The sequence below is a fragment of the Amphiura filiformis genome, chromosome 11 (genome assembly GCF_039555335.1).
Source record: "Amphiura filiformis chromosome 11, Afil_fr2py, whole genome shotgun sequence".
Lineage (NCBI taxonomy): Eukaryota > Metazoa > Echinodermata > Ophiuroidea > Amphilepidida > Amphiuridae > Amphiura > Amphiura filiformis.
The window spans coordinates 57,480,809-57,602,756 of record NC_092638.1 but is presented as its reverse complement, the minus strand read 5'-3'; the positions used below and the strand labels follow the sequence as shown (position 1 = coordinate 57,602,756).

The 121,948-nt window shown below is 37.6% G+C and overlaps 3 protein-coding genes across 3 annotated transcripts in view; 1 reads left to right on the top strand and 2 right to left on the bottom strand.

The window, feature by feature from the left end:
- Window positions 1-9,251: 9,251 nt before the first annotated feature.
- LOC140163805 (uncharacterized) lies at window positions 9,252-55,675 on the bottom strand. The gene is given in 8 exon segments (XM_072187121.1): window positions 9,252-12,373; window positions 15,995-16,044; window positions 24,901-24,994; window positions 25,967-26,370; window positions 26,372-27,067; window positions 27,108-27,675; window positions 27,911-29,293; window positions 55,461-55,675. Coding segments are annotated over 7 exon segments (3,150 nt in total). The 5' UTR covers window positions 29,216-29,293; window positions 55,461-55,675; the 3' UTR covers window positions 9,252-12,340.
- A 21,822-nt stretch (window positions 55,676-77,497) lies between these two features.
- Window positions 77,498-92,958, top strand: LOC140165062 (uncharacterized). The gene is given in 10 exon segments (XM_072188481.1): window positions 77,498-77,669; window positions 82,850-82,947; window positions 83,281-83,379; window positions 84,879-84,949; window positions 84,951-84,987; window positions 88,444-88,587; window positions 89,473-89,649; window positions 90,707-90,849; window positions 91,467-91,571; window positions 92,325-92,958. Coding segments are annotated over 10 exon segments (1,476 nt in total). The 5' UTR covers window positions 77,498-77,608; the 3' UTR covers window positions 92,866-92,958.
- Window positions 92,959-110,282: 17,324 nt separating this feature from the next.
- Window positions 110,283-121,948, bottom strand: part of LOC140164063 (neuroglobin-like) — an 18,302-nt gene continuing 6,636 nt past the window's right edge. The window contains exons 2-4 of the mRNA XM_072187324.1: window positions 115,831-115,954; window positions 113,923-114,148; window positions 110,283-111,287 (exon numbers count right to left, since the gene is read on the bottom strand). Of these exons, the coding sequence (XP_072043425.1) occupies window positions 111,108-111,287; window positions 113,923-114,148; window positions 115,831-115,954 (530 nt within the window). The 3' untranslated portion in view covers window positions 110,283-111,107. The remainder of the gene's footprint in view (window positions 111,288-113,922; window positions 114,149-115,830; window positions 115,955-121,948) is intronic.

Here is a 121,948-nt window from a genome sequence, read left to right as displayed (position 1 = left end):
CACCGAAATTTGTGAACTAAGAACCGATTTGGGGGCAAATAGGGGCTTGATGAACTGAAATTTCAACATTTTTGTGGAGGTCTGAACTAAAATTGGGCTAAATTATAGATTTTGAGCTAACAAATTCAAAATGAGTATCCAAATTTGATCTAAAGAGCTAGCTATTTACAATTTTCAGAGTGTTAGGCTCAATGAACTGGAGCATGATGCAAAAGCGGCCGGGTCTTAAGGAACTGCCGGAGAGCCTGAAAAAGGGACCCTTGACCGCACTACATACCCGTACCACCTTTACATGTGAGTGACCCCACCCCCCGAATAATACTGCATAGGCCTACAGCCAGATCCAACACCTCTTCGTTTGGCACCTGAGGTTTGGTAGTGACGTCATATTTTGAATGCCGGGGGGGAAGGTAAAATTGAGGGTAAGAATATTTTTTGGCCGATCGATAGGGAGGGTGGAAGCAATTTTTGGCAAACCGAGAGGGGAACAAGCAATTTTTGGCACATATAGGGCACCTTTCAAGTAAAACGCTCTAAAAGGGTTTAGAAAACAGTACGGAAATGCTTACATATGCAATTTTCCCTGCTCGCTACGCTAACAACATATATATCTAAACCATTTAACATGCATTTAACAGGCAATCCGAATTAAAAACCTGAAAAGTTTGAAAAAGCCTGAAAAAGTGCAAGAAATGAGGCTAAAAAGGCCAAAAACGGACTGAAATTAAAAGAAAGTACGGAAATTTGGACCACAAAAAAAACAGGAAAATGATCATGCCTGATTTAAGGTTTGTAAATTGGGATCCCCAAAAAATGGCATGTGCAAAGGGGGGTGCAAAGATTTTTGGCAAGCCGGGAGTGGGGGGCAAGAGATTTTTGGCAGGACGAGAGGGGATAAGCATTTTTTGCAATTTCACCCCTCCCCGGGCTCCGCATAATTATTGCACAGCTCCAAAACAATATCTGGCATGCTAAGTATGACTAGCAAATTATATATTTACAAGAATATAATATAGAACTAAAATTCTGGTTAAGTATAGGCCTACGTTGAAAAAGTATTGGTGAAAACCCCGGGGCTTGAATTTGATACATAAGGATTCGGACTCGGACTCGAACATTGAGGACTCGGACTCGGACATCAGAAATTGGCAGGGACTCGGACTCAGACTTGGACTCGGACACCAAGGACTCGGACTCGCGTATGATGAGGACTCGACTACAACACTGTCTATTTGCTTTTCTGGCAAAGTGTTTGAAAACGTTTTTGTGTTTGCTGGGTATACTAAGTGTACTTGGTGATCACTTTTAAAGATGTATGAACAAAATGGACACTAAAATAAAAAGAAGCAAAGATAGATGTTGCATGCATTATTTTGTCTGAGTAGCTCTTGAGCAGACCTGGGTGAAGATTTTGAACACATCAGTGAAGTATCATCTTTCAAGAAGTTAACACAAAAGCCCATCAATTTGAATTACATGTTTTGTTTTCGACTTCAAAACCCCCTTATCAAAAGTTTATCCAGATGTGAAACTGACCTTAGACTAAAAAAAAGCTGAAAATGCTAGAAAAAATAACAACTGAAAACAGTGTGAAATGTAAATTAGCTCGAAAAAGAAAACTTATAAATTTGAGCAACTAAAAATGCATAAATCGGCTGAAACGCTGCTAAGTTTCAAGTTTGTTATTATAGACATTTCTTTTAGAAATATAAGAGAGAGCTATTAAGTTGTGAATGACTTGTAATATTGATGAAATTCACCCCTGGTTGGCATAGCAGTGAGTGTACATTCACATCATTATGAATTCGGCAGTAAATTCATGTTATGCACACATTATTTTAGAATTATTCGAGAACAAGAGATCAATGCTTTACATCATAGAGGGCAGCATATCAATTTTTAAGGGAGATCAGATGATAACAGCATAAGTAATCAGAAGAGGGCAGCATACAGGGTTAGCTATAAATGGAGCATCCCAGTACGGTCTACGACGATAACCATTAAAAATTGATATGCTGGCCTCTGTAGGTGAAGCATTGATCCCTTGATTGAAAAATAATGCATGCGTAACATGAATTTACCAAAAGGCGAATCGGGATTCGGCCGTCTGATGAATTCATAACGACATGATATGAGAACACTTGGTTTTTGGTTCCCAGCCCCCTCTCAACACAAATGGTTATTCCCTGGTAACCAATGTGTGTTTTTTCATATTTCAAAGACCACCTTCACAATTAGTTTTTCATTAAATTTAACCCTTCTTGGGCAAAATTGATGATAAAACTGGGGGAAAATTACCCTTTTGTGGTTTTTAATGACTGGAATTTCACACCCCTTTTCAATGACACCTAATACAGACATACAGTGCATAAATCGACAAATTAATGTGAATGTGGGTTGCAGTGGACGGAATGTACTCGCTGCATCGCATAAAATGGGCTGTCATTGGACTCCTATCAATCATTTTCAAATTTTGAAAATACTAGTACATATTTATTCAAATTTCACAGACACTGATGCATTCAATAACCCCCATTTTCATGATTTTGCAGTCTGCAATGAAAAGACATGTATACCCTTTTCCAAACTTCTTAAATATTACCCATTTTGTGTTGGGGGATGCAGCGGACGGAATGTACTTGCTGCATCGCATAAAATGGGCCGTCATTGGGCCCCTGTCAATCATTTTCAAATTTTGAAAATATTAGTACATATTTATTCAAATTTCACAGACACTGATGCATTCAATAACCCCCATTTTCATGATTTTGCAGTCTGCAATGACTCTAAAAATTGGTTACCCATTGAGTGGGGTGGGTTTGGTTTGACATCGTCCTGGTTTTACTTGTTTTCACCTGTCACAAAAAAATCTTCTCTTATTTTTTCCAACAAAATATTCACAATCAAGAAATATGACAAAAACCACACACTGAATTCTTTCCAAATAACATCAGTTTAATGCTCATCTGTTTTTTTCTTAGAGAAAGGCAAAATAAGCCAACACAAATCACAAATTACAAAAGAAAAAGACTGCTTCTTGTTATCCTCATAAAGATCAAATATTACATGTATCATACAAAATTATCACAATACATAAGGGATGGCTTCAAAACCCCAACCGTCCATTGACTAAAGGCGCCCTCGCAGAACGACGGTTGGACCTGGTTTCTATTCTCAGAACAATAGAATATAGTTCAATCGGCCGGTTCTGCGAGGACGCTGGTGATCGATCGGCAGTCGGGTTTGAAGCTATCCCTAACCCACTATATATTACACAACATACGAGGTAACTAAATCAAGTCAAGGTCCTAAAAAAATGCCACAGTTTGAGAATTTTTCAACCATTCTTTGAGTTCACAAATATAATTACGCAAATACTTTAAAAGGATAACAAGAAGAATCTACAATCATACCCATCAATACAAAACTGCACAACACACATTTTGTTGTTTTTACCCAGGAATCCTTTACTGGGTTGGAAAAAAATCCATCATTAATCAAAACGAAACACAAAAAAGCCAAAAATTGATCTCGTTTTGAACAAATTCTTGTATGTACATTTTCTCTTCACTTACAAAATGTTTAATACATATATTATACAAACAGAAACTACTGGTCTAATAAGTTTCAAATTCATAATTTTCAACAAATATTTATTTTACTGTTATTTTTCTTTTCTCTCTAAAAGCTACTGAATCTAATAGAGGTTAGCTGTTTCTTTTTTCCCCTCTCATAAAAAAGGCTAAATTCTGTATTTTTAATAAAAACACAAAAGTTCTATAACTTTCGGTCAGGAATGGAAAGAGTTGGACGAAATGAACAAAACACATTTTTTTCCAAGCAGTATTAAACAGTCACTAAATATGCTTGTCAGTAACATGACTATTATCATATCAATACTTGGCAACAGTTGAAATACAACAATTAATAACAATATTTTGATTTTCAATGCAAAACTAACAAAATACAAGCTATGAAGTCTACCGACACAACGAGATGAAACACTTGGGCTCTTTAAAAACTTTAGTCCATCCTCGCTTAATACCACTTCCTGTTCAGGTGGAAAATTAAAGAAAGCTGATCCTGGCTGTGATGGTAATTCTACATGTTGGCTGATTAAGGTTCTGTACTGTGATTACAGCTACATTCTCTCAGTGTTCACTGATTCATGACAAGTGGGCTGGGCATAAACCACTGGTACATCTTTACATGTACTAATTCTACATGTATATTGCTTGTCAGAAAGAACAAGTAAAATAAGAAAATAATACTTTGTGCAAATACTTACAAGAAAGATTTTGAAGCACTTAGCACTGCATAGCCAACTTTAAAATTCGTAGCTTTCTATCACCCTTTTTGGGAAACTGAACAGAATTGTCTAAATAACAGGAGTCTTGTGTAAGCGAGGTTGGACTGTGTAATACCAAATTGCTTGATATCATCTCTGTAAATCATTTTGATTTTAGAAACCATTTTATGTTTGAACACTTTAAAAGACATTTGATTTCAGAAATCATTGAATGATTCTAAAGTTTAGGCAATGGGAGTAACCTGCACAGGAAAGTATTTCTTCCACCTGCATTGTCTGAACGGGTATACCAACAATGCTGCACTGAATGGGGAATGTGTGGAAGCAATGGTTCTCCCATCGTGACTCATCCACTATATGTGCTGCATGATGAATACTTTCTTTCTAGAAAAGCAACATTGCTATCCCAAATCTGTCAAACTTGCAACATAGGTATTCCCTGCAAAGAGACTATATCCAAAGAGTATCAACTCAAACTTGACCTGTGTGTACCTTTTGGTTGTCACTCATAGAGGGCAGTGTACCTCTGGCATCTTTCAGCAAGAACCCAAAATCAAACAATATTGGCAAGTTTGCGCACTCTGTGCTTAGCGCACATATTTGGCACAATCGGTTACACATTACACACAAACAACACATTTTGAATATTAAGTGTACCGGGCGCATACATTATCCGGCACATTGTTTGCCCTTCCATGGTGGAGTCGGTACTCTTTGTTTCTACCTCATTGAATCCCTGTAATTACATGTACAGCATAAAAACAGACAAGAATGATACCATATGCAACATGTTCAAAATTATTTGCTTAATGCTACCACTGATTTTTGAAAAAGGGACATAAGAATCAATTTCTTTAGGGATGAAATCAAAACTCGGCCGGCGGTTGACCACCGGTTCCGCCCGGTTCCTATTGTTTAGAACAAAAGCAACCAGGCGGAACAGGCGGTCAACCGGCCTTCGAGTTTTGATTTCATCCCTTAGAATTCTTCTGCTTTCCATGCATCAGCACTCACAATAAAATCATACACTTATCTTAGAAATCAGAACTCTCAATTTCGGTGGAATGAATATCAAATGGGGGAAATATTATCAAAAGTAGTATTTTTGGATACTGTAAATGATCCATTGATTGTATCATCACATGACTTGCTCATTAGCCAATGGGATGCTCAGGATTCAAATTCAAATCAGGGTTAATTATGGCACTTATACACACACTTGTAGGCCATCCAAATACATTATATGGGGACTGCGATATCCCACACAGAACTATCTATACTCTGACCAGCTTGACGTATGAAGAAGTAACTTAATGTTGATGCAACAATGGAGAGTATATACTTAATAGTGCATGATTTTGAGCGGTTCATATAATTTTTGGTTAATTGTGCAGTTCTTAACAGTTTTCCAGTTACTTTTATTCATGGTTAAAGACTCAACTTAACTGCGAAAATAAAAACCTTGCTAAAATTTCTCGCTATGTAAAGTTTGTTTGGCTTATTGCACACATTATGCAACATGCAACTAGCACAAGTGCTGCGGCTGTTCCCAACTGCATGCACGCCATTCTAAAGTCTCGTTTTTTTCACCAATTATACACCGAACAAACTTTAGCAACATCGCATGGTTACTTCATACCTCAAGCTGTATGCCCTTCAACTAATATGAACTAAAAATCCATACTTCACCTAAAATAAACACTTATCAATATACCTTACAAATAAACATCCATTTTACACACTGTACAATCTTTCCAAGGCCTCCATATACATAAGATTCTGTACATCCGGCTATTCCAGTTGAAATCCATACACCCCCTATGGAAGACACAGGTTTAATATCCCACACAGGGAGTGTGAATTTCAAATGGGGCTACCTGAATAAGTGACTCCATTTGAAATCAACACCCCCTGTGTGGGAGATTAAGTCATGTCTTCCATAGGGGTGTATGAATATTAAATGGAATGGCACATCGTCAACAGCAGCGGCACAAATATGTCGCTTCACACCCATCAGAGCATCTTTTTCTTTTTTTTATTTCACTTCAATCCTCCGATCAGATTTTAAAACTGAATGTACACTCAATATCTTTGTGACTGTGACATTTTACAATAAAGCTTTCCCTGGCATGGACTCTATCGGATTCCTCACTTTCATGTGAAGAGCTTGTTTCCAAACCATGTTAAGTCCACAACCACATGTTACTCTCATTTACTTGTGTGATACAATCACAATTACTTTGACAAGTTTGACATTAACAACAATGAGTTGTGCCATCAACAAGTCATTACCACAACAATGCTGTTTAACAACATGCAGACTATTGTTCTCATTTGGGAACCAAAGGCCTTACACAGTATTTTTACGGTGCATCCATCCACTGTTTGCTTTGTGCATCCAACTGGAATTACTATCCCTATAGCATCACAACCCATTGCAATATTGCACAGGTCAATGAGAAACATGTGTTTGTGGACTTAACATGGTTTGGAAACAAGCTCTTCATGTGTAGGGTACAAAAAAGCAGACAAAAAAGTGATTTCGCAAAAAGTGATGATAACAATCGACTTCAGAGAATGAGAGGAAGTCTAGAACACAATCAATATATAGCTGACATTCACAAAAGGCATCTAAATTAAACCAGAACTAAACTTGGTCTTCTTAACCCCTGGACACTACTGGTCATCTAACTAGGCTTTAAACTATTTATGGCCAAACTTGCATTTGCTGATGATCTTATTAATATCCTCCTTGATTGGTTCAAAATTGGACACAATATTCATTTTGGCCAATCGGCAGGTAGTTCTCATGGGGTTAACAGACTGGGACCATTTCCCATTACAATAATATCCAAAGAGCTTAAACAACAAGTAGTCCTAACTCTGACATGTCTCACTCATGGAGAGGAACATAATGTACCTCCGCATGATTTTGCCAGCTTGCTAGCTTGCATGCAATACGACTGTAATGTGTTGTACACAGATCACTGCGATAAATGAATAGTGAATGTTCTTGTTCATCCAGTTGTTAAAATCACAGGCAACTGACCGGCTGGGCTAGACATAATGTGACACTTGAAAGCCAGAATCAATCAACATAGGCGACGAAAGGCTGTGTATCTCCACCTTAAAAACACAGGTAATAATACTGACACCAAGGATGCAGCTATTAAATGAGGAACAGTGGCACAGGAGAGGCATCAAGGACGCCATCTGAGAGAGAGTAGAGCAGCCGTCACTAAACGAGAAAGGGTGACTGAGACACAACTTATCTCACACATGGGACTGGGCCATCAAGAAGATCACTAGTTGTCATATGACCAGCCCATCGGGTCAGTTGCCTGATGATGAAGTCCGATGGTATCAGATGCAACATAGCAAGTTGTAAAAGTAACTTCCAGTAAAAGATTCAATTCAAAAATTTGTAATGCTATAGATGCTTATTATAGCTTTCTAGCCTTTGCCGACATATTCCAGAAGTACATTTTGCTGTGTGTGTGACAATCCAACAGATTTCCCATAGCATTACACACATGGCTATAAAGAGCCTGGACTCTCCAAGTCTATAAAACTCTTTGATGATATCTAACATAGTGAAACAGTTTGTCATAGTGAGTATTAGCTATGTATGAGATGCACATACAGGTCTTCACTTTTGTATAATGTACACCGTTAACGTTGTGCTAATTGCATTAACCCCATGAGAACTACCTGCCGATTGGCCAAAAAGAAGTTTTCATTATCAATTGGCCCAATCAGCAACATTGTTAGAATAATTTCACCACACAAAAAATTGGGTGAATTATTTGCAAAGCTCATTCTGATCGGTGATTAAAGTGAAAATATCATGTAATTGACCAATCAGAGGCAACGTTAGATTGGCAGGTAGTGCTCAGGGGGTTAAGCTACCTGCTGTAACTTCTGTAAGCAGTTTTACCATAAAAAAAATGCACTACTAATTATTTCAATCAGGCAAATTTTGGAAGCACCTGAATGTACTAACAATATCAAACAATATTTATTAACACAATACTGTTGTGTGTGGATATCCTGATATTTAAATCAACATTTTACATGTATCGTGTACATTCTTCAGAATAAAAATAAACGGCAGTGCCAGTTTTCAATAAAAGGACGAAAGTAAATCGACAACACTGTGTGGACAATGTCACACTTTGCACATTCAATTTTAAGTTGTTATAAAAGTGCAAGAAAGTTGTAACAGTGTACAATGTCGATGGGGGATCAGACCCTTTTTCAGGATATTCTTGTATCCAATGTAGACTTACAGTCAGTCTACTCTGAAGTACAAAGTACCGACACGGACGCAAACATTGTGCCGACTTTGAAGGCACAAATACCTGCAACAGAGACGCAGCACTACGCACTGTTAACGCGCTGTATACGCACGCGTTGTCACTTTGTACTTCAGAGTGGACAAACTGTACAGACTGCTTGCTAACCCTGCCAATGCTTGGTCCCATCTTGTCCTGATATAAGAAGTTTGACCGTACGTAATTCATATCAAGATTATAAATATCGGAACTTGGTCAGCTAAATAAGCGATCAAAATTAAAGTGTACAACTTCGTCACACCTCCATAAACTTTAACAACTATCACAAAACAAAATGAAGAATTTGTCACTGTATGAAACTGACTTTTGGCTCTTTTTTTTTGCTGTATAAATGGTTGCTCCATGCAGAGACACACTTGGATGCCAATAGGACAAAGTTTTTTTATATGGCCATACTCTTCTTGTTAGCTTCACTATTTTTAGTAATGTGAAAAGAATCATCTCAGTAAACAAAAGTCACATTTTTCATGGAAATAGTATTACCAACTGATTGTCACTTACACATGTACAGCATGACCAATAATTTGAGCGGAAAAAAAAATGGAAATGACTTGCTTTTTGCCCCACAAATAAATTCACTTTGTTAAAAATCACATGACATACATTTATGGTGACCAAATTCTCCCACAATTTTGTGGTCAAATAGAACATCTTAGTGTGTAACACTAGGATCCACAACATGCTCATCTATCAGGGCACAGTTCTTTAACCCCAATACATTTGTACATTCATTGAATGACCTTAGAAAATTTGGGTACAAAAACTCATTCTCTCCACACAAAAAATTGAGGTCAAATTTTGCACTACCAGTGTTTAATTGAGGTTATCGAACTATGCCATTGGGATGAGGCCATTGTGGTCCATAGTGTAACATACTTGTACACTACTCAAATAAATATAAATAATGATTTGACTTGTGTATTAGCATTTCTCAAAAACAGCATTCACATTGCAAATGAGATGAGTATCACTTCATTCAGTAACTGAACACTTGCGCTACCCAGTACTTAAGACCTATGACACAGATAAATACTTAGGTCCGCCCCATGAGAACAAAAAAGAAAGGACACAAATCAGGATTTTCCGTTTCTGATCCAACAATTTTTTTGAGTAGTGGACAATTGTTGTATGGTTATAATAGCTTCATGCCTTGCCTATTCACTGTGGCAGTTATGAATAATCAGATTAATTACCATAGCAATAGATGAATACACATTTTGAATAGATCGCCCTGCACTACAAGTAGGTTGCACTCATCACCTGTGTATGTCTGCAATCATAGATTGAATGGAATAGCCAATACCGCTTTTTTCAAAGATACTAATCTTACAGGTGCGAGTGATCAGCATTTCTTTGACATCTATGGCTCAATGCACAGGTACCGTGTGAAAGTTGTAGTGCAGGGCGATCAAGTCAAAAATTGTATTCATCTATTGCTATGGTAGCCTTAAATCACTTTTACAGCAAATACATGCCTTTCAATCCAATCAGGGTGGTCATGTTTTCAAAAGCAATGGGCAATTCCAGTTTACATCCATACACCCCCTACGAAAGACATGTCCTTAATCTTCCACACAGGAAGTGTGAATTTCAAAATGTGGGAGATTATTATGTCTTCCATATAGGGGGTGTATGGGTTTCAACTGGAATAGCATATGTTGTAGCCCTCTAAGGTGGGCTGTAACTAGGACAGACTTTGGTCCAATGATCAGGAAAATAAAATGCCTTGGAGAGCAACTCACTTTAAAGTTATGATTGGATTTAAAGAACAGTTGCAACAAAATATATCTCTTAAATTGGCAGAAAAGGCAAGACATGATATATCGTATTCATTCCAATAACCGCCCATGCCCCTATAAGCGCCCACCCAGCGACTTTGCTACAAACACAATATGAACTTATTAACCGCCCATCCAATGTTGTCAAAATACTTCCAGTAAGCTTACCTGTCGAGTGACTTTACATGCATGCAGTTGGGAAATTGAGCATCAAAAGTATCCACAATGTGCACCAAAATTAAATTATGACGCTATTTCATAGTGGGCAGATGTATAGATATTAAAAATACTTCACAATAACCACCTGCAAATGCCTTTAAAAGGCCAAGTTTGAGGTAATTCTGTCTCAAATTCGTATTTTTTGCCGGCGGTCGCCATCTTTACTCACAGTTAGTGCGCCCTAAAAAAAATGGTGTCAATATAATATATAGACACATTTTGTGAGGGCGCACTAACTGTGAGTAACTAAATACTTTCAGACGTTGATTGATGACTAAAACAATGTAAAAAATAAGCGCCCACCCAAAATGACTTTGTTAAGCGCCCTGGGCGCTTATTGGAATGAATATGGTACTTGATAAAGAATGATCTTGAATTCTTGATACATTAATTAAGAGATTCTTAGTGTATTCTTGTTATAATTAAGGGCAAGACAAAATTAAGAAAATCAAACACATACCATCTCCTGTGGTTTTTGAGATACACCTAGACTGTGCAAACTTCATTTGGGGACTTTCCATGAGTTATTAAACTCAAGAACTGCAAGACCTTCTGAAACTGCTAGTACATTGTATATTTGAATTCCTCAACAAAGATTACAAGATACACACATGGCTGTTACATTTGTTATCCCTTTTTCTAAGAGTTTATCAGAAGCTATCGTAACGTAGCAGACCTACAATCCACCAAATGTAACTTCATGTTTGCCAGCACCATCAATTGATGTTGAAAACAATCTGCATTCTGATCTGGTAGTTTGTTGCTCTGGGTTTCAAGTTTTCGACAGCATACATATTTTAAATTCTGGGAAATGTGTCATCTCCAAGTTGTGCACATTATTATGGTACTCATTAACAGAAACTGATCTGCACATTTATATGCGATGTGATCAAGCAAAATCAGTCTGAAGTTGAAAATATTGATTTTATGATATAGTCAAAAGGCTTATTGTTTTGGAAACTCTTAACTGCTCATAATTCCCAACGGTTTACAATCAGTTGCCACATAATTGTCTTAGGTGCTTCCACATGTGGTCAGTCGGCAAGAGCCCTCTCACATGGCTACCATTAATAGAGCCATTAGGCAAAACTATAAAGTAAACTTTTCAAAGCCTCAGAGAAATTGGCTAATTATTTTTTTCCCTTAAATTAAGTTTGTTTGCAAAATTTGCTTGCAAAAAATAGCTTAAAATATGTTTTAAAAGAATTTGTTGGTAGAATGGTGTTATTAACACTTTAAATTAAGAAAAATGTTTCATTAAGTATATTAGAAGTTTTGAAAGTTCTGACTATCTCAAGCACATTTTGACTGAGTTTGAGTGGGGGGGCACATTACACATTGGATTTGAACTCTTTGCAAGCTGAGACATGCTATGTTTTTCGCCTTAATTATCCTTTACCTATTTCTGCGAATATTTTGAACTTTCCTTTTACTTGTTTCTTCACAGCTTGTACAGGTTCCTCTCACATTCGCATGGCATACTACCATCAAATGGGATATAGTCGAGGTTGGTTGGTCGCTAAGAAGAATACTAAACACAAAACACTGCTGCAACGGTTCTTGGCTGAATGTCTGGCAGCTGAATTCTCTCTCTCTCACTCTCTCGTTTACTTGCTGGCTTGTTTGAACTGGTGCTGAGCACAATACATCTTATATAAACTATGTACACTGTCCAGGTCCTATGTTACATCTCGCATTTTAACCATCTTGTCCTGTGGTAACAAAGAAAACAAAATTACAATGGTTAGAACAGACGATGGTGACCGACATCCACTTAATGTGGCAACAGTAAATAGCGTAAACAAAACAGACAATATGACGGCAACACTGCCTGGACGTTGCCCCGAGCCAAGGTGCGTTTTTAGCTCTATTGGCCATGTTACAGAAAAAAAATGCACAAAATATTTCCCAGTGTAATGTATACATTTTCACATGAAAATAAATAATTTTGCATTCAAAATGAATGTAAGGAAAAAAAATCATTTTTGTGTTTACGTGTTAAACCAATGACGACGTCAAAATTCAGTCAATCTTGGCCCCCCCAGGGTTAGAATAGCCATAAACCACTTCTCAATCACACATAGCACACATTCCACAGGTGTGCATATAGAGCCGGGCATGATTAAGAGTTACAATGCACTGTTTCAGTTGAAATTCATACACCCCTATGGAAGACATAACCTTGATCTTCTACACAGGGAGTGTGAATTTCAAATGGGACTACCTGAATGGGTGATTCCATTTGAAATCTACACCCCTGCGTGTGCAATTGCTTTCAATCGAGGACACACACTTCACATTCCAACCATGGACCACTCGGCAATGGAGGACCGTCCTCGGTTTCTGGAGGTGACGTCTGCAAACGACCGCAAATGCTTGAATTTGCGAAATACATCCTCTATAGTTATGAGATATAACGTCTGCAGTTGCTAGGTTAAACTCCATAACCACAAAAATACACAAGCAAAATGGAAGAAAACATGTTCGGTATGTCGATTAAGTACGGATTGGGAAGTCCACGTTTGCATAGTCCTAAACAGCATCCACGTAGAGGTGTATGTATGGGGGTATATGGAGTGCAAGGGTGTATGGATTGTAACTGGTATAGCCCAATATTGTTACCCATTTGAAGTCCCAAATCCGTCACATCTCTTCTACCATGCTACAGGATTGTCCATAGGTGTTAGATCTATGACAGGTTTGAACTTACATTAATGAGTCAAAGGACTTTAAAGCCATAATGTGTGATTTGCTTCACAGCGACACCCTCAATTTTACTCAGATTTCTACTTTTTGCATAATTATACTAAAATACCACGTAAAAGACTAAGCCTGAAGTGCTTTAATAACAGTAAAATTTAACTTTTTGTATTAAAACCGGGTCGACCGGGTTTTATTCAGAGTTCAACGATCGAGTATTTGCTTGTATGTACATACGTCGAGCGCGATGCTCCATGCAGTTACATATAATACAATCGGCGAGCGTAGTACACGCATTGTAGGCGTTGGAATGAATCGCAATTTTCTTCGTTATACCTCATTTGTTTGGCCCGAAATTAAAAGGGGATAATGTGATCAGTGAAAACATTTAAATAAGAATCTATTCTTTATGCAACTCACACATTATTGCTTTTTAAATAAAATACACTTTAGTACCAGCACACTTCAGTACCAGCACATTTCAACAATTATTCCACTGCCATTAAGATATGTCAGAATCATTTCTGCTTCACCAAATCCACAACTGATGTACAGCTTCTCTCAGCCGACTTAGACTGTGATTACCCCCTAACAGCTCCCCATTTTACACATGGGTGAAGTGAAGCAATTGAGAATTAAGCCATTTTGCCCAAGGATGTAACACACTGGTTGTGGCGGTGCTTGAACCTACAACCTTTCAATCATGAAGTTCCTGCCCCAACCATGAGGCCACTGTGCTTCACTAGACTTACAATTAATTATATATGTTACTTAAATCCATTACATGTATATTGCAGTGTATGTTGGTAAACTGAAATTTATTTTCCCCAATAATTTCATGAAGGGAAGGACCAATAGACCCATCTGACCATTATGCAACCAGCTGTGCACCCATTCTGAATGAACATTCAAATAGACATTACTTGCAAGCATCCATATATGTGATGTGATCAAGCAAAATCAGTCACCGTTGGAAATATTGATGCCCAGATAAAGGCAAACAAAGGAAAAACTTTCTGTTGTTGTCTATTGTTTTGGAAACACTTCAACTGGTAGTATCTTTGGAACTAAATGTTCGATTTCAATGGGGTTTTCTGCAAAATGTATCTTTGCAAATCCTTTATACAATCATGTTGAAAACTTGAAATTGAATATGCCCAACTTCAGACTGATTTTGCTTGATCCCATCACATATGTATGCATGGTTAACCATATCATGCATGACCAAGCACACCTGCATCCTGCAGCAAATGGTAGGAGTGTACTTTGCAACTAAATATTATGATTCACAGATTGAGGTTCAGAATGAGAGTGGTATAACAACAAAAATTGTTTACAAAAATCACATCACAGGTTCATTTCAAGGACAATTTTGTTCCAAAACACCCCTAATTTGGACAATCGCAAACAATTTTGTCCTCGAAAATTCCGCGCATATTTCTTGGAAAGTACCCCTAATTGGAACCATCATGTGTACACATTGTCAGTGAAGACTGAACCTACCGGGCCATCTATATCAAATTCAACCAACCATCACTCAATCATGACAGGGCCTAATCATCAAAGGTTACTATATAACTCATACAAAGTTTCTTGGCATTTGATTGGCCTACTATTGATTATTTCTGCTATTTTTAGCGGCAAGCTGCAAAGGATTATTGCACTCGGCGTCCGTGCAATAGTCATTTTTCCATTGCACGGACGCGGAGCTACCATAGCAACGCTGACAGACGCAGCCTGAGCGTATTAAACTTATGCAGTTCGCCATTATGCACTATAAAGGGAGAGCCTCGAACTGGCAGCATACATGAATGGGAATTGAACTAGTCATAACGCTTCTGTGTAAGGTTACATAATTCTTCCTTTCATGTATGCTGCCAGTTCGAGGCTCTCCCACATAGTGCATAATGGCGAACTGCAGTAAGTAGCTTAATAGCTAGAGGTTTCCACCTCGACTACCAATTATAGGTGCGGGTGTTGCTTCTAAAATAAATATACATTTAGATATCTTTTAATTTATTTTGTTTTCCTGGTGATTTATAAAATTAAGTGAAAGCAAGGGAACTTATTTATGAGTTATATAAAACAAATATTGAATTTTTTTATTCGTTCAACGGAAAGAACATTTCCATTCTGTGAAATATGAACTACTATTCCATTCAACGAGGCTTTGCCAAATCATATTTCACCTCATGAAAATATTCTTACCATTGAACTCATAAACATTCAATATTTGTATACTAATCCCTTACCAGTCTCCTAATGAAGGTCAAAGTTGTGACTGAAATTTTGAAGCTATCAATTGTATTGATCAAAGGTTTAAAAGATATTCGTCGGCAGAGTGCAACACTATCGTAAGTGCAGTAGAATACAATAGCTGTCTTTTGTAAGACACCTATTGTTTGCAACACAATTCCCTCATCATACTCACATAAAGTGTTCAAGTTCTGTATATGTTTCTGATGGCCACTAAGCTAACCCAAGATATCGCCTTTACATGTAGTTGGGTGTTTTTTCTAGTGTTATTGGTTAAAAGTTAGTACATTTATTGAAATGTTGCAAATGGCAGCTATTGCATTCTACTGCACTTACGATGGTGTTGCATTCTGCCGAGGATATATTATATACTGTACCTTGTGTTCAGGACATATCATTGAGTAGTTCTCATCTTGTAATTGGCAACCTAAGAAAACAAAAATAGGAAGAAAATAATATTAATGGATACAATTGCTATTTTCATACAAGAACGTACATACAATATTTGAGTATTCCAGCAGCTTTCCCCTGCATTGCTTTGTGCAGTGTGTGTGTGCGTTATAACTGCATTCAAACATACCAGCTATGAAGTCGTGAGTATCGAGTCTACAATTGAGGGTATGTGTATGTTACAGGTAGTTCTGTGTTTAGTCCCCTAAATCAAGGAATCTTGAAAATCACAAGTATGCTGAGAGTGGGATGTTTATAAAAAGATATTATATAATTCATATTTGTGATAATTTTATCTGGATCTCATCAAATGTTGATATATTCACTTCATGCAAACATCATAAAGCCAAATTTGTCTGTTTGCCAAATTAGGATGGATTTGACAAGCTAAAGGAAATCATCAGGATTAGGAATAAGACTTGGATTGATTGCCTGGGGAATTGAATCTAACATATGGGCTGTCCAATATAATGATATAGATGGCACATCTGCAATTACAAGCAAAAAAATATGAACTTGCAATTCACAAGATTTTATCCTTGAATTGACACATACGAAGAAGTCAAAGAGTCAACACTATGAGAAAATCCGATCAAACAGCATATAGCTCCAATTAAAGCTAACCTCAGGTTGTGGAAGTATGATTTTGTGTTATCAGGTCATTCCTGGTAGGCAATAAGGTCTGTATGCAAGTGGGGTGCAGGGTGCACCCCCCAAAAAAAAATTGCAAAAGTATACAAAAATCCAAAATACCACAGGTTTTTTAACGTTTTTTTTTTTTCAAAAAGGTCCAAATTTTGGGAAGTCCACTTTTCACAAAATGAACCCCCTGAAAAATGTCCACTTTTTTCAAAATCAGCACCACCCCAAAAAATCTTGCGTACAGGTCTGCAGGCAATAGTGTAGCGTAAGTTATCCTATGGGGGGGGGGGTAATGGCCATGAATAGGAAAGGCAGGCCCCTCCCCATGCCCCTATGATGCTATGCCACTGCTGGCATCCAATTTGATGCAATTATATCCATCTACTAATGCTAGACTATTAGGCAAAAAAAAAATATTGTTGTGTTGCCCTCAAGTGAGAAAATGGGAAAGTTGGGGCGGACGGTCGGATTTCTTTTTTTTTTTCAAACCTTCAGTTCTTAAAAATCTCCTCAAATATTAAATAATGCTTCTTCAACTTGGGGATATTTGTCAATTCTGACTTCTGGATACCTGTTAGACATCAATTAATGACTAGTCTTTCAATAAAATATTAATTTTAAGTGAAAAACATAGATTTTTTGAACAAATCTGTAAAAATCATCATTCAAAAAAAAAAAAAAAAAAAAATGCCGACCCTGATTTTTCAGGATTTAGGGTCGGGCGGTTGAGGGCAACACAACAATTTTTTTTTTTTTTTTAGGCCTTATGCAAAATTCTAGATCATCTCTGTCTAAAATTTGTCTGACAGTAAATTAGACCTGGTTTCAGGTCTACGGGAAGCAGCCATTGAGCCACACAGCAGAGCCAATGCTGAGCTAAATCAAACACACATTGTGTTTACCATGATTTCAACCAGGAAGAGCCAAGTTGACTAGATCAAAAGACAAGGATTTCAGAGTGATGGCTAGCGTTGTGTGATCCTGGCTTGACCTGGTTCTTTTTATGAGATAAACAGGGCAGTTGCATCCCCATACTTTCCTGGTTGCAAGTGTGAAGTGGAGGCCGGATGAGTTCCTAACCAAATAAATGCAACAAGCCTGTGTCTGCCCAGACCGACTGGTTAAACAAATTATGACACAAACTGCAAACCTTTTAATATAACCTCCTCGTGAACTTGTGAACACTAATATCAATTTCAGAATATCCCTACATGCATGGGATGACACAACCCATACTTTCCTAATCTGCTGTCAAAATATATCTTGGTATATTTCACACATTTCAGTGTGTTTTATAGTCTATGACATACAAATGTTATTCAAATCCAAAATCGTGTAGCAAATTTATCAAATTGAGTAACATTTTACTACACCAAGCCACTAATTCCAACGCTGTTCCTAACTCAACATAATGAACTACAGGGTGTCCAAAAATGATGATTACATCAGACAGTTTTTGGTTTCAAGTTTAAATTCACCATCAACATGATCTTTTCCTAAACTTTTTAAAACTAAGCAAGCTCTTCCTTTGCTGCAAACTTAATTAAGATTGCAAAATGTAGACACTGAAAATATAGAACTTTGTACTATGCACATTCCACGTTTGGGGATCTTCAAACATAGATTTTCAAGAAAAAAAGGGTTATTTTCAAGCTAGTTGAACAGAAAGTGTAAACCTGTTTTAGGGTCATATTTGGGTCAAACATGTTTAGAGCGTCCTGCAAAATCCTTGTTTAGGGGTCATTTTTGGCCAAAAGACCACAAAACTTGCTTAGGGGGTATTTTGAAAACAGTTGGTTACACTTGTATAGGCCTACACAATTATTTTTGCATTTCCCTCTCCCATGACAACGTATTTCATCCCCCTCCCATTATAACATATTTTACCCCCTCCCCCCATTACATTGCTAGAATTTTGTTACACTAGATTTTGTTGTTGGATGCACGGTATGTTTAGACGCATCCACCACCAAGCCATGCATGATTCTGAGCCGATCCCTGGTGATTCTCCACTTGAGATGACCCAGGAGTTTGACCTTGACAAAAGGGAAAAGCCCCCATGTTGATCCTCACAGAATTGTCTGACATCTTTCATCAGGGTTGCCAATGCTGCACCTTAGTAGCCCAATTAGGTGACAAAACTGAATTTTAGGCACAGACTAGAAGAACCCTCTTGTAAAATGATAATCCCACCAGCAAATAAGGGCATGGACCCTAGTTCTTTTGGGATTTTCAGGAGGGAGCTTTCTATTTGTATCTGAAATTTACCCTCATATTAAAAAGGAGCATATGTGCACCATTTAGGCAAATCTATAGAGGCTGGCAGCATTTTTCAAACCTGACTTATGATGACAATAGTGTTTGAATACATGATTCGTACCCACAAGCTCCTTAGTTGGGTTATCTGAGGTTTTTTGGGTCGAGGAATTCATATCTGATGTCTATTTTATGATATTACCAACTTTTGACCTTCAAATCTAAGATGGCCGCCGATTTTCAGCTCAGAAAGGTCAAATTTTCACATTTGTCGAGAGCGCTCATAATAGGCTCTAATTAAAGTTCTCCTCATGCCGAGTTGAGTGATTGACTCTAAAAACTACCAGTAATAATGATTTGACCTATTTTTGACCTTCAAATCCAAGATGGCCGCCGATTTTCAGCTCAGAAAGGTCAAATTTTCACATTTGTCATAGAGCCTTCATAATAGGCTCTAATTGAAGCTCTCAACATGCCGAGTTGGGTGATGGACACTAAAAACTACAAGTAATAATGATTTGACCTATTTTGACCTTCAAATCCAAGATGGCCGCCGATTTTCAGCTGAGAAAGGTAAAAACTTTATATTCGTCGTTTAGCCTTCATAATATACTCTAATTAGAGCTCTGAGTAGTAGAGTCTTCATAATAGCCTCTAATGAATACCGTACCCCAAACAAAAAACTGGTCAGGACTTGACAAATATGGTGACTTTTACAACACCTCCTCATAGAAATATTGGTCTAGAATTCATTACATGCATCACATGTTACATTATATCTCAATCTCATCTTCAGACAGGATTGAAAAGGCTCACTATTCAAGTAAACCACCAAGTTCTGAAAGTGATGATGAGACAGAGGGACCATTGGCACCCAAGCACCCGCGTTGATCTGTGCGTGGACCTCTTCACGAAAACTAAATGTATATGGGTGCATGTGGGGTGTGGATCTGAAGCACCCAAATAGACCACAGGGTTAGCGGTCCATAATCAACACACACTCAGCATGACGCTCCTTTAAGCGCCACACAGTCCTTGTAAAACATGGGGAGCTGAGGGATCGTCTCACACAGATTGTTGAGTCCACGTCAGCACTGTCGGATCCTTTCGCAAATTGATATTGAGTGTATCACCATGCCTGTTGGTTGAACCATGTCAACCACACACAAATCGATGTGTTTTCAGAACGTGTGTCTCGCAGAGGTAAAGAATTTGGTCTTTCGACACATGGATTCGATCATCTTCACTAAGCACAAGATCCGTTTAAGGACCTGTTCAATTCGCATTAATGAGTATCAAGAGACAATTGGCTTCAAAGAGCGAAATGAGAAGATAACAAGGGTGATGGGTCTATGATATTGGGGAAGAGGTGATGACACTGAGGCTGCCATTTCATCACTTGGTATCAGTAATGAACAGATCCTCCAGAAGAATCTGGCACAGTGGCTGTCTAAGAAGATCAAAGACACATCTACTGCCGCCTGCCCACCTCATATCGATCATCTTGAAGAACACAAAGAGTTCTGTGAGTTGATTAGTTAACAGTCAAAGCTGCCGACTTGGCTAAAACAGCCTCAGAGAAAACTGCCAATCTCAACCATTCCATACTCAGTCTGGCATCCATGATCACACCACTGGACAGATCACCACCACTGTTATCAACCTGGGCATCAATGTTCCTTGTATAACGAGGAGTCAAGATCTGGTGGAACTCTACACAAGAGTCATGTCTGCATCAGCTATGCTGATTTTAAGATCACTGGACTCTAATGGTCATTGAAGCATAGGCAACCTGCCAGCAGGAGATTGCAGACAGCAAGCCAGCCATTGTTATCGTTAACACTGACGACTTCAAGATCGATACTATAACAGGCAATGCAACAGGAGTAACAGAGGGAATAAGAGGGTCTCGTGAACGGATTTCGTGCTCGGTGAAGGATCGAACCCATCCATTTGTCTAAAGAGCAAATGTTTTGGCTCTGCGAGACACACATTCTGATGATGCATTACATCATCTAACTTTAATTGTGTGTGATTGACGTGCTGCAACCAACAGGCTTGTTGGTACATGATATCATTTGCGAAAGAACCTGACAGTGCTGACGTGGACTCAACAAGCTGTGTGAGACGATCCCTCAGCTCCCCATGTTTTACAAGGACTGTGTGGCGCTTAAAGGAGCATCATGCTCAAAAATAGGAAATCATTATTAATTGTAGTTTTTAGTGTCCATCACCGAACTCGGCATGTTGAGAGCTTGAATTAGAGCCTATTATGAAGGCTCTACGACAAATGTGAACATTTTACCTTTCTGAGCTGAAAATGGGCGGCCATCTTGGATTTGAAGGTCAAAAATAGGTCAAATCATTATTACTGGTAGTTTTTAGAGTCAATCACTCAACTCGGCATGAGGAGAACTTTAATTAGAGCCTATTATGAACGCTCTACGACAAATGTGAAAATTTGACCTTTCTGAGCTGAAAATCGGCGACCATCTTGGATTTGAAGGTCAAAAATTGGTAATATCATAAAATAGATATCAGATATGAATTCCTCGACCCAATAAACCTCAGAAAACATATACTGAACAGCATTGTAGGCCAGACCATTGAAAAAATAATTTTTAAAATGGCCGATGGCGGCCATTTTGGATTTTGGGCTCCCACAGATTCCGCCCACACTTTCGTGAGGGGCACCCCCGCTAAATTTTTTAATTAACCTTCATAGAAGACAAATCCACTGCAAAACGAACCTTCGCAATCCACGGTCACGGAATTGCTCTAGATCACCCAACTACCTCATTCATTTGCTTGATATGATTGACCTCTATAGATAGACTGACTGCTAGTATTGCTCTATACCAAATTCACCTGTTGTTCATGCCCTAAAACTTTGAACAGAGTTTTACTAGTACCCATAAGAAGATGGCCCCCAAATGTGGCCCTTTTTTGAGATACAGCACGGAAGAATAATTCCATGCGTAAGGTAACCAATAGCAGTCCTAACAATGTAGGACCCTGCATGTGGGGCCTACTTGCTTCAGGAATCTTGCAGTGTATAAATTATACATTTTCAAGATGTTGAGGAAAATCAAACCAAATGTTGCATACCAAAAAAGTAGTAATTTTCATGTGATTCACACTAAAACAATTTATAACATTTTCTTACTTTTACATTTTCTTTTCAGTTTTCTACACAGACGTGAATGCTAATTATACATTTTCCTGTGTTTTTAATTTTGCACTGCCTTTAAAGTTAAGAGCACTCAAATTAAAAGTGAAAAATTTTAGCACAAAAAGTTCCACTTTTAGAGCATGCCATGCATATGGAACTATTAAAGGAAATCAGTCAAGTGGCATGCTGGGTTGTACGAAGGTGAACTCACTATTACATACAGAGGAAATGCTAGACAAGTTCTGACATGGAACAAGTTGAGATTGCTTCAATAGCTGCTATGTGTATATTGTGAAGGGTGAGGACAGGGGAATAGTCAAAGCTCAATCGATAAGGCATTCAACTTTGGTGCGAGAGGTTTAGGGTACGAACCCTGGCGCACCCACCTAATTTTTGCAGAGCGGCGCCTGACTTTGTGTGGGTGCCAGTGCCCCCCCCCTATTGAAAATTCCTGGATCCGCCCCTGTATGTTAATTTGAAGAAACAATTTCAATCACAAAAGTGGGTCGATTATCCTGGACAATTTCAATTGAGCCAAGAGCCACTAACATATTAAGTAGGGTTTGTATGCTGAACAATACTGGTTTGGAACCATTCGCCCCCATACATGTAGCATGCTCTGCGTGCTAGTCATAGGTTTCAACATAAATAGTCCCAAGTTTAGGGATATTTTCTCAAAATATCAAGAGCTATCTTAAGAACCACTGAACCAATACTAGGCTTGTTTGTACTCATTGTAACACATTTTTCATGCTGATTCCAAATATGGCCAGGAAAACTTACAACTTTGAATTTTTTTAAAATATTTGAAACTTGTCGTCTGCAGCCGACACCGATGTGGAGAGTTAAGTCATGCTGCATGCAGAACTCAATTAACCTATAAAAGAAATCACTAGGATCCACAACATGCTCATCTATCAGGGCACAGTTACTTTTACCCCAATACATTTGTACATTCATTGAATGACCTTTGAAACTTTGGGTACAAAAACTCATACTCTGCAACTTGAGGTCAAATTTTGCACTATGATTTTTAGATTGAGGTTATTAAACTATGCCACTGGGATGAGGCTATTGTGGTTCATAGTGAATTGAATGCGCCGATTCCCTCTTGTTGGGAAAACAGTATTTTTGAAAACTAGGGGCCGGCCACTTTCAAACTGAAAAAGTATTTTCCTCTCAAATCAAATAACCATGAGCTGTTTTTGCTGGCAAGACTACAACCTTTGCATCTTGATATTTCCTAGACATATCCTATGTACTCAGTTATAGTAGCGTCTGATTTTTGACATGATTTGGCGCCAGGAATAATGAACTTCAAGCAAGCAAGACTCAACCTGCTTGAGAAACTGCACTTATATCATTGCTTGTACCTTTGTACACCTAGGCTCCAGGAATATAGCAGCTTTCAGTTGGTTAATATTGTACATGTCAACCAGCGCTAAGTGCCCATTGAGGCCAGCACATTGTGACTATAGCGCAGGTTGCACATGAAATATATAAAACAGAACAAACATGATGAAAGTCACCTCTATAACAAGTATTTTTTGCAATAAAATTTATTGTTTAGTAAACTGTTGCCTAAAATTACTTCTTTTTATTAACAACTAAGAAATCAGTGAAAATAATACAGCTGCAGACAGTGTTGTCTGGTCTGCTCACACTAGGATCCAAAACATTCTCATCTATTAGTGCACAGTTCTTTAATCCCAATATATTTACACATTCATTGAATGACCTTTGAAACTTTGGGAACAAAAACTCATACTCTGCAACTTGAGGTCAAATTTTGCACTATGATTGTTTAAGTGAGGTTATTGGACTATGCCATTGGGATGAGGCCATTAGGGTCCATTGTGTCATTCTCAGGTTTACGTCATCAGTCAATCTACATGAGATGAATGCAGTCTGTTTATAAAAGTAGACAAGATTTTGTCTTTGGGTGGGTACAAATGATGTAGGACACTTGATTCTAAACGTCATTTGGGCCTTGATAAATGTGAAAGGTTCACTTACTCACTCACTGAGAAAAAAATACTGTTAATGACAATTTACAGGCTGTATTAAAAACAATTTTTACCAGCCATTTTGGTGATTAGGGACAAGACTGGGTCATCAAAATGCAACAAAAGATGCACCTAATTTGTAATGCTAATGACGAGGTGACATCAATGTTTATCAACAATGGCAAGGGACTTGTCTATCGATATGCTTGAGCGAACTGCATATGACCACTACACTGTTCATGGCCTTATTGTGATGTGGCGAGAGTTTTAAAAACAAGGGTCCTGAACAAAACCCGGTGAGCATGCATTGTATACTGCCTGGCAATGACATCACATGTCAACTCACCTATAAAAGATCATTAAACAATAACTTCTGGTCAATTAATTTGATGAACAGGACCCAATGTGCGCTGGCTGCTCTGGGTTTACAAAGATTATTGGCAGATTTTGACAAAGTGAACCTATTTTTCAAAATTCAGACCTTTTTTGACCAAAAAGGCATAAAAAACCTCTGGCGAATAGCCACTGGGATAATGAGAAAAATATATGAGCTTTCTTCTGAAAACCAAAATCTAAATTTTGATGGGGGGATGAGGCTGTCGATCAGGTCACGGACCTTTAAGGATCTATATATTTTATACTCTCTGGTTTTAGATCTGTAATTAGTTAGGCATGTAAATCAATTTCATAACATGAACAAATGTCTGATAACTGGCTATTTACCAAATCAGACATTTGATATGATGAGTTAACATACCTGCTTGTTGAGCACACATGAAGTGATAGGTCTTCTTACAGCCTTTACTCAGACATCCCATTGAGGCACCTTTCTTGTTGCATTTCACACACTCCTGCAAGGGCAACAGTCAACAAAGTTGAACAACTATAACATCAACATCATCATTTGCATAATGCCAAATAACTGTTCCTATCTTGTAGCAACCAAGGCAAGAATGGCTATTCGCCAGTGAAGTGGTTATATAACTCCCTGGTAACTGGATCACACACCTTTTTGAATTCGAAGTACATGCCATAGGCTTTGTGCTGCGATCATTTCGATTGTGGTGCAGAACTTAAAAGCGTGATCTAGTTGACGTTTCATCGGATTACACGTAACACTTTGCTGGCAAATTGATAACGTTGACCTCTTTAGACAAAATAGAGAGTTTTTGATTTCCACAATGGATGATTCTGCGACGGTAAAACACCAAACGTTGTCGTCATCGTCTCAACGGTTGTCAGACCCTTGGACGACAACGCAAAAAGTCGACGACAACATTTGGTGTTTTACCGTCGCAAAACCATCCTTTGTGGAAATCAAAAACTCCCTATTTTATAAAGGGATGCGGAGGTGGACGGTTTACATTTGGGTGCTATTTGGCAATATGTGGATATTACAATGATATAATTATGTATGTAAACTATTGATATGACTTACTAAACCATTTCGCACTTTTTTCTTTAATTTTTTGTCTGGCTCTGCCCCCTGTCCCCCCACCACTGCTGGTTACGCTACTGCCCCTATATCTGGACTAACCCTGGAAACAATGCGATATATGAACAGTGGTGTAGATTTCTTTTTGACATGGGGGATGAGGGGAAAAATATAGTGAATGCAGCACCTTTTGGCAACAAAGTTTATGGTACAAATGTTTGTAAATTTCATGCGAAACCCGCAAACAATTGGCACTTTTTAGTCTAAAATTACCAAATAATGAGGTTAATTTAGTCCGAAACCCACATACAGGCATCCGATCTACGCCTACATGTATGGCTATGAAATTTAAAAAAAAGTGTTTCTGAAGTAAGACAAAATTACTTACCACCTTTTTGGCTGCCAAAACTGCCTCATACAGTCCATACAAAGTACTTCCCATGGAGTACACTCCTTGAGCCCAGATAGCACAATCTTCATGCACCCAGATCTCATTTGATCCGCCTCGTGGATCGCCCTTCAAACTCTTCCTCCGCTTCCTGCCAGACTCCGCCTGCTCAGGTGGCATGCTCTTGACGGAGCTGCGGGAAGACGAACCACCGGTAGCGGAGGATCTTCTTCTCCTCCTCTGTCCTCCTTTTGTGGCTCCCGGAGTCTCATATTCATAATCAAAGTCCTCCATTTTGGCAGCTTTTGGTGTTCTTTTTCCGGAGGCACCTTTGCTATATCTTGATGGTCTTTGAGTAGTCCCTGATTGTGGAGTCTGTTGTTTGGCACCTTTGCCCTTAGCACGACCTTTTGATGGCGGTGGTGCGGGACTCGGCGACTTTTAACCTCGCTCTACCTTTACCTTTTTTGGATGGTGGTGCCTCGACTTCTTCCACCTCTTCTTTGGTTTGCGCAGTACTGTCTGTTTTTGGTGGCTGTGGTGGTATCTGATAGCCGTGAGGATAATATGGTCCGTATAAATGTCCCAGAGTACCAACATTGGAAGTTTTCCCACATAACGCACAGACCCATTCACCGACGGGCCTAAACTCCGATGCATGCACTGTTGCCGGCCCATGTGGCACTGCCCTAGCAACGGTGCTGTACCTTTTGGCAACGCGACCAGTTTTCTTTTTCTGTTTCTTTCCCACTTCTTTCTGACTGCTTGCTTCATCTAATGGACAGTTCAATACTTTACTGGAAACCACATTATCAACTGTTCCTTGTATTCTCAGGACCGGTCCTTTTTGTAAACTCTGCTTGTTATCGGCAACTTTACCACCTTTCGCAACATGTTTAAACTTTCCTAACTCCTGCTGTAATTCAGGGTCAATATTTCGCCTCTTGTAAGGTCGTTTCTTTTTCGGCAGCAGTTTATCCCTTTCAATTTCTTCCTTAGTTCTGTTCTTGCTTCCAACTGGTCTACCCTTTTTTTTATAGAGAGATCGAGGCGTTGATGGACCGCTGCTTCCAGGACTACCTGGGCTGTTTCTCTTCAGCGCTAGGGGTAGTCATAGATTTTTGAAGGGCGGCGCTTTCACTTCTTGAAGTAGATGGCACATCCATCGGGGAGGTATGTAATGATTCGGATTTCACATCCATTTGTTGCTCATCCGAGTATGGAATATCTTGTGGTGGTTCTTGTTTCACAGATCCAGAGGGTTGATCCTCAATGTTCTGTTCTATAGTTCTATTCTTATCGCATTCACCTGTTTCAGACTTAGCACCATTTGAAGGGTTGTTCTCACCACAATTTTCAGTTCTTGGATTCGGTAATAAACCCTCTTTATTATCAACAGCCATTACATTATTAGTTGGACTTGGACCATTATTTGGTGTTTCTGTAGTTGGATCAGGCTTTTCTAATGAATGTCGCCTGGGTGACCTTGGAAGCCTCTTAGGGCTAGCTTCATTTGAGATCATCTCATCGTCACTTTTTCTTAAAGAGTTCCTTCGTTTCGGTGATCTCTGATTAACATTATTCCCACCGGACCCTTGTCGCCTCCTTTCGCCACGTTCTCCAGATGAGCTCCGCCTTCTCTTTGTGGGCAAATCACCCTCAGAATCAGTCGATTGTGTGTGCTGTCTTGACTGCCACCTGGTCTTGGACTGTTACCGACATGATTTTCCTCACAGAAGGTGAATCTGACCGCGGAATTTCTGCGCTTTTGGACTTTTCGAGTTGTTTCTTCTTCTCGGTGACTTAGGACCATTTGGAGTATTATTCACCACATTAGCGGATGAATCGCTGCTGTTGTTTTGCATTGTGTTGTTTTCTTCTAAAATAGATGTAAGCGGGCTTTCTGTTGGACCATTACTTGTTGCTGGGACTTCCACGTTATGCGGGTGATACACTTTTTGAGTCGTTGTTATCACTGAACCTATTAGAATCTGTTTCTACAGAATAGTTCATTTTGTCTTCAACACTATTTCTTCCATTAACATCAGGCTCTCTAGGCTGATTATCTTTGTCATATAAGATCCCTTTTGCCGTGGGTTCACCCAAAAATTTCACCATCTCCTCAAGCTGAGGAAGATGTCCACGGTTAGCTGACTGTTCTTTAGGTGGATACGGTGCCCTGCCGCTCCCACCGCTGTCCTGACTATTATTACTAGCCGTTGAACCATGCGGTGAATCACGTGTACTGACCAATTCAACATACGGAGTGTTACCACTCACAGTGCTGGCTTGCTCCACAGCGCGTACTTTCGGTGAGGGAATCGGATACGGCTGCAGACCTGGGTTCTGCTGGAACGGACCACTTGCCCCCGGTGACCTGGTTTGTCTGTGTTGAGTTTGCCCCGCCATCATCCCAACCGGTGATGGAGACGGGGAGGCAAAGGTGCTGGGAGATGTTGCTGGCAGACTTTTGGGACTGTGCACCGAGGCAGGAGATCGTAAATTGCTTGGCGATGGCAGAGGCGAGTTATGACTTAAGTGTCCTGAGTTACCACCTGTATGAGAGCTATACATACTATTACTACCTTGCATACCCAAAACAGGTGAAGGTGCCGACACAGGATGATTGGTAGTAGTTGGTCTTGAATAAGGAGGAACGCCTGGCGAGGATTGCCCATTCGGACTTGCCATGTTCATCAGCGGACTCTGACGCTGATATTGTCCAAGAGGACCATTTGGTCCAAAATGTGAGCTTTGCACGGGAGGCGACGTGTAACCGTCACTCTGGCCGTGCATGGGGAAAAACTGTGAGCTACGAGGGCTGTGCCCAGGACTGAATGGATATTGCCCGCCTGTTGAATGAGCACCATAGCCGCCCTCTTGTGACGGATAATTTATATTTTGTCCATAACCACTCATACCGCCAGCGGGCATTTGTCTGTACGGAGCCTGTTGTGGTTGTTGCTGATTATACAAATCGTCCTCGGTTAACGCACGCATCATGGGACCGTATGCCCCACTGGCAAAACCTGACGGATCGGCAGCCATTTTGGATTGTTCCATTCCCATAGAAGGGTAGTTCTGACCGCTCATAGGATACCCCATGGAGCTCTGCTGTCTGGTATCATTGTAGTACTGATCCTGCATTTTGTGCTGCAAGTTGTAATCTGTGTTGGGTCCGTACATGGTAGGCGGGCACCCCGGTGGCGACCCATACGGTGAGGTAAGATGGTTGCTTGGTGGTTCCATGGTTAATGGAACGTTGCGCCTCCGTAGATGGCACACACACAGTGTGGGAGCTACTCAGCCACGGTGAAAATCATCAACCTGCAATGGATGAAAAAAAAAAACAGATTTGATTATAGTCACTGTAAAAAGGTTGGCTTATTGTACTGCACAGCAAGGGGAAGCATTTAGGCAGAGTCCAAGGGGGGGGGGAGAAGACCCAACTACTGTAAAACAAGTTAATTTCATGAGGTATTTAATTTCGCGAATTTCATGAGGTCTACAAATTCGCGAAATTAAATACTCGCGAAATTGATCCTTGAAAACACACACAGAAAGCTTAAAACAAGCTTTATGTATTTTAAGCTTATTCTGTCTACACAAACCATCATATTTATATCCATTTACATCGCTCAGAATACAGCATGAAATTAATTTTTCATGATGCATGGAGGTAAAGTAATATTTTAATTTTATTAGTGCACATCCATTTTGTTAATTTTTCAGTCCTTCTGGACTTATTTTGATGTTCTTTTTTGAAATATTTTCTGGTATTTCTCTCATCAAATCGGCCATCTTTTACCCCCTGAGCACTACCTGCCAATCTAACATTGCCTCTGATTGGTCAATTACGTGATAGCTTCATTTTAATCACCAATCAGAATGGAGCTTTTTTTGCATGGTGAAATTATTCTAACAATGTTGCTGATTGGTCCAATCGATAATGAAAGCTTCTTTTGGCCAATCGGCAGGTAGTTCTCATGGGGTTAATTTGTTTATTTCTGAACTCCAGTAATGCACCAATATCCTGAAATAATAGGTTAAATCCATGTGTCTGTTAAAAGCTATACATGGTCTTCAATCTTTAGGAAGAGGAGAGGAACTTAGGCTAATTAATTACAGCATTGTGGGTAATAGGCAAGGGGCATTGGGAATAAGGTAATCAAAATCAAATATGGCCGATGGTCCAACTCGGAAGTGGTAAAATATCGCAAAACTATCATCAAAATAGACAGTCAAAATGACAAAATATATAAAAAATCAAGGTTTAATCTGAGTTACTAGATATTCATTGTACATTATAGGCCAAGAAAAGGGAAATTTATCCAGTGTTTAGAGCGATGTAAACGGATAGAAATATGAAAGTTAGTGCAGAATTCTGTGGAGTTCAAAATTTGGCATACTTTGTAGGTGTAAGCTTATATCGAAATTGTAAATTCGCGAAATTAAATACTCGCGAAAATGTCGATCATCGCCAATTCGCGAAATAAAGTACCCGCGAAATTAAAGTGTTTTACAGTATTTTTAAATTAGGTCAAAATAAAAATAGTTTGCTTGTCCTCCACAACTTTTTCAGAATTGGGTCGGTTGGTCTGGATCTTTTTTTAATTTTTCTTAAAGGTTATAGCTAAAACACGAATGTATGCCTGTAATTAGCTTAATAAATAGCCCAAATAGTTGTCATTCATGTTTTTAAAACAGTTTAGAAGTGTGTAGAAACTGTAAAAAAAAAACTTTTCAGGATGTCAAAAATGTTGAAAAAAACCCCTTTTTCTGGAATTCCCAAAATTAGGGTCGGTATTCATTTGTACAAGAAAACAAAATAAAACTTTTTCCCAGATTTCCCAGATTAGGGTCGGTCAGTGGAGGACAAGCAAACAATCTTCTTTTTTTTTTTTTGGCCATACCATATTGGGACCATATTATTTTACCCCCATTTGTTTCTATTTTCACACTTGAGAATCTGTGCTATTTTAATATCAATTTTTTTGATGAAAAAAAAATCTGCATCATTCGTCAAAATTGCAAACTGGCATCTCTTACAAATACAATGCTGAGGCTTATGGATCAACGTCTAGGCATAAATCACTGCGCTTTCTTTTTTTTACAATGCCAATGTACTTAAACACTGCATGCAGAGAGACTTTTCCTGTTTCCAAATCAATAAGTATACAGGGTTCTTTTATTTATGCAAATAGTGATCAATTAAAGTTGTTAACCAACCAATCCATCAATATGTCAACAAATCAGTCCATCCATAGACAAAATGTTCAATTTATCCAGGTATAAATTGAAAACTCTTAAAAGTGGAAATCTTCTCGAAACATTAATTTTTAATGTAACTTCAGTACCAGTAAAATAATCATGATTCATGGGTTTGCCCTGAAGATAAATTACTCTCAACCACACCACATAGTTCAATAACTTCCAATTAACCATCATAGATCAAAAATTCAACCAACATTGTTAGGGTATGAGTTTTTGGACCCATTTCAGTCATTTCTTTGACTGTACTTGTAAGAGAAGCACTGTGCCTTGATACTTTGTACGATTTGAGATACTACTGGAATATAATATTGCATCTTCCCACTCAATCCACTCAAACCACCCAAAGAAGATATCTTACGCTTCCCACAATGCATTTCAATTTTCTGTACTGATTTGCTATTCAGTGCAACGTGTCGATAGTGACAAAAAGTACAAATGTACCTCAACAAACAGCGCATATCCAGATTTTGCAAAAATATGTTTATTTCTTGACTATCCTCAACACAGGGGTGTGAGAGGCCACAGACCAAAAACGAGGAAAATCACTAAAAACAGCGTAAAATCAGGGTAAAAACACCAAATATGGGCTGAAAATAAAAGAAAAACACGTAAATTTTGACAACAAAAAAAGAGGAAATCAGCTGAAAAGAGGAACTCTCACATCCCTGTCAACATGAAAACAAAGGGAACCTGTAAAAGGTAATCAGAGTGTCATTTGATGTAGCTGAGGCGATGCATCAAGTTTGCAAAGGATTCTGGGAAGGGTAAGATTTCTTCTCTCCTAACCACCTGTGACAGATGATGCGACTGTTCATAATTGATTTTTACCTTGTGAAAATAAAACAATTTCTTTTCATATACACAATTTGCTTGTGGGGCAAAAAGTTAATTTCCAAACGAGATTTTTTTATACAAATGTACCATACAAATTCCAATCAAATCTTCAATCATCCATCATGCGCAAATTCATGAAAAATTCCATTATGATACATGCATATGAAATTGGGGGCTTACAATAAAGGTATGTTCCACTGATAAGATCTGTGTTTAGACCACGCAGTTGACGCAGTTCTAAAACAACCCAGAATTTTACCAGATTTGGATAATCTCAGCTTTAAAAGACCCCAAGTATGCTCATTCCAAGGTGATTTTCAACCAGAAAGCCAAACCACAAAAGACCAAGTCATTTTGACACGTTTCCAGCTCTGAAAGACCCTTCACCAATATGCCATCAGCACCAAAGACCCACCATTTCCAATTCCGCTGAGAACATACCGAAACGGACCAACCTGGGTAATCAAACAAACAAACAAACAAACCACTCAGCAGCAGATAGCCTTAACTATAATTAGCTGCTGTATGTATGGATCACTGTATGCAGGATGCTCAGGTCTTTTCGTGGCACCATACACACAAACATGCTATATATTGGATGGCTCAGCGGCAAACAGACGAAACTCCATTGTTGATGAAAAAGACAATGGTTGAACACAGCCTGATTAGGGAGGACATTGATCCTCCCATTTTTATTTTTTACTTCGCCATCAGCTTGTTAGCTAGAATTGAGTCAAAGGCTGCAAGCAGCAATTTAAATCTCCATCATGCATCTCCTCCAACTGGTTCTCATCTCAACAAAATATAACAACTTCTCAAAATGGTGTTCTGTGCAGCTGAGCTCTGCTAGAAACATTCATGGCAGCTATAATTGGACATTCATCTTCATGCATGACAGAGCCCTAATCTAGATGCAATTATTCATGTGGCAGCTACTGGATATACATCTTCCTCCTACTCAACCATGGATGTGAAGAAACTTAACAATGGTAAATTGAACTGGCTGACAAATGACTTCATGGCATCACATCAAGCTTGCCTGTCAAGCTGCTACACATGTGTGCAATATGGCTAGTATACTTTTCAATCAATTATGAAACACAATTTTGAATAATTTAGAAAATGTACATTTGACTGAATCCATTATAATTAATCAGGGCATTTATAATTTAGTGTCCAAATTTTTCATAGCAAAATTGCAACAAAGTTTTCATTTGTATAGCAATATGTATTGCGATATAGCATACTTCTCTGCAGTTGCATAGCAATTTGGCTACATTTTGTAGTAAAATGCGATGCGATACCAGCTATATGCCCTGTAATTAGGCTACTATTAAATTGAAAGAACATGTACAAATTCAAGGGGCTGCAATAACTGAGCGCAACAACGATAACCCATTAATGATAAATATATTAATATGTGAATGCCCATCCTTAATCATCCCAGGCCAATATGGTATATTTATTATAACTACATGTTGAACTTATCCATGATCTCAATTCCAACATCAGCTCAATAACCCCCCCCCCCCACTATAAAACAAGCAAAGCTGAGTTTGACCTCAAATTGTGAAACGGCAGTTTTTTTGTACACATGATATCCGAAGGTCATTCTTTGATTGCAGCAGCATCTGATTATAAATAAACTGTGCCCTGACAGATGAGCATGTTCGAGAACTTTGTGATAATCATTGCATGGTACGACATAAAGACAGACAGCCTGTGAACTACACATTATCTACATCACACATTGCCCATGCCTATTTACACATACTGTAAAGCATGAAATATTTGTGTGCATGAAAATTTCGCTAATTTCAAGCAGGGATGTGAGAGTTGTGCAGTTGATTTGCAAAATTTTAATCCACACTTATTTTTTTCGAAGGTGTATAACCTCTAAAGCAACGTACAAATTTGCACAAATTTCATGACGCAGAAACAATGGTTCTCTTGAAATCACAAAATTTTAATACAGCGAAAATATGATCCTATACAATATATGACATTTGCTTTGCTTTTCCCTATTCACCCAGCTCAACAGTACAGCTGCATACACTATGCCAGTGTGGAAATGCATGGGTGCCAGCCATCAAAATCAAATACAATCATTTCACATCGCAAACATTTTTCAATTATTCTTGCCGGATGCTCGCAACAAAACAAAACCTCACGCAACAATGAAAATTAATTTACACAGATTTAGTGGATGTAAAAATGAATTGGGCAATATCATCCACCGGTATAATTGAAAAGCAATGTTAATGTGTTTTTGTGAAAATTATGATAAATATATTTTATTTTTTGGTGAGTAGTGTTGTGCAGTGTTGCTTGAAGGCTGACAAGAGTGAAGTCCATGCAGGGATCATCTTGAAATGTTGCACAAATCATTGGAAATACCAATCATCAATTATGCATTTGGAAAGATTTTAAACAAGAGAGAAAATTTATTCCTGTCTGATAATATACCTACATAGGTGTATTTTCAAGGTGTATATTTTCAAGATGGACAAGATCTTAAGCTGGATTCGTAATGAAATAAATTCAGATTTTTCATTTAAATATGTCGATCGCCTGATATGTATTGATCTATTTCTGACATTCATATGATAGTGATGCCAAACATCTTCAGACATTGTGAATATCCCAGAATTTCCTGTTTATAAAATCAGCACATGTGTGATCTCATTAATAGACAAGCATTTGGAGGAATTTTAAAGAAATTTCCATACCCTATCCAATATTCTTATAATTTCCTTTTTTTTCTTTAAATTTTTCATTTTTTTAAATCTTTCATTTGGTATTGATAATGCCTGAAAAAATGGCACTTGAAAATATCAAGCAAAATTTTGCAATATTGTTTGTTGAAGAAAATTGCTTTCAAGAAAAGCAAAATCTAAGTCACTAATTTTGTTTCAGCCTCCCGTAAATCAATGTACAAGATTTTGACCATATTAATTATTATTTGCATGGTTTGGACGAAAATTTTGGGGATGGGTGATTCCGAGATTATACTCGAAATCTTGTGACATTTCTAGATTTTTTTTTTTTTTAAACAAGAATATAACCATGCACTAAACTATAGCTGCTGTGCATGTTTACTTTACGGTGCACATTTGTCTTTAACACCACCCCAACAAAAATATTGGTATAATGTTTTCAAATCATTTGTTGCAAGATAGGTTATTAAAAATACTTTAAATTAGTGAAAATATTATTTTCATTATGAGCATACGAGTGCAAGTTGGAAAGTGTCAAGCATTTCTAGCTTTTATAGTTTGACTGAGTTTGTGTTGGTGGGAGAAGAGGGGGAAAACACCATTACGCATTGGATTTCTAAAATTTTCACATCTTTTTTGTCCAATTTACCACTTTCATAGACGTACACTAAATGTTCCCACCATGTGCGGTGATATATTACCCCCAGATTTCCCTTGAAATAATGACTTGATAAAATATTCATCAGCCACTCCAGCAGTCATAAATGATAAATTAATCTAATATTAAAATGTGAAGAGCTACATTTATCACACCTGGTGGCATGAGGACAACAAACGTTTGTTGAATCTCATTTTATTTCAGCCAATTTTAACTTCATATCATTACATTTTTTTAATAATATTCTTACTTTTTAGCCGCTGTCGTGTATCTATCGTCTCATATACCACGGGCGACATTATAAAAGTATAAAAGCCGAGTTGTTTTACGCCAAACCTAATGCTGTCGCCTGTGTTATATGAGATACAAGTAAGTCAGCGGCTAAAACAATACCTTTATTCTCATTCTTAAACACTTCAATTCAAATAAAAATATTAATCATAAGTACATGTATACCAAATTTAAATCAAATGAAATCATACATTTTACAATGAATTACCTACAGCTTAGAATCAATCAGTCCCGTTGTTGCTACATGTACAATGTACCTCTCAATTGGTTCAAATAGCGAGTACGAGTATGCGAGTGAAATGAAATCCTACCCCTGAATGGATGTCAGGACTAAATTGGATAACTATTAGTTACTATGGATAGAATTTGACATCAAACTTAAAAGTGTTACGATATATGTGTAATCTGCTAATCACTATGTCAACTGAAGAAATTCATTGCTTGAGTTCTGAACCACAATCAAAATGATCGCCACAAAAGCATGTTCCATCAATCTAAAAGGTGTGTGATCCAGTTACCAAGGAGACAAATCCTATGGACGGATGGCAAAGAAGCAGATGATGAGACAGACCAACGACCATACACAGAGATGCCACTTAGTAAGCCCTACCTGAGGCTGAAACTGGGGAAAAAGTCTAAAAAATAGCGCTTAAATTTGGGTTGAAAATAAATTATGCAAGTGTTGAAATTCAGAATATGAAAAATGCTGAATTCAGACAAAAACTTGGGAAGGCACCTCTGTCCTCTGTATAAAGTCAATATACCTGTATGTAGTCCGACATTTTTCAGTATATTTGTTTCTGTTTCATTTGTTAGAGGCTTTGTAAGACGCTGTACATTCTCACCATAATATGCTTTTTCACAAATGAAAAAGATGATCACTCTCGATGATAGCTGCTACTGCTGCTACCTTTAGAATATATCAACATTTAAAAGCAAACCTGCATACCCAGCAGTCACCCTCTGGCTACAACCTCTCCAAAACGTGTACTTTAATCAGCAGCAAGCATCTCGCACTCTTGAATAAATTACAAAATAATCTTATACCTCGTCCAAGCATCTTCAATTCTCTTGAATAAATCACAAAATAAGTCTGCACCGAGTTCAAAAGTAGAGGCCTATTATAAGAAATGTATGCGGAATCTAATACCTTTACAAGAATTGCTTGTTCAGGGTAGCGCTGCTGAACGAGAGAGCATTTCTTACAAAAAGAGGAATTACCATCAACCCTGCTCAGTGCCTTTGGCCAATCCAATGCAGTTCAACTCACAGAGGATATATCTTACACGTCCCATAATGCATTTCTTCCATTTCAATTTCTGTACTGATTTACATATTTATTTGCTGACTATCAACCCATGTTTAGACAGTCTATTCTCAAAATGAAAATAAAGGGAATCTATCCTACTCTCACATCCCTGTGAGTGTCATTTGATATAATGAGCAGGCCTGGAAAAATAAGCAATTTGGCAATCTCCTTGCTGGGAAATTTGGTCATTTGGAGGGAAATTTATCTCGCTTTCCGGGAAATAAACATATTTTCCAGGCCTGGTAATGAGGATCAATGCATCATGTTGTAAAGGATTCTGGGAAGGGTAAGATCTTCTCTGAGTTCAACTCCTGAGGTTCAACTCATCACAGCATGCAGAATATCCCTTCCCATCATGCATCATTACAATGCTTCTATAAAACGGCGCATATAACATTAAAATGAGACCTGTTGTTCCCACAAAATGAGACAAAAGTTGCACATTTTTATTTTTAAGTTTTGGCTAGATTCATAGTCTCTGGATCATAAGCTTTAAAATAATATAACTTGTAAAATATCAGGATCACTCTCTCACTTGATGTCTGAAAGTCAAAATTTCAAAGAAGAATTCTTTTGTTTTTCGTTGTTTTCAGGCATGTTCAATGAGCCATGTCTCCATTTCTACCCTGGCAACTTTCCGCTCATTTTGTGAGAACAGCTGTTTCAAATGCTGAAAAATTATAAAACACTTGCTTTGACTAGCTTTTGAGATTAAGAGGTTACAATCATACAATGCATAACAGACTTCGTTGATTATCAATGAGCAAATACCATCCCATAAATTAAGCTAAGTACAGTAAATGTCCCAGTGTGTTTGAGAGCAATTTCACTAATGCATCATGGGATAGCATAATTTTCTGTGAAGGTACCCCAACAAAAATGGCCTAACTGGATGAACAATACTGGGCATAAATTTACGAATTGCAATTTTCACACATGATAAATTTCACTACTAGTTTAATCCAAAAGCAAATGCGTAAATTTACAATCTACAGTAATTTGAGGGGAGGGATTACATTCACCAAGGTGGAAACAGCTAACTGTACGCATTGATCTCGATGGGAAACAAACAATTGCGCAAAAATAGCAAAAAATGGAAAATTCTGGCCAGTAATATGCATCATTCATCATCTCCATTCGCCATCACACAGATCTCTCTCCTCCGTCTCCACGGTAATTGCTTGATTTCTCCCACCATCCTCTCTGCATCACACAGATGCCTAGCTCCCATACTGACCTCATTCTTGTCAATTCAAAGCTTTTTTTGTTGCTTTTTTTTATTAATTTCTCCTCATACAACAGGCAGTTTATTCATTGCAGCGTCTACACATCAAATTCTCATCCAATAATTATAATGAGTACATATGGGAGCATGACTGAAGGGTGCCAGTGAAAATATGTCTGGCAATTTCCCACAAATTGTCAAACCATTCTTAATCTACAAATACAGGCTGCGAGTGAATTTGCTTGTATTTTGATTGCAAAAACTTGACAAAATATTAGGCTACTGACAATTTTCTGAAATATTGTTTTTTGGGGGGACATAAAATGCACACATTTTTTGTACGTACAAAATATATTTGTGTCAGCAACATGGCATTCACTACCTCACAACACAATTTCCAAACATTTTTTTTTAAATTAGTGCTGACATAAATGATTCACAACAAATTCCTAAAATAACAAGCAACCGGTACCTTTTTCTTCGACTAGAAATACATTCATTTACATTTTTTTGTAGACTTCCAATATACCTTTCTCCGGTTAACTGTACAATTTTGTCTATGGAAGCTAAGAGCACTTTAGGGTACAGAGCTCGTTTTTATTTCCCCGGCGACTGTTAAATTGCTTGCTCATTGATTGTGTCGATGCTGCCGCATATATACATGTATACCGCATAATTCATTTTGCATTTCCAGATCTCGTTTTGATGCATAGGGCACTTACAAGACATACGGTGCACATTTTGACATTATTGCCGTCTCCCTCAAATGTGGACAGTCGCTACCAGCTAAATTGGTCTCATCCCCAAGGCCAAAGTTCATTACCCTTCACAGCTCAAAAGTTGACCTCAAGTTGTAGGGTATGAGTTTAGGTACCCGACACAATGAAAGGTCATTCAATGAGTGTACAAGTATATTATGGGTTAAGAACTGTGTACTGTTAGATGAGAATAGTTGAGAACCTGGTAACTGGTGGGTATTAAGAACTAATCAGATGGCATATTGCAACATGGTTGCTAGACGGCTATCGAATCAACTCAAAATAGGTCAACTTCCTATGTGGTATTGATCATCAAAAGTACAATTCAAAAGATATTGTTTTTCAACCACAGTGACCTGCTGGAGTGAAGTCTGCTATTTTCGCCAGCCCATTCAAAGCAAGTACCTTTTTCATGTTTGGTGTCAGTTTACTCTAGAGATTATATTTTAGTGGTATTGGAATGATTTTTTTTTTTTACTTTTTGTGGTTAAATTTTTTAAAAATATTTTAATTCGATTTGTTAGGAAAAGTAAGTATGTTTTGCCGTTTCAACGAATCAAAACGAGTGAGTATTACCAAAGTTATGTTTGAACTAATTAATTATGACTTTAAAAGTTTAAAGGCCTAAATGTAACAATAATAGTTAATATATATAGCATCATATGGTCAGCAGAAGAAAATCTGACATCACCTATGATGTCATATCAGTGTCCTTGACCGGGTCCTTACTCCTTGACCACTGAACAGCGTGATATCATGTTGATAACAGATCTATAGAATCAAAATCTTCATCATATCCTCGGATCATATCACAGATTCTCAACAATCTGTGATCATATGGACCATATTGATGTGAAAGTAGTTATCTATCATATCCTGTGTCGTTTTATGGATAAAAATGACTCAAAATGTTATTGATGAAATGGTTGCTATCATAAACATCAGTTTTGTCTTTTCAACGGGAAAAATCCGATGCAAAATAAAGTTTTTAGGGCCTAGCTATAATATGGGCATAATTTATGCATATAGTATTGAACAATGTACCCCATTTGACATGCACTTATAAATAAATTGTCTTACTTTATTAATTTAATAACTTCTTTATTATAAATAAAATGACACATAACTATTTGATTCATAAAATTACATTCAACAAAATGATTGAAGAGAAAACACACAAGGCACTAGGCAGACTGTTATAGAATGGAGTATGTAAGATGCCATGTCCATAGCTTCGCAGGAGTTTCCGACTAGCAACCAACATGATCAGCACATTCAGAAAAACACAGTTTAAGAGTGAAGATTGTAGTGAGTAACCAGTCCTTTATAAATGTGCTGGCCACTATCTATTATAATATAGTAGGCTTAAACTATACATTGCGAATTAATTAAGTTATTTTAAAATAAAATGTACATGTAAGTTAACTCAAACCGGCAGTGTATATATCGAAAGCAGTGAAATCGGACATTCCTAAGCGAAGATATTGAGTTCGTAAGTTCTGGTATTACAAAATTGGAAATTGAGATATCGTGGGTAAAAAGCTGAAAAGACAAAAAAACCAACGACAACAACAACAACAACAACAACAACAACAAAACAAACAGACCAGAACAATTTGGAGTACATGTAATGAATTAAAAGAGTTGACATGAGATTAGGAATTAATGTTTTCTGCTGTTTCAGTGTGCATGTTCTCATCGTTGATGGTTTGGTGGACTGTCATGTAGATGTAAGCGTGATCCTAAAAATGCCTTTCACATTGACCAAAACTAATTACAAGACCTCTTCTACATTGAGGCTGGCTTTCCTTTTAAAGGGAATTTTTATCAGCTCTGTATGCGAGCTCAAGTAGTTGTGAGAGACAAAAACAAGCTACATAATTAACTTCGGTCTTTGGAATTCTCCTCCCCCCCCCCCCCAATTTCATTTAATTCAAAAATTGTGCAGAAATTATAACATCAGTTTAATTTGTTCAATCATCCATAATTTGATATTTTTCAAAGATGGCATGCCTGACTGATTTCAGAAAATTATGCTTGAAACTCTCTTTTACAATATCAGGATTTTTATGAATTCATGAAGCTTTATCATCAATGACCATCAGGTTTTCCATCTCACTGGTCAATTCAGTTGCTCAGTTGTTCTTCTCAAACTGTTGAAATGAGTGAAATTCTACCATAATTAGGCAATAAACTGGGTGGACATTTGAGTCATAATTGTTCATGCAATTAAGCGATCATCACCGACATGACTGACACAAGTTTTTAAGCTTACTCAAACGAGACAACGGCATGGCAATTTTTACATTATTGGCCATTTTCACTGAAAAATTGGAGGGGGCATTTATTAGAGGGGCAGCGTTTAATACAAACAATACGGTAAAAGCTTATCGTGCTGCCTTTTAAAAAGTTGGAGCAATCTTTTGACATCTATTGGTCGGTCTCATCTAAAATCAAACTGCCCTGCCGTCATGCATCTTTGAGGCATATTTTGAATTGAGAAAAGCCCTGGCCCTACACTAGGATCCACAACATGCTCATCTATCAGGGCACAGTTCTTTAATCCCAATAAATTTGTACAATATTTAAATGACCTTTGAAAATTTGGGTACAAAAACTCATACTCTGCAACTTGGTCAAATATTGCACTATGATTGGACATTTTAAAATTGAGGTTATTGAACTATGCCATTGGGATGAGGCCATTGTGGTCAACCTAGCGTCCAAGATTGTTTCTGCTCACTCCTATCACATCCTCATCCGATCATAACAAAAACACAATTTGATTTACAGAAGATGGATGACTGGTGTAAATGAACAACATAAACAGGCTAGTCTCTTCCACAAGTTCACAACCTATGATATAGCATGAAAAGTGCAGTTTGATAGCTGTTGAAATGCCGTGCACTTATTGCGCTATATATAGTATCATCATTTACCATCAAATAGAGACAGGGTTTTGATGATGTGTGTAGGCTCTGTGCTGTCTGGCCTTTATTATAATATCTCTACATTGTATTGCTTACGATCATGAAGCAATATATTCCGCAAGACACAGCACCCTTTGCAAATACGTGGGCAGTTTCCTCAAAGCCTCATACATGTACTCAAAGAGTTTTCCCTCTATGGAAAAATCAGCTTTTATCTGAACACGAATGCCAGCCCATTAACAAGGGAATTTGAAGCATAACATTTTCTCTAACATATTTAAAACTACATCATGTCTACGGAGAATCAAGAACTACAGTTTGTCCACTCTGAAGTACAAAGTGAAAACGATCGCGTATACAGCATGTAAACAGTGCGCCTCCGCTGCAGGTATGTGTGCCTTCCAAGTCGGCACAATGTGTGCGTCCGCGTCAGTACTTTGTACTTCAGAGTAGACTGACTGTATGTACACATACTCATACAAACTGGATAACACCTCTAGATCAATATACATGTGTGTACATGATTAAAATATGTATATTTCCAACCACATTCCATCAATATTTACACCATGTACACCAGGATCTAGAAATAGTAGTATGCAACATCTACAATGTAGTCTACATTGCCAAAACCGGAGTAATATCAACACAACAGGGTAGCCATATTCCTACCTGACATTGTAATTCACCAGATTGTCCACTACATGTACATGCAATTGTATGCATGTTAGTCATATAGGGCTAAAAACCACACTCACTTGTCTGTCTGAAGCCACAGAGCTGGCTGGCTGTCACACATTGCCAATACAGTACCTGACCTGGCATATTTCTTTCCCTAAACAGCACCCGGAATTTATAATATCCCACTCAATGACCGAAGACAGGTTGTCATGTCACAACAATGGCTGGATGCAGCTGTACGTAGTGCCAGAGAGGCGACTACTATCCCCTGACTTGATCAATTATAAGAAGATGACCAGGATAGAGGCTCTGTATCATCCTATACAACAAGTTGACTATCTACTGCTTTACTTGCTATCTTTACACACAGTCAGTGTGCATGACTAGACCTTCCATGCTTACCTATCCAAGGTTTTAAAGTGAAAGGTCTTCCCAAGATGCAGCTCTTTTAAAGTACAGTGCAATCACAGCAACAGTACTGTAAAAGTTAACATTTTCATGCTATACTGTAAAACAAGTTAATTTCGCAAACAATTTAATTTCGCGAATTTTGCGAGCACCTCCAATTCGCGAAATTAAATTGCCGCAAAATTACATTTTGTGAAAATACACTTGTAACTGGTGCCGAATTTGGCAACCCTAACTTAACCAATTAAATCTGGAATATTACTATTTTTAACCATAATATCGTAATGTTATGGCATAAATTATTATTTGTTAGTCATAACTTCGTTTATCATGACAATCAAGGATCATATAGATTCCAAAAAATGTTTAATTTTCACGAAAATTTGCTGGATGATTGATTTGCTTGTGTTGATACATTCAGTGCTTTGAAAATAGTGACTCTGACGTTTTTGGCACACGTTTCCTTTCCCTCGCATCATTTGTGTCAAAATAAATTCTGAATGTTTTTAAATATTTTTATCACACCTTAGAAATTATAAAAATATTATTGTTTAGTGTTGTAGGATGAAAAAATAAAGTTTTAAAACAAAACTATGTACAAAGGCATGATGGGATATATCCAAAATGGCAGCCTCCATCGTAAAATGTGTTGGTCAAAGTTCGCAAATAAAAATAATTTTCTTCATAGTTTGCATTTAAGGTTTTCTTTATTCGCGAAATTAAATTGCTGCAAAAGTGTGGCTTATTGGCGATTCGCGAAATAAAGTTGCCGCGAAATTAAAGTGTTTTTTTTATTTACTTTCATGGTTTTCACGTTCCAAGCTGCTACTGCGAAAATAAAAACGTGCAAATATATTTTGTGTGTATAGTTCGATGTAAGGAATCTAAGATTCGCAAATTTAAAAACAAGGGAAACCGTTCAAAATTGGCAAAGCGCAAAACAATAAACAAACATGCGAAAATTTCCTCTTTTTCATGAACTTGGACAAAGTTCACATACTAGACAGGGACAGCAGGTGGTTTCAACGTGGAATCATGGAAGCAGTTCACATCAAAGCCAACCATTCAAAACATCTGTACAATGTATTGCAAGAATAGGGCTAAAATAACGGTCACAAAAATGTCTCTCTCACTCCAATTCGTGAAAATAACTGAACATGAAAATTACCATAAATACAATACTTAAAAATTCATCTAGGGAGCCATTATTGCACACTGCATTGTGGTATAGCCCTGTTACCTAGCACATACACACAATCACACTGGGATCACAGTTCTCAGTCAGCATGAGAATCCTATGCCTGCACCATTCACCTACATGTATTGCTCTTGTTCCCCATTGAACACTACTGACAGCACAGGTGACACAGCTTTGAGCTCAAGGACCTTCTGTCTTCCACCCTGCCAGGCAGTTGGGTAAATGATAATAGAGTATGGCATATGTTACAGCAATCAAATGTTTTGTGCTCATTCACATCACACCTGATATCATTATTGGGGTAAAGATTTGTTCCATTTGTGTAAAAATAAATGATAGCATTATATCTGTACCCAAATCACCATGTTTATAATGGACATTAAATTATTTCAGCCTGTATGTTCAAAGCTTTTCAACAAGATCCGCACACAGACTAGATCCTCACACTTCCGTTTCATATGTTGTAATGTTGGAAATGCCAGCGGTGCATAAATACAACAGGCTTGACCACTGATCAACTAAACAAATGTCTCTTTTGATTTCCAGTTTTTAATATTACTATTTGCCCCTCATTTTGCTTCCACATACCAGCCATGTACTCTGTGCTCAAACAACCACCATACTCCGAGAAATATATAGAAGGTCCTTACAAATAGCAGGATATTTAATTATTTAGTGGTCTCAGAAATGCACATTGGCTATTTGTCCGGGCTACTGTATTTGCATGATCTGCTGTACTGTAAACTTGTATTTTAATAACTCATGGTCAAACCCTGAATGCTTTTATCCTCTAATTGTCAAGTGATGGTACTATAATTTATACACAAATACCATGAATACTGTCTATGACCTCAACTCCTCTGCCAGAAACTATCCTTTTATCATGTTGATATTCCTAGTCTTTGTCATAGACATGTCGCATCAATCATTGGTTCTGAACACAGGGTTCCGTTTGTCCTATAGTCTTATGTTTACACGTAATATTCCAGGCCTCTTCCGTCCGTATTTTACTCAACTCTGCCCCTCATCCTCCCCCCCCCGCACATTCCATCAAATTTCCCTCTCGTCATGGACCTAAATCAGACCAGTCTTTAAGAGAGACTAGCTTTCGATCTCCCATGCCTGCCAGCCAGCCAGCCAACCTGCCTGGAAGTGTGTTCAAGTGTTGGCTCTAAGTAGTGCTGGGCAATATGCAATACATGTTTGACTTTACATTTGGCATAAATTTCGCAACAAATATTTTCACAAATTTCAATTGCTCTGACAAATTATAAATTCAGTCGAACCTTTTAAAACAAAATACAAGCATTTATACTTGAACAGTTCTTTATCTAAGGCCAAAAAAAATTGTTCTGTTGCCCTCGACCAACCGTTGAAAAATCATTCAGGGTCGCAATGTCACAATTTATTTTTTATTTTTTTGAATGATGATTTTTACAGATTTGTTCAAAAAATCAATGTTTTTCACTTAAAATTAATATTTTATTGAAAGAATACAGTCTTAAATTGAATATTAACAAGTGTCCAGAAGTCAAAATTAACAAATGTCCCCTAATTGAAGAACCATTGTTTAATATTTGAGGGGATTTTTTGAAACTGAGCTGAAAGTTTTTTTAAAAAATTATTTAAAAAAATCCGACCGACCGACCCAACTTTCTCATTTTTCTCACTTGAGGGCAACACAACAATTTTTTTTGCCTAATTATACATCAATTTTTACCAAAAGACAAAAATAAAATGGAAGTGATAAATATACTAGATTTACTAGCTTGCAGTGCATTGGAATGCCCATCACTACTGTACAGTCAATGCTGTGTTTTGTTTGCATAATACAATAAGGGATCTCTTGGAAATTCCCTGCACACCGACAAAAACAATCTGACTTTATAACTACCATATTATTACTGAATCACAATAAACCAAAATAGAAAATAATCTAGAAGTATGAAGCAAACCAACAATGAGTGCATAATACTGCACATTATAGTGCATCATTCCATTAGATTTGCATGTGTAATATTTTGTGTGACAGACTCAATGCTATAAATCATGATGATAGTGCAATTTGATGATGCTTAAAATGGAGGTGATTGGAGGTAGAATGTGGGGGACTACTATTTAAGAGGTTATTTTTGCACTGCGTTTATTTCCCCACTTTCTGTGTTCCAAGATGAGCTACAAAATTACAAAATTCAAGTATAATTCCTTTTTGAGTAGGATTTTGAAGCTTAGTTTTAAGTGCATCAGTTTAAAATTTGCAAAGTGCGAAAAATGCATTTAAATAATGCGCACAAATTTCGTCATTTTTACAATAAGTTAACAGACACATTATCTATGTAATGAGAAATTTAAATTTTAAAAAATGTCACATCATTGCAGTGGCTCTTGCTTTTTTATAGGGCATTTTGTTCCGATCCGATTGGTGCTTTTTCAAAAGTTGTAAATCAAAACGATCACGCAATTGGAATATTAATCACTAGGCTTGGCCAGGTCGAATACGTACACACCGTTTTGTTAGCAGGGAGAGAGAAACACAGATGACTGAATGTTATTAATTTCCCAGGAATGTAGACAAATTTCCCTCCCACATATCAGGATTTCCCACCATTTCTTATGTATTTCTTTATCCAAAGAAGCATAATTTCTGTCCAGATAAATACCAAATTTCCCAAGAATGAGATTCCTGAATTCCTAATTTTTCCGGGCCTGACAGGGCACTAAATCAGGATGAACAATGTACAACACCAATGTCATTCATAAATATTCGAAAGGTTTCCCAACAGCTGGGAGAGAACAAAATTTAATTTTCCAAACAAATTACATTGTATGGTTGTAAACCCAAATTAATGGACATAGCAAATATTATTATGCAACCAGAGGAATTTCTGGCAAGGGTTGAAATTCTCCAGATTCATTTTTGCAACATTTTGTTTTGATAAATTTACTCGTTTTGTTTTTCTTGCTCCCACAGGTCTAAAATGGAAGTATCAGTAGGATCCACAACATGCTCATCTATCACAGCACAGTTCATTAACCCCAATACATTTGTACATTCATTGGATGAACTTTGAAAATTTGGGTACAGAAACTCATTCTCTGCAACTAGAGGTCAAATTTTGCACTATATGATTGTTTTATTGAGGTTATTGAACTATGCCATTGGGATGATAAATTCTGATCCATAGTGTATATCTTGCAGCCTCTCCATCAAATTCTTGGCTATGATCATATTTTACAGTACCTATGCTTAGAGGAACAAATGAAAAGTGGGACTCTCAATGATTTAAATGTTGTCTTCTTAGTTCTTTATATTTCAGGAGGCTTTTCAAAACAAATGGTTCAGATTAAAAATAACAACTGCAGAAAATCATCTATGAGAAAATTGATTATAAAAAAAAAGCTTGCTCCAACTGTTTTGTTGCTCCTTCTCTATATAGTAATTTGCCTTCTGGCTGCCTAGCTACCGTATAGTGGGATACTTTCGCTGGGTTAATTTTTTGCCATTTTAAAAATTCTGGACATTTTAAGTGGACGTTTGATTAATTTTTCCAATTCACATTTAAAAATACTATGTGAAATGAATATTTGTCTGTGGTTAAAAATTTCACGGCTGCTTGTTCGACCGCAAAATGCGTGAAAATTAATCCCCCATGAAAATATCCCGCTATTACAGTACTGCTGAATCAAATACTAACATAGGGCAAAAAAAATTGTTGTGTTGCCCTCAGCGAACGACCCAAAATCCTGAAAAATCAGGGTTGCAATTTGTTTTAATGACGATTTTTACAGTTATGTTCCAAAAATCAATGTTTTTCACTTGAAATTAATATTTTATTGACTGACTAGTCTTAAATTGATTTGGCTATCTAACAAGTATCCAGTATGTGATCTCCCCCATTGAGGGCATCGGTAAAATTTCCACTTCGTGTCAGAGGGTGGAGGGTGCGAGATTGAAAAGCCGAATCCCGGCAAAAACAACCAATGGGATGAAGTGTTCTATCGCAAGCGACGTCATGCCGACCGAGAGAATATTTGGAGAAGGAACAATGCAATTTCTTGGACGTGCCTATTTAGCCATCTTCAAAAACCATGCAATTAAATCATAGATCTTCAAAAACCAGGCAATTACATAATTTATAGATCTTCAAAATGTTGACTTGTTGACAACAATTTACAGTATGACCCTAGGACTGACTGAACTGAAAGTAAGCTGTTGCCTGCATACATCATTGCCGTGCCATTATCATATCTTGCCTTTCCTACTTTATCACGCTCGTCTCACAGACAACATGAGCATGAACGTGCAAGCTTAGTACATTATCAAATCGATATCTCGACACGCCAGCCCAAGCCAGCGTCGGTCATCTTGGTTCCCAGATGGCTATTGCCTGGTCAACATGCAAATGTGACATGACCAATGAATGCCACTTGTGGAGTAAAACAAAATTGTTGAAAAAAATTACCCTGGCACAGGTAACCGAGGCAAAATGTGTGTCACTGAATCATAGATGAAAACCAAAAATGTGTTTACTTCTAAAATTGTTTACTTGTAAATATGTTTATTTTGGTTTTTGCAACAAAATCCTAGCATTTGTCAGATTAGTTTGATTTTAATATTCAAAATTATATCTTCAATGAATTATCCATAAATCCAATGTATTCTTTTTAAATTTATATTTTAAAGTATTGTGTTCACTAGGAATCTCAAGCCTTGAGCCTCACTTATGTAAATCTATTTCATAAATATTTGCCGAAATCCCTTAGATTTTGTTTGGGGAACAATTTTAAGTGTATTGATGTCCTATTTTTATGAAAGTACAATGTATGTGCATTAGGAAGCTGACCACCCCCTCCTCCCTGCCTGAAACATTAACTGTCCAATCCAAAAGGCCAACTTCGACCAATGTTTTGACAGTTTTTACAATGCAAATTCAAATTTGTTTACCCCCTCCCCCACCCTTAACAAAAGAACTTTCATTTATAGGACATCATTGAATTCTTGGTTTGTTCCCGTATCATTTTCTTTATTTTCCCCTTATTTCCTTTGAGCCATTCTCTCAACATTGCTGGGCATTTCGGGCCATACATGTGTATCCTTAGCTGGAGTGCCAAGAACCCTGATTGAAAGAGGCCTCATTGGTACGTACCTACATTGTAGCAATATTTTTGAAAAAATATTCACTACCCCTTTCAAATGCACTGCAACAATGTTTAAAAGCAAATTTGGACGAAATTGTGGTGGCATACATTCAATTATGAGATTTGGGCATCACTTGGCAATAGTACTGGTATCACTATCACTTAATGAAATGGTCCTACATTTCAAACTTTGATATTGATATAGAGAGTTATTCATTGCAACACCTGCTACCTTTAACTACACTTGAATATTTCATGGGTTGAACTACTTCTTGCTGATCATCACCTCTCTCTTCTTTACTCAGGGTCTTTACTACTGTAGATGAATCACTGAGAATATGAAATATTGGGCTATTCCAGTTGATATCTATATACCCCCTATGGAAGAAATGGCCTTAATCTCCCACACAGGGAGTGTGAAATGGCACCATTTGAAATCAACACCCCCTGTGTGGGATAATAAGGCAATGTCTTCTATAGGGTGGATGGATTTCAACTGGAACAGCCCAAACTACTTCTATATACTTAAATATCTATGGGAAGTGACAAAAATACACACAAATACTTCAGTTGACTATTTACACATGTATATGATCAAAATATTCAAAATTCTGACTTGCACACAAGTGTGATTTCAGATGTATGATTATGTTTATCGCTGCCAAGCTGGAGATTATGAAATGGTTCCTGATCAAGATTAAATTGATGCAATCTATCCCAGGCTTAAAGGAATGGATAGCAATGTTTGCACAGTATTTTTGTGGGACATGAGAGCACATCGGGTCTTTTGAGGTACAGTGTATGTTAATTCAATGCATTCAAATTTGAATTTATTTCTTTAAATGAATTTTTTGGTGATTTTCATTTCAATGCATTGGAATTGAATTGGTATATAAATGATTTGGACTGGAATTGAAATAACTGTGAGCAATCTAAGAATTGAATTGGTTTGGAATTGAAATCATATTTCGGAAGTGTAATATTATTAGAATACGGTAGTATTTAGTACAGTGCCCCCGTTAGGAAAATATTTTCAGATGTAACTGGGATGGGACCAAATTCTCATTGACCATGTTTTTTCCCCACACCTGGTTACATGTCCAATCTAGATGTTTTTTTGGGTTTTTTTCCTTTAAAAAGCCAGGACTGTACAAGAATTCTTGCAAAGATATAAAATAGATTTGCGTGAATCAAAGTTGATGCTCGTAATTTCAGAATTTAAATGGTACATACTTTGAAAATCAAATTCCCGCAAAATTAATGTGCAAAGCTAATCAAGATCAATTGGTTCTCGAATTGTGTGGCAAAATTACAGCTCTGCCCTCATTATTTTCAGAATCAAACTTGCTACAATTTATTACACTACCTGTACCAACACATAATTACATAAAACATATTTACTCGCTTCCAATTTCTTCTAATCAACAAACCATTGGAGACACGACGGAGGATTGCAATTTCCAGCACTGTAGGCATTTTACATTTTATTGCGTCGTGTAGGATAGTGGTATGATGATGGCGACGTATGGACAATTGGTTTGTTGGCCCAGCACACTTCTAAGGGCCTGAATGTCAATGTATTCATCAGTGTGCATCGGAGGCACGGACTAACACACAACTTGCATACAACGAGGAGCTTGCAACTTGTGCTATGCAGTATGTGACACTAGACACCACTCAACAAACACAAACAAGCCTTGAAATACAATTTCAATCCAAAAATAAAATGTGTGTCTCAAAATATAACCAAATTATCATCATTATACGACACTGAAAAATATGAAAATGTGGCGTAATAAGGGGCTATAGGCTACAGGTGGTACCTAGACAAACATTTTGGATCATTTCTTGTTGTTATCTGCAGGCATGCTTACATGTGGAAAAAAATTAAAATTTCAAGTTGGTAGGCCTATTCATCTAATTTATCAAATTGTGACAAAACCTTTATTTCAACAAAATGTTGCAAAAAATAAATTGTAAATCAGGATATTTGTCTCGCTCAAAAAACGAAACCACCTGTTCCGAATTTTGCAGACTTCCCTCAGGAAACAAAGGACAGACAAATAATTAGAAATTACAAAATGTATTTTTACATCAATAGGTGCATTACATATTTTAGTATAAAACATCCCAAATTTTAATTCAACCATATAATTTTGCAAATCGTTCACAAGCATTACATGTCAGGCTCATGTTGTCAGACATTTTGTTTGGCCTCACCGAGGACAACTGCATTTTATCAAGTGCTTTTATTTCTATTTCAACTCATCACAGCAAAGCAGGAAATAGTCACTATGTTTACATTGCATGATTACTTCGCTAGACCTGAAACATTCAATTTTTGCAGCTCTTTAATTTCACAAATTTAAACAATCCATTATTGTATGCCAAGAACTTAAAATTTAATAACTTAAAATTTAATCACTTCTCTACTTCTCTTAAATCTTGTGGTACCGGGGTAATATAATTTTGCATTAAACAAAGAATACGTAGGTCTCATGAAATCAGTGCGCTCACAAAATAATAATGCTTTATATTAAAATTGTAAAATTGCAAGTAGTGAACAGCTCATTGGCATTTACCAATTCTAGTATGTACAAGTCTTAGATTATTAGAATTTTGCTCACTGAATGGTGGAAGTTAAGACATTGCTTTAAAAATCAATTTGTTTTAAAAACAATTGATTATTTATTTTCAATTTAAGAATCAAAATGTTGATTCTTTGATCAGTGTGTTTTTTAATTATTTTTAATTAATCAAAATATCGCCCAAGCCTGATGGATGGTACAAAATTAATACTCAATTTCATGAGTGGTAAAATCTTCCTGCTACAACAGGGTCGGGAAAAGTCACTTCTTCTGTCAGGTGAATTTTCAGCAATCATGCATACTATAATAAGTCATTATTTTTTGCGTACATAATTTTTTTGCAAGCGTTGCTTTTTTTGCAATTTTAACATATGTAATGTGAACTCGACATGTACATGACATTATTTTTTGACACATTCTCTTCATATGAATGTTTCCATAGATTCTATCAAAATAAACACACCACAAAAAAAACAAAAAACAAAAACAACTTACTGATCTTTGCTAGTCAATTCACTGATGAGGGTAATAGTTATAGCACTCAAGTTTCCAAAAATAAATTTTGCTGAAGCTTTTTCCTTTCTCCTAAATTATGATTCATATGAAAAGGTTTCCATTTTGAGCAAAATTTCCCGAGTTATGACTAATGGAAAATAAGCATACATGTATTTGTCAAACTTACAACATTATCTTAAAGTACTAAATGGAAATTGACAAAGGCTTCTAAGAAAAGATGTTTCAATTTTACCATTGCACAAAATCCTCAAATGAATATAATGATGGATGAGACCCAATCAAACTTATTTTGCCAGAAATTAAAAACTGTGCTGCTTTGGCCAATTGTAACTGAATTTTTTTGGAAAAAATTTGTTTCAAAATATGTTTGCAAACAATTTCCATTTTCTTTTTGTATTTTTTTTTAGGATCATTAAGCTTGTAGCATGTAATGCTCAACTTAGGTATGAAGACTGCTTGAAAATTGCGCTAGCAGACTATGTATTTCACTTTTTCGCGTTGCAAGCAGTAGCTACCGCAAAAATAACAAAATATTATTCCCTTTGTCAAGGCAACATACAAAAGGAAACATGGAATCAACAAATTAATAACAAGTGGAACAGTTTATTGGCAAAGTGCAACTAAAAAAACGCACACAATTTTTCACTTTTAGCACCTAAAGGCACTTAATTGTGCAAATTTTACAATCATTTATGCAGAGACATAATTTTGCTAATTTTCCAATTTAATGTTACAATGTACGAGAACTTTACTTTCATTAATTAAATGCAAATCTGGGTTCTTGACAAAATTGCCTAAATTAAAACCCTCGCCAGATAATTAAGTCATTTTGTATATCAATAAAAACCTTCATTTAATGTGGCATGATAATTAATACCATAATACAGCACAGTTAGAGTACCATTAACAGTATAATGTCAATGGTAAAGTTCAATTAGCCTTGCATTAGCACAGAACATACGGTAATTATAATTCATCACTGATCATGCTGATGGAGGAGTCAAAAAACATCCCTATTTTTAAACAAGTGCAGCAGGCGTGCTAGCTAGCTACCCAAGCATTCTAGGTCATCCGTATAGTCGGGGAGTGATTCGATAGAAACTGGTTGATAAGGATTCAGCCTCTGTCAACCAGTCAGTCAGTCATTCAGACAAACCAAGATATAACAACACCATCATTGCATACTAGCTTGCTAACTCACTCAGAAATTGTCATAATACATGCATCTCGAGAGAGAGGAGATAGAGAGAGAGCTATAGTGCCATTTTGAAAACCGAGCAATGAACAGCAACAGCCATCTTGCTCAGGGATCGTCTCTTTTTGCTCAAATTATTAACAGGTATTCAACACTGTATGACTACTGAAAGTGCCGAGATGTGAAATATCTTATCATTTCCCCCCGATTTGATCTTGAATGAGGAAAAAAAATTACCGGTATAAAGTGGCGAGAAAAAAGCAATTACACATTTGTCCCCTTAATCAACATAGTGAAGATTGCTTTGAGCTGGCTAGCTTGCTTGCTTCTTAAGTCTCCCTCTCTCTCTCTCTCTCCGTCTCTAACATGCTATCGCTCTCTCTCTCTCCCTCTCTCTCTCTCTCTTTCTCCCTCTTGCTTGTTCTCTCTTCATATGGAGGAAATCAACCAACATGAACTTGGTGAATTTTGAATCATTTTGTGTACACTGTACGTGTATTTCTGTCTGCGTGGGCTGATCGAGTCTCAGTCTGTGTTGAATTATAAAAACTTACATACATGTACTTATATGTAAATTGCGACATCTCTTTATTTTTGAAACATATTCAGGTGTCATTGTTTAAAATTAATATGGATGACAAAATGCTTCCTATTTCACCTTTACAATTATGTAGTTATTTCAAATTAAAACTAGGGATTCTCCTGAAATTCAACAATATCATGATCACGTTTGGTACGGTATGTTTTTATGTCCACCCCTGATGAGGTTTAAGTTTGTCTTATCCTATACATTTGCTTGCTCTATGTATGAACAGGTTTCACTTCTGAAAAATATAATAACATGTCTACTTTTTGGAAATTAATGAAATGTGTTCCAGTATACAGAATATTTATAACTTATTATTGCCGTAGTTTTTTCATTTAGTGGTTGCGAAAACATGAAAATAACACTTCACAAAAAAATTTGAATTTTAAAAATATAAAAATTATTATATGTATGATAGAGAGTGCATTGCACAAAACAAACAAATCCTGCCAATTTTCCAAAACTAAAAAAAATCACATTTTTATTTTATTTTTTCAACCGAGCCTTTAACTAAACCAACAGTAAACACACCAACAGGGAGTAGCGGTTTGAAATTGAACTACTTCTAAATCCAATAAAACAAACACGCACAAATGGAAATTTAATACACACAAAATTCTAATCAATATAAACAAGGATTTTTTTTTACCAACCAAAATTAAGAAACCCACTCAAAATAGCAGTAATGCAGGATAATAATTGACTGTTTTAAGGAATATATTTTTGTGCCACAAAAATTTAACAATTGGGAAAGATGACTTTCGATGTGTAGAAATTTTCAGAATTAATATATTTTTACATGACTGAAAATGTTCACGAAAGCTGAAAGCAAGTGCAAATTTTTCATGAAGATGAACATGTCGTATTTTAGCGGGCTTTTAATTTTGCATAAAATAAAAACGTTGCTGAAATGTCTTTGAATTTTCAAGTTACTGTATGAGTGGTAATTTTTGCGAGGCTGTTATTTTCACAAATTTCGGGAATGGATTTCCAACCATGAACATTCGCAAAAATGATTCTGACACTATAAATCACGAAAATAATTGTTTGCAAAAATTACACTTATACAGTAACAACAAAGACAACTGCAAAATGGGAAAAACTCAAACACTCATTATTCAAAAATGATCTAACAAATTTGATAAACAAACACACAAAATATTCTAAACAAAAATACAGTTACTGACCTTGTCTCGATTAGCAATACAATTCCAAGTGTGCAGAATGGTGCAGCAAATTATGCCCATAACCCGGGCCGATGCTATACAATAAACTCCAACAAAATATAGCCTCTTTTTGTTGTTATATATAAATCAACTCTGGTACATCTGATCACATCGCCTGATGGATATGTTCACTATTCAAGGGGTTACGAGCTATTCACAGCAGCACTGAGAATGAAGACGACGTCTATGAAAAAAAAACAAGGAGACATGTAAATAGCTTGGTGGATATCGGATTGCTCGGCTGCCTACCGATGTCCGCGTGCACTCCGTACCGTTCAGTCACCTGGAGGGAGATGGAATTATATAAGAGAGGCATAAATTTATTGCGTGATTCGTGTTACACAGATTTTTATGATGCTACCTCGTAGGAATATTGTCATCTTGTAAATGGTTTTAAACAGTATTTATAGAGAATATGTTTCATACGTATTGGTACAAAATAAATGCCTTTTTATAAAAAATAAAATATGGTAAATGATTTCCAAGTCTTGAAGTCAGTTAGTCTTGAACATAATTACGGTAACTCTTGAACTTTGTACTTGACTACATGTATTTATGATATTAATTATTATTCATGAGATTTTTTTTGCATTTTTTTTTCATATCATGACTTGTTGATGAGACTACAATCACTACATACATGGTTTTTTGTACCATACCATATTCAACCCAATTAGCGCATTCAGTGACTGAAGTCAGTGACTTTCAGGGGGTGCTTATTGCAATGAAATGGCAGTCAAAATTAGGAAATTACGTACCACATTAATCAATTGTACAAGTGCATTGAAAAGTAGAGACCCTGGATCTGTGTTGAAAAGGGAACACTATTGTCACTTGATTAATTCCATAGGGGCGCTTATGAAGCGGGGTGCTAATTAGGTTGGATACAGTACTGTTTTTCATGAAATAATTTTAATAAAATATGCATTAGATTTTGTGCTTTGAGTCTTCATACAGGCAATCATCATGCTCGCTAAAACATGTTCCTGATTTTCCTACAGCTATTGTCTATCTCCTACAAACATAATATTTTATACAATTTTTTACGTTAAGGGGGTACTACCAGGGTTCGGTTTTTGCCAGCAAAAACCTGTTTTTGCCGGCAAGGGTGGCAAATGTTTTTGCCAGTTTTTGCCTGGTTTAAACCGGCAAAAATGGCAAAAACTGGCAAAAACTCACTTATACATTTGTAGTTACTCAAAAAGTAATACAGAAAGCTCATAAACAGTAACATACAACTTTTAATGAATCATTCAACTTATTTTTTGTCTCATCAAGTCCTTAAAATGAAAAAGTTTTGAATTTGATATATGCCACATTTCGGTTAAATGCACTTGAGCAATGAAAACGCATGCCTTTAATTTTACTTAATGTTACTTATAATTAAAAAATCTGGCCTTGTTATACTCAGGAAATTATTTTTGTAACTTAATAATTTGTTTTGAGATGAAAAAACTGAACTTCAAATCACTTTTTTAGTTTTTGCCATTTTGCCGGCAAAAACTGGCAAAAACTGTTTTTATAGCGGTTAAAACCATGGTTTAAACCATGCGGTTTTTTCACCTCTGGCAAAAACCTCAGCGAACCCTAGGTACTACACCCCTGCCCAATTTTGTGCCTATTTTTGCATTTTTTCTCAAAAATTATAGCGCATTGGTGACAAGCAAGATATGTATATTATAGGGGCAAGGACTAAAACTACTGCACTGGAAATTTTATTTCAGCACAGACAACAGTTGTGGAGTTACAGTCAAAAATGAGGGAAAACCAATATTTGATCAATAAATCAATAACTACTTGCCTTGGGTTGCTGAATTTTCAGTGCAGTAGTTGTACAGTAGTCTTTGCCCCTATAAAATACATACCTGTCACCAATGCGCTATAATTTTTGAGAAAATGCAAAAATAGGCACAAAATTGGCCAGGGTGTAGTACCCCTTAAATGAAGGTTAGGAAAAGAATGCAATAGCTGCCATGTACTATATTTTTAGATTGTGTACAATACAGAATGCAGTTTATAGGGCAGCTATAGCAGATACAGGTCCTTCTGGCACTAGTCCCTCAAAATGCATGATCACAAAACTTGATTGGGAATCACTATACACTATGGACCACAATGGCCTCATCCCAATGGCATAGTTCAATAACCTCAATTAAACAAAACAGTGTATATTAGGGTTAAAGAACTGTGCCCTGATAGATGAGCATGTTGTGAATCCTAGTGATAGAACCACATCAAGACTTGCTCAATTGTTAGACATCATTTTTCCGCTCACTTTGCCGTGAATAATCCTGCTAGCTACATTATGCATGTTATGACACACACTCTTTTGTATACACATGTTTCAGCTTTGCGTAGCACAATCACTTTTTTTCCCGCCATTTGACATTTGGAGATTTGTTTCATGTGAATGTTGCGAGCATAACAACCAAAAAGAACACATCCATTTTCTTGAGCAGCTAGCTATCTGAGCTACATGCAGCTCCATGGCTACATGTAATTTAATTTAGGCAAGAATCATCCAGGGCAATGTTATACTATTTGGAGGGAAATTTTTAATCTTTTTTTTAAAAGAAATACATAAGAAATATATATCTTATCAAAATTCCTTCGTACTGGACGGCCGATCACATAAAATCACAACTGTGTCACACACAGATTTATCGGCGAATGAGGTGCTGATGTACTATGTGATGATGATGTGTTTCAACTAACAGAGATGCCAGTCAAATCCTGAAATGGCAAAACATTTCCTGAAAAATGTACTTTGCCTATACATTTGTACAGGCTCATCCGAGTAAAATTTCCTGAAATCAGGAAATTTCCTGAAGACTGGCAACACTGAACTATAGCCAATCAGAACCCGACTGTATGTTAAATACTTCCCTTTAAAACTTGAATATCAAAAGTCACATCTGATAGTACAATTAAATACATCACCCAGTGACCCCACCCAATATTTGATCGGACACCATGAAAGAAAGGGATATAGAATTGTTAAAATTAAAACTAGAGCGGTTACCAACTTTCCGCACCATGATATAGCTGAACCATGGGGCTCCGTTTCACACTTGTGGTATACCACTATCACACATCACAGGTTGAATCAAACTATTTCTCTTTCATGTGACCCCATCCATTTTGTTTTTCGATATAACTGATGTAGAAAAGACACAGAATACGAGACTGGTCTTTTGATTGATTGATTGATTGTATTGATTGATTGACTGATTCTTTCTTTCTTTCTTTCTATTTACCAAGTAGTCCCTTCAGTAACTGGTACTGATCTCCAAGGGGCCCTGGGTACAATTTACAACATACAATACAATTTAAGGGCAGAGTAATGGGAGAGAACATTGACCTTTTCGAGCATCATTATTTCTTAATTGTATGTCCAAAGTATATAAAACTATACATTTTTGGGATGGAAATGGGCCAAGGAATCTCATGGTGACGTCAGATTTGTTCAAAAATCACAAGTTTTTGAAAAAATCACAAAAAATCACTTTTTTACCCCAATTTTTTTTTTACCACTTACATGAAAAAATCCGTTCGGAGTAAAAAAAATTCAGTTAGCTTTTCAAGAAGAGATATGAACTTAAGGAAGGTTTTTTTATTTTTTAGAAACTCGTCTCTTTTTTCGAAATATTGAAAAAAACATGTGAAAAAAGCAATTTTATCACTCTATTAAAGGGCATTTCGTGATCCACAGCCTCATCCCCCACTTTTCCCAAAAAAAAGTTGAGATTTTTACACCACTGGATACCTCTGGCTACATAATGTTTATACCAAATATTTCTTGCAGATTAATTAGTTTAGCAAAAATATCGCCAAATTTGAATTTCGTTCTGGTGCACCAGAACGAAATTACAACACATTGTCTATGGAGCAGTGTAATACACATAATCATGCATAACTCGCAAACGCAAAATCGGAATCAACTGAAATTTTGGAAGTACCGGTAAGCTTTTTTCGTGGATATCTACTGAAAAATGTCATAAAAAGAGGATGCTAGGATCACAAAATCCTCCTTTAAAGCTAACAATTGCATGTAATGGTGTATATTTTTGTTCAAAATAAATATTTTGAAAAAATGAGAAAACCTTCCCTAGACTTTGATGTACTCTAAGCGATAGTGCAAAAGTTTACCTTTTGCTTGCATATTTTTCGAGTTATCTTGTCACAAAAATCGTGCAATATTGTCAAAAGTGAATTCTGAGAAATCGACGTTTTTGTAAAAAAATGTCAAAATTATGCACAAAACGTCTTTATATTTTAAAACGGTAAGACTTTTACACTTGTAAAAGCTGTATCTGGTGCATGGTCTAAATATGCATCTTTTTGCACCAATGAATCTATAATGTCTGCTTTCAGTGCGCCCAAAATTCAAAATAATTAAAAAATCTAAGTGGCATTTTGACTGCAAATTTTTGTTTTGTTTACACGACATTTGCAGGCGTTAACAACATACCGAATGCGCCTTGACTGCGTTGGACATACGCGCAGAGTTGCGCCGCGTCACGCGACGCGAATCGCGCGTAATCACAATATTTAGCATTCGCGCATTTCTGACTCATTATTTCCCCAATTTACAGCTGTCTTGAGCCATGTGACTTTTTAGAGTTGAAGCAGGTGAAATAAATCAAGCAAAAATACGAGTAAATATTAGCAAGTTGTATTTTATCAGTTTCAAGTGAAAGAATACATCTTAGTGTTGATAAATATCAAGAAATCTCAAATTCGGGCGTGGATGAATGTGTCTTCCATTACTCTGGCCTTAACAGAAGTAAAAGCATAGTATTTACATTGTACATCAGGTCAAGTAATACTAGTATACACATTTAAATACAGTTACTAATAACATTGTACATATTTGGCATTAACGTTTAAGGGACCTTGGCAGTGCTGAAAAAAAAAAAAAACTGATTGAGGAGCCAATGGCTCCTAACTGTATCAATTTAGGCGCCCAAATTTTGCTCCCAAGTTTTTTTAGGCTTACTTCCATTTCCAGTTCCGGGTTCTACTAGGTTCATTAAAAGTATCAACTGCTGTTGGATTCCCTGATTTAATTGTTTCATCGTCATCCTTCTTGTTTCCCAAAAGCTCCATCAAATTCAAAGTTTTTTTTTTATTTTGATGCCATCTTGAGTGCTTAAAAACAATCAAAACTTTTGACCTATCCTATATTATCATCCATATACATGTACATGTTTTGCATTTGCTGGCGATTAAAAGCTTCAACAGTTGGTCGCCATTGGCGCCATGGATTGAAGGTTTAGTCGCATCAGAAAAAATCTAGTCGCCAATGCGCCTAAAATGGTCGCACCGTACAGCACTGGACCTTGGACTTGTGTTTGCCTGGCAAGAGGTAGAAGGTTGGATTTGATGTGCATGTGTTGGGTTCATAATGGTATTTAGAAAATCAAACGAAAGTTCATACTATAGCACCTATGGGCATCTGCAGAAGTGTAGCAATGTTAACCTTTTGTACATGCTTCACACCTATCTCGTTTAATTTAAACACTCCAAGAAGCATTTTCGAAAGGCTAGCATTGGGCGACGCCGGTAGATGCCGGTAGAATGCAAGTATGAATATTATAAGGCCCATGAAAGTCAATTCCGAGTTTATAGTCACTTTTTTTTCCCGGGTTGGTGAGGTGACTTTTTCATTTTTACAAGCCGACGACGGATGTCGGCTTGTTCTGTCTCTTCTCAATTCTTTCTTCTTTCTTCTGGCAACTCGTGACATTTTATGCGTGACTTGCCACGTTTACGCCCTAGCTCTCTTATGCTTCGACAGATTTCAACCATACTTGAGCCAAATGACCACTGGACTAGGCCAAACCTTACATTTGACTTTGACCTGACTGTGACCTTTGACCTTGACCTTATGGTCAAAAATGTTGATTTCACTAAAAATGCTACTCCTTCCCAAATTACATGCAATGATCATGTGACTCATGCATATGAATCAACATGTGGCAGTGCTTAAAACCTATCAAAAAGAATTGAGGTCAAAGGTCATTAAGGGGTCATTTCGGTCAAAGTCTGAAAAATTTGTAAAAAATATTCAAAAATCACTGTCTGTACAAATTACATAGCAGAGAGTCGCCATTAACACACATGCATTGCTATTAGCCAGGGTATTTACGATGCCTACAGTTTTGGGGTCAAAGGTCATTAAGGGGTTACTTCCGGTCAAAAACCAAAATTATCAAAAATGTTCAAAAAAATTGTATCTCAAAATGTAAACAGACCAGAGTAATATAACCATCATACATGAATCAGTGTTACCTGATGTATGCAGGTATTTTTATTTTGGGGTCAAAGGTCATTAAGGGGTCACTTCCTGTTTTTAGCTAGATAACTTCAAGAATTTTTATCTCAACAACTGAACATAGTAGAATTTTTTAATTAAAATTAGTCCCAAACAGAAATGTTTGGTAGACTCATAACCGGTGCGATCTTACCTTTCCGATGTTGATTAAGATACTTCTTGCATCGATCCCGAGATCGGAAAAACCAATAGTCATTTTGTCCCACATAAATGAATAAATAACAAAAACCCCGATCCCCGGTGGACTCACCCAAAAGGTGACGTCACACCATATGATCGTCCCTTATCCGACTTGGGATCCCCTACTCGGACCAAACTTGTAGGGGTGGCGGGGTCGGGATAATCAACATCGGAAAGGTAAGATCGCACGGTTATGAGTCTACCAAACATTTCTGTTTGGGACTAGACTCAGTACACCGGTCGATCTTACCGTTTCCAATGTTGATTAAGATACTTCTTGCATCAACATCTGAAAGATCGATCTAGCAAGTAACCGACGGATGGAGGTACAAGATTGGTCAGCATCTGATCAGGGATCGGGAGCGGGTAGCGATGGTTTTCGCGAGGTCAGAAAATATTTTCCCCCAACGGTCGAGAAACAAAAAAGACCACGCGATCACAGACATAAACCTCCTTACTTAATAAGTTTGGTGGTTAAGAATAGCGACACTGGTTCTTACCATGCTGAGTATTCTGTATAGTCTGAAAACCTGGTACCCGTACACCACCGTATTATGATCGCCGAATAATGTCGGTAAACCTCCCGCCCGTCTCTGATTACTAACGTAAGCGGAAGTATCGTAGAGAAGGGCGAAGGTGGCTTCGGGACACCGCCTGCTAGATCTCCTCAAGGGACAACCGAGCGGTATACCCAAGATGATGAGATAGCTCGTGTCGAGTGGGTCGTGGGACGCGCAACCTTCGCGATCCCCCGGACCCCACCCACCCCTGGACCAGCCATTGCGACAGCGGCTGGACCGAAAACTCTGTAAGGGTGATGAATGCGGTCGTGAGTCCCTACCAAGGCTTGTGTTCGGAAGAAATAGTGCTGCAGCGCCTTATCGGACACCCCAGCCTATCTTTGGCTTCAGCCGAACCTTGCCCAACCCTGGGGATTGGAGAGGGGCGAATGTCGGTATGCACCGCGCCCGTTCGTAGTCACGAGAACAGAGCGCCCGAAACAGTGTCGCTCCAGTGTTTGTGAACACGGAAGCTAACCTCGAGACCGTGTGCAACTCAGCACCGCCGTCCCTAAGCCAACGCCAAACCGGAAAGCCATCTTGAGAGTTACGTATTTAAGCGTCGCTTTTGGCGGAAGGTCAAAAGGGTGACCCTTAAAGTAATCTAAGACTGTGTTGGGATCCCTTAGGAGGATCACTTTCCTTTTTGGTAGACACTGCGTTGAACATACCGTCGGGCGTGAGACTAATAAGGTAACCATCGGCTATGATAGTCGACCCGTCTTGAAACCTCGGTGAATGGAGAGGACAGCTGACTTATAGCTGGCCCCAGTGGCCCGCTGAAGTCTTGCTTGGAACTTTTCTGTCAGAAACTCCGGAACTAGCAGCACAGAGGCTCTAGCGGAGAGCTATTTGTCTCATTGCACCAAGCGTAGTATGGAGCCAGACTCTGGCTATACGTGCGGAGGGTAGACTTCCGTCTAGCCCGGCGATGAGAAAAACAGCTTCTGATGAAAAGTATCCCTCCGCTGCGTGTTCCCTGGTAAGGGCCATGCAGCTAACTGCAGGTGCTCTAGTGATAGACTGGGTACCTCCGCTCCGGGCATCCGGAGTAGATCTGGTACCTCGGGGAGTGCCAGCGGCCTTGCCGCTAGCAGAATGACAATGCAGTCTTCCCACCCGATCTTGGCCACCACCCTCATGAGTAGTGAGATCGGAGGGACTGCATAAGCTGTCATCCTCCCAGTCTATGGACAGAGCGTCCACGGTGAATGCTTGGGGGTCCGCGACCCTTGAGCAGTACACCGGCAGTGGATGATTGCGATGAGATGCGAACAGATCTTTCGAGGGTGGTACATCCCTTGAAGATCGTCTGAGCGACCTGCGAACAAGGGACCATTCTGCTGGTCCCGACACCCTTCCTCGTGACAGATTGTGCGCGAGGATGCTGGTGACGCCCGCGATGTGTATCGCTCTCATCGTAATCTGCCTGAACTTGCACCACCCTATCAGGTGTCGTGCATGCAGGCTCAATCGTGGTGGCCCGGAGTCCCCTTGTCTGTTGGGGTAGGCTACCACGGTTGTGTTATCCGTCAGGACAACGGTATGTGATTCCACGATCACCTCCTCGTAGCGAGGAGGTTGATGTGAAACTCTGTCTCTATGGCCCCATAGGCCCGAGGCGGAGTCTCCGTGGATGTGGACCCCCAGCCCGTTTTGGCGCTATGGTGCGTCACTACGTGACATACCGGGGTGCAGGAAACCTGACACCCTGGGTCAAATTGGGCTGATGGGTCCACCACCAGAGTTCCTCTCGCGCGATCTCCGACAACGGAACGCGAGGGATATTGGTGACGACTGGGCCTGCAAGCAGGCTAGAAGGTGTAGTTGGGTAAGCCTAACGTAGAAACGGCAGTACAGTACGAGATCTACCATACTGGCCATTAGGCCTACCACCTTCATCCATGCCACAGCGGGTTTTGCCCGAGACTCGGCCAAGAGTCAGGCACACCGCACCATGTTCGTCACCCGCTCGGGTGAGAGCACCGCGAACCCCGCCGTGGGGGTGATCTGGGCCCCTACAAATAGTGGTGTCTGCGTCGGGACCACGCTGGACTTTTTGAGCTGATCAAAAATCCAGGGTCCCGCACCCTACGGACTATCAACCCCATGAGACCCGTAGTCTTCAGTGGCGTGCGTCCGTATATGAGCCAAACGTCCAGGTAGCAACTGATGTTGACACCCCTGTGCTTCAGGTGCGCTGCCACCGCTCTGACCAAGAGTGTTAAACACCCTGGGAGAGATGGACAGGCGGATGGCGGGATCAAAACTGGTAATTTTGATCCTGTACCTAGAAGCGCAGAGATGCCTCCGATCTTGAGAGGCGATTGGCATATGCAGATAGGCGTCCGAGAGATCTAGCGATGCTGTTCCCATGCCCCTGATGGGGCAGGCTAGCACCGAGGCGAGAGTCCCCATTCTGAACCTCTTGGGCCTGAAGAACGTGTTCAACAGCCTGCGGTTCCGGATGGGGCTCCCGTCGCCGGTCTTCCTTGGAGCCAATGGCTCCAAGATCACCCGGAGAACGGGAGGTAGACCGGGACAATCGCCCGCTTCGTGAGAAGCTGTGTGATCCCTGTCAGTAGTGCCCGACGCTGGGGGCCGTCTGGCGGCACTACTGTGGACCTCTGAAATGTGCAGGCGAATGTGGGGAGACTGGGTTGCCAGTCTGTAACCCCCACTCACCACTGACCATACCCAGGCGCTCAAAGAGATGGTTTCCCACCTCTGGGTGAAAGCCATAAGCGGTCGTCCACTGGGAGATCCCCCTGTGGAAAAACCGCTGAGCCCCCCAGGAATGCTCTGCCTAGCTTCCCTTGAGGTTTGCCGGGAATGAGAGTGCAGGCGTCCCCTGTGAGGAAGCAGCAGCTGAGCATCCTACTGAAAGGATCCCCTGGTCCTCCTCCATGGACTCCCCCTTAGGGGGTGTCCGGAGGGAGATCAGTGCTGTTGCTCCCCTCGCGGGGCAGCGGGGGAAGGAGATTGTAGTGATGTCACTACCGGCCCCAGCTTCCGACTCCTTTCCCTCGCCCACAGTATCCGTATCATGCTCCGATGATGGCGGTAACTGAGGACGGGCATCTGAAAGTGGGTAAGAAGGCATAACCACTGTGTGGCTCGCCGACTACCTGCCAGCAGAAGAGGGAGTACTCCGCAAGACCCTGAGGTATCCGCCATGGCACCACTGGGTCCGCATGCTCTCGCAGCCGTCGTCCTAGCGCTAGCAGCACGGGCCTACCCTGATCAAGATCTGGGTTAGCCCCATGCCGGCTGGCCTGGTCAACAGCTGATGTTGGTACTGCGTGGCCATCGCTGGCGACACTTGCCACGGTGCTGGGCGTGGAAGAAACACCCTGCGGCGGGTACCACAGGGCATACCCAGCCGGCAGCTGACCCTGAAAGGATCCGCCACCAGGGTAACCCCATGGTACTGCAGTACCAGCACCGCCTCCCCCCCCTTGTTGCCACAGAGACTGTGGCGACTAAAGCGAGTGCTGCGGTACCGGTGCGGTATCAGCGTGGGTACCCGTGAGGGTTCCCAACTGTGGACCGCTGTACCCTCGCCACACTGCGTTCCCTGTTTGGGGATCAAGCTGTGTGCTGGCGTGGTACCGGCGCTGGTACTGCATGGGTACCCGTGAGGGTTCCGGTTGTGTACCGCTGTATGCGTGGTTCCAGCGTAGGTGCCCGTGAGGGCTCCGGCTGTGTACCACTGTACCCATGCCTCACTGCGTTCCCCGCAAGGGGAATCAAGCCGTGTGTATGGGTACCCGCTATACCGGCTGTCCCTTGGCTAGAGGGAGCTTGCCTAGTACCACGGGTAGCTGAGCGTGCATACCCCGATCAATCACCTCGCCACCTGAATAGGCAGCGTCAATCAATGGAGCTATGCCCTGTTGATTTGACAGTGATCGATCAAGAGAGGGTAAGTGACCCATTGACGGTAATGGATCACCCACGCTCCGCTGGCTCTCGAGGACATAAGTGGGTTGTTGATCAGCTAGGCTGTTCAAGCTACTTACTGTACCCTCTAGAGCTTCGCCCAAGGTCGCTGTGTGGGCGGACCACTCACGGCAGCTATGGGCTGGTGCATAGCGGCTACCACTGAAGTCAAGCCGTGGCTCGTCTTTTGTAGCTGCCACCGAATGCACCTGGGTCGCTGTCCCGTGAGAGACTGCGAGCCCAACCCCTGAATAATCGCCAGCCAGTCCCTGTGGACAGCCAGCAGCTATTCTAGGGCCCAGGGTATCACTCGGCGGTCCCGCCATGGAACGCTGCCGTGTGACAACCCCAGTTGGTTCTGCTAAGACTACACCCACAGCGTTAGCAGCGTATCGCTCTCTGCTGAACCCATGCATGCTAGGGTTCAACCCAGGCAAGCCCGGGTACCCTTGCATGCTGCCCGTCGCTGGCTACTACTGTGGCTGTTTGAGCCCGTAGATATGCCTGCAACAGGCGGGTGTCCTCCTGCTAAAACCCGTGAGGATTTTCGCTAGAGGACTGGTATCCTCCTGCTACAAAACCCGCTAGGGTTTTCGCTGGTGGTTACCGCTCTGCTGCCTGCTACTTTGCTCCGACGTATAGTCAGTGCTTTCGCTGGCTGCTGAGCCTTTGGACGCGCTAGCAGTCCCCGAAGGAACCGCCTGCTTGTCCGGGGACCGGAGCCCCCTTAAGCAGACCTGCCATGACCCATAGGGGCTGTCACAGCAGAATCTACCGTGTCGACTGGTATCCTCCTGCTGCAAAACCCGCTAGGGTTTTCGCTGGTGGTTACCGCTCTGCTACCTGCTACTTTGCTCCGGCGTATAGTCAGTGCTTTCGCTGGCTGCTGAGCCTTTGACGCTTAGCAGTCCCGAAGGAACCGCCTGCTTGTCCGGGGACGGAGCCCCTTAAGCAGACCTGCCATGACCCATAGGGGCTGTCACAGCAGAATCCACCGTGTCGACCTTACCAGTGCCCTTGGTAGATTTCTTCTTCGTCTTATGGCGATGACGGAGCCTATCCCAATCGTCAAGCTGGAACTCGGAGAGTCCTAAGCAAAAGAAAGACATCTAGAAGATCGTGAGCACTCCTGTGGGTGAAACAGAGCGGGTGTGGGTCCCGCTCCGTCACCAGGGAAGGGCAAGCCCGACAGGGCCGAGGCGAAGCGAGGAGAAAAGGGAGGGGGCACTACCCCCCAACACGCGACTCAAGCCCAGTAAGCAAACCTGAGCACGGAGGCTGGTCGCTAACGTTAGTGGTAAAGTAAGGACTGCCTAACTTTATTACTAAAATGTCAGACGGGTCCCTACCAATCCCCACCGTATGAATATCTGATTAACTCGTCTTTATTGGACGGTAATGAAGACATAACGATAGAGTAATCACCCTAACATAGCAACAATAACCTACCGTACATGAAATACAATGTGTATGTACAAACATCTATTGTAACTTACAGGCTGCAATGGTTGTTTTACGTGGGAAACAAAATGAATGGCGTCAACGGCGGCCATTTTGAATTGCTCGTGTGTCCCGTATACAAACGGAGGCACGATATGTAGCTAAGTTTTGGATCGTTTTTTGTCACTTTTTCGCCAGAAAATGCCGTCAAAACTATCCTCAGCCGAACAATACCGGTTTGGTTTTACCTAAGGTGTGAAACTACAACCAGTATATCTCGCCTTTTCGAGAAATTGATACACAGTGCTATGAACAATCGATAGGCACGTCTGTGTCAGTCGGAGACCAAGGAGGATAAGGGACGATCATATGGTGTGACGTCACCTTTTGGGTGAGTCCACCGGGGGATCGGGGGGTTTTTGTTATTTATTCATTTATGTGGGACAAAATGACTATTGGTTTTTCCGCATCTCGGGATCGATGCAAGAAGTATCTTAATCAACATCGGAAACGGTAAGATCGACCGGTGTACTGAGTCTGGAACAATGCATTTTGTCGGTGTACATAAGGTTTTTTTTCCATTGAGGTCAAAGGTCATTAAGGGGGTCAAAAAGTCAATCAAAAATTTAACAAAAATCAAAATCCATGTATAAGTTCCGATTAAGCTGAAATTCACCAGGAATATTTCTTATGACATCCTAAGCACAATGCAAGAGCAGTTGACCCCATCCGTGACCCAGGGGTCAAGTTATAGGGGTCAAATTGCGGCTTGTATTCAGCGTCTGTTGACTCTAGTTCATTATTTCATCAGATTTCATTATTGACCTAAAATGCGTGTTGATTTAAAGCCACACTCATACAGGTAATTTATAAACAGGTTTTTATATGGGTAGGGACTAGAAAAGTTAGAAAAGAGCCTGGTTTTGCTTCCAAGTTATGAATTTATATGTTTTACAAACAAAAATATATGTTTCCAATTGCTAAAACTGGCGATACTTTGAAAATAATGAATTATTTTGGCATTTTTGAAAATTTGACGCAGGTGTTTTTGGTTTCCAAAAAGTGACGCGGGCGGGGGACGATAAACTCGGAATCGACTTTCACGCGCCTAACATGATCATTCAAGTGTATAATCTTTAGGTCCAAGAAGTGCGAAAGTTTGTGAATGACGTTCTCTACGTCGGTGGAGAATTACGGCATGCAAGTGTATCCGCAGTAGGCATATTATGGTACAATACCATTACCATTAAATACTCGGACAAGAATCCAGAATCAACAGTCTTTTCAACGCTTGGGTAAACATTCTCTAAACACTAGATAAGACAGTTTTGCTCTGCAGACATTGGGCTCAGGCCACGCACACAGAATATTTTGTTACTCCCCGATGTAATTAAACACGTACAGATTAACGAATTTGAAAAATCCCAAAAGTGATAACACAAATTTATTATACCCCTCTTGCAAAGGCCTATGGAAAATTATAACCCGATGTCAATGAAACAAACAAGTAGGCCTATAATAAACTGAGCTCAAAAAGAAACTTATGGTATATGGTCATTTTCACGGTAAAGGGTGTAACTTTGGATTTTTAACATTTTAATCCGTAGTGTTCTAATAAAGCCACAGAATTCCATAATTTTTGGCCACATAAGTCATCTAGTTAGCAGCTACCTTGGGTAGCATAATCAGCTTTGGGAGTTACTGCGTTCAGTTTTAGCAGGCTTAAATGTACTTAATATTGCCATTTTGAAAAACTATAAAAAACAGTAACATTTTGTAAAACCCTGTGTTTTCTTCAGTTAGTTCATGGATAATTTTTCTTATCCTGAAAGTACAGTCATATGTTCAGTAAACACTGCCACATTAGATTTAATTGTGAACGGCCCTGTATTTTTGAGAACCGGACTTGATATTTGTCGTTTCGAGGCTTCATTTTCCGTTAACAATTGTTAACAAACTTTGTGGGTGTAGCTTTGGTTCATAATTCTTGGTTATTTCTTCACTTCTTCTTGATTTATAACAGTTGTTATCTTAACTTGAAATGGGTAACAAAAATTAGCCGATTTGCAAGCTTTTAAAATTTTTATAAAATCTTGACTTCAAATAGCCGTTTTTCCGTTAACTTTTTGAAGCCTCGAAACAAACTGTTCAGCAAGCTTGTGCAAATATAAATAAAAGAGCTCATCCAATCTATTTATCAAAATGTAGCAAAGTAGATCCTCAAGTCACATGTTTTTAAATCGTGGAGATATATATCACCGTTTGAAAATGGGACCCAATACAAACTTTCCGTTAACAATTGAAGCCTCCGAAACAAATGAAGCCTCCGAAACAACAGTAAACTTAATTATCATCTATGCATATCTAAATTGGTGTACATGTGTTTCATACTTATATCTGCATTGTAATTATTACTTGATATGTGCAGAATGTCATAAATTTAAAAAAAAATTGACATTATGGTTAATGTTTGAAAAATATACTGATACCTTAAAAAGCCTGTTTGGAGGCTTCACATGCAAAAAACACCATACTTAACAAATGGGTGAAAAAATTAATGTGTGATAAATCTACAATATCTGCCGCATAGAATCATTGATTCAATACACACAAGAAAATAACAGCTTAGATGATCCCAACACTGTTGTTTAAAAAAAATACTTCTGCAATGTTTAACAATTGTTAACATGAAACCTCCGAAACAAAAAAAATGACTTGCTGTGATAATTTAATTTTTGTCACAACTGAAATTCAATACTTAGAAGCAAAGCATGAAAATTAGTAATTGTGATATTTTTACCTATTTTTTTTATGTCAACTTGTAGTACTTAGCTAAATATTTTACTTTTATGATCACCTGTGTTGTTAACTGAAGCCTCCGAAACACAAATCGCTTGAATTGCCAATTCTAAAAATAACTCCAATTTCTGTGAAACTTGGATGGGAGGTTCCTTTCATCAAGTAGTATTTGTACATGAAGTTAGACATTCAAATTATTTTAGGAACCCAATTAAAACTTAAAAAATATGTTTAAGGTTTGGAAATTTCCATTGTAAATGACACTTGATGTTAAAAATTTTCAAAACTGCAATTACAAACATAGCAAAACATGGTATAAAATTTAACTTATATCTGTTGACTTACTTTGGAATGGAATTTCACATGTATTCCAGCTTCATGTCAAAATTTTCTGAGGTTATGTAAAATACATTTTTTCTTAGATTTTAACCAAAATGTTATGCAAATGTCAAATTTTTATTAGAAATCAAAAGGTTTAAGCCTTGAAACATTATTTTACTTGAATTTAAGTTGCTTCTATGCATGATTTCAGTAAACAGAAACATATTTAAGTGGTTTGAAATTTTGACCCTAAAAATCAAAAGTTACACCCTTTACCGTGAAAATGACCATATTTATACACTGTTGGCAGGGCACCCTTTTTAAAGGGTGCCACTTGGAAATTTGGAAAATCCTTAAAAGGGTGGGGGTTTAAACTTTGTTGGTAAAAAGGGTGGATTAATATAAAGGGTGGGAGTAAAATAAAAAGGGTGGGAGTGCCAGCTTACAATGTATTTTCATTGAATGATAAAATCATCCTAGTTTCGAAGAATAAGTGCCAAACCACAAGAATAAGGGCCAAACCAGCAAACCATATCGCAAGATAAAATCCATTTGATGCATGTTTACATCCACTAGGTTATTGTGTGATGATAGGTGCAGAACTCGGCATACTTGATTTACTTCAAACCAAATTGCCTGTGACTTCATCAATGTATACAAATAGGGGGAAAAGCAAACAATGGTGGGGGTCAGGAATTTTCAGTATAAAGGGTGCCTCAGTAAAAAGCATGGGGGTCACGAATTTTCAATATAAAGGGTGCCTCAATAAAAAGGGTGGGGGTAAAATAAAAAGGGTGGGGGTCAAACCCCACTGCCAAGTATGTTATAATTTTTCACAAGGTCATCTCTTAAAATCTTGTCTATCAAAATGAACCAAAATTACACACAGGATTACTTTCATGTCACTCTAAACACATGTCAGTAACCAAGCAGTTTTCTAACTGACACAACAGCAAAATGCGCTGATATGAAACAGCTTCCTGAACAACATTCGCAGCCCAATAATTGGCACCCGGCACAAGAAATCTGTGAGAATGAGCACAAGATCCTTGCACAGATGATAATTCCCGAAGAGTAAGTGGAATAGTGATAGTGTGGAACAAAATCTGTTTCTTGAAGAAAGTGCATGAAAAGCAAAAGCAGCACCGCTTTGTCATCTGTGCAAGGATTTTGTATCCATCCTCACAGATTTATTGTGCTGGGTGCTAAATATTGGGCTATGAAAGTGGTCATAGAAGCTGTTATGTGTCAGTGCATTTTGCTGTTGTGTCAGTTGGACAACTGCTTGGTTACGGATATGTGTTTTGAATAGAGTATTGAAGCAATCCTGTGTGTAATTTTGATTCATTTTGATGGACAGGATTTTAAGATATGACCGTCTGATTCACAAACTTTGTGAAAAATTAAAAGTTCTTTTTGAGCTCATTTTATTTAAAATCAAAATCAACAATAATATCAAACAAATGCTTTGACAAGCTGCTTGTATGATTATTGGCCTACATATGATGCTAGTTGCGCTATTTACAAGAAACTTTTCATGCTTGGCTGATCCTCGCTGAATGAAGGTCATATCTCCAGAAATGCCTCCTCTCCAGACCAATGGTACGTTCAAATCGATCTGTTGGACGTGATTCGTGAACGTATAATAATGGGTGCTGTAGAAAAAACCCAGTACTGTACGACACTCTGCAACACGTGTGTGGGGTTTAATGCATATATATCGTCATGATCGCTGTATAATTATCAACATTGTCAACTTGTCATGCATGATTTTCTCGCTTGCTTCATGGAATTCCTCATGTACCGGTACTTGTGGCTGTTTCAATTGTTTGTGTTGTTATGTGGGATTTTTGGTCATCAGATTTGGGCATTTTGCATGGATTCTCGCTAAAATTCTTCTGCAATATTCCAAATAGATTCTTGCAGCAGCTTACGAAATTGTACCCCTGAGATTGGAGGGTCTGTGATCGGAACGAGGATCGGAAGAGACTAAGTCTAAAGAACCACAACAATGTCAATGTGCTTTTAATTTTTGTTTATGAATGAAATTGGTCATTTTGGGATTACAATGCATGCCGAAGAAGGGTCATTTTCCAAATATTTACAAACTAGGCCTAGGGTAGTCAGGCTCACATCACACACTATAGGTGGCGCTATTCGTCCATAGGGAAGTGGAATGTGCCTGTACACTCCAAAAATGGCTTTACTGTGGGGCTCAATGGAAAAAATTACTAAAAATTAATTTTGACAACCAAAGGCAAAGCCTAAGTGATGTTGACTTATGTTGGTACTGGCATAATAATGGATTCATAAGCTATCACATAGTGTAATCTATGTTCCACCAAGTGGACGCTCGTTAAAGCGCAAAAGCAATTTGTGTGTAAATCAAGACCATCCAAAACAGCTTTCTTACAGTAAAGAATAGGAGGTCATCTGGGGTTACATACAGTAGTGTACATTGTACATGTGCCTGCTGTCACAATTTCACACACAAAATTTTGGACAATTTGGTGACACTATTTTTGTCTGTAACTTCAAAAGTATATGCCCTAGAAACATGATTGACCCCTTATTGTTTAGGTAATTTGATTCTCTTTCAAATGAAAGAACTTTCAGCTAAAAATATTGAACTTCAAAATTTTATGAACATACCTACCTAGGGTGCCAATTTATTTGTATCCCACCCATAATGATCAGCACAGTACATGTTGCATCCAATCCAATCATATCATGGCTTGAAAATGAATACAAATTATTCTGTTGGCAGTTCATCATGACATGAGTTTTTAAACAGAACTTTTACTTTGGCTTTTGTTTTGCATTCAACCATCATGACCATGCAACGTCATGAACGTGTAAGACAAGTCAAATGTCAGTGAAAAATAAAATACTACTGCACAACATCACTACTAAAGGAGAGATACAACATACGCTTATGTAATAAATTACACACTACAAACGTTTTATACTAAACAACCAAACTAGCTAGTCTACTGCTGCTCTGCATGCCTGATGGTGAAGGCCAGCACTCACTCAGACAGTCCCGGATTCACCACACATACATTAAAAACAACAACACTGAACACAGTCAGTGTCACTCACAGATTTTACAACAAAAACTCACCGCTTGTGCAGAGAGTTTCGACTCCAAAAAAGTAGTTAAGAATCACTTCAATAACTCCGTAACATTACAAACGATTAAAATAACGCTTGTGTGCAAGAATTTCTGCGATAGTTCCGCAGGAAAGGGACATTTACCTGTGAATGCAGCGTTGGTTCAGTCAGGAAAATGGATTAATTATGGTAATAAGGACAAAGGTCAACAGCCTCTTCTACAAACACAACATTTGGTCGCTGTCTACTAGCAGAGTTGTACATGACGAATACAACTTGGTATGCTGGGTTGAGGTGGCAGGTGTGTTGTACGGTGAATATAACGGGACAAAATTATTCCGACTATAATTATTCAAGAAACATGCGGGAAAATTTAATGGTGGCGCAATTACTTGTATTAAGAATTTCAGGCTGGGGAATTTTTAGGTCAACCATTAACGATAAAATGCTTCACCCAGTGGCGTACCGTGGCCGCCCCAACCCCGGGGGGCTGAAGAAGAAACAATTTTGCCGCCCCCTTCTTTAACAGCCCGAAAAGGTTGACCCAATTTTTTCACGGTCGTTTGAAAAAGTGAAGAGCAAAAAAAAAAAAAAAGAAGGATTTTAGGCGCTTGCGCCCTAAAAGCAACCTTTTTTCAAAATTTTTATGCTTTTCAAATTTTTGGCGGCCTTTTTTATTTGTTAATTCGTTTTGCCGCCCCTTCCTTTTTGCCGCCCATGTTTTTGCCGCCCCTTCTTCTTCCGCCGCCCCTTCGTTTTTGCCGCCCCTACTTTGTCCCCGGGGGCTGGCGCCCCAAAGCCCCCCAAAAAAAAATACGCACACGGTACTGAAAACAATTATTTACTTTATTTTAATTGTTACTTTAACTTGCAGGTATACTGATCAATGTTCATCAACATCATTTATTGTGTAATTTTCCAGGGGTACCACCCCGGGGGTAGGCCTACCTCCCGGTATATATACCCGAGATATATAGGCCTACACTCTAAAAAATTTAAAACTCCTCACAAATGGATAGGATCTATTCAAATTTGACAAGTATCATGAAGTATGACTATGGGGAATAATAGATTTCTCTTCAAAATTAACATATTTCTCTTCAAAATGAATCGGATTATAAACTCATCAAATTTGATAAGATTGCCTTGTCATTTAAAAAAATGAATAGGTCTTTTTTTGGTCAAAAATTAACGGTCTTTTTTTGGTCAAAAATGAATAGGTTCTTTATACAAAATGACCAAAACAATGAATTTTGAAAAGTTTGTCTTCTCCGACGGGGATATAACCATAATAACAGAACCCTTTCCAGTTGAAATGGAAAATCTTGTCGAATAATGAGTTGCAGATCTTCAATTTAAATATATACTATAGTTAACTTACTTGTTAAAATAAAACGGAAACTATTATTGATAAGAGTGTCGGTATAAACTCAAAGTGATTATGTAGGCCCTATCATACAGTGTAATCAAAATGAACAATATTATATCTCATCAAAACGAATAGTTCGGGATCAAAAATAAATGAGCAGGAGCCTTCAACAATTTTTTTTTTAAACATTTTTTTAAATCGCATTTTTTTTTAAATTTATTTAAATCGATTTTTGATTTCTTTTTTATTCCAGGACCTGCAACACCCCAAGTCAAAAGAGACCAGTGGAATGCTAGACAAAAGGCAATGCTATATCAGGTATTTACAAACATGTTTTTACATGTGAAAATTTCAACTTAACCTGTTGAATCACTGCACCGTGAAGATGAATTTTGGCATGATAGAGGTTATTTCATTGTGTCTTATTGGCCTTATTATTTTGGTCACTAATTAAAAACATAAGGCCAATATTAAAAATTTGGGATTTTTCTGGGTTTTTTTTTCTAGAGTGTGTTAAAAAAATTAAGATAAATTTGTTATGTTTGTGTGATTTTCTCCAACATATCTGTTTCTAAAAAAACCTGTGTTTCTATACTTAGATTCCTTGACTAATGCATTCAGAGTGCATAGTCATAGCCAAACATTAGGGCTGTTCAATAATTACGAGCCGGGGTGGGTAAATGTCCAAATGGGGTGCCAAAAATTGCTCCCCTCAACCTCTCGGATGGCCAAAACATCTTTGCCCCCCCATTTTATTGGCCCCGTTCCAAAAATTGCCCCAGCCCCCCACCCCCTCGGTTGGCAAAAAATTATTTGTCTTCATATTTTATAAAATTACAAATTATGATTGACTTTCTGAAAATGTTGTATCAACTTTTACATTTTGACCCAAAATTTTATCCAGTGTCACAGAAAGACCCTCTATTTTGGTAAGATTTTCCCCAGTATCACGGCACCGCCCCGAAAGACCCCCTTTTTTTTTGGTGGCTCTAGGCTCTCACCAAAAGACCCCTAGTTTCGAACTGGTGTCCGCACAGTCACTTCCAAAGTCGAGTGCATCCCGGGACCTGAGAGCTCTTTTAAGAGCACCCAATTTGGGCAAATTCGGATGCTTTTTGTGAAAAATTGGTACTACATGTAGGCCTAGTAGGCCTATACTGCAAAACAGGGGGGGGGGGGACAACAACACTCTTCTACCTTATGCTTTGATAAGTTTGCATAACTACTTGATCATAAATGCTTGCATGCGCAACGGGCATGCATGCACGCAAAGCTTGCAAAATATATAAAAATGAAACAAAATTAAACAAAAATATTAACTAACATATAGGCTTTGAGGGTGACCCACCAAATTTCATTTCAATTTTTAGTCCCCCCCCCCCCATATTGACAATCCTCCTAAGCCAATGACTAATTTTCTCATTCGTCTCAACTTTCGTCAATGTATAGACAGGCTGATGTTGGTTTTGCAATTAGCCCACCCTGGAAAATTTGAACTCTCGCGGGCAGTAAAATTGCCCACCCCGGGATTTGAACTTATTCATGCATGAATGATTAAGGTTAATTGATAATAATCTTATGGAGTTTGAACTGACTTGATTTAATGGCAGATCTAGATACAAATCTAATTTATTTTCATTGCACATGTTTATTTTTAAATTATGGATATGTACTTGAACAATTGTGATGTATTTTGTTGCAATATTAACTGAAATTATTGTGCTGTGCTGAAATTGATGTTGGTGCTTATGTCCTGTACCTTGTATTAGGAAGATTTGAACAATAAAAGAAACTTCAAACTTACAACAACAAAAAAGAATTGCCTTCCATGCATCCGGGCCTTTTGCTTTGTTTTTTTGACGAATTTTTGTTTGCCCCTGTTGGCACTAACGACTCTCCGTAAATTTTAACAATCCGTATCGCCCAACACTAGTCTCAAAGCTCATTTTTCCCGACGCCATCTTTGAGACCAAATCTGCGTGCATTTCCGCTAAATATGTTACACAATTTTGGTCATTTAATCTAGTTAAAAAGCTCCAAATTAAAAATGTCTGCCCAAGAGCAGATGAGAAAGATGTTAGATGAGCTGATGGGCACAGCTAGAAATGGTAAGTATTTGTATTTTAGTGTGAATTTTGGTGTCAAATATGCAGTCTAAACTCTAATTAATTTGTGTCGATGTGGGATGAGCATGATAATGAGGCATGAGTCTGAGAGAGGAGACGTGTGAATAAATAATGGCATCTTTTCTTTTAGACCACCCTCAACTACAAGGGACCAAATTATTACTATTATTATTATTGTTATTTGGCCTTAATTTATGTTTGTATCAGGGATGTCAGTTTTCACACTCAGTCCTGAGGCTGTGAGTGTGAGATCTCTGATTTTTAGCAGAAATCCGATTTTGTCACTTTTCTGACAGATTTCAATTTCTGCTTTTTTAAAAAACAATTATAACATCTACTTTCAAAATAGTGTCTGTGTTCTTCTGATAGCATGATACCATCTAAAGCAATGGAAGTTACGAAGAAAACAGCAGCATGCAGATCACGAAAGACGATTGCATCAAAAATGTTGCCAAGTTAGTAAAATTACACTTTAAAATTAAATTTTAGACTGTCCAAAATAGGCAAATCTTGCTCAAAACTAAAGAGTTGAGGTGACTTATCGAAATAACTTTCATCCAAATTTCAACATTAACAGAATATCCGGTGCAAAAATTTGCACCGCTGTCCGACTGAAAAACCATAGCAAAAAAGAAAAGTGCCAAAGCACTCTACATGTAGCATCGCCATCAAATGCCGTGTGCAAATTCGAAGCTAGAGTTCTCGAGTAAGATTAACAATGCTTTTTGAAAGGTCATAACATTAACATTATGATAGCGATATTCTTTGATTCCTTGTGGGCCCGTACATTGTCAGTACGGTATTCATTGTGTAATATATTTGTTTAGAACTGTGTGCCCATCGGAATATGTTATGGCGCTGTGGTCCCTGTGGGGATTGTCAAAAGTGGACTTTCATCCTTGGTTTGTATAAAATGGTAAGAACATGTTCAATACAAAAGTTTAATTTGACAAATTAGTAAATAGTAATTTTAAGTTACCTGAATTTGGGTCCTCTAAAAGAAAAGATTGCCATTTGTTTTGTAATACCTGTGTAGTGAAAGTGTACACCATGACATGAGGCATCTCAAGTTAAGCTAACATTATTTTGAGCGCTTTACTACTTTAGTCTAATGTCACAGCATGCTGTAGGGGCCTACTGTGCAGCTTGTGGTGATGTGTGGACTGTGTTCCATAGTTTTAATTTAATATTGAAAATGAAATCTAAATGAACTAAATAACATTCCTGAGCCTTCAAAAACCCATTTTTTATGCTTCTAAATTTCAATCTAATTGCACAAATCCTCATCTTGCCCTAGCATCATGAGCATATACCTGTCTGAAGTCAATCGTTGCAGTCGGGGATAAGCACTCAATAAGATATTGCAAATTGGTAGTTTCAAGACCTCATGGCTGTTGAGTTGATGTACATGTATACAAAGAAAGAACATCAATTCAGCAACTAGTGGTCTCAAAACTAGTATCAGACTATGAACACGCTGATTTTGTGGGAGCAGGTCATATGTATTACCCACAAATCTATGAAATCAGACGATTGGATGCATTGCCTTCACAGGATCTGGCGCCATCGCATAGAGATTGATTGCTTGTCCGGCCTGAATGGGTGAAATTTTGTGTACAAAGTAACAATTTAAATTATTACCAGCAGTGAAGTACCGGTGCCTTATTTCGAACTCGAGTGCTAGAGCCTTCATCTGAATGTATGCTTTGCAGGTTTCTTTTTACAAATTAAGCTTAGGCCTACTGCTAACCGTTCAGCGCGTTAATGCTTCAAAAGAACCTTGCAAAAATGGTTTTCAATCAAAGCCAGGAGAGAAGTTTGGTGGGGATATGTTGCTGTTTGTTTCCCTGTTTATTGCCCAGAGAACTCTAGAAAATAGCAGAATGCGGCTTGCAACAATCTCGATCATTGTTGTAGTCAATACCAAAATATGGAACAAACTTTACAATTGCATAACAAAAATTCTATTGACATTTCATGGTACATTTTATAAACTGGCCAATCAAATGCAATTGTGTAACACAATTTACATTGTAAGTGTTTCTTTCGGTCATAAAAGTTGCTTTTATAACATTTTTAAAATGTTTGTAGCTGAGGTTTTGTGTGTGTGAAAAGGGGAGGAGGTGTGAGGATATTACTAATTTTGCACCCTCTGTGAGTAAATGTCTGAAAGAGAGCTCTGTGTGTGTTTTGTATTTCTCTGTTTTAATAATGAAATGAATTTCTTGGACACAAATGTTCACTCTGCACCCTTGTTGATGATAACCCATAATTTCATAACTTCGTGTTGAATTAATAATCCAACAATTTTAATACGTCTACAAACACTATTGACTCAAATTTATCTGGCCGTTGTTTGCACCAAAGGGTCGCATTATCATACGTCTACAGGAATCGGGGAGTATGGTTACCATGGTAACAGACCAACAAAGTCTTGCGTTAAGTGCACCAAGCCGTGAGTTATTATTGCAGTATTGCATGTACATTGTAGTTGATCATGTTCCCAACTTATTTGTTGTGTTTAAAAAAAAACATTAGCTAATTTGGGGTTATCAGCAGATAAAACCTTAACATAAAAATATTACCGGATACCGGTACTTGACATTTGACAATTTAGGAGTTTGTCACTGATATAGCTCTTCATGTTAGAGACAGAACATTTAGTAAATTTCAAAGTTATAATTTGATGTGAATATGTACGGTGAATTTATTTGAACAATTCGATCAGTAGAAATTTTCATCAGAGCTCTCATGTAGCATAACTTTCATGTGTTTGAGATGTGACATTTCATCATAGGTTTTACAAATGACGGAATGTAATGTTACAAATCATTACTTTCAAGTGAAAAGAAATAAACGGTAACAAAAACGACCTCTTACAAAACTCTTCATGGATGGCTTGTGAATTGAACATGAAGTACATTGTATATAATGATAATAAACTTATGGAAAGAAGTACATTGCAAAGATATTCATTTTTGCAGAGGTCCAGTGCAAATTGTGAAGAATTTCCCATTAAAAGTACTCATTACTCCCACAAAGAAAGTGCATTTTTAGTGTAAATGTTTTTTTAAACCACCAAGTGCGAACAAATGACTCAGAATTTATGAAGTTTGTAAAATCTATGATGGTCTCTATCTTTGTGTCGAAGCCGAATATTCTTGTTGTGGAGATTTAATAATGTCAATCTTATGTCCTTAGTTTGGAGATAGGGAAATGAAATAGAACTTGCAAATTACAACTGGACAGGATAGATGCTTTTTTTTTACAAATGGAAAGATTTTAGTACCGTACAAGTTACATATTATATGAAAAGGAGAGGACAATTTTAGGATTTATTTAAAAACAAATGATTAAAATTATTAGCAAAAGTAAAAGAATCTTGGTTAATTATTTAATTTAGTGTGTTGTTTGTGTGACCAATACATCACTTAGGTGAGGGGTGATGTATTGAGTTCTTATTCCTACCCGTGGGGCCCCTATTTGTCAGTAACTTAGAGCGAAGAACTTGAACTTGGTTTATGAAATTAGATCACAACGACAGGGCCCATTAATACCCCTAATTTTGCTTTACAAGACAAGTAGTGTGACCCACACCACGGCCTGGTTAATCTGTCAGGAGACATACTGCTCAATAGAGGGCCAGCGTCTGACAGTCGCGGGCGGGCGGCAGGGGTGCATATCAGCATCCGTCATTGCCTAGCAGGAGTCATGGTGTCTACATGTGTGAGTCAACTGTGATTTTACATACATTTACATATTTTCTCCCACAAGATATCTAGCTAGAGATTGGCGAAACGATGGCGTCCTATCTGTTGCGTCTGTTGAAATATTATAAAACTGTGATTGGCATAGAATTAGAAACTTCAATTAATTATTAATCTTATCTAAAGTGAGGAATAATATTGGTTGCAAAAAGTCATCAGATCAATGGGTGTCACTTTCATCTCAAATTGAAATTTGTGATCTGCGATACAGCAATATGAGTTGTTGATCTTGTGCATTTTGTAATTTCATTACCGGTACATTGAGAATTTTCAGAACTTTGCTGAAAATTCTGTCACAATTGGACTTTTTTGGCTCTAAAGATATGCGGTATTCTTAGTGTTGCTCAGTTTATAAAATACCCGTAGTAAGTTGTATGCTTTTATTGGCTGTCAGAATCAATTACTAGCGACAGTCAGTGAAAATTCCATCACAAATAATGGACTTATGGTTCTAAAGATACATGTTTATGTTGTTCAGAGCAATAAAATACATTTAAAGGAAGTTGAATGCTTTTATTGACTGTCTCAGAATCAATAATAGCTACAAACAAGTAACAACTCATTCAGCTTGATCACGTCACATCTATTTTTAAAAACATGATCACCAAGTATGTGTACGTGTATGTATCATTGCTGGGCAGGAAAAACCCGAAGTCAAAACCTGTGCAGAAAAAAACCCCTTTGTACCGTAACGCTTTTTCATTTTGCGAAAAAAAAAATGTACAAAAGTAAGAAGGTGTGCGTAGGAAATGGTGTTGGCTATTTACAGATACTTGTGCAGTGTGCAGATCATTAAAATGTACGTATCAGATTGCGACATTTTCTTCAACTTGACACGGAAAAAAAGAATTTGACCAAAATTGCACACAGAAGCTTATTGCATTTGATCTATTGAAAAAAAACCTTCCCACCCAGCAATTGTATGTCTCTACATAGCCAATCACAGTCTTATAATATTTCAAAACAGGATTTTAAGATATTTATTATGCTTGTGTCATTAGATCATTTTCTTATAAAAGGCTAATTCTGATTAATTTTGGACAGCTTAAAGAAAGCTTGTGGAATATCAAACGGTACTGAGCATTATAAAATGCAGAATTCAAACCGACTAAAAAAAGATGAAACAAATCAGTGGGGGGTGGTTGGGGATATAGTTTTTGTTTTCTGTTTGGTCCTAAGATTCTTGAATTGAAATGTGCGGTAAAAAGGGTATTGAGTTTAAATAAAACAAGTGTTTGATCATGTTAATAAATAAAAGAAAGTTCATGAAAAAAGAACTGCCAACAAAGATATGGAAGTACTTAAAAAATATTTGAAGGGAAGGTTGTTTTAAAAGTGGAGAAAAATTTATTCAGGCATCTAATATGTATCTTTTTTTGTTGTTGCTACTTGCAGGAGAGAACGAAGCAGCCGGGCGTGTGAAATTCACGGATCCTCGAGTGTGTCGCTCTTTCCTTCTGAATTGTTGTCCTCATGACATCCTAGCTAGCACTGTAAGTACCGTAATTTTCTGACTATAAGCCACACCTTTGAAAAAATGTTGTAAGAATCCGAGTCAGATGTCAACATATAAGCTGCAAGGCTGTAGAATGAGCCCTATCAAGCTACACCAATTGAATGTATTTTGGACTCTTGGCTTTCAGGGTGCGAATTTTTAAAGAATCAATGAATTAATCTGACGAAGAGATCATTTAGAAAATCTTACCAAAATAGGATCCGGGAATAGGATATGTGGTCCCCCAATTGAATGGCTGATGCTACACTTTGGCAACCATTCATTTTTTTTTTTTTTTGGTGACATGTTATTGTTTTGTTGTTTTTCACAGCGAATGGATTTAGGTGATTGTTCAAAGGTGCATGATTTGGCCCTGAGAGCTGATTACGAGGCTGCAGCAAAAACAAAGGACTACAGCTATGATCTGGATGTAAGTACCTCACAGCAAAGACTCAAAAGCAGACTCATTTTCTATACTATTTTGCTGTAAACCTTTGACGAGAGCATACTTCAGGCTGGGAAATAAGAAGCGCCTGACCAGGGGCTACTTTGTAAAAAAAAATAGCCCCTGGGGCCTGGTTCACAGGGTTTTACAGGGAACAATTTACCAGGGGCTATTTTCAATGAACCAGTGGCTAAATGGCCCTGGCCCCCACTTATTTTCCAGCCTGGCATACTTCCACAATGTTAACATGGCTCCTGTGAAGTGTAGTATGTGTGCTTTTCGCATCATAATGTTGCCACTATACACATCATATACTTTGTGAGTTGCGCCTTGTCAACATTAATGGAAGTACGCTTGTCAAAGGTTTACAGTAATTTTCTATAATCATTGAGGAAATATTGGTGTATTCTGGACCTTATTGACTGCAAGCACGAGGTAAAAGAAAAATATTGCATCAAATTTAATGATATGCACATTGCGAGGGCCCAATATATAGTCCATACAACACTGCCTTATATAGCTCCCCTAGGTAATGCTGTGTATAAAATAAATGCAAATGTTTAATGACGTCATCTAGGGGAGCTAATGGAAATGAGTGGTGTTGCACTTTGTGTCCTTCGTGTGAAGCTATCAGTGTGGTGTACCATGAAGACGTTTCAAATTCATGGCAAAGCGCAAATACCCCTAAATATATGTCCATGTTTGAACATTATTATGTTCTCAGAATCTTCCTTCCTATACTTTGTACAGAGTTGAAGAGTCCAATATAATCAACACTTGGACTCAAAACTTGGACTGTGCTGGATAGGCTCACTTTTTCCCCCAGTTTTGTTTTTTACAATTTTTTGACCAAAAATCACATTTTTGACCAAAAATCACTTTTTTGCCAAAAATCACATTTTTGACCAAAAATCACATTATTGAACAACAATCACATTTTTTCACCAAAAATCACATTTTGATCAAAATCACATTTTGACCAAAAATCACATTTTGATCAAAAATCACATTTTGACTAAAAATCACATTTTTGACCAAAAATCACAATTTTGACAAAAAATCACATTTGTGACCAAAAATCACAATTTTGACCAAAAATTACATTTTTTTACCAAAGAAAAGATTCTGAAAACATAATAATGATAAAATTGGATGGTTTTTTCACCCAATACAAAATTTATTGGTCTCGCTATGAGTTTAAAAATATTGGACTCGACTTCGTCTCGTCCAATATTTTGAAACTCATAGCTCGACCAATAAATTTGTGTATTGGGTTCAAACCATCCAATTTTATATCAAAGATGGTGGGGAGCAGGGGTGGCACTAACATGTGTGCCAGGACCCCAATCTTCACCAGTTTTACCCCAAACTTTTAACTTTTCATGTAGTCAAGAGCCACACAAATTTAGAGTTTTTGCATGAATTTATTTAGCGACCGATTTACAGAATTTAACCTGGATTTGATAATTCACTTTTTGTTTCAGGCACAAGAACACCTCTGCGCATTCATCGCAGACTGTGACCGTCGACTGAACTTGCCAAGAAACGCGTTAGCAAACCCAAGATGCCCTGAGCAGTGAAGTGACATCCAAGGTAAATAACAGTATTCAACTTACCATGCTTGCACCCAATGCACCTGTTCCTTCTAAACATCAATCAATTGTGAGAAATTCCAAAAAGAGTGCAGTTTTTTGGAATATGATTGGTTTGATGTGAAATCAATAAATGCTCACTTTAATTTTAGCCAATGAAAGGGTTAGAAATAAGAAGTAAATTTGAAGATATATTTATAAATGACCAAGTAGAAATATGTCAGTGGTTGATTGTAAGGTCATAAGTGCATAATAATAAATAAGTACCTTCTGCCTTCAAATATTTATGTAAATTAACAACTTTGAGGAGCGGAAATTTGCACCCAGTACTATCTGCTCAAATTTGGCCAAAAACATTTTGCTGAAGTTGGGTTGCTTTATTGGTATTTCTAATGTTGAAAGCAAGTGAACGGAATATAAATTGTCTTTAAGTATAGATGTTAATTAGATGACCTTAGTATATCATGTGATACAATGGCATGACTGCAACTTGTTTTAATACACTTGTTTAAGTACAGACTTTACTTGCTTACATATCAGTATTTTGAATATATAGGTACGGTAACATAAAATACCTCATTGTCAAATTCCAAAGTCCATATTTTATTCTTTTTGTTGTTGTTGGTATTGATAGATAAGTCAATCGTATGAATTGAATTTTAGAGATAGCGTCAAAGTTCAATGTAAACATGACTTGATGATAACAGGGTTTTAATTTCAAAATGAATTTGTGGGAACCTAAGCCCACTATGGGCAGAATTGTAATGCTCTTATTATTCTTCACTTTCTTTTATTGCAATGTACCTTATTTAATTTAGCCTATAGATTTATAATAAAAAATAAAAAGAAAATTTAGTATTACTGTTGCAAATATTCGATAGTAAAAGGAGAAATTCAAATTCTGTACATTTCTCTGTAAATCTTATCTTTTAAAAACTTATTTTCAAATTAAATATTTGTTTCTCTTAATCCTAGAGCGTTATCATTATCTTGATGCACGTTCGAAATTATAGCGATAGAGTGCAATAATCGAACTTCAGTTGAAGAGAATTCTAGTTTCACCCATTGGTATGTAGACGCCTATATATTGGCTGGGCCATATGGGAGAACAGGGACTTGCTCTGATTTATAAAGGGTAGAAATCCGCAATTGTATATTTTGTGATTAGTATTTTGAATCGGTTGCCATAAATGTGAAACAATATTTCAAACAGAGGTGTTTGTATGTTTTTGAACTGCCATTGTTTAACAACAGGTGGAAAGACAACATGGTAGAATGATTTCTTGAGCTCCGCTGTTAAATTCAGCGACATGTTTGCCCTTCAAAGATAAATATAAATCACTAAGATCCACAACATGCTCATCTATCAGGGGACAGTTCTTTGAATGACCTTTGAAGATTTTGGTACAAAAACTCAAATACTCTACAACTTGAGCTCAAAATTTGCACTATGATTATGTAATTGAGGTTATTGGACTATGCCATTGCGATGAGGCTCTTGTGGTCCATAGTGAATGTAATATCAGCAGCAGGTCAGGTGGAATGTATGTGGACGACTCCAGCAAACAACCATATTTTACTTCTGTTATTATAATATTGCCTTATAATATTGTCTCCTCTGGACAGATGGGGCCCACCCAACAAATGCCACGCCCTTCTCTCTAGCTCACACATACGATAGAAAGCAGCGGTTCTTGGTACTTTAATTGGAGTGAATTGTTTGAATGAGGCCGTGTGTAAGTCACTATGCTGATCTCAACTGTGTGGCACATTTTTGCCCCCTTGATAAAGTCATTGATGTAGTAATTGTCTGACTTAATTAAATCAAGCCAGAATTATTTTAGAACGAACCAAGCTTTTTTTTTTTTATTATTATTATTATTTTAGTCTTTTTCCCCCTTAGGCATGATGAAGTTAGGGTTTACCAAATTTGTTGACAAGGTGAGAGAGAAATGCAATGATTTTAGCGAAGTATTTTGCGCTGCAAACTGTGAGTATAGGTGGAAGAGTTTGTTTTACTAAGTGGTAAAATGAGATTTGTATGTTGAAAACCAGTGGCATCAAGTTTGGAAAACTCTCACTCTGATTGTAATGTGGGCGTTTAATTTCACTATATTTTATTGGTAATTCAGTAAATCAAAGAGAGCAAGTGATCATTTATTTGGAAAGAGTTTGGTCATGCTCAAAATGAAATGCCATTGGAACCCGCCTAGTTTTTGTTTGAATATGTTATTTGTTGAATCAGGAATTGTATGTAAAATGTGCATGAAACTGATTCCAATTTTTTTTTCTTCAAACCTTTAACAAAATATTTGGAACAATGTCATCAAAGCTAGCGTTCTAAATAAGGATGGTTTAATTGTGCAATCAGAATTGTTCATAAATTCAACGGTGTGGAAAAAACACCTTTGGCATTCATATTTCTGAAATATATTCGGTATTAAAGTGGCCAAGGCTTAAAACGGTCAAGGTTTGAAATGGTCATGATTTATAAACAGAAATTGGGCTTGCATTTCTTTCTTTCAAATTTTTTTTTGTTGCATTTTTTGCTTGGTTCAGTATTTTTTTGACAGGCTTCCAAGTAGAGTTTGTCCAAGCTCATAAATTAATTGTATTCTTTGATTCGATTTACAAAGGACAAAAAAGACAGTAGTGGAAGAAATATCCAAGTGTTCATGAAAAGAATCGCCCCATCTTTTACAAATAAAAGTTTTCTAGCATACTTATAGGCATAAATAAAAAAACCTCCCCCCCCTCCACTTCACCTCATCAAAATGCAAATTTTGCACATGACGCTAGACATTTTAGGCCTGAAACATGTTTTATTACAAAAATGTTGTATTTTGTGGTATACCATCCTGGAAAACATGGACTTTTCTTTGAGCCACTATGGTACACAATGTTGCTGCTAGAATCCAAACTGCCAGAGCATTTCAACTCAAAACTTCATGCAGAGATGCCACTTTTCAGGTTTTAGCCTGAATTCAGGTTTTTTTGTGAGTCCAAATACCTGCATTTTTATTTATTTTCAGCCTGTTTGGGGACTTTTTGGCCTGAAATCACTTGTTTTTTTTATGTTTTCTCACCAGTTTCGGGGTTGTGTTTTTTGAGTGAAACTGAGTGCATCTGTGGGAATGTTTAGTGATGGGTCTTAATGCAACTCAAAATTTGGAAACATTGTTTTAATGATAGGCCTCAATTTAAGATAGAAAACAACATGAAAAATCGGACCACACCTCTTTAACAATATGGTATACTTTTGCAGAGAATTAATATTTTGCACTTGGGTTTTTCTTCAAATGCAGTCTTGATAAAATTGTGACAAATCATAAAAACAATTTTAGAAAGAGAGCTTGTACAAACTCTATGTAGTCGTAAGATATCTAAATTATTACCAGCATTACCACGCTTAGATTGTCACTAATGGACGGCTCCACTGCATTGGTTTGTTTTTTAGGCCGAGAAGGTTCACGAGCTGGCCGAGATGATTGGAAAGAAGCTGGCGGAGGCGGAGAAGCTGGGAGCGGAAGGTGACGTGGACAAGTCAATGGAAGTGATGCAGGAGGTGGATGACATACGCAGAAAGAAACTGGAAGCAGAGGTAAGATGCTCATAAATGAAGACAGTTCTTTAACCCCAATATGTGCACAGACTACTACAGACTATCCTTCAACAGTCAAAGTCCCATTTGTATGCTGTGAATTCTCGCATATCCATGAGGTTTGATCATACATGACAAGCACAACAGTGTTGCATGTTTTCACATAATAAAAATACACGGTATATGTGTAGCAGTTTTGTCTGTTGCTCTTTATTGAACGATCAGCCCTCATTATCGGGTGATGCCGAGACTTTGACTGTCTGAGGTTCGTCTGTAGTAGTCTGTGCTAATATTTGTGTACATTCATATGGCTGGTGAAGACGTGTATCACACATCGAAAAGTCAAGTTTAAACTTGAGAAATTGATTAAACATACCGGTAATGGAATTTAGTCTTGATGATTTCAGGTTCATTTTAGGGCTCATATTGAATTTACCAATGCTGCTTTGAAGCAGGACAGAGCCATGGATGCCCCCCTTAAAGTGGTAGTATACCTCTTAAATAAAAGAAGTCCTATGATGTAGTCCAACACTTTTTTTTTTTTTTAATTTTAATTTTTTTTTTTCCCTCATGATTTATTCATCATGAAAAGATTAAAAAACACAAAAACATTTGCGGGTATACCCCTTTCCTATTCCCCGATCCCTCATGTTCGCTGAAAAGATTGTGCCCCGAGCCAGCACTCTAATTTGATAGTAAAATTAGCCGGCACTCAACTTGGTCTAGCTACAACCCTGTTGTAGATGGTTTCATTTGGAATCCGATCCACACGCTTGATGTTTAACATGACTCTGTAGCAAGATGTTGCAAATGCATTGATCTTGTTTTCCATGTCCTTGGTAATTACCCATGACTCGCAATAATTTGTTTTATGATTTCTTGTAGGAGGAATACCGTAACTCCATGCCGGCATCTAGCTACCAGCAACAGAAGCTGAGGGTGTGTGAAGTGTGCTCAGCGTATCTTGGATTGCAAGACAACGACAGACGATTGGCAGATCACTTTGGTGGCAAGCTTCATCTTGGATTCATTGAGATCAGAGAGAAACTGGATGCCCTCAAGGTAAACATCTATAAAAGATTAGACCCAGGGATGCAATTTAGGCAAGAATCAGAGAATCTATTCTCGCAGTGATTCTCCGTAAATTTGTTTGTAAGAATCAAAATTGATTTGCGTAAAAAGTTAGGTAGTACTACCCCCCTTGATAAATTTGTGATTTTTTTGCATTTTTACTGATTTATTGATCAAATATTGGGTTTCCCTCATTTTTGACTGTAACTCCACAACTGTTGTCTGTGCTGAAATAAAGTTATCAGTGCAGTAGTTGTAGTCCTTGCCCCTATAATATACATATCTTACTTGTCACCAATGCGCTATAATTTTTGAGAAAAATGCAAAAATAGGCACAAAATTGGGCAGGGGTGTAGTACCACCTAAAGTAATCAACGGGTGGTTATTCTTGTAATTGTGTCTGATGAGCTTTGATTCTTCTGTTCGAAGGGGAAATAAAATTGCGCCCCCTGGCCTGGACCCAAAGATAACAGATGCCACCATGTTTGTGTGACACTCATAGAGTTGTGAATTGTAAAATTGTAAGCCTCCAAATTATTTCACCATGGGGCCGTTACCGTCCGTAAAACTTAAAAGTCTGTCCATATTTACATTCTGTATGTAATGCATTGTGCTGATAGTGCGATAAATGTGGAAAACCTTGAGCACCGCTTAAGATGTAAGTTATTTGATTCGGGGCTTGTTAGGTGATTTTAAGTGGCCTCGTGCATGTTTTGTTTATTCAGGGTGAACAAAAAGCAACCTATATATTTCCCAGGTGGTGGCCGCATTGCATTCTCTAAATTCAGTAAATTTTCATCGTCAACCGTGTTTACAATTGAATGGGATTATTTTGAAATTTTAAAACGCTTGAAATATCACAAACAAATAGGCCTATGTATATTGGAAACTGCCATCGGCCGGGCGGTTTCACAAGTTGCCGGCTCGATCATGTCATCCGCCGCCTGATATTTCCAACATTACATGATACTAAATTTCAAAGCGAGTGTATTTAAAAAATATATCTTATCATAATTTTCATTTTTATTGATGTAATTTTCTGTTTCAGAAAAGGGTTGCTTTAAGAAGAGAATCGTACGAAGCAGAGCGAGAAAAGAGGCGACAGGAGAGAGAAAAGGAAAGAGAATTGGAGCGCGAGAAAGAACGTGAACGGGAGAGGGAACGAGAGAAGGAACGAGAACGCAGACGAACGTAAGGATTAGATATAATATGTTGATTTGATATCACAAGTTGAAATGTACCTTTCTCTAAATAGAACAGGAGGATAAGCCAGGGATACTAAGCCTCTGCGACCGCGGAAACGCCAGCTACTTCACCTTATAGCAAACACCATTTTTAGTGCAAATATAATAGATTGTATTTTAAAATAGCCATGCACACAACATGAAGCAGAGTGTAGTTACTGGCAAGAATTGCTAAGTGTTGTTGTACTATCAATTTGACTTTGTTAACCAAAACAACAGTTCTTGAAAAAATGGGTTACCGCCCGACCCCTCCTCCTTCACCAGCTTGACAGATTTTCAGTGTGGGTAAAATAATGTTTTGGGGCAATCATTTGACAATTCTGTTGGCAAAAAGAATTGGACCTGCCTGCCTGCTACGTCTTTGGAGAAGCAGCCATTGAGGTATTCCATGTGAAATCCATACACCTATGGAAGACATGACCTTAGCCTCTGAAGGAAACAAGTTAAAACATGGAACAGAACTGTGTACTGCTTCCAGGGCCATTGTCAAACTCCGAAATATCAGGTATGCGAAAGTGTTTGTAATTTTTGTTAATAGTGAATTTTTTGTTTGTTTTTATACAGCAGCAGACGCAGGTCCCGGTCAAGGTCCAAGTCTAGAAGACGCCGTCATTCAAGGTCAAAGTCTCGTAGCCGATCTCGCTCTCGTGACCGATCCAGGCGAAGAAGGTGAGTTTAGTTAGTTTTGGGTTGTAACTGATGTTGGTATTGATTACAAATCTTGAATCTGAATTAGAAGGCGGATGTTTACAGGGGTCCTATTATGGTCTACTCAGCTATTTGTCAACACAATGGACACACAAAGATATTGAACATATAGAATCTTGCATATTTCCTGTAAAATTAAATCGCTACATTAGACCTCTTCAGGACATGTCTAGTGGCTATATTCCATTTGACGTTCTCAAATTGATGCTCCACGTTGGGCTATTGCGTTTGAAATCCATACACCCTTATGGAAGACAAGACCGTAATCTTCCACACGGGTGTGTAGATTTCAAACGGAATCACCCATTCAGGTTACCCATTTGAAAATCACAGGTCATTTCTTCATATGGTGTATGGATTTCAAGTGGAATAGCCCTTTGGAATTGTCAACTATCAAACTCATATCTGCAAATAATGATATGGTTCTTTCATAGAGCAACTCCGACTTGTGAAAATGCTCTCAAGAAACCCAGACCAGCTTGATAATTAGTAATTGACCTTTTTAGCATATCCCAGAATCCTTTCCAGAATTGATGGGCACATTGAACTCCACAGTAACAGCTAGTAACAAGGTGTGCATTGGCATTACCTATTCTGGGTTTCATTACAATGTACATGCTTGGACTCCATTCTATACCATACATACTTTTTAAAATTTACCTTAGACAGCCATTGCAGGTGGAATTATTTTCTTACTTTCTTGCAATTTTGCAGATCCCGCTCTCGAGATAGGCGCAGACGCTCTCGCTCGCGAGACCGTAGGAACCGAGACAGGAGGGATCGGAGCCGAGACAGGAGAGACCGGAGCCGAGACAGGCGAGACCGAAGAAGATCACGATCTCGATCTCGTTCACGCTCCAGAGATCACCGTCGCTCACAAGACCGAGATAGGGACAGGGAGAGCAGCCGACGAAGGCCCCAATCTAAATCGCGAGAAGAGGAAACCGGAGAACAAAGGGAGAGAGAGGATCGGAAGAACATAGGGAGAGAGAGGATCGAGAAGAAGGGGAACGGAGCCTCGCGAAGAAGGAGAACGGGAGCCTCAAGCGAAGAAGGGGAACATACAGAGGATGGTTCAACTACGCAGAGAGATGAGGATTTAAGATTGAGAGGAGAGGAGGAATCAAGACCTGCTCTAGATGATGATATGAGGCAGGAATACGAGGGCGCTCCGCCATCAGGGGAGATGGAAGCTCAAAATGGCGAAGAGGCCGAACCCGGACAGATGAGGAAAAGTCCTAGCCCCGAACACTAGATTTAATTAAAAGTTAATATTGTACATACTCACCGAACATTGCAGAGGTTTCCATTCTTTTGGAAACTTGGTAAACTTACTGTTATATAGTTGGATCACTCTGAATACAGTATTGAAAAATAAAACTTTGCACAACAAGTATCTTTACATTTAAAACAAAGGCAATTTCTTAAAAGACTTACCTGAAGATGTTTCTTGCAAGTATTTTGATGCCTCATTCGGCACGATGCAACTTTATTCCTCCAACTTATACCAATAAGTGACAAAATTTACATTGTAATTTAGTTTAAGTGGCTTTGAAAAACCACTTGTATTGACTTTTTTTAATGTAAAGATACTTTTTGTATGCAGTATATGAAAGAGTACAACTGAAGAGTACGTAGCACTAGGATCCACAACATGCTCATCTATCAGGGCACAGTTCTTTAAGCCCAATACATTTGTACATTCATTGAATGACCTTTGAAAATGTGAGTACAAAAACTCATACTCTGCAACTTGAGGTCAAATTTTGCACTATAATTGTTTAATTGAGGTTATTGAACTATGGCATTAGGATGAGGCCATTATGGTCCTAGTGTAAGTAGAACTACAGGTAAGTAGCGTTTGTATGTACAAGACAAGTATAAATCTTTGTATACAGCATCTCTGTGCATTTATGGCTATAACTTCTTATGATAGATTTTACTGGATTATTTCAAATGGAGGCTTGATTCAGCTCTGTGTATATTGCTTTGCCTGAGTTCTCGATGTGTAGTGGCATATGCCGATATCTTATTATCGTCAGAATGGATCTTAAAATTGACATTTCTTCGTATAAACATCAAGACGTACATGTAGGGCTTCAGATAGACACAAAATAATATCACTAAGCATCCAAAGTGTATGTAAACATTCTGTTGTAGTACTTGTACTTGTCTGACTCTTCAAATAGCATCAATTATGATGTTTAATTCTTATTCGCGAAATAAACGCTGCTTAAACGTGAATAAAACATTTTCTTAAGTGTTTGTGCCACATGTTATACATAAAATACTGAAATTCTTCTACGGTGGAGTCGCCTTACCACAGCAGCTTAAGGGTCTGCTCCCCTTCATTAATTTACCAATGTAGATGGTGTGAAAGAAATGCATAAATTGACAGAAGCTAAATGACTCTAGAAAATTTTCTGATTTTTTTTTCCAAAAAATTTCAGTTAATCCACTTGTTGATTTCATACAGCTAATAATATCCCCAAACATGGTGTGCTTGCAGAACAGTTCTTTTATTGTTGTCGGTTTTCCTTGTTGTTAATAGAGGCAAATTCTTATATTTCACAAAGTAGTCAATAGGTAAAATATAATGTTAACAGAACAAAGCAAAAGTACTCAACATTACCCTGTATTTAAAGTGGTTAAAAGGAATTTTATAATTTATATGTTAATGGCTGCATTTTAACATGATTTTCAGCATGTTTAGTTCAATCTGTCTGCACATTTAGCACTTGGTAAAATGTCACAAGATAGCTTGATCATGGGATCATCAATATCTCAATTCCAGAGGTAGTGTTTGTAGATAAGACTTGCTAGAATATTTGTACGGCCCATGTAGCTGCATTGGGCTATTCCAGTTGAAATCCATAAACCCTGTATGGAAGACACAACCTTAATCTGTCACACAGTGGGTGTAGATTTCAAATGGAGTTGCCCATTCAGGTAACCCCCATTTGAAATTCACACTCCCTGTGCAGAAGATAAAGGTCATGTCTGCCATAGGGGGTGTAAGGATTTTAACTGAAGCAGCCCAGTAGCTCATCACTCGGTATTGGGAAATCAAAATACCAACTAACCTTCTGTGTTGTGCTTTTTGGGTTGGATGCTATACTACCTACAAAAACCACAGTAGATACAGTTCGGTAAAAGGTGGTTATTATGTGACACGATAAAATGGAGGTACTTATTTGGAAAATATGTGTGGTACACACAAAATACATGTATGTGTAAATTATAAGGCTAAAAAATAAGATTGTTATGTCTTAAAGCCGGTTTTCTTTATATTAGCGCATCCATGTCAGCTGAAATGGCGAATTCATTTTTTATTTTAGTTTTTAGCCATAAAATCATGAAATTCTGAGACAAATTTGGAAGAAAAGTTGCTCGATTCGTCACTGCGCATTGTTTAGGTATCAAACAATTGATATTTGTTCTTCAATTGTGTAAATCAACCACAATATTATGCTGTGTACTTTTGAACACTCGAAAATGACATCTTAATTCAAAATTAAGTTTTGGGAAAAAAAAAACGCATTCCGCATTTGTTTTTGAAACTGCTATGGGCTTTGAGACATAATTTTTTTGTTTAGCCTAACACCGTTTTTTGTTATGAATTATTAAGAAGTTAACATGTCCATTCACAGAATTGCAAAAGAAAATCTAGTAAACATGCCTCCATCATCAAGGAAATTTTGGAGTATTCATGTTTTGCTTGTAATTTCAGCCTGTACAGGTATGACTTCTTTCGGAATATTAATATTAGCATTATTATTGTTTTTGTAATAAATAAATGTGATTACAATCTATATAATCTGTTGATTTATTTGTTGTAATTGAGTAATAGGAATTAAATTGTGTTCGGAATTGTTTTAAGATATAGCGTAACTGTTTTTTACTATGACTTCTTATAATGAATTACGATTATGTCAAGAAATGATTACACAAAATGTGTAAAAATAACTGTTGTATATTCATTCCATTACCTGCCCATACCCCCTACCTGCAAACAAGATATTATTAAGTGCCACTGGATAAATTACAATCAGCTTACCCTTTGAGCCAGTGTTTTGTCTAAAGGATTTTGTTGGGCCAGTTTGACTATTTATTGTGATTTTTGGCTTAAGAATTTGGCAAAAATTCACAATAAATGTTCAAATTGGACTAAAAATCTTGTTTTTCCTTTTTCTACCGGGAAGACTGCACCAATTCTTGCAAAACATCTAAATCCAGTTCTAGTCATTCAGTATGAAAAAAAAAAGCCAAACTTTCCTCCAAAAATCACTAATAATGTTATTCCATAGTGGCGATTTTATTCATGAGTAAATCTTATATTATATTTGTTAATTTTAAAGTAAAAATGCACTTGATGGTGCCATAACTGAAGGCCATATCAGTTTTGGTGGCACTGTGAATTCACTCATCCGAATTCACAGACCCATAAAATGTCATACTCGGGGTCTGTGATTTCACAGTACACCCATTAGATGATGTGAGTGCCCTGGCTAGTTAATGGAATGAATATATGCTAAATTTTGTTCAACTGTGATTTAATCTGTACAAGATACTATTCAAGACTGGTGATTCATTTTCTTAAGTTTTTGACTCTGCATCCTGATTATACTGATTACACAATTAGCACCCTTGCCCTAATTAGGGCCCTTGTAGACTTTTCAATATTCTACCTATTTAAGTACCCTTTCGGTACATTTTAGAGAACACTGTGATAGCTAGGTGTTGTCTCACTCATGGAGAGCTCAGTCTCCCTTTTCAAAATTGCCAAGTTTAGAAAATTAATGTTAAGGTTTGGAGGACATGTATGATAACAGCATGGAAAAACCTGCTGGCCTATGCATTGAAGTGATCAGGTGTCTGGGCGCCAATTAATTGATTGTGTCATGTCACAGAAGGTTTTGCACCACTCAGTCAATTAGCAGGGGTGCTCAGCACTGTTCAGCAGCTGATTGGAACTGTTCTGAAAATAAAGTTAAAAAGTTTGTAACATCATGTTTGATGAGGTGGTGCCTGGTGCGGAGTGGTGTGATTGTACACATCGATCATTTACCATGAACTACCATGCAGGGCCTAGGTTTTGACGAGAATCAAAGAATCCATTCTTGTGATGATTCTCTTAAGATTCAGTTGCGAGAATCAACTTCTCTCATTGTATCATATACAGTAAGCACATGGATTTTTATTCTCGCAAACCAAGACGGAATCTAGGCCCTGCCATGTTGCTCTCGACATAGTACACTGTGGTTAAATGTGTTCAGATGAATCTGATCACCAGTAATTGATTGGTATAATATATTGTGATAGTTGCAATGCATTATGATTGGTGTTTTTCAGAAACGTTGTCTTGAAAAGGTTAATTGAACAGGCTGCAGTCATTTTGGACTTGTTCGAAATTTATTGAATTCCAGTTTGGTTGAGGCACAGGCCAATACTGTTCATCATATACATTGTATCGGCATTCAAAATGCACAATTCATTCAGCATGAACATGAGGATATTCTGCGTTATGTACTTTGAACATTTAAAGGGGAAATTCAGGTATTAACTTCAGAATACCCTCTAAGTATGGTTTAGTGAATTGGTTTAGAGCAGAACTATTATAGTATTCTGTGTTACTATCTGTGGTATTCTGAAATTAAGCACACAAAACAAAAATCCTCGGGTATCTTATGGTTAGCATTTGTGATTATGCTTGAAGAATTTTACTAAGTAAAACTTAGCCAAAATGAGGCATGTAATTAATTGTATATATAACATTGTTCAGAACAAGCTACAATTAATGCTTCATTTACCGTATATGACATTGAATAAAATTTCAAAAAGGAAATGGAAATTGTTGTAAATGAATCGATGCATTTTGTGTCTCGTATTAATTGATCCAAGTTACAGGAAAAACGTTTGATTCACCTTGAGGTGCAAGTGCAGCTTCTCATTGAATATTGCATTCAATCTAAAACCAATTATAACTGATTTAGCCATTCCAGATCCAACAATTATCATCCAAAAACAGTGCAAAAGGTGGAAGTTTTGGAATTTCAAGCAAAACTTCTCAAATGAGGGCCAAATTGTGTTAAATCTAATTCTAATAAATTAGATTTCAACATTACAGGGTGGAAATTTAATAAATGTGCCTAGAAGTCCTTCAGAATTGGCTCAAAATAAAGTTGAGCAGTGTCTTCTTCTCAGGGGTGTGTCACGGGATATCAAATGGAAGAGCGCATTGTAGGTCTATAATAGGCGTAGTGGCCTATTATTGGCGGCCTATAGCTGAGATAAAATTCTTGTGAAAATCCAGCGATTCCCAATCAGTATCGTTTCTACCAAAAGTTCTACATTTGAAAGAGACTAGTAGGCCTGCTGTGTGAAAAAATAACACACCGGATCTGCCCCGACTGCTAAAACATTTAAGTTGTTGATGCTCAAGAATAAAAAAAAAGTGGGGGGGGGGGAGAGCCGGGGGGGGGAGACAAAGTTCTTCATTATTTACTGGTTTCATCGTGTTGCCTATTGTACCCCTATAGCGAATTCCCAGATATTTATTACATTGTACCTGACTTTAACTAGAGCGATAACCGCACCATAGCTGAACCATGTGGCTTCGGCAGTATATTGTGGCAGGCCTATACCACTGTCATCATTGCATTTAAATTTCAGCTCAATTGAAGCATTTTGAAAACTTTTGTTTAGAATGTCATAAGGATCATTGCGTTTAAATTTGAGCTCAATCGGAGCATTTTGGAAAACTTGACCTTTGACCCCTTTATGACCCCTTAATGACCTTAAATGAATTTTAAAATGTTTAGAATGTCATAAGGATCATTGCATTTAAATTTCACCTCAATTGGAGCATTTTCGGTTAAAATAACCTTTTTTGACCCCTGTGACCCCTGGATGACCTCTGACGTTTGGAAATATTTTTATTGTTTTCCTCTTTCATATGACACCACTCATGGGGTCATACCTTCGTGGCATTTAGAGATATGTCCATTTCGGACCAAATGGTTAGTCAGTAAGCTAGTATTAAAGTTAGCTTGTAACTTAGTAACATTCACTCATATAGGGTCGTGTGTCTTGAGCTCGCCACCAAAAAAAGGTGGCGACGTTACATTTTGCCAAAGTCGACTCAAAACAAATGATGATATCTCTGTCAAGCAAGAAGGTAATGTCATGCTTGTGGTCTCATTTTATAGCTAAATAAAATGCACTTTCAACCCTGTAAAAAGAAATACTTGAACTTTTTTTAATACTAACACTGTGCTCATAGAATTCAGAATGGGCAGGGTGGGGGATGTGGTACACACAAACTCTATGGGATTGGTATTTTTAGTGCGTAATCTGCTTCTGTAAAGGCTGTAAATTGGATTTGGACTCTATTTAGCATCTAAAACACTCAATGGCCTTACATTACAGCTAAACAATTCTACTAATTGTTTTTAATAATTTATGATTGGTTTAGTCTAGAAAATACAAACTTTTCCATACAAAACTACCCGTTGTCATAGGCCTATTAAACACTGTAGTAAGTAATGCAGATGTCTTCAAAATCTAAAAGTCACTGTAAAATTTTAATTACTTATCCTATCATAGTCAAATTATTGATTTTCTGAAGGGAAATTTGACGAGGAATCTAAATATGGACATATTTTTTCTGTATGGGTTAGGGGGAAAATGTTTAGGTTCAAAATATGTTGAATTGTAAAAAAGCTAACATACTTTAGGACACCCTATATTCCGAGATTACCAAACAGCTGTGATTTTGGTTTCTTCCAAAGTCAGTTGGCTCTCCATATCCTCTAACCAAATGAATGTTGTTTACTTCCAGTTTATTACTGTAAGTTGGTAATAAGCAATGCATTGAGTGACCCATTTTTTATCAAAATCTTTTTTATTTCACCCTGTATAACTAGCAGGTCACCCTCAAGTTATAATGAGTTGAAATGTATATATATTTGAATTGCTTATGCCTTCAGCTTTCCAAAAATGTATACTTTTGCTACTAATACTTTTGCTAAGTTTAATTAGAAACCCGGTTGGTGTAAAAATTCATAATATTTGTCATGTAACGCTAAGGGTGGCGAGTTCAGGACACACGGCCATAGGCTGATACCATTTCATGGTTCAGCAAAAATGACAATTGACAAAAGTGAGTGTATGTGTACCCCACCCCCCCACTTATGCTTTAACTAGCCCATCATGGCAATAGCGCCATCCTTTTGTAAAATTTTGGTGTTTTAGCAACCCACTTCGAAGTTCTACCTAATCGAGCAAGCCTTCTTGGCAAGTTGAAATTGGGGCGAGCCGCGAATGCAACCGAGGATGTCCAATTTTTGGGATTCGGAAAGAAGGGACTGGCAAGCAAATTTGAGCACACTTCATATTTGACACTTTTCAGAAAACAATAGGGCCCCTACCCCGGCTCAGTTTGCCCTCTCCCCTCTTTTGAAGCTTTTTGAGTCAAAAACCCCCAAATCACACAAATTTCCACTTTTTGCGCCAAAATTGGTTGATTTCCCCCACACTGAAGTTTACTTTGCCGAAACAAATCCTGGTGCCGCCACTGCCCCGGCCTCCCCACACCAAATAATTTGTGCATCATCTTGCTTGCGTCGACACCATTTCGTGACGTGAATAAAAGGTTGGAATTTGGATGGGTGCATAATATAGATTTTGTTTTTGCGCATGAAAGGGAGGGGGAAGGATTTTTGGGAAGCCAAAATAGGTACGATTGTAGCATGCAGATCATCTTGGAACTTCACCGCGGTTACCTCGGGGTTCGGCAAGTTCAGGAAAGGCAAATTGTTAACATGGCTCTCTCCTAAAAGCCCTAATAATTAAGATAATTTTCTGCACTGTTAATAACAAATTGTAGGCTATATAATTTTTGCACGGATTTTTTTCACCATCAAATTGACTTAACGTCAAATCTGTCAGGCCATTTTCAAGCAGGCTGTCATTTCGCACTTCACGCCACTTAACGCTATATCCATTCTGAGATAAACCTCAAGAGCGATACTCCAAAGATCAGATTCCCCAAAACCGTGTTCCCAAAAGCACTCAAATCGGCATTGATCCGATTAAAATAGCATTCTTATTGTATACCTGGGACGTGAACTTGAACTCGAGTGAGATACAGCCCTGGATAGAGTCTGTGCATGCGATTTTGGTTTATTTAGTTACTGTCATTTGTGCCTCAAGAGACGGATATGGGGCCATTGTCGGCACGTACAAATTATATCAAATTTGGCTATAACGGCCCAAGTACGCAAGCATAATTATTATAATTGCATTAATTGGTTTTAATTGAAATATCAAAATTTGGACAAATTTTACCTTCATGATGTCCCCTCTTTTATGTCCAGGATTTAAATAATAGCCTAAGCTATAATCTGATATAAAATTGGTGTGTCATTTATAGCTAGCGTGGGTAGTAGACCAGACCGGAGAGAGCAGATTCTGGTAAAAATCGTCCAGTTTTGGTTACTGTATGGCAGAGTTGTAGAGAAAAGTAGCCTATGCTCAACTAATTTAAGATGTGATCCAATTTTGATTTTTCCAATTTGGGCAGCCATCTTGAATTTCAAAATGGCCGCCATTTTAGTAAGACAGGACTAAACCAGTGCATATACCTGCTGGTTAGGATCCGAATATTTTGTCGTTTTTCTGTCAAAGACCTTATAGGCCCCTAATTATCATGATTGTGATGTGGACAGTGGCGTGGCCAGGATTTTTCCACAGGGAATGAAGGGCTGGGGAGGCGACTTTCGAGGGGGAAATTGGTCGAAATAGTAACAAATGAATGGACAAGATTCCCCCAAACTCATTGTCATGGGGTCAGTCGTGGCAGCTTCTCCCCCGGTTATAAATTTAAAAAACCGTTATTTCCGACTTCATTCCAGCGATAAGGAAAGTAGGAAACATATTGAGACAGCCATGGCGCCTTTTCACACTTGAATTTCAATAGCACCCTGTAAACTTGACGTGATCTGGTTGACGTTTTCTGCGTTCTGCTAATCTTAATATAGGATTGAATCAGTAGGGACATTATTAGCAGGTCGCAGGGTTAAATGGAAGAAAACATTTCACATGCCCGTCATTCACGTAACGAAATCTTATACGATAATGTTTTCCTGAAAGTTGCATAACCAAACATTAAAGTTTAAGGTTGCTTTTTAAAGAAAAACAAATCAGGAGTGTGAAAATGCATGATAGCACTTTTCCATGGTATACCTGAGTTTCTTTTCTCATGTTTCTGGGAAACAAACCCGGGAAACAAACAAGCAAGCAAACACCATGTCACAGAGGACTATTATAATACTCAGGGTGCTGAATTATAGGGGGGGTTCTTGGCATGTCGGGGACGGAGCGATTTTGGACACGTCTCGAAAATTATACCCTAACATGCAAGGGTGACGAAAAACAATAGGAGAACGTTCTGTAAACATTTCTTGCTAGCTGTGCTTGCATCACATGATTTAATAAACAAATTTAACACTTTGATTCCACCAAATCTGGTGGGGCCAAGCTAAGGCATGTAGCGATATTTAGGCGCGTCAAAAGGTGGGACACGGCTAACTTGGGGAGGGAAGCAAGCGATTCGTTGCAGATCATTTTGATAATTCACCACCCCCCCTGGTTTAAAATACATGTATCGATGCTATAAGGCTATTTTTTATTTTATTTGTATGAGCCTCATTATTTTCAAGAAAAAGGAAATTATCTGAAAATTGAGATGGAAATATCACAAATTTTTAAATTTAAAAATTTAAGTTTAAAAACTCTCAATGCTGATGGTTTAGTTTGTCCTAGTTGTACAGGTAGAGGATATGGTCAAAGTGTAAGGATTCCCTCACGCAAATCTTTTCTCAATCTGTTGCAAAATGTCTGTATAAAGATGATCTAAGAATTTATCCCTGTTTTGACATGGTCATCAGTGGTCTTAGGGATGAAATCAAAAACTAGACCGGCGGTTGACCGGTTCCGGTTTCTATTGTTAACCGGACGGAACCGGCAGTCGGCAACCGCCTGTCGAGTTTTTATTTCACCCTTTACCTCCCTAAATGTAAAAGAGTGAAAAACTCACTCCCCAAAAGAGTAATTCACATATAAAACCACTCAAAAAAGAGTGAAATGTGGTTTTTTTTAAACTTTAAAACCATTCAAAAAGAGTGAAAACCACTCTAAAAGAGTGAATTTCAACTCGTTCAAGGAGTTAAATAAAGGACAACACATTTTTAGAGTTGTCCTTCGTTTAACTCCAATTGAAAGAGTTAAAAATTCACTCTTTTAGAGTGATTTTAACTCTTTTTAGAGTGGTTTAAAGATAAAAAAAACACATTTCACTCTTTTGGGGAGTGAGTTTTTCACTCTTTTACATTTAATAATGAAATAACCAAATAATGAAAGAGTCGCCTCATCATCTGACAAAAATATATGTAACGGGAAACTTAACATCAACTGCCTAAAATAGACAGCTCTACTCGGCCTACTGAAATGCATGGTTCAGTGATGTTGCCCTTCAAGGTCCAACCAAAGTATTCCACCTTTTCACATTCCTGTTGATCAGGTGCACATGGTTTTTAAAATTGGTTTTCCTGTCAGCACGATGTCCCAATAGACAAAAGTTACGAAGCATTGGCTGAAATCATCAGTGATTTCTTCGTAGATTTCTTTTTGACATTGGGCCGGGGATGGGGTTGGAAAAATGTCTTGAAGTATATAGGCAGTACCTTTTTGCGACATAATAAGCTTATGGTACAAATGCGTGCGAAGCGCGCAAAAAAAATTGCCATAATTGAAGCTTTAAACTGATGAAAATGGTGCAAAAGTATGGTGTAAAATATGGTGTAAAATTGCCAAATATGAGGTTAATTTGGTCAGAAACCCACATGCAAGGCATCAACATTGTGGAGGATGATTGTATGGACCATCCCCGGCAAAATATTGGGGGAAATTATGGAAATCATCAGTCCCGGGAAATGCTTGGTTCAGTCCCGTGTTCAGCTCTCATGCAAAGCTAGCCCATCATTCAATAACAGTAGTTTCAAGAATTATTCTTGGTGGAATCCCATATCACTGATCAACCTTAAATTTGATTTAAAATGGTACGCGGAATAGGTCTATATAACGACAAAACTTCATCCAGCTATTATAACAGTGGAAGGTGCATGAGATGAGAGGGGTGTGTCTTCTGGGCCGCCTATATCGTGAATATCAGAACATAAGTGACTAAAATATAAGCAAACTGCCAGGAAAGAGAGACGGAATGAAAATGGAAGAAAGGGCGTCGAGACTCGGAAAGGAGACGGAGAGAGTCAGATGGAAAGAGCGAAATGGGGGAGGTGAAAGAACACAGTGAATGCATTCATGCACATTTAGGCCTACATACCGATTTGTTCTTTTCTTTGCTGAAGTTAGCTTATAACTTTCCTGCCCGGCTTTCCTGTTCTTTTGAAAAATTTCTATAGTTGTAAAACTACCACTGTCGACTTAAATTAAGCTTATTCTGTTGGACATGTTTTTGTATACACTTGGCATTTTACATTCAAACCGTCTTAAATTGTATGCCTTTATAAGTATTATCATCAATATAGATTGTATCAAGGTTGAAGTTTAATCGGGGATATAAGGTTTAAGTTTAACACTCGATTATAATGAAAAAAACTTTAATCACACCACATTCTTTTAAAAATGTTTCTATACGATTTGCACGTAGTCCATATAAACAGAAGACCGAAGGGAAATACCGTATAAAACTTTGGTCTTGCTTTGGCATGTTTGGTTCACGTCTTAGCGATGACCGTATCATTGAATTATAGTAAAATTTTCCAAAAAAACATGATTCAAATGAACCAGAAAGATCATCGACTACGAGCACTGATGAAGACACTACTAAAATGCAAGCACTTTTTATTGCATATATAAATTGTATTGTTGTCGAATGAGCACACGGCGACACAACAGGAGCAAACTTGCGAGGGAGCACAAATTTAGAGCTTGAAATAAGTTTATAAACAGCAGTTTATTGTGCGCTATTACAATAAAACATTATGCAAATACACGAATATGCATCGAACTAAAGTTTATGATGTTCATTATAGGCCTACCAGGATTCACCCTGAACTTATAAAACAAGTGTGAAAGTTGCACATGAATTTACATGATGAACAAAACATTAAAGGGATCAATAGTATCCCACTCTCTTCCAAAAGAGTGAGAAGAGTGAAAATCACTCCCTAAAAGAGTGAAAACCCTAGCAATTATAGTGGAAACCACTCTTTCAAGGTACCGTATGGGATGCATTACTCTTTTTTTCGAGTGATGTACCGTGGCTCGAATCTTTCTGTTATTAGTTAAGGGGGTACTACACCCCTGCCCAATTTTGTGTCTATTTTTGCATTTTTCTCAAAAATTATAGCACAAGACGTAGGAGCAAGGACTACAACTACTGCACTGGAAATTTTATTTCAACACAGACAACAGTTGTGGAGTTACAGTAAAAAATGAGGGAAAACCAATATTTGATCAATAAATCAATAACTACTTGCCTTGAGTTGCTGAATTTTCAGTGCAGTATAGTTGTACATAGTCCTTGCCCCTATAGTATACATATCTTACTTGTCACCAATGCGCTATAATTTTTGAGAAAAATGCAAAAATAGGCACAAAATTGGCCAGGGTTGTAGTGAATGTCCCTTACACGTTGAACTTTACCTGAAATTTGGTAAATTTAATATCCAGTATAGGCCATATTATATTGTGTACATGGTTTAAAAACGATTTTAAACCTTGATCTTGGGCGAATATCATGGGTATATTGTACCGGACTGAAAATATTTTTTTATGCTATTTATTCAACATTATTTTCACCTGAAATGGTAATGAACACCCCATGTCAATCATACATGAATGACAATGAATTTTGTGTTTACAACCCGGGTTTACAACTTGTTTATCATGCCTCAATTTGCAACCTGTGGCATTTCAGGTCCGTTTACCCTTTTCATGCAAATAAAGTAGGTAATGGGGTTAAGGGTTTTCATGCGAGTATTAGAGACGTGATGTTATGCGTTCCCATATTATACGGTGTCATGTTCGCAGTCGGATCATCTAGCATTAAGGGCTCGGATAGCAACCTTTGCATAGTATTTTTGTGGGACATGAGAACACATCGGACATATCAAATTGCATTCTGAATACGAGGAATGTCCTTCTGATATGATGTGTATACTTAAAGTATACATGTAGTTGGTAGGAAAAGCCGATGATCATTTGAAATTTTAACCTTTCGTATTGAAGATACACATTTTTCCCCAATTTTGGAGGAAAATGTAATACGAAACGTCAAAATGTTCAAATGATCGTCGGCTTTTCCTCCCACCTACATCCACTTTAAGTAAATATCATTAGATTTATAGGCCTACATTTTACTTCGAGGACTGTTAAATGTCAAAAACCCGGGGTCAAAAATATCAATTTAATAATTTGCCATACTTAGTATTACTAGAATATCACGAATTTCAACAAATCAAAATTATTTGATATCAGAAGGACATTTTCTGCGTATTTAGAATGCAATTCGATGTGTCTGATATGCTCTCATGACAAAAAATACCGTGCAAACGTAAAACCGTAAATATAATGTACTGAGCCTACACGTCTATTATAAAGCTGTGTGGGGTGCAATAATGCGTATGGGTGGTGAATTGTAGGGGTGGTAGTGGCAGGCCAAAGGGGTAGCACTTTTCGATATGTCGAAATTGATCATGTTGATGGTGCAAGCGCGATTTTTGGCACATAGGCCTACTTTTTGGACATGTTTTGATATCACGCCTTAAAAAGGTTAAGAAACATTTAGAAAACGTTCAAATATGCCAAATTTCCTGCTCGCTCGCATCACATGATTTAGGTTTTTTAAATTTGGGAAAGGTTTTAAAATTCCCCTTCGACGCACAAATCCGGCATGACTACGGTCCCGGGGGTGGGCACTCATATAAGTGACGGGTATGTGCCTACCGGCGTTGCGAAGTAGGCCTACATGTAGGGGTATATCGGGTACAAAACGTTGTTTAAAAAAAAAGGGGGGGTCATTGGGTACAAACAAAATGAAAAAGGGGGTCATTGGGTATAACATTTTGAAAAAAGGAGGTCATTTGGTAGGCCTATAACTTTTCAAAAAAGGGGTCATTGGGTAGAAAATTTTGAAAGAATTGAGCAAAATCATATAATTTCTTGTTCCAAATTTCCAATACAAATTTGCTAGAATAAGAGAAAGTTTCCGCATTATTTTGTGGCAGTTTGATGATGCAATTCTAGAAAAAAGGGGTCATTGGGTAACCGCGCCTAAAAAAGGAGGGTCATTGGGTATGATTTTTTAAAAAGGGGGGTCATCGGGTATAGTCGATTTCATAAGAGGGGCATATTGACAGGCACATACGGCCTACGTTCACTTCCTAAGTTGAATGCCCCCCCCGGGGCTACAGTCTGGCAGATAGAGAAGTATTCAGATCATGTGCACTTGTTAATGGGGTCAAGAAAACGTCTTGCTGTAATCAAAGTCCATGCAGACCAGAACAGAGTTCACTACGTATGTTACCTCTTTTTAGTTCAGTTCAAATACCATCTGAACGAAATATTATCTCAGGCCTATAAGTAAACTGGGGTAATGAGAAATATGATCTCCCCTGTAGCTCTCTTTTGCCAACATTTTGATAGGGTAACATGGGGAATGAGGCTGTCAATCAGGTTACCATCGAAAAGCTTCGAGACGTCCCGCAAGAACATTAACCAGCTAACACCTTTGTGAGTCCAGCGACACTTTAGAGAAATCGCTTTATTATTATTTACTGAAACGCTGTTACACCATAAATTGTACATGTATTATGTGCTAGTGTTCTAATTTCAATGTTTTTGGTTTTTGGTTTGCTTTCATGCTTGCCTTTAATGGTCCGCTTCAGCACAATCTAAATGCTTGTTTAAAAATCAGTGAAAAAATCTGAATTTGGTTGAAATTTAGCCTCGGCGTGTAGGCCTTTAGAATGGTATCGCAAATTCTGCATATCGCCTGATTTAACAGGTAGGCTAAACAATAACAAAACTCTGACTCTTGTTCTGGTCTTTGTGTTTTAATTGTTATTACAGGATAATAATTGCATGATTGACATTGCGCATCGTGTAAAAGTAAATACAATAAAATTTTATACACATGGCTTGCTGAGAAAAAGATGAATTTGAACTTGTGTTGGTTGACTGATTCCCCAGCAAACACAAAACGTTTTCGATATCATTCGCCAAAGGTTATAAAAGGTTGTCAGAAAACGTTTAAATGTCGGGTTATATAAAGGGTACATTAATGGTATAAAACGTTTTCATAACATTAAATAACATTTTTGGTAATTTACTGCACAGCAAACACAAATGTTTTACAGAAAACATTTAAATGTTGGGTTATATAAAGGGTATAAAACTGTTTTAATAACATTCCATAAACGTTTTTGAAAACTTGGTAAAAATCATTCTAAACAGAATGTTATTTTGGGGTTGAAAAAATATTTTGCAAAAAATGTTTTCCCAAAATATTTACAAAAACGTATTTAAAATGTTTTCACGACCTTTAACATTTTAAGAACATTTCTGTTTTTGCTGGGTGCAAATATTTTAACATAATGTTATTTAAGTGTTGACAAAATATTTGGCCAAAAATATTTGCAAAAATAGTTTACAATGACATTTCGAAAACATTTAAAAATATTGTTGTAGTGTGTTTTATACAAAACGTTTAAAACGATTTCATGACCTTTATATAACCTGACATTTTAATGTTATTAAAACGGTTTTACCTAAACCAAAACCCAAAATATAACTTATTTAAAACGTTTTAAAAACGTTTTTGTGTTTGCTGGGTCAACATATTCAACGTTTTGAACAAGTAGTTACACTGTCAAATATTACCGTTATATAACAAGCTTAAAACAATTATTGCTACTGTGCCAATAAAATCACATTGGGAACTGGAAGGGCGAGTTCAGAAATGTTGGAAATTTATAGTCAAAATTGACACCATTTTGAAAAACAAGATGGCCGGCTAATTGGCCGCCTTCTAATGCATCTGGATATTTTTGTAAACATGTATAAGGGTGGTGCAATAATTATGTGTACCCCGGGTGGTGAATTATAGGGGGGGCAAAGATTTGTTGGCAGGCCAAAAATGGGGGGGCAAGCATTTTTGGCAGGTCGAAAGGGATGACAAGCGATTTTTGGCAGGTCGAAAGGGGGGGGGCAAGCAATTTTTGGCTCAGATACGAACGAACACGTTCAAATATGCAAAATTTCCTGCTCACTGCGCTCGCATTATATGATAAGGCAATTTAAGGTTTTAAATTCGGGTTCCCCAAAATCTTGCATGTGTAAGGGGGGGCAAAGATTTTTTGGCACGTCGAAAGGGGGGGGCAAAGGTTTTTTGGCACGTCGAAAGGGGGGGGCAAAGGGTTTTTGACACGGCCAAAGGGGGGGCAAGCATTTTTGGCAGACCATTTTGAGAATTCACCACCCCGGAGGTACACATAATTATTGCACCACCCTTATATATGTAACTTGGGGCCCAAACAACATGCTAGGATATGTGGCACATTGTCATCATCAAAAGGCCACGGGACTATAAACCGGGTAGGTAGTAGGCCCTATGTATACGCCCGCTGACTAACCCAGCAAACACAAAAACGTTTTTAAAACGTTTTCCATAAGTTATATTTTGGCTTTTGGTTTAGGTAAAAACGTTTTAATAACATTAAAATGTCGGGTTATATAAAGGTCATGATAACGTTTTAAAACGTTTTGTATGAAAACACACTATAACAACATTTTTAAATGTTTTCAAAAAATGTTATTGTAAACTATTTTTGCAAACATTTTTGCCAAATATTGTGTCAATACTTAAATAACATTATGTTAAAATGTTTGAACCCGGTCCCAGCAAACACAGAAATGTTCTTAAAATGTTTTTTCCAAAACCTTTTAATAACATTTAAATGTCGGGTTATATAAAGGTCATGAAAACGTTTTAAAACGTTATTGAAAATATTTTGGGCAAACATTTTTCGCAAAATATTTGTTTAACCCCAAAATAACATTCTGTTTAGAATGTTTTGTACCAAGTTTTCAAGAATGTTTTTGGAATGTTATTAAAACGTTTTTATACCCTTTATATAACCCGACATTTAAACGTTTTCTGTAAAACATTTTTGTTTGCTGAGCAGTAGATTATCAAAAATGTTTTTAAGGTTATGAAAACGTTTCATACTCTTAATATACCCTTTATATAACCCGACATTTAAACGTTTCTGACAACCTTTTATAACCTTTTGCGAATGATGTCGACAACGTTTTATGTTTGCTGGGAAAGGACATTCTTCGTATTCAGAATGCAATTTGATGTGTCTGATTTGCTCTAAGGTTCCACTGTGCAAACGTTAGGCCTACTATCCGATTCCTTAAGCTAAAGAATTCCACACTGCTATTATACCAGTCGGTTTCTGGCAATGGCGGCACCAGGAATTATTTTCAGGGGGGGGGGCAAAGTGAATTTCAAGGGGAGCAAACTAACCAATTTTACACAAACTTGTTTTAAAAAGTGGAAATTTGTGTGATTTGGGGGTTTTAAAGTGGGGGTGGGTGGGGGAGGGGACAAAGTGGAGGAAAGAAAAAATATTAGGGCATCCTCCCGTAGCGCCGCCACCGATTTCTGAAATCGGTGGCGGTTCTTTGCATTATAAAGCATCAAACGCCTAATCTATCATACCAAATGCTAAGGTCACAGTTACTGTTAAACACAAAATATCACATTCGACCAATCCATATGTCCCCATACAATGCGACAGACAGACACGACAAGGTTTTATCGTGGACGACAACTCGGGTGACAACACGGGAACGCCTTCAACTTGCTCGAATCATAGAATATTCGACAACACGGAGGTCTGATTTCATTGATGTATACTATTTATACGAATACTCGACTGATATTGAAACAATGGGCTATTCCAGAAAATAGATGCACACCCCCTATGGAGGAGTTCGGATCTCCAGACTTTTTGTCCAGTCAAGATTTTTGGAAATCCAGACTTTTTAAGTATCCAAAGGCGTACAAATCCAGCAAAAAATAGTTTAAAACAAAAAATCCTCAGTTTGAGAGTCTTATTTTGGACAATTCCGTGATTTTTCATTAATGTTATTGGATTTCCAAGCGTTTCTAGTAACAATGGCAACTGGAATTCCAGTTGTTTTCAGAAAGCAAACTTGGAAATCCAGACATTTCTGTTATTTAAAAGTTACTCCTCTACAGTGGGCGTGCACTTATTTTCTGGAATAGCCCAATCCACATTGCACACAAGTATTTAACCAGAATGGCTTGAAATCTAAAATATTGTTGCGTATTCGTCGCATCCCGTCCCTCATCTTGTCTTCCATCAGTCTTTGCGCAGACGGTCAGTTTTCTTTCACCATGTTCTCTGATTCTTGTTCTTTTTCCTTGTCCATGACGTCATATTCGTCCCATATAGCTTTGACAATGAATGTATATGCTAATACCCACGCTTCCTGAGCCTTCGGGGTTAATTTGTCCTCGAGAATTTCACCCATAGCACCGACTAGAACAGGACCGAGTTCCTGAAAAAATAAATGGGAGAAATTATAGAGAATGTGATTAGTTAAAAGTCATTATATGATCTTTGTGCGATGAAAAAAGCACACCAACAACCACCCATAGCACACATGTTATCTACTGAAGATAGCACACATGCTATCTACTGAAGATAGCACACATGTTATCTACTGAAGATAGCACACATGTTATCTACTGAAGATATCACATGTTATCTACTGAAGATAGCACACACGTTATCTACTGAAGATAGCACACATGTTATCTACTGAAGATAGCACACATGCTATCTACTGAAGATAGCACACATGCTATCTACTGAAGAAGGCACACATGTTATCTACTGAAGATGGCACACATGTTATCTACTGAAGATGGCACACATGTTATCTACTGAAGATAGCACACATGTTATCTACTGAAGATAGCACACATGTTATCTACTGAAGATAGCACACATGTTATCTACTGAAGATAGCACACATGTTATCTACTGAAGATAGCACACATGTCATCTACTGAAGATAGCACACATGTTATCTACTGAAGATAGCACACATGTTATCTACTGAAGATAACACATGCTATCTACTGAAGATAGCACACATGCTATCTACTGAAGAAGGCACACATGTCATCTACTGAAGATAGCACATATGCTATCTACTGAAGATAGCACACATGTTATCTACTGAAGATAGCACACATGTTATCTACTGAAGATAGCGCACATACCATCTACTGAAGATAGCACATATGTTATTTACTGAAGATAGCACACATGTTATCTACTGAAGATAGCACACATGTTATCTACTGAAGATAGCACACATGTTATCTACTGAAGATAGCGCACATGTTATCTACTGAAGATAGCACACATGTTATTTACTGAAGATAGCACACATGTTATCTACTGAAGATAGCACACATGTTATCTACTGAAGATAGCGCACATGTTATCTACTGAAGATATCACATATGTTATCTACTGAAGATAGCACACATGTTATCTACTGAAGATATCACACATGTTATCTACTGAAGATAGCACACATGCTATCTACTGAAGATATCACACATGTTATCTACTGAAGATAGCACACATGCTATCTACTGAAGATAGCACACATGCTATCTACTGAAGATAGCACACATGCTATCTACTGAAGATAGCACACTTGTTATCTACTAAAGATAGCACACACGTTATAAGTTTTGTACGTGCTATCTGACAATTTTAACAATCTCAAATAAGTTGAAGATTGGGATCCAAGAAATGGCACACAATGATATCTATATTGTATCCATTAACGATGCAACAGATTAAAGCTATAATGTACGATTTTAACCAAATTTTAATTTTGGTATTAATATTTACTAACAATCACGAAATAATATTAATAATAACTGTCAAGTTTCTGTTCATTTTAAGCCAAAACAACAAGGCAAAGTGAAACAAATCCAACTGGCTATATCGTGGAGTATAATGAACTTCTATATGATCCTGCGTCATATACTGGGGTACCCAAAAAGGTAGTTTTGTTACATTTTGATGTGCAGCTTGGATTTCAAAACACTGACTCTTAAGTATTCCTTCACTTAGACGATTAAATTATGTCTTAAATTGAGGCTAATTTATTCTTTATTACTCATGTTTTTATCCTGTTTTAAAATGATATTTAATTATTTACTTATGATGTTTGACATGAAATGTGCCAAGGGTGGTTGTGGATTAGGGGGAGAGATTCATATCGTAAATTTGATTTAAACCCCTCTTAAAAATTTGAATCTAGTAAAAAATGTCTAAATGAACTCCCAGACATCTAAACCAAGTAAATAAATACAGAAGGTCATTTAAAAGACTAATACTTGCTCAGAATGATTGTAAATGTGGAAAATCGATTGTTTTTGCCCGTACTCTCTGATTTTTTAACCAATTTCCATAAAAAAAAAGGTGTCAAATGCTGAGGAGGATGAACCACTTCAAATGAGACGTGTAGGTAAAATGTTTGAAACATTTCATTTTTTTACTATGTAACACAAAGGTACCCCAGTTTGAGACACAGGACCATATCTGAATACTATAACTGCATAATGTCAAAATTACTCCGTTGCAATGGTCTAACAAAAACTACGAATTTGACTGATTCCATTTAGTTGTAAATTAGAACATTACAGATTGGCTATAAAAAATCAGGTTCGGAAAAAGATTATATTGCAAGATCGTACATTATGGCTTTAAAACAAGAGTGACTATAATTAACAGTAACAACGTCTTTTAAAGGAGTATTTCGTGATCCTAGTATCCTCTTTTTATGACATTTTTCAGTAGATATCCACGAAAAAAGCTTATTCTCAAATTTTGAGTTGATTCCGATTTTGCGTTTGCGAGTTATGCATGATTATGTGTGTTACACTGCTCCACAAGCCACTGTTTTAATTTCGTTCTGGTATACCAGAACGAAATTCAAATTTGTCGATATCTTTACTAAACGAATTAATCTGCAAGAAATTGTTGGTATACATAGATATTATGTAGTCAGAGGTATCCAGTGGTATAAAAATCTCAACTTTTTTTGAAAAAAGTAGGGGGATGAGGCTGTGGATCACGAAATACCCTTTTATATCCTGACTTACTTCAAAGTTCTTTCTTGTAACCCCTGTATCCCCATGTGACCTTGCTATATTTTTCAGCATTTCAACAAACACTTCCGGGTCATCGAGGTTTGTGATTAGATTTTCAATTGCTGCCAGTACTCTATACGCATGCGCGATGAGTTTTGGACTCTGCTCCAGTTGTTCGAAGTTTAAATCTTTCATGGTACGAAATAACGACTGAGCCTCCGGATGTACTGTGAAGAGTCTAAATTTAAAAGAAAATGTAAACATTATTGAAGAACAATAAATTGGCCAATTGAAATATTTCAATCTTTTAATAATTGCTGATAGGAATTAATCTAAATAGATTGAAAAATAGATTGAAGTGGACTTTTGGATTGGTTTTTCTCTTTTTGTAGACTTATGTCATCATCCAATCAAGTGCCATTCCTAATTTACTGCCGCATCAAATGCCATGCGTTGCAAATGGGTGAAATGAGATTTCTAACTTTTTCCGTAAACGATTGTCCCAAACAACAATCAGCAAAAGGTTGAAAATCAATCTCTTTGATTGGATATTCAATCGGAAATTTAAGAAAGTGCGCAAGAGCTTGTTGCAATTATTAATTTACACTAAAACAATGAGTTATATAAGAGACAATTGAAGAACTTTAGATATACATGTAGGTAAATTAAAAATCAGATCAAAAATGTTTGCAAAAAATATTTTACAATACCGTAACATTTTAAAACATTTAAATATATATTTGTAGTGTGTTTTCATATAAAACGTTCTCATGACCTTTATATAACCCGACATTTTAATGTTATTGAAATGTTTTTACCAAACCAAAAACCCAAAATATAACCTGTTTAAAACGTTTTTAAAACGTTTTGTGTTTCCTGGGAAATTATGACGCTATACGGTATGTTATCTACTGAAGACAGCAAACATATCTCCTGCAGATTAAATTGCAAGCAATATATACAGTAAAACATGTTTGAGGGACATGAGTTTCAACGTTGGATATTAGTGGCCTAATAAAGAAACACCGACAAATTCGATAAATTCCAATAAACTTTAAAAGTTAACTATTCAGAGTCTGTATTGATCAGCGACATAATTCAAATGCTTTAGATAATCATAACAGCAAGATAGGGTATTTTTTTACTAAATAAATATGCTAAATATTGTCACAGAGCCCTGAGACTGTCAATTTCGATGCCTTTTTCTTTTTTCAGGGTATATGCTTTAAGGGATCAGATAGCCACGTTTGCACAGTATTTTTTTTGCTGGACATAAGGTATTCTGAATACGAGGAATGTCCTTCTTTGGTCCTTCTGATATCAAGTAATTTTGATTTTTTTGAAATTGGCGATAAAAAGCACATTTTATGGCATTAAAAATTTATATAGTTTTATTTCTTTTATTTTTCATATTTAACAGTCCTCGAAGTAAAATTTACAAATCTACTGATATGTAAAAAAGTGTATATAGCTGGGAGGAAAATCCTACGATCATTTGAAAATATTTGACCTTTCGTATTGAAGATACACATTTTTTCCCCAAAAGACCCAAACTTTTTTAGGCGTTTTGGGAAACAAATCCACATAATACGAAAGGTCAAAATTTTCAATTGATCGTCGGCTTTTCTTCCCAGCTACATACACTCTAAGTACATATCAGTAGATTTATAAAGTTTACTTCGAGGACGGTTAAATATGAAAAATAAAAAAACAATTTTTTTAAATAATTTAAAAATTTCTAACCCCTTGAACCTTATATCGATAAGATTAGTGCAAGAAGACCCTGTCTGAATAGCTGCCCTATCAATGCCTATAGAAATTTTACAATTTCTGCATTCTATTATTGTACACAATATAGGCATAATGGCACCTGGCAGCTATTGCAGATAGGACCTTCTATAGCCTCGCTATAACACTTACTTGACAAACAAAGTACTCGCAAAATTCTTCCTGTTTTCTTGCGAGTAGATCACCTGCCATGTTTGACGAAGCAGCTCCTTGTGTTTCTCGCTAAGTCCTGTCGCTTCGTCTGGGATATCCCGATCTAAAATTCAACAAAATTGAGCAAAGGAGATTGACTTCCAGGCAAAATGTTAACGTTGCAATGAAACATGATATTATAGTTTTAGTTTTAGTATAAGGATCAGTGTCAAGGTTTGAGTTCAAGCCATAATGTACGATCTTTCAATATGAAATTAGTTATTTTGTTTTTTCAAATCTGATTTTTGGCATAAAATTATTTGTAATGTGTACACATGTCCCAATTTACACCTAAATGTAATCAGCTAAATTCGTTGTGTTCGTAGGTCAACATAGCAATGTTGACATCATAATTATGACTTTATCGGCATGTTAAACAACCAAAATAACCAGTAGGGTTTCTTTTACTTTCCCTTGTTATTTTTAAGCTAAGACCAACTCAGTGATAGTGATCCCATCGCAAGTGCAACAAAAAATTTGTTTATAAATTGCTTAAAAGTGAAGGATAAAGCAGTATGCAGACTTTTTATTAGACGTACAATATTGTATGTAACATATCTACGTTATTTAATCTATTGCCATTCTATTTCCAGTAATGTTTAAGTTCTAACGAATGTTTGATGAATAAATAATATATTTCTACCAGATATTATTCGTAACATATTATCGATTTTACGTCATCAAACAGTCGTTAGAACTTAAACATTACTGGAAATAGAATGGCAATAGAAAATAACGTAGATATGTTACATACAATATTGTACGTCTAATACTCGGAGTCTGCATACTGCTTTAGTCATTCAAATTGTTATTTGGTATTTTTAAAATGATAAACTTGGCAAAAAACGAAGAAAACAGCAGTACTGACGAAGTTAAAGCCCCATTCAAATACATGTAGCTAATTTAGATACTGTCAGTATCTAAATGACAGATTCGTGTAAAATGTCTTATTTTGTCTTAAATACACGGCTTTCGGCTGAACCACTCGCAGGCTATGTTAGCACATCTATGACAATGACAAAGGTACCAAAATCTGAATTTTGATAATTTTTACGATCGTCCGGATGAGCAAATCACTGAATGGGCTTTTAAGTTATCTTCAGTAGATAGCACTGTGTGCTATCTTCAGCAGATATCACTTTGGTATCTTATACAGAAAGCATTCCCGGCAGTTATTACTAATTATTTCAGCATTTTGGGTAAAGAATAACAAAATTAAAATTGGACGGAAATCGTACATTTTGGCTTTAATGTTATGCAAAAGGTTATACCAGAGAGACAGTCCGAGCTTACACGAATTAAGCAAATTATAGGTGAAACGAAACGAAATGAAATTCAATACATGTTCAAAATCAAGACATTGAATAAAATTCTCTAAACCTGCACGTTTTTACTTTTAATAGTCCAGTATTTTACCTTCAGAAAAAGTCCGCGCCAAAAATCCACCCATTATTCCGAAATATTATCTGTTCATCCACATATCTTTCACCAGTTATTTGTAAAAAACTGACTGGGGAAAAGTCAGGAATATCGGAACACTGAATCAACCGGCCTGTTGACTTGTAACGAAATTATTCTTGCAATAATGTAGGGCCCTACTCAGGTCGTTTAGATGAAGTGTTATTATCACATTCACTGCTGCGCAAGCATTTACAGATTAAAAAGGCTCAAATGTACAAGAAATTTCTATGACATAATCCTTTTTGGATCTTTGTATATAAATTATATTCAAATACATCAAAGAGAAAATAGACCAAACATGTCCTATATGGTCTACCAAAGGAAATTATTATATAAATCATCAGCACTTTAAGCCGCAACCCATAACGATGTAGCGGGACGGTGTGCAGAAACGATTTTATTGGCCGTAGTGAGTTCAAAGAGGAGTAGCTCCTCACTCACGGGGCCGGGGTGATATGAAGAGCGACAAGAGATGCCTGTAGCAAAGTTAGCGTGTTTATAACTGAACTATTGACAAAAATACTCTATTAGAAATGGCGGGAAAATAACAGGTGGTTTAAGGTGATACTGGTATCTTTTCAACTCATAGTATGAGGATTTTAAGACACTGATATTAAATTATTTTAATTTCATCAATGACATAATTCATCATGAAAACCTCGCATCACAGACATTGAAAGACCGTGATATCATAGATATTGGAACATAGTACTATCTGCTGAAGATATTAACACACATTGCTACGAACGTACACTGAAAATAACACAGTGATATGCTAGTTACTGAAGATAACACACAGTGCTATGTACTGAAGATAACACACAGTTCTATCTACTGAAGATAACACATAGTGCTATCTACTGACTGAAGATAACACACATTGCTATCTACTGAAGATAACAGAGTACTTTATAATTATACTAATGATATCACCGAGTGTTATCTACTGAACATAACACATCGTGCTATCTACTGAAGATAACACATCGTGCTATCTACTGGAGACAACACATCGTGCTATCTACTGAATATAACACATCGTGGTATCTACTGAAGATAACACATCGTGAATTATGAATATAACATTAACACATGGTATTATATACTGTAAAGATTAATGGCGTTATGGGGTCACTTGATAAGTGGAGTTTTATGCACAACCTAAAAGTACCCGCCCGTAAAATTCCCACCAGAAAATAAGGGCACGGAAACCTTATAAATTCTGAGGAGTGAGCTCTCTATTTGCACATGAAATTTACCCCAAGGCAAAGGAGCCCAAGTGCGCCAATAGGCGAATCTTTACGGTATCTGCTGAAGATTACAGGCAGTGCTATCTACTGAAAATAACAAAGTGCTATCTACTGAAGATGACAATTAGTGTTATGTACTGAAGATAACAGAGTTTTATCTACTGACGATAACACAGTGCTATCTACTGAAGATAATACATGGTGCAATCAACTGAAGATAACACAGAGTGCTATCTACTGAAGATAACAGTGCTGTCTACTGAAGATAACACACGGTGCTATCTACTGAAGATAACACAAAGTAATATCTACTGAAGATAACACACATTGCTATCTTCTGAAGATAACACATGCTACTGTATATACTAATGATATCACAGAGTGCTATCTACTGAAGATAACACAAAGTACTATCTACTGAAGATAACACACATTGCTATCTTCTGAAGATAACACATGCTACCGTATATACTATTGATATCACTGAGTGCTATCTACTAAAGATAACACACAGTGCTATCCAATGAAGAGAGAACACAGATTGACGTCTACTGAAAATTATACACAATGATATATACTGAAGAGAACACACAGTGCTATCTAATACTAAAAATAACACCGCACTATCTACTGAAGATAACACAAGGTGCAATCTACTGAAGATAAAACACGGTGTAATATACTGACGATAACACAGAGTGCTATCTACTGAAGATAACACAGAGTGCTATCTACCGAAGATAACAACCCAGCAAACACAAAAACGTTTTAAAAACGTTTTAAATTAGTTATATTTTGGCTTTTGGTTTAGGTAAAAACGTTTTAATAACATTAAAATGTCGGGTTATATAAAGGTCATGATAACGTTTTAAAACGTTTTGTATGAAAACACACTACAACACTATTTTTTAAATGTTTTCAAAAAATGTTATTTTAAACTATTTTTGCAAACATTTTTGCCAAATATTTTGTCAATACTTAAATAACATTTTGTTAAAACATTTGAACCCAGCAAACACAGAAATGTTCTTAAAATGTTTTTTACAAAACCTTTTAATAACATTTAAATGTCGGGTTATATAATGGTCATGAAAACGTTTTTAAAACGTTATTGAAAATATTTTGGGCAAACATTTTTCGCAAGATATTTTTTCAACCCCAAAATAACATTCTGTTTAGAATGTATTGTATCAAGTTTTCAAGAATGTTTTTGGAATGTTATTAAAACGTTTTTATAACCTTTATATAACCCGACATTTAAACGTTTTCTGTAAAACATTTTTGTTTGCTGAGCAGTAGATTATCAAAAATGTTTTTAAGGTTATGAATACGTTTTATACTCTTAATATACCCTTTTTATAACCCGACATTTAAACGTTTTCTGATAACCTTTTATAACCTTTTGCGAATGATGTCGAAAACGTTTTGTGTTTGCTGGGAATGCTGTCTACTGAAGATAACACACTGTGCTGTCTACTGAAGATAACACACACTGCTATCTACTGAAGATAACACACGGTGCTATCTACTGAAGATAACACACGGTGCTATCTACTGAAGATAACACACAGTGATATCTACTAAAGATAACACACAGTGCTATCTACTGAAAATAACACACAGTGCTATCTACTGAAGATAACACACAGTGCTATCTACTGAAGATAACACACAGTGCTATCTACTGAAGATAACTCACAGTGCTTGAGTGCTATCTACTGAAGATAACACACGGTGCAATCTACTGAAGATTAAACACAGTGCTATCTACTGAAGATAACACATGGTGCTATCTACTGAAGATAACGCAGAGTGCTATCCAATGAAGAGAGAACACAGAGTGATATCTACTGAAGATAACAAACAGTGCTATCTACTGATATCTATCTACTGAAGATAACACACTCTGCTATCTAATACTGAAAAATAACACCGCGTTATCTACTGAAGATAACACACGGTGCAATCTACTGAAGATATTACATGGTGCAATTTACTGAAAATATTACATGGTGCAATCTACTGAAGATAAAACACGGTGCAATCTGCTGAAGATAACACAGAGTGCTATCTACCGAAGATAACACAGAGTGCTATCTACCGAAGATAACAGTGCTGTCTACTGAAGATTTACGACCTGCTATCTGCTGAAGATAACACACAATGCTATCTACTGAAGATAACACACAGTGCTATCTACTGAAGATAACACACGGTGTTATCTACTGAGGATAACACACAGTGCTATCTACTGAAGATAACACATAGATTTTAAATGCAGGAGACTTGGATGTAGGGAGTTTAGACCCAAGCGAAACGAAACAAATTATGATACACCAGGTAGTCAACTGATTTAATTTGATATTTCTGTCATTTTTCACACCTCAGAAGCGCCATATCTATGTCTATATATTTTCAATATAATATTATTACATGCATGCCTGATCGTGAACTCGAGTATTACTGTGGGTTCTACCGGTGATATTAAGCGAAGATAACACAGTGCTGTCTACTGAAGATAACACACATTGGTATCTACTGAAGATAACATACAGTGGTATCCACTGAAGATAACACAGAGTGCGATCTACTGAAGATAACACAGAGTGATATCTACTGAAGATACTACAGAGTGCATGCTATCTACTGAAAATAACACAGAATGCTATCTACTGAAGATAACACACGGTGCTATCTACTGAAGATAACATACAATGCTATCTACTGAAGATAACACACAATGCTATCTACTGAAGACAACACACAGTGCTATCTACTGAAGATAACACACAGTGCTATCTACTGAAGATAACATACAATGCTATCTACTGAAGATAACACACAATGCTATCTACTGAAGATAACACACAGTGCTATCTACTGAAGATAACATACAATGCTATCTACTGAAGATAACACACAATGCTATCTACTGAAGATAACACACAGTGCTATCTACTGAAGATAACACACTGTGCTGTCTACTGAAGATAACATACAATGCTATCTACTGAAGATAACACACAATGCTATCTACTGAAGATAACACACAGTGCTATCTACTGAAGATAACACACAGTGCTATCTACTGAAGATAACACACAGTGCTATCTACTGAGGATAACACACAGTGCTATCTACTGAGGATAACACACAGTGCTATCTACTGAAGATAACACACAGTACTATCTACTGAGGATAACACACAGTGCTATCTACTGAAGATAACACACGGTGCTATCTACTGAAGATAACACACAGTGCTGTCTACTGAAGATAACACACAGTGCTATCTACTGAGCATAACACACAGTGCTATCTACTGAAGATAACACATATATTTGGAT